Source organism: Chiloscyllium plagiosum, unplaced genomic scaffold (assembly GCF_037043375.1).
Source record: "Chiloscyllium plagiosum isolate Xiang-an unplaced genomic scaffold, Cpla_swu_hap1 HiC_scaffold_45, whole genome shotgun sequence".
In the NCBI taxonomy this organism is placed as follows: Eukaryota; Metazoa; Chordata; class Chondrichthyes; order Orectolobiformes; family Hemiscylliidae; genus Chiloscyllium; species Chiloscyllium plagiosum.
The window spans coordinates 15,082,363-15,198,096 of NW_028270183.1; the positions used below are offsets into that span (position 1 = coordinate 15,082,363).

Consider the following 115,734-nt stretch of genomic DNA (forward strand, 5'->3'; position numbering starts at 1 on the left):
GAATGGGAGGGAGGACGAAGGAGAAGGATGGAAGGGTGGAGGAAGGATGGACGAGAGGGAGGAAGAATGGACGGGAGGGAGGAAGAATGGCTGGGAGGGAGGAAGAATAGACGGGAGGGAGGAAGGATGGAAGGGAAGATGGAGGGAGAATGGGAGGGAGGACGATGGAGAAGGATGGAAGGGGAGGGAGTAAGGTTGGAGGGAGGAAGGGGAGGGAGGAAGATTGGAGGGAGGAAGGGGAGGGAGGAAGGATGGACAGGAGGATGCAGGGAGAATGGGAGGGAGGAAGAAGGAGAAGGATGGAAGGGGAGGGAGGATGGAGGGAGAATGGGAGGATGGAAGGGGAGGGAGGAAGGATGGATGGGAGGGAGGAAGAATGGATGGGAGGGAGGGAGGAAGGATGGAAGGGAAGATGGAGGGAGAATGGGAGGGAGGAAGAAGGAGAAGGATGGAAGGGGAGGGAGGAAGGATGGATGGGAGGGAGGGAGAAGGAGAAGGAAGGAAGGAAGGGAGATAGAGGAAAGATGGCCGGGAAGATGGAGGGAGAATGGGAGGGAGGAAGAAGGAGAAGGATGGACGGGAGGATGGAGGAAGAATGGGAGGGAGGGAGAAGGAGAAGGTTGGAAGGGAGATGGAGGAAAGATGGCCGGGAAGATGGAGGGAGAATGGGAGGGAGGAAGAAGGAGAAGGATGGACGGGAGGATGGAGGAAGAATGGGAGGGAGGGAGAAGGAGAAGGTTGGAAGGGAGATGGAGAAGGTTGGAAGGGAGATGGAGGAAAGATGGCCGGGAAGATGGAGGGAGAATGGGAGGGAGGAAGAAGGAGAAGGATGGAAGGGGAGGGAGGAAGGATGGACGGGAGGATTTAGGGAGAATGGGAGGGAGGAAGAAGGAGAAGGATGGAAGGGGAGGGAGGAAGGATGGAAGGGGAGGGAGGAAGGATGGACGGGATAGAGGGACAATGCGAGGGAGGAAGAAGGAAAAGGATGGAAGGGGGAGGATGGAGGGGGAGGATGGGGAAGGATGGAGGGAGGAGGGAAGAGGATGGGGAAGGATGGAGGGGAGGAGGGAGGAGGATGGGTAAGGATGGAGGGGAGGAGGGAGGAGGATGGGTAAGGATGGAGAGGGGAGGGAGGAGGATGGAGGGAGAAGGGGAGTGAGGAAGCATGGAGGGAGAATGGGAGGGAGGACGAAGGAGAAGGATGGAAGGGGTGGAGGAAGGATGGACGAGAGGGAGGAAGGATGGACGGGAGGGAGGAAGAATGGACGGGAGGGAGGAAGAATGGACGGGAGGGAGGAAGAATGGACGGGAGGGAGGAAGAATGGACGGGAGGGAGGAAGAATGGACAGGAGGGCGGAAGAATGGACGGGAGGGAGGAAGGATGGAAGGGAAGATGGAGGGAGAATGGGAGGGAGGACAGAGTAGAAGGATGGAAGGGGAGGGAGTAAGGTTGGAGGGAGGAAGGGGAGGGAGTAAGGTTGGAGGGAGGAAGGGGAGGGAGTAAGGTTGGAGGGAGGAAGGATGAATGGGAGGGAGGAAGAAGGAGAAGGATGGAAGGGGAGGGAGGATGGAAGGGGAGGGAGGATGGAAGGGGAGGGAGGAAGGATGGACGGGAGGGAGGAAGGAAGGATGGAAGGGAGGATGGAGGGAGAATGGGAGGGAGGGAGAAGGAGAAGGAAGGAAGGGAGATGGAGGAAAGATGGCCGGGAAGATGGAGGGAGAATGGGAGGGAGGAAGAAGGAGAAGGATGGACGGGAGGGAGGGAGGATGGAGGGAGAATGGGAGGGAGGGAGAAGGAGAAGGATGGAAGGGAGATGGAGGAAAGATGGCCGGGAAGATGGAGGGAGAACGGGAGGGAGGAAGAAGGAGAAGGATGGATGGGGAGGGAGGAAGGATGGATGGTAGGATGGAGGGAGAATGGGAGGGAGGAAGAATGGACGGGACGATGGAGGGAGAATGGGAGGGAGGAAGGATGGACGGGACGATGGAGGGAGAATGGGAGGGAGGAAGAAAGAAGGATGGAAGGGGAGGTATGAAGGATGGACGGGAGGATGGAGGGAGAATGGGAGGGAGGAAGAAGGAGAAGGATGGAAGGGGATGGAGGAAGGATGGACGGGATAGAGGGAGAATGCGAGGGAGGGAGAAGGAAAAGGATGGAAGGGGGAGGGAGTGAGGATGTAGAAGGATGGAGGGAGAATAAAGGGGGATGGAGGTAGGATGGAAGATGGAGGGAGGGGAAGAGATCACGGGGATAGAGGGAGGAGGATGGAGAAGGATGTAGGGATGTGCGGGAGGAGGATGGAGCATGAGAAGAGGATGTAGAAGGATGGAGGTACGGAGGGAGGTGGATGGAGGGCGAGGGAGGTGAATGGAGAAGGGAAAAATGGAGGAAGGTAGAATCGAGGGGAATGGAGAAGGATAGAGGGGGAGGGAAGAGGTTGATGGTGGAGGAGGGAGAAGGATGGTGAAAGATGGGGGAGTGAGGAAGAGGGAGGAGAATGGTGAAGGATGGAGGGGAGGGCAGAGGATAGAGAAGGATGGGAGAGGGCGGAGGATGGACAAGGATGGGGGAGAGAGGAGGATGGGGAAGGATGGAGGGAGGAGGAGGATGGGGAAGGATGGAGGGAGGAGGAGGATGGGGAAAGATGGATGGAGGGGAGGATGGGGAAGGATGGAGGGAGGAGGATAGGGAAGATAGGGAAAGATGGAGGGGGAGAGGGTAGGATGGGGAAGGATGGAGGGGGAGGGAGGAGGATGGAGTGGGAGGGAGGAGGATGGCGAAGCATGGAGGGGGAGGATGGGGAAGGATGGAGGGGGAGGATGGGGAAGGATGGTGGGGAGGAGGGGGAGGATGGGGAAGGATGGTGGGGTGGAGGGAGGAGGATGGAGGGAGAAGGGGAGTGAGGAAGCATGGAGGGAGAATGGGAGAGAGGACGAAGGAGAAGGATGGAAGGGGGTGGAGGAAGGATGGACGGGAGGGAGGAAGAATGGACGGGAGGGAGGAAGGATGGACGGGAGGGAGGAAGAATGGACGGGAGGGAGGAAGGATGGAAGGGAAGATGGAGGGAGAATGGGAGGGAGGAAGAAGGAGAAGGATGGAAGGGGAGGGAGGATGGGAGGATGGAAGGGGAGGGAGGAAGGATGGACGGGAGGGAGGGAGGAAGGATGGAAGGGAAGATGGAGGGAGAATGGGAGGGAGGAAGAAGGAGAAGGATGGAAGGGGAGGGAGGAAGGATGGACGGGAGGGAGGGAGGAAGAAGGAGAAGGATGGAAGAGAAAGGAGGAAGGATGGAGGGAGAATGGGAGGGAGGAAGAAGGAGAAGGATGGAAGGGGAGGGAGGAAGGATGGACGGGAGGGAGGGAGGATGGAGGGAGAAAGGGAGGGAGAAGGAGAAGGATGGATGGGAGGGAGGGAGGATGGAGGGAGAATGGGAGGGAGGGAGAAGGAGAAGGATAGAAGGGAGATGGAGGAAAGATGGCCGGGAAGATGGAGGGAGAATGGGAGGGAGGAAGAAGGAGAAGGATGGATGGGAGGGAGGGACGATGGAGGGAGAATGGGAGGGAGGAAGAAAGAAGGATGGAAGGGGAGGGATGAAGGATGGATGGGAGGATGGAGGGAGAATGGGAGGGAGGAAGAAGGAGAAGGATGGAGGGGGAGGATGGGGAAGGATGGGAGGAGGGAAGAGGATGGGGAAGGATGGAGGGGAGGAGGGAGGAGGATGGGGAAAGATGGAGGGGAGGAGGGAGGAGGATGGGGAAGGATGGAGAGGGGAGGGAGGAGGATGGAGGGAGAAGGGGAGTGAGGAAGCATGGAGGGAGAATGGGAGGGAGGACGAAGGAGAAGGATGGAAGGGTGGAGGAAGGATGGACGAGAGGGAGGAAGAATGGACGGGAGGGAGGAAGAATGGCTGGGAGGGAGGAAGAATAGACGGGAGGGAGGAAGGATGGAAGGGAAGATGGAGGGAGAATGGGAGGGAGGACGATGGAGAAGGATGGAAGGGGAGGGAGTAAGGTTGGAGGGAGGAAGGGGAGGGAGGAAGATTGGAGGGAGGAAGGGGAGGGAGGAAGGATGGACAGGAGGATGCAGGGAGAATGGGAGGGAGGAAGAAGGAGAAGGATGGAAGGGAGATGGAGGAAAGATGGCCGGGAAGATGGAGGGAGAACGGGAGGGAGGAAGAAGGAGAAGGATGGATGGGGAGGGAGGAAGGATGGATGGTAGGATGGAGGGAGAATGGGAGGGAGGAAGAATGGACGGGACGATGGAGGGAGAATGGGAGGGAGGAAGGATGGACGGGACGATGGAGGGAGAATGGGAGGGAGGAAGAAAGAAGGATGGAAGGGGAGGTATGAAGGATGGACGGGAGGATGGAGGGAGAATGGGAGGGAGGAAGAAGGAGAAGGATGGAAGGGGATGGAGGAAGGATGGACGGGATAGAGGGAGAATGCGAGGGAGGGAGAAGGAAAAGGATGGAAGGGGGAGGGAGTGAGGATGTAGAAGGATGGAGGGAGAATAAAGGGGGATGGAGGTAGGATGGAAGATGGAGGGAGGGGAAGAGATCACGGGGATAGAGGGAGGAGGATGGAGAAGGATGTAGGGATGTGCGGGAGGAGGATGGAGCATGAGAAGAGGATGTAGAAGGATGGAGGTACGGAGGGAGGTGGATGGAGGGCGAGGGAGGTGAATGGAGAAGGGAAAAATGGAGGAAGGTAGAATCGAGGGGAATGGAGAAGGATAGAGGGGGAGGGAAGAGGTTGATGGTGGAGGAGGGAGAAGGATGGTGAAAGATGGTGGAGTGAGGAAGAGGGAAGAGAATGGTGAAAGATGGAGGGGAGGGCAGAGGATAGAGAAGGATGGGAGAGGGCAGAGAATGGAAAAGGATTGGGGAGGAAGGAGGATGGGGAAGGATGGAGGGAGGAGGATGGGGAAGGATGGATGGATGGAGGAGGTTGGAGGGGGGAGGTTGGGGGAGGATGGAGGGGAGAGGGAGAGGATGGAAGGGAGAGGGAGGAAGAGGGAGGAGGATGGTGAATGATAGAGGGGAGGGCAGAAGATGGGGAAGGGAGGAGGATGGGGAAGGATGGAGGGAGGTGGATGGGGAAGGATGGAGGAGGGAAGATGGGGAAAGATGGAGGGGGAGTGAGGAGGATGGGGAAGGATGGAGTGAGGAGTATGGGGAAGGATGGAGTGGGAAGAATGGGGAAGGATAGAGTGAGGAGGATGGGGAAGGATAGAGTGAGGAGGATGGGGATGGATGGAGGGGGAGGGAGGAAGATGGGGAAGGATGGAGGGGGAGGTTGGGGAAGGATGGAGGGGGGAGGAAGAGGATGGGGAAGGATGGAGGGGGGAGGAAGAGGATGGGGAAGGATGGAGCGGAGGAGGATGGGGAAGGATGGAGAGGGGAGGGAGGAGGATAGGGAAGGATGGAAGGGGAGGGAGGAAGGAGGGAGAACGGGAGTGAGGAAGGATGGAGGGAGAATGGGTGGGAGGAAGAAGGAGAAGGATGGAAAGGGAGGGAGGAAGGATTGACGGGAGGATGGGAGGGAGGAAGAAGGGGAAGGATGGACGGGATAGAGGGACAATGCGAGGGAGGAAGAAGGAAAAGGATGGAAGATGGAGGGAGTGAGGATGTAGAAGGATGGAGGGAGAATAAAGGTGGATGGAGGTAGGGTTGAAGATGGAGGGAGGGGAAGAGATCACGGGGATAGAGGGGGAGGGAGGAGGATGGAGAAGGATGGAGGGATCGGAGGGAGGAGGATGGAGCATGAGAAGGGGATGTAGAAGGATGGAGGTAGGGAGGTGGATGGATAGGGAGGGAGGTGGATGGATGGCGAGGGAGGTGAATGGAGGAGGGGAAGATGGAGGAAGGTGGAATCGAGGGGGATGGAGAAGGATAGAGGGGGAGGGAAGAGGTTGATGATGGAGCAGGGAGAAGGATGGTGGAAGATGGGGGAGTGAGGAAGAGGGAGGATAATGGTGAAGGATGGAGGGGAGGGCAAAGGATGGGAGAGGGCGGAGGATGGAAATGGAGGGGGAATGGAGGAGGATGGAGGGGGGAGGATAAGAAAGGATGGAGGGGAGAAGGAGGAGGATGGTGAAGGATGTAGGGGAAGGCAGAAGATGGGGATGGGAGGAGGATGGGAAGGATGGAGTGAGGAAGAAGGGAAGGATGGAGGGGTAGGATGGGGAAGGATGGAGGGGGGAGTGAGGAGGATGGCGAAGGATGGAGGGGGAGGTTGGGGAAGGATGGAGGGGGGAGGAAGAGGATGGGGAAGGATGGAGGGGGGAGGAAGAGGATGGGGAAGGATGGAGCGGAGGAGGATGGGGAAGGATGGAGAGGGGAGGGAGGAGGATAGGGAAGGATGGAAGGGGAGGGAGGAAGGAGGGAGAACGGGAGTGAGGAAGGATGGAGGGAGAATGGGTGGGAGGAAGAAGGAGAAGGATGGAAAGGGAGGGAGGAAGGATGGACGGGAGGATGGAGGGAGAATGGGAGGGAGGAAGAAGGGGAAGGATGGACGGGATAGAGGGACAATGCGAGGGAGGAAGAAGGAAAAGGATGGAAGATGGAGGGAGTGAGGATGTAGAAGGATGGAGGGAGAATAAAGGTGGATGGAGGTAGGGTTGAAGATGGAGGGAGGGGAAGAGATCACGGGGATAGAGGGGGAGGGAGGAGGATGGAGAAGGATGGAGGGATCGGAGGGAGGAGGATGGAGCATGAGAAGGGGATGTAGAAGGATGGAGGTAGGGAGGTGGATGGATAGGGAGGGAGGTGGATGGATGGCGAGGGAGGTGAATGGAGGAGGGGAAGATGGAGGAAGGTGGAATCGAGGGGGATGGAGAAGGATAGAGGGGGAGGGAAGAGGTTGATGATGGAGCAGGGAGAAGGATGGTGGAAGATGGGGGAGTGAGGAAGAGGGAGGATAATGGTGAAGGATGGAGGGGAGGGCAAAGGATGGGAGAGGGCGGAGGATGGAAATGGAGGGGGAATGGAGGAGGATGGAGGGGGGAGGATAAGAAAGGATGGAGGGAGAAGGAGGAGGATGGTGAAGGATGTAGGGGAAGGCAGAAGATGGGGATGGGAGGAGGATGGGAAGGATGGAGTGAGGAAGAAGGGAAGGATGGAGGGGTAGGATGGGGAAGGATGGAGGGGGGAGTGAGGAGGATGGCGAAGGATGGGGGGGGAGTGAGGAGGATGGCGAAGGATGGAGGGGGAGGGTCGAGGAAGGATGGAGGGGATGGAGGAGGAAGATGGGGAAGGATAGAGGGAGGAGGATGGGTAAGGATGGAGAGGGGAGAGAGGAAGGATGGAGGGAGGGAGAAGGGGAGGGAGGAAGGATGGACGTGAGGATGGAGGGAGAATGGGAGGGAGGAAGAAGGAGAAGGATGGAAGGGGATGGGGAATGATGGAGGGAGAATGAGAGGGAGGAAGAAGGAGGAGGATGGAAGGGGAGGGAGGAAGAAGGATGGAAGGAGAGGGAGGAAGGATGGACGGGAGGGAGGATGGAAGAGAAAGGAGGAAGGATGGATGGGAGGATGGAGGGAGAACGGTAGGGAGGAAGAAGAAGAAGGATGGAAGGGGAGGGAGGAAGGATGGACGGGAGGGAGGAAGAAGGATGGAAGGAGAGGGAGGAAGGATGGACGGGAGGAGGGATGGAAGGGAAGATGGAGGGAGAATGGGAGGGAGAACGAAAGAAAAGGATGGAAGGGGATGGGGAATGATGGAGGGAGAATGAGAGGGAGGAAGAAGGAGGAGGATGGAAGGGGACGTAGGGGGAATGGGAGGGAGGAAGAAGGAGAAGGATGAAAGGGGAGGTAGGAAGGATGGACGGGAGGGAGGAAGGATGGAAGAGAAAGGAGGAAGGATGGAGAGAGAATGGGAGGGAGGAAGAAGGAGGATGGAGGGAGAATGGGATGGAGGGAGAATGGGAGGGAGGGAGGAAGGATGGAAGGGAAGATGGATGGAGAATGGGAAGGAGGACGAAGGAGAAGGATGGAAGGGGAGGGACGAAGGATGGACGGGAGGGAGGATGGAAGAGAAAGGAGGAAGGATGGACGGGAGATGGATGGAGAATGGGAGGGAGGACGAAGGAGAAGGATGGAAGGGGTGGGAGGAAGGATGGACGGGAGAATGGGAGGGAGGAAGAAGGAAATGGATGGAAGAAGGATGGACGGGAGAATGGGAGGGAGGAATAAGGAGAAGGATGGAAGTGGAGGGAGGAAGGATGGACGGGAGAATGGGAGGGAGGAAGAAGGAAATGGATGGAAGGGGAGGGAGGATGGAGGGAGAATGGGAGGGAGGGAGGAAGGATGGAAGGGAAGATGGATGGAGAATGGGAAGGAGGACGAAGGAGAAGGATGGAAGGGGAGGGACGAAGGATGGACGGGAGGGAGGATGGAAGAGAAAGGAGGAAGGATGGACGGGAGATGGATGGAGAATGGGAGGGAGGACGAAGGAGAAGGAAGGAAGGGGTGGGAGGAAGGATGGACGGGAGAATGGGAAGGAGGAAGAAGGATGGAAGGGGATGGAAGAAGGATGGACGGGAGAATGGGAGGGAGGAAGAAGGAGAAGGATGGGGGAGGGAGGAAGGATGGACGGGAGGGAGGTAGAAGGAGAAGGATGGAAGGGGAGGGGGGATGGAGGGAGAATGGGAGGGAGGGAGGAAGGATGGAAGGGAAGATGGATGGAGAATGGGAAGGAGGACGAAGGAGAAAGTTGGAAGGGGAGGGACGAAGGATGGACGGGAGGGAGGATGGAAGAGAAAGGAGGAAGGATGGACGGGATATGGATGGAGAATGGGAGGGAGGACGAAGGAGAAGGATGGAAGGGGTGGGAGAAGGATGGAAGGGGTGGGAGGACGGATGGACGGGAGAATGGGAGGGAGGAAGAAGGAGAAGGATGGAAGGGGTTGGAAGAAGGATGGACGGGAGGGAGGGAGGAAGAAGGAGAAGGATGGAAGAGAAAGGAGGAAGGATGGAGGGAGAATGGGAGGGAGGAAGAAGGAGGAGGATGGAAGGGGAGGGAGGAAGGATGGAGGGAAAATGGGAGGGAGTGAGGAAGGATGGACGGGAGGGAGAGAGGATGGAGGGAGAATGGGAGGGAGGAAGAAGGAGAAGGATGGAAGGGGAGGGAGGAAGGATGGAGGGAAAATGGGAGGGAGGAAGAAGGATGGAAGGGGAGGGAGGAAGGATGGATGGGAGGAAGGGAGATTGGAGGGAAAATGGGAGGGAGGGTGGATGGTGGGCGAATGGGAGGGAGGAAGAAGGAGAAGGATGGAGGGAGGATGTAGAAGGATGGATGGAGAATAAAGGGGATGGAGGTAGGGGAAGAGATCACGGGGATCGAGGGGCGAGGGAGGAGGATGGAGAAGGATGGAGGGATGGGAGGGAGGAGGATGGAGCATGAGAAGAGGATGTAGAAGGATGGAGGTAGGGAGGGAGGTGGATGGAGGGCGAGGGAGGTGAATGGAGGAGGGGAAGATGGAGGAAGGTGGAATCGAGGGGGGTGGAGAAGGATAGAGGGGGAGGGAAGAGGTTGATGGTGGAGGAGGGAGAAGGATGGTGAAAGATGGTGGGGGAGTGAGAAAGAGGGAGGAGAATGGTGAAGGATGGAGGGGAGGGCAGAGGATAGAGAAGGATGGGAGAGGGCGGAGGATGGAAAAGGATGGAGGAAGGAGGAGGATGGAGGGGAAGGGGGAGGGTGGAAGAGGGAGGAGGATGGTGAATGATGGAGGGTAGGGCAGAAGATGGGGAAGGATGGAGGGAGGAAGATGGGGAAGGATGGAGGGAGGAGGATAGGGAAGGATGGAGTGAGGAGGATGGGGAAGGATGGAGTGAGGAGGATGGGGAAGGATGGTGGAGGAAAGATGGGGAAAGATGGAGAGGGAAGTAGGAGGAGGGGAAGGATGGATGGAGGGAAGAGGGAGGAGGATGGTGAAGGATGGAGGGGAGGGCAGAGGATGGGGAAGGATGGAGGGGGGAGGATGAGGGAGGAAGGATGGAGGGAGGAGGATGGGGAAGGATGGAGGGAGGAGGATGGGGAAGGATGAAGGGGGGAGGATGGGGAAGGATGAAGGGGGAGGATGGGGAAGGATGGAGGGGGAGGATGGGGAAAGATGAAGGGGGGAGGATGGGAAGGGAGGATGGGAAAGGATGAAGGGGGAGGATGGGGAAGGATGGAGGGGGGAGGATGGGGAAGGATGGAGCGGGGAGGATGGGGAAGGATGGAGAAGGATGGAGGGAGGAGGATGGGAAAGGATGGAGGGGGGAGGATGGGGAAGGATGGAGGGGAGAGGATGGGGAAGGATGAAGGGAGGATGGGGAAGGATGGAGGGGGGAGGATGGGGAAGGATGGAGGGGGGAGGATGGGGAAGGATGGAGGGGGGAGGATGGGGAAGGATGGAGGGGGGAGGATGGGGAAGGATGGAGGGGGGAGGATGGGGAAGGATGGAGGGGGGAGGATGGGGAAGGATGAAGGGGGGAGGATGGGGAAGGATGGAGGGGGGAGGATGGGGAAGGATGAAGGGGGGAGGAAGGGGAAGGATGAAGGGGGGAGGATGGGGAAGGATGGAAGGGAGGAGGATGGGGAAGGATGGAAGGGAGGAGGATGGGGAAGGATGGAGGGGGGAGGATGGGGAAGGATGGAGGGTGGAGGGTGGAGGATGGGGAAGGATGGAGGGGGGAGGATGGGGAATGATGAAGCGGGGAGGATGGGGAAGGATGGAGGGGGGTGGATGGGGAAGGATGGAGGGGGGTGGATGGGGAAGGATGGAGGGGGGAGGATGGGGAAAGATGAAGGGGGGAGGATGGGGAAGAATGAAGGGGGGAGGATGGGGAAAGATGAAGGGGGGAGGATGGGGAAGAATGAAGGGGGGAGGATGGGGAAAGATGAAGGGGGGAGGATGGGGAAGGATGGAGGGGGGAGGATGGGGAAAGATGAAGGGGGGAGGATGGGGAAGGATGGAGGGGGGAGGATGGGGAAGGATGGAGGAGGGAAGATGGAAGGGGAGAGGGGAGGATGGGGAAGGATGGACGGGGGAGGGAGGAGGATGGGGGGAAGAATGGGGTGGAGGGAGGAGGATGGCGAAGGATGGAGGGGGGAGGGAGGAGGATGGGGAAGGATGGAGGGGGAGGATGGGGAAAGATGAAGGGGGGAGGATGGGAAAGGATGAAGGGGGGAGGATGGGGAAGGATGGAGTGGGAGGATGGGGAAGGATGGAGTGGGAGGATGGGGAAGGATGGAGGGAGGAGGATGGGAAAGGATGGAGGGGGGAGGATGGGGAAGGATGGAGGGGGAGGATGGGGAAGGATGAAGGGGGGAGGATGGGGAAGGATGAAGGGGGGAGGATGGGGAAGGATGAAGGGGGGAGGATGGGGAAGGATGAAGGGGAGAGGATGGGGAAGGATGAAGGGGGGAGGATGGGGAAGGATGGAGGGAGGAGGATGGGGAAGGATGAAGGGGGAGGATGGGGAAGGATGGAGGGTGGAGGGTGGAGGATGGGGAAGGATGGAGGGTGGAGGATGGGGAAGGATGGAGGGGGGAGGATGGGGAATGATGAAGCGGGGAGGATGGGGAATGATGAAGCGGGGAGGATGGGGAAGGATGGAGGGGGGAGGATGGGGAAGAATGAAGGGGGGAGGATGGGGAAAGATGAAGGGGGGAGGATGGGGAAGGATGGAGGGGGAGGATGGGGAAGGATGGAGGGGGGAGGATGGGGACGGATGGAGGGGGGAGGATGGGGAAGGATGGAGGAGGGAAGATGGAAGGGGAGAGGGGAGGATGGGGAAGGATGGAGGAGGGAGGGTAGAGGATGGGGAAGGATGGAGGGGGAGGATGGGGAAGGATGGAGGGGGAAGGGTAGAGGATGGGGAAGGTTGGAGGGGGGAGGATGGGGAAGGTTGGAGGGGGGAGGATGGGCAAGGATGGAGGCGGAGGGAGGAGGATGGGGGGAAGAATGGGGTGGAGGGAGGAGGATGGGGGGAAGAATGGGGTGGAGGGAGGAGGATGGCGAAGGATGGAGGGGGGAGGGAGGAGGATGGCGAAGGATGGAGGAGAAGGATGGAGGGGGAGGATGGGTAGGATGGAGATGGAGGATGGGGAAGGATGGAGGGGGAGGGAGGAGGATGGGGAAGGATGGAGAGGGGAGGGATGGGGAAGGATGGAGGGAGGAGGATGGGGGGAAGAATGGGGTGGAGGGAGGAGGAGGATGGGGAAGGATGTAGGGGGAGGGAGGAGGATGGGGAAGGATGGAGGGGGGAGGATGGGGAAGGATGGAGGGGGAGGATGGGGAAGGATGGAGGGGGAGGATGGGGAAGCTTGGAGGCGGAAGGATGGAGGGGGAGGGGGGAGGATGGGGAAGGATGGTGGAGGGAGGGAGGAGTATGGCGAAGGATGGAGGGGGGAGGGAGGAGGATGGGGAAGGATGGAGGAGAAGGATGGAGGGGGAGGATGGGTAGGATGGAGATGAAGGATGGAGGGGGGAGGGAGGAGGATGGAGAGGGGAGGGAGGAGGATGGGGAAGGATGGAGAGGGGAGGGAGGAGGATGGGTGGAAGAATGGGGTGGAGGGAGGAGGAGGATGGGGAAGGATGTAGGGGTGAGGGAGGAGGATGGGGAAGGATGGAGGGGAGAGGGGGGGAGGAGGATGGGGAAGGGAGGAGGATGGGGAAGGATGGAGGGGAAGAATAGGGTGGAGGGAGGAGGATGGAGGGGGAGGGAGGAGGATGGGGAAGGATGGGGAGGGAAGAGGATGGGAAAGGATGGGGGGAGGGAGGAGGATGGGAAAGGATGGGGGGAGGGAGGAGGATGAGGAAGAATGGGGGAGGGAGGAGGATGGTGAATGATGGAGGGGAGGGCAGAAGATGGGGAAGGATGGAGGGAGGAGGATGGGGATGGATGGAGGGAGGAAGATGGGGAAGGATGGAGTGAGGAGGATGGGGAAGGATGGAGGAGGGAAGATGGGGAAAGATGGAGGGGGAGAGGGAGGATGGGGAAGGATGGAGAGGGAAGTGGGAGGAGGGGGAAGGATGGAGGGAAGAGGATGGGAAGGATGGATGGGGAGAATGGGGAAGGATGGAGGGGGAGAGGGAGGATGGGGAAGGATGGAGAGGGAAATGGGAGGATGGGGAAGGATGGAGAGGGAAGTCGGAGGAGGGGGAAGGATGGAGGGGGAGGGAAGAGGATGGAGAAGGATGGTGGGGAGGAGGGAGGAAGATGGGGAAGGATGGAGAGGGGAGGGAGGAAGGATGGTGGGCGAATGGGAGGGAGGAAGAAGGAGAAGGATGGAAGGGGAGGAAGGATGTAGAAGGATGGAGGGAGAATAGAGGGGGACGGAGGTAGGGTGGAAGATGGAGGGAGGGGAAGAGATCACAGGAGGATAGAGGGGGAGGGAGTAGGATGAGGAAGGATGAGAGGGAGGAGGATGGAGCATGAGAAGAGGATGTAGAAGGATGGAGGTAGGGAGGGAGGTGGATGGAGGGCGAGTGAGGTGAATGGAGGAGGGGACTATAGAGGTGGAGGGAGGAAAGATGGAGGAAGGTGGAATCGAGGGGGATGGAGAAGGATAGAGGGGGAGGGAAGCGGTTGATGGTCGAGGATTGAGAAGGATGGTGAAAGATGGTGGGGGAGTGAGGAAGAGGGAGGAGAATGGTGAAGGATGGCAGGGAGGGCAGAGGATAGAGGATGGGAGAGGGCGGAGGATGGAAAAGGATGGGGGAGGGAGGAGGATGGGGAAGGATGGATGGAGGGGAGAGGGAGGAAGAGGGAGGAGGATGGTGAAGGATGGAGGGGAGGGCAGAGGATGGGGATGGATGGGGGGGAGAATGGGGAAGGATGGAGGGAGGAGGATGGGGAAGGATGAAGGGGGAGGATAGGGAAGGATGAAGGGGGAAGGATGGGGAAGGATGGAGGGGGGAGGATGGGGAAAGATGAAGAGGGGAGGATGGGAAAGGATGAAGGGGGGAGGATGGAGGGAGGAGGATCGGGAAGGATGGAGGGGGAGGATGGGAAAGGATGGAGGGGGAGGATGGGAAAGGATGGAGGGGGAGGATGGGAAAGGATGGAGGGGGAGGATGGGGAAGGATGGAGGGGGTAGGGGAGGATGGGGAAGGATGGAGGGGGGAGGATGGGGAAGGATGGAGGGGGGAAGATGGGGAAGGATGGGGAAGGATGGAGGGGGGAAGATGGGGAAGGATGGGGAAGGATGGAGGGGGGAGGATGGGGAAGGATGGAGGAGGGAAGATGGAAAGATGGAAGGGGAGAGGGGAGGATGGGGAAGGATGGAGGGGGAGGGTAGAGGATAGGGAAGGATGGAGGGGGAAGGTTGGAGGGGGAGGGGGAGGGGGAAGGATGGAGGGGGAGGATGGGGAAGGATGGAGGGGGAGGGGAAAGGATGGAGGGGGGGAGAATGGGGAAGTATGTAGGGGGACGGAGGAGGATGGGGAAGGATGGAGGAGGGAGGAGGATGGCGAAGGATGGAGGGGGGAGGGAGGAGGATGGGGAAGGATGGAGGGGGAGGATGGGGAAGGATGGAGATGGAGGATGGGGAAGGATGGAGGGGGGGGAGGAGGATGGCGAAGGATGGAGAGGGGAGGGAGGAGGATGGGGAATGATGGAGGGGGGAGGGAGGAGGATGGGGAAGGATGGAGGGGAAGAATGGGGTGGAGGGAGGAGGATGGGGAAGGATGTAGGGGGAGGGAGGAGGATGGAGAGGGGAGGGAGGAGAATGGGGAAGGATGGAGAGGGGAGGGAGGAGGATGGGGAAGGATGGAGGGGGAAGGGAGGAGGATGGGAAAGGATGGAGGGGAAGAATGGGGTGGAGAGAGGAGGATGGAGGGGGAGGGAGGAGGATGGGGAAGGATGGGGGAGTGAAGAGGATGGGGGGAGGGAAGAGGATGGGGAAGGATGGGGGAGGGAAGAGGATGGGGAAGGATGGGGGAGGGAGGAGGATGGGAAAGGATGGGGGGAGGGAGGAGGATGGGGAAGAATGGGGGAGGGAGGAGGATGGGGATGAATGGAGGGGGAGGGAGGAGGATGGAGGGGGAGTGAGGATGGGGAAGGATGGAGGGGGAGGGAAGAGGATGGTGAAAGATCGAGAGGTAGGTCGGAGGATGGCGTAGAATGGGTGGGTGGAGGATGGTGAAAGATGGAGGGAGAGGTAGGATGGAGAAAGATGGAGGGCGGAAGAGGAGGGAGGAAAGGGAGGAAGAGAGAATGGAGACGGTTGAGGGTGTAATGCTGGAAAAGCACAGCACGTCAGGCAGTCTGAGCTCTTCATTAGGAATGAGGTTTGTGAGCCAAGGGGGAGGGATAAATGGGAGGAATGGTGTTGGGGGAAGGTAGCTGAGAGTGCGATAGGTAGATGAAGGTGGGGTAATGGTGATAGGTCAGAGAGGAGGGTGGAGCAGAGAGGTGGGAAAGAAGATGGACAGGTCGAACAGGTCATGAGGATGGTGCTGAGCTGGAGGGTTGGTTCTGAGATAGGGCGGGGAAGGGGAAATGAGGAAACTCGGTGGCGGGGAAGGTGCTGGGAGGAGAGGTTGGGTTGGTGGGGGGGGGGGCGTGGACCCTGACAAGAGAGTCACAGAGGGAACGGTCTTTACAGAATGCAGATAGGGGTGGGGAGGGAAATATATCTCTGGTGCTGGGGTCCATTTGTAGGTGGCAGAAATGGCGAACGATGATACGATGTATCCTTGGTTGCTGGGGTGGAAGGTGAGGACACGGGGGTGTGGGGGGGAGGTATTAGGGGAAGGTAGTAATGAACAGAGGGAGGGGGCAAAGTGTAGGGATTGAATTTCAAATGGAGTGAAGAGTGAAGGAGAAAAATGAGTTGGGGAAAAAGGTGAGAGAGTAAGGGAGGGTGGGGTGAGGTGGGAAAGGAAGGTCTGGAGGAGCAGTAGATCGAGAAGGGAGGGAATGGAAAGGAAAGAGAATGATTAGGAGGACAGGAGAATGAAAGAAGGAAGTTGGGAAGTGGAAGACGACTAGGAGGAGGTAAAGCGTGGATGGGAAGCAGGCCTGAGGGGGAGGGAAAAGGGAGAAATGAGTTCGGTGAAGGGATAAGATTAGATTAGATTCCCAACAATGTGGAAACAGGCCCTTCGGCCCAAGTAGTCCACACCGACTCTCTGAATAACCCACCCAGATCCATTCCCCATATTTACCCCTGACTAATGCACCTGAGACTATGGGTGATTTAGCATGACCTAAGCTGCACATCTTTGGACTGTGGGAGGAAACCGGAGCACCCAGAAGAAACCCATGCAGACACGGGGAGATGAAAGCATGAGCGGGGATGGTAACCGGTTAAGAGGGATTGTTTAAAGGGTATGGGGAGAGGGGAAGTTTGATGTGAGGCATGGGTGGAAGATGAGATGGAGGTAAGAGTTTTTAAACAGCTGATGTGGGTACAAGGCTGAGGATCTCAAAGTGGCAAAAGTGAGGACTGCAGATGCTGGAAACCAGAGTTTAGATCAGAGTTGTGCTGGAAAAGCACAGCAGGTCAGGCAGCATCCGAGGAGCAGGAAAATCGACCCGAAACATCGATTTTTCTGCTCCTCGGATGCTGCCTGACCTGCTGTGCTTTTCCAGCATCACTCTGATCTAAAAACTGAGGATCTCAAAGTGTCAAGAGGAGTGTTAAAGAATGGGGGAATTGGAGGAGGGGAGATGGAATGTAAAATGTGAGGGGCTAGATGTTTAAACATTTAGGAGATATGAAGGAGGGCATAAAAGAAGCATTGGTACAGAATAAGGAGGGAAAGGCTTAGAGACAAGAAAGGAAATTGCCAGAACGTCGATTTCGAAGCTCCTTGGATGCTGCCTGAACTGCTGTGCTCTTCCAGCACCACTAATCAAGAATCTGGTTTCCAGCATCTGCAGTCATTGTTTTTAGGAGAAAGTGAGGTCTGCAGATGCTGGAGATCAAAGTTGAAACTTTATTGCTGGAACAGCACAGCAGGTCAGGCAACAGCAGGTCAGGCAACAGAGAAAATGGACAGGCACCAAGAGAAAGGGGAGCCAGAATTATATTTAAAGCAGAATACAATTTTAAGTAACCTATAGAGATTATTCATTATAATTTTGGGGATTTCTTTAGGTATTTACATTTTTTAATTGATAAGGAATATATTAGATTATTGATTGAAAGACAGCACATTTGCCAAAGATTTACATCTTACTTTCCTGGATGCTGCCTGACCAGTCATTGTTTTTACCCCTGGAAAACCACAGCAGATCTAACAACATCTGTAGAGAGAATCAGCTAATATTTCGGGTCCCGTGACCCTTCAGGAATGATGGTAGCTGGGAAAAAAACATGGTTTTTTGCAGGAGAGGGGAGTAAACAATAGGTGGAGGTAGAGCCCAAAGAGAGAGAAAAACAGTTGGACAGACAAAGAAGAGGACAAAGAGTATCCCAGGTAAATGAATAGCTGCTAATGGAGACTATTAGTACCTGGTAATGGGTTGTGAGTGGTTGTGGACCATGTGATGACAAGGCCTGGTGTTTGGGGGTAGGGGAAAGTTGCTCAAGTCCTAAAATTGTTGAATTCAGTAAGTCCTGAAGGCTGCAAGGTTCCCAAGTGGAAAAAGGTGCTGTCTTTCACTGGAACACTGCAGCAAACCTGAGACAGAGATATTGGCTGGAGAACACTGGTCTGTACTAATCTCGGAAGGGGACATGATCAAAGTGCTGCAACTGGGCACTGAATGCTATCCAGTAACCTGCTTGAGGCAGCGATTGATGGGGAAGTTTAATCTCTGCTAATCACAAGAATGACACCATTAAGATACAACAATCAGAAAGATGTCAAGGCTGACTGTGAATAAATTACACAGAAATTAACAAATTATTAATTCTGAAATCTTTTATTGTGAATATTCATTTGGTGGTACAGAACTTGAATATTGCTGAATATTAATTACCATTGTGTCATTCATTATCTAACTTGTGAATTTTCCAGGCATCCCTCCACCAATCAGAGTTCATTTGCCAACCAGGATTCACCTTTCACATAGTATAAAACTTGTTTTCCTTTTACATTGTCTTTTCTTATGGATTATCTTGATTGAATACAAGATGTAAATCTTTGGCAAATGTGCTGTCTTTCAATCAATAATCTAATATATTCCTTATCAATTAAAAAATGTAAATACCTAAAGAAATCCCCAAAATTATAATGAATAATCTCTATAGGTTACTTAAAATTGTATTCTGCTTTAAATATAATTCTGGCTCCCCTCTCTCTTGGTGCCTGTCCATTTTCTCTGTTGTCGGTGTAACTCAGTCAGTAATCCTATGACCGTTTGTAGCTGAAGTGAAGAATTTAGTATTCGGTTGAAACATTCTATCCAACTTTGAGCTCATGAGATCACCTCCTATTGTTTTGAATTTAAGCTCTCAGACTCTCTACCCAACAGATATAGTTTCTTTCTATTGACAGAAATTCCCTTAAAATCTTACCAGTCCTAATTTTAATCCGTTTAAAATCTACCCAATTTTTAAAGCGTTCCATTCTTGTAATTCCTTCAATTTAACGGTTTACCCTAGCTTTTCCCTTTTAACCATTCAAATTCATTCTCTTCAAGTCCATTACAAATTGGAAATTAAAGGTGCAATGGAATCTTATGCCATCGGCCTTCAGGTAATGTGTTCCTGCTGCATGAAAGGAATTTTCTTAATTTCTCCTCTTGCTAAACTGATGACCACTGGTTATTGCCACATTTGCTAGAGAGAACAATTTCTCTTACTTGCTTTATTAAGACTGAGATGGGGTTTATCAGTTAAAAGTAGATTCCATTAAGGTATTGATAATGAAGAGTTTAGACAAATGGAGAAACTGTCTCCAGTAGTTAAATGGTTGATGACGAGTGCAAATTTTCCAAGCTTGGCAAAAGAACCAGTTGTGACGTGTTTAAGAGGCATTTAGACAGACATGTGAACGGACAAGGAATTAAGGATTATGGACCATGTGCAGGCAGATTAGATTAATTGTATTGTTCGATGTTGCATAATTTTTGTGAAGGTTTGGGATTGGAATGTACTGCTAGTCAATGTGGGGATATAGACTCAATTTCAAAATGAAATTCCTTAAATAATGGGAGGAGAACTCATGACAGAGGTATAGGGAAAGAGCAGATGAGTGGTCCAACTCTGAAAGGGCTTGTCCAGACTCGATGGTGGTCTTAGCTGTACTGGCCTGTGATTATATAAAAGGTAGAGTCCGTTTTTATATTTCTGCCATCACTATTTGAATTTACCACTTGGTGGCATGAGAATGCCACTGAACCTGCCTCCCACTGCAAATAACAACCACACATTCACTCATGCCTGATGTGCATAGAGAAATACTGCATTTCAGTCACTCTACAGTACAGATCATGAATATAGTAAAGTGCTGCATCACCACTTCTAGAAGACAAGGTTCCTTTATCCTCAAAAGCTATGCATTTGTAAAGGAGAAGAAAGAAAGACAAAATGGTGAAGTGGTTTCATAAACCATATGGATAGCACATTAGATGATATGCTCAATATACTTATCCAATGTCCTGCATGTAATTCTGTATCAATATAACTTGCCACTGGGATACTTGTCATTGGCTATAGCCAGTACTATAACCTGGTACATTGAAAATCAGGACAGCATAATTCTTGGGATTATGTTTGTTTAAGTTTATTTACATTTTTATAACAACACAAAAAAGTTTTATAAAATTGTGAACCAGTCAAGGAGAAGGATAAAGCTGTGAGGTGATGAGCTTAAGTTTTTATCCTTAACAATTTTAAAAAATGTTTTGTAACTAGTGTGGCACAGTGCACAGTGTTTGTTAGCCTCCACCCCCCTCCTGTGAGTCCTCTTCTCCAAGAATGACGGGCTGGAACTTTAATTCAAACAGTCTCTCATTCTCAGTTGAATGAAGATTCTGCCATGTAACTGTTTGCAGTTCAACAGGCAGATAAGCAAACTCTTCATCATTGATGTCCCAGTCTCTCATTTTGGAACTAAGGATCCACCATTTGCCAAAAAACCCAATGTCCAAAACTCTGCCTGGAAATTCTGACCACTGTGGTTTCAAATATTCACATTGTGCATTGTATAAACTGGTCTTTGCATCATAGGGTGCTGCATACACGAGAGAGAAGAGGAGCAGGTTCTGATGCCGGAGTCGGCCCTGGTTTTTGACTGTCACCAGATTCTGGATGTGCCGGTCTGACCGACTGTTCCGGACCCAAGGTGACAAGACTAAAAGCTGGTTTGATGCTTCCAACAGAGTTGCCTGAAAGGATTTGTCACATGGGTTTTTGTATCCACAAACACATGCCCCTGTGAGGAGTGTGCAGTAGAAGGCAGCTTTTCCTGGGTGATCTCTGGCCCCCACAACAATCTCTTTACAGGCCTCTTTGTAATCATTAAGAAGACTCAGTGTCCAGACACCTGCAACAGAACAAATTAGCATGTGAAATGGAAGTGTCTATTCTTGTCTCAGTTCATCCACAACTTCCAAAACTCTTAAAATCCATGCAACTATGTAAAACGAATGGGTTAGACACTGACTACCCTTACAGAATTGGGATGACACAAAGATTGGAAGGCTGGTAGTGAGGAAGAAAGCTACAGGAACATATAGATGGGCTGGTAAGATCAGGGGCAAATGATCGAAACATACAAGTTTCTGATGGGAATAGTTGATAGGATGGATGGTGAGGAGATAATTTGCTTTGCTAGGGATTCTAAAACTAAGGGACGCTGCTTGAGAATGGGTCTGTCAGTTAAGACTGAGATGGGAGGAATTTCTTTTCTCAGATGAGTGTAAATTTTTACAATTCTTTATCCAAACTGAGTGTATTCAAGGTTGAGTTAGATTAATGTTTGATATTTAAGGGATTTGGGAGTTATGTTGTGAGTCAGGAAAGTAGAGTTGAGGCCATGATTAGATAAGCAATGGTCTAAATGAATGGCAGGACAGGACCAAAGTGCCATCTGCCCTATTTCTGCTATTTTATTAACAGAGACAAGTTGACAAGTGTAATGCAATACAGATAATACATCTAGATTTTAAAAAAAAAACTTTTGACTGCATGCCACACAAAAGATTAATGCAGTATTATCAGCAGGACAAATTGCTAGCTAGGTGAAAGACAAATTGGACAGTGCAGATAAAGGATAGTTACATAAAAAGGCAGAAGGTGGAAGTGGTGTCCCACAATAATCAGGTCCGGGACGACTATCCCTATGAACAGTTTATACCAACTGTCCAGACGTTGGAATTAGAATTCAATTTCTCAGTTTATAACTGATGCCACATTGGGAAGGCTTGTTAATACAAAGGATATCTACAACAAATTAAAAGTAAATTTTAATATATTTGAAGAGCAAGCTTATTGTTCGTAAATGGACTTCAATCAAAATGAAACAAGAAAGAAAACTAAGGAAGTGTCATATTACTTGGACAAGAAGAACCTACATCTGAAACAAAGGAGCCAAAATATCTGGGAGTATAAATACACAAATCACTAAAGGTATAATACGGATCAATGAGGCCTTTAGAGAAAATAAAACAAACACTGGGTTTCATATCTTGAGGAACTGAATTAAAAGATGGAGAGATTATGCTAAATTTGAATTGAACCTTGGTTAGGTTCATAATGAGCAAGTACTGTGGATGCTGAAAATCTAAAATAAAAACAGAAAATGCTGGAAAAATAACAAGTTTGGCAGCATTGTGAAGAGAGAATTAGAATTAATAAATTTCTGAAGAACATCACTGGACTCTGGAGGGAAATCAGCATTAATATTTCGAGTCCAGTGATGCTCTTCAGAAATTTATTAATTCTAATTTTCTCTTCACAGATGCTGCCAGACCTGCTTAGTTTTTCCAGCAATTTCTGTTTTTATTTAGATTGCTAAAAAAACTCAGGTCTGGCAGCATCTTTGAAGAGAAATCAGAGTTAATGTTTCAGGTCCAGTGACTTTCCTCAGAACAAGTCTCAATAACACACTCAATCATCCTCCAGCCAATTCATTTATTTAGCAAATTCAGATCCCCAAATGAAACGATTGCCTCCATACTTGCTGAGTCTAACTTAACATGGTGGCTCAGTGGTTAGCACTGCTGCCTCACAGCACCAGAGACCCAGGTTGGATTTCCGCCTCAGGCGACTATCCGTGTGGAGTTTGCACATTCTCCCTGTGTCTGCTTGGGTTTCCTCTGGGTGCTCCAGTTTCCTCCCACAGTCCAAAGATGTGCAGGTCAGGTGAATTGGCCATGCTAAATTGCCCATTGTGTTAGGTTCATTAGTCAGGGGTAAATGTTGAGAAATGGGTCTGGTTGGATTACTCTTCAGAGGGTTGGTGTGGACTTGTTGCGAATGGCCTGTTTCCTCACTGTAGGGAATCTAATCTAACAAGTTACATTGAATTAAGTAACAAATCTGGCAGCATCTGTGGAGAGAAACCAACATTGATGGTTCGAGTCCAGTGATGTTCTTCAGAAGTTGATTAGTTCTATTTCTCTCTTAACAGATGCTGCCAGACCTGCTCAGTTTTTCCAGTAATTTCTGTTTTTGTTTCTGATTACCAGGATATGCAGTCTTCCAGTTTTTTGAAACAGCATCAATGTTTGGACAAGTCATCAGCTTATAAATGTTAACTCACTCTTTCCACATTTTAACTGAACTACTCCATACTTCCAGGGTTTCTGTTTTCTCTATTCTAGATTGGACTACTCTCAAAATTACAGTTCTGGCTGTCTATTATTAAAATAAAGATTTATAACTGATGAATGTTCATTTATTTTTATAAGAATAGTACCAGAACTGTGACGCTATAACTACTAAGAAAACATGAATGGGCTTTTGAAAGAAAAGGCTGAGTTAATGATGATGGAAGGTTTTGATGGAGTGGATGATGTTTCATCCTGTGAACAGCAGAATGAGACAGTGTAAATAAAAGACAATCACCCTGATATCCAATAGGAAATTCAGAATAAACTTCTAAAGAGATGTGAGAATGTCCAACTCTCCTGAGCAGGAGGACAAGCAGATGAGGTACAAAGAAACAAAGAGGATTAAGGTGGTAGATTTGACTTTAGAATGCAGGTTCATAATTCCTTAAAAGTAGAGTAGTAAGTAGATAGGGTAGTGAAGATGACGTTTGGGATGCTTGCCTTTATTGGTCAGTGCATTGAGTATAGGAGTTGGAAGGTCATGTTGCCTATACTGGACATTGGTTAGTCGACTTTTGGAATACTGTGTGCAATTCTGGTCTTCCCGCTATAAGAAGGATGTTGTGAAACTTGAAAGGATTCAGAAAACATTTACAAGATGTCTCCAGGATTAAAGAGTTTGAGTTATAGGGAGAGTCTGAATAGGCTGGGGCTGTATTCTCTGGAGCATCGGAGGCTGAGGGTTATAAACCTTATAGAGGTTTATAAAATCATGAGGGACATGGATAGAGTGAATAGCCAAGCTCTATTCCTGAGGGCAGGGTAGTCCAGGACTAGAGGGCATAGGTTTAAGGTGAGAGGGGAAATATTTAAAAGGGACCTGAGAGCCAACATTTTCACACAGAGGGTGGTACGTGTATGGACTGAGCTGCCAGAGGATGTGGTGGAGGCTGGTACAATTACAACATTTAAAAGGTATCTGGATGGGTATATGAATAGGAAGGGTTTGGAGGGATATGGGCCGGGTGCTGGCAGGTGGGACTAGATTGGGTTGGGATATCTGGTCGGCATGGACGGGTTGGGCCGAAGGGTCTGTTTTCATGCTGTATGAGTAATGACAAAGGAGGTTCGCATGGACTGGTTGGGCCGAATATCCTGTTCCCTTTGACAAGGGTTTTGTGGTGAATAGCGTTTATTCTCTAAGCAGTCTGGACCGAGCGGGGTTTTACCTATTTTATTATTTCGAACTCGACTCCAAAATCCCGCTTCTGCCGCAGGAGCCGAAGAGCGGAACCATCGCCACAGCGCCGCCATCTTGACTGTGTTCCTGATTCAGGGCTCTCCCGGGAACACGGCAGGAAAAAGAAGGTTCCGCCACGCAGCATCGGACCCGATCCCCAAAAAAAGCAGAAAAAGGAAGAGAAAGCAAAGGTCAACGGCACACTGAGGACGTCGCTGCATTTTTACAAACAGTGATCATGATCGGAGGCCGACCAGTATTCAATCAATTTATAGCCAGTAAACGAATGCAACTTGAAACGGTTTTCCCGTCGGACTGAACTCTCAGCTGCACTAGCCCGTCCGCAATAGTGCGCATGTGCACACTTAGTTAAAGGTGAAGTTGCCACCGAGAACTATCGGCAGAGAATAATGAGGTTGAAAGCAGCTTCTTTGTTACATCCTTATTCTACCGTCTCGTGGCGCAGGGCTCCAATTAAAACCCCACCTCTTCCAGAGAGTGGGGGTAATAACGTCTTTGAGCAGGTCGATTAGAACGGAAAAAAATAAGTTTGAGGCCAGTTTATATTTTGAAATTTCTCAGGCTGATGATTGATTGATGTGACTGAGTAACGTGGGAAAATGTACCAAAAAGTAGATGGAAGAGCTTGGTTCGGCCACCATGGCTAGGGCAGAGATATTTAGTCAAACAAAAACAAATCGCTGAAAAAAAAACTCAGCAGGTCTGGCAGCATCTTTGGAGAGAAATCAGAGTTAACGTTTCAGGTCCAGTGAGCTTTCCTCAGAACAAGTCCCAATAACACAATCTGCCTCCAGGCAATTCAATTATTTAGCAGATGCAGATCCCCAACATGAAGCGATTACCTCCATACTCAACTGAGTCTAAGGTGATGAACAACAAACATCATTGCTTGTATCTCACTAAGTAGATAAGGTGTTTGTACCAAAACCTCAGCTGCACTGGGACCTGTTTATCAAGAACCATTCTCACCATTTTGCTTGAAAGTCTGCCATCCTCAAAATGGGTTAGAAACAAAAAAAAATGTAGATATAGGAAGGAGAAAGAGACGTCTGCAGATCAGAGTTGAGTGTGTAGTGCTGGAAAAGCACAGTAGGCCAGGCAGCAGCCGAGAAACAGGAGAATCAACGTTTCAGACATAAGTCCTTCATCAGGAATTGTTTTCTGAACAACCAAGAGTAAGGTAATGAAGACCAGATCAGTGCTATCCACAGCCAGAAAATCAAATAAGTAACTTATTTTCTCCTCAACTTGGTTTTAAATTTGCAGAACGTATCTTACATGAATCTGTGGAATTCTCTACCCCAAACGTGTGGTGGATGTTGGGACAGTGAGTAAATTTAAGGATGAGTTAGACAGATTTTTAAACTGGAGTAGAGAATGTGGTCTGGAAAGTCTTAGGGGATCACCCATCCACAGGTTCCAACCTCATGGTTCAGGAACACTGCACTGCCCGGTTCTACCTCCTATCCAAGATCCACAAGCCTGACTACCTCAGCTGATCTATTGTCTCAGCCTGCTCCTGCCCCACAGAATTTATTTCCACGTACCTCGATACTGTCCTATCCCCCCAGTTCAGGAATTTCCCATATACATTCAGGACACCACCAATGACCTCCACCTCCTCCAAGACTTCTGCTTCCCTGGACCCCAAAGCCTCATCTTCACTATGGACATCCAGCTCTTCTACACCTCCATCCGCCATGACCAGGACTTCTGAGCCCTCCATTTCTTCCTCTCCAGATATCCCCACCAGTACCCTTCCACTGACATGCATTCATTTGGCTGAACTAGTCCTCGCCCTCTACAATTTCTCCTTTGAATCCTCCCACTTCTTCTAGACAAAAGGCGTAGCTATGACATCCGCACTGGCCCCAACTATGCCGGTCTCTTTGTCGGTTACGTGGAACAGTCTATCTTCCACAGTTACACTGGTACCACTCCCCACCTTTTCCTCTGCGACATTGATGACTGTCTCAGCGCCACCTCATGCTCCCACAAGGATGTTGAACAGTTCATCAACTTCACCAACATATTCCACCCCGGCCTTAAATTCACCTGGACCATCTCTGACACCTCCCTCCATCAATGGTGACTGACTCAACACTGACATTTTCTATAAACCCACCGAATCCCACAGCTATCTGGATTACGCCTCCTCCCACTCTGCCTCCTGCAAAAGTGCTATCCTTTATTCCCAATTCCTTCACCTCTGCTGCATCTGCTCCCAGAAACAAGGACAGAACACCCTGGTCCTCACCTTCCACCCCACCAACCTCCATATACATCGCATCATCCTCCACCATTTCCGCCACCTACAAAGGGATGCCACCAGAGATAAATATCCTGCTCCACTCCGATCTGCTTTCCGTAAAAGACCGTTCCCTCCGTGACTACCTCATCAGGTCCACACCTTCCCCTGCCACCGCAGGAATTGCAAAACCTGCACCCACATCTCCCCGCTCACCTCCAAGGCCCCAAAGGAGCCTTCCACATCCAAAGTTTCATCTGCACTTCCACATATGCCATTTACAGTATCTGCTGCTCCCGCTGTGGTCACCTTTACATTGGGGAGGCAGGACGCCTACCCACAGAGTGCATCAGAGAACATCTCTGGGACACTTGCACCAACCAACCCCACCATGGCCAAACACTTCAACTCCACTTCCGACTTGCAGGTCCTGGGCCTCCTCCATGGCCACTCCCTTACCACTAGACGTCTGGAGGAAGAACGCTTCATCTTCTGCCTCGGGACATTCCAACCCCATGGCATCAATGTGGATTTCACCAGTTTCTTCATTTCCCCTCCCCCAACCTTATCCCAGTTCCAACCTTCCAGCTCAACACTGCTCTCATGACCTATCCATCTTCCTTCTCTCTGACTTATCACCTTTACCCTCACCTCCATCCACCTATTGAACTCAGCTACTTTCCCCCCAGCCCTACCCCCACACCCCTGCCATTTATTGCTCCATCCACTATGCTCCCATTTTCATTCCTGATGAAGGGCTTTTGCCAGAAATGTTGATTTTCATGATCCTTGGATGCTGCCTGACCTGCTGTGATTTTCCAGCACCACACACTCGACTCCAGCATCTGTAGTCCTCACTTTCACCTGCTAGATTTTTAATTGGTAACAGATTGAAGGGATATGGATAGAAGGCAGGAAAATAGGGGTGAGGAGCATATCAGCCATGAACGAATGTGCAGCAGATGGGTGGAATGGCTCAATTCTGCCCCAATATCATTAACTTATAGAACATTACAGCGCAGTACAGGCTCGATGTTGCACTGACCTGTGAAACCAATCTATCCCATCTATCCTATATTATTCCATTATCATCCATATGTTTATCCAATGACCATTTAAATGCCCTTAAAATTGGCAAGTCCATCACTGTTGCAGGCAGGGCATTCCACACCACACCCTTACTACTGAGTAAAGTACATACCTCTGACATCTGTCCAATACCTATTAACCTCAATTTTCAGCTGGTGTCCCCTCATGCTAGCCATCACCAGAGGAAAAAGGCTCTCACTGTCCACCCTATCATGTATGCCTCTATTAAGTCACCTCTTAACCACCTTCTCTCTAATGAAAACAGCCTCAAGACTCTCAAATCTTTCCTTATAAGACCTTCCCTCCATACCAGGCAACATCCTGGTAAATCTCCTCTGCACCCTTTCCAATGCTTCCACATCCTTCCTATAATGCGGCAACCAGAACTTACACAACACTCCAAGTGCGGCCGCACCAGAGTTTTGTACAGCTGCAACATGACCTCATGGCTCTGAAACCAATCCCTCTACCAATAAAAGCTAACACACCGTATGCCTTCTTAACAACCCTATCAACCTGGGTGGAACTTTCAGGAATCTATGCACATAGATACAGATCTCTCTGCTCATCCACACTTCCAAGAATCTTAACATTAGCCCAGTACTCTGTATTCCTGTTACTCCTTCCAAAGTGAATCACCTCACACTTTTCCACATTAAATTCCATTTGCCACCTCTTAGCCCAGCTCTGCAGGTTTTCCAAGTCCCTCTATAACCTGTAGCATCCTTCCACAGTCCACAATTCCACTAACTTTAGTGTCGTCCACAAATTTACTAACCCATCCTTCTATGGCCACATCCAGGTTATTTATAACAATGATAAACAGCACTGGCCCCCAAACAGATTCTTGCGGTACACCACTAGTAACTGAACTCCACGATGAAACTCCATTCTAAAAGATGAGACTTAAGCAATCCAGGTCTTTTTCAATATAAAATTACATCACACAGTAAACTTTTGCTATGATCTTATATTTCCACAACCACCTGATGAAGAGCAGTGCTCTGATAGCTAGTGCTTCCAAATAAACTTGTTGGAACATAACCTGGTGTTGTGAGATTTTTAACTCCAGGATGAACATTTCCCATCAACCAACAACCTGTCTTACATCTCTGAGGAGACAACAATTTTCAAGCCCCAATAAATGGAATCACAACAGGAAAACATTCGTGAAATGCTGCTATACAGCATCTTAGAGGTAATTTCCCGATTCCATCCTGCCTCCTAGTTGATGACGACTAAATATGGATACTTAGAAACGTGAAAATAAAAACTTCAAGCTTTCAAATGTAATATCACAAGTTTTATTCCCACAAGTAACAACATGGATTTCTAGAATAATGGCTACAGAATTAACATTTTTGCTACCTTCATTGAAATGATAATGGGTTCTGCCTTTGCTATTTCAGGACAAATCAAGACAACACTGGAGAGCACTGAAGAGCTTACACTAAATAATTCATGGGCTGTAACATTGTTAAGTGAGTTTTCACAACATGGGATTTGAACTCCAATCTCTGGGGTCGAGTTTACAATAATGTGATGTAGTGTCTTGGAACAGGGATAGCTGGTGCACTAGTTTCTCCAGCGTGGCCATGAGAAAGAGGTTGTAGAGTTATTGAACCTGACTCGCTGAAATGAGAGTCAAACTTCAAACAGACACAGTCAGAATAGACCCATAAAGTTCACTAAGTTGACAAAATGGCTTCTGAAAAATCTCCGGAAATCTCTGCACTTGCTGATTGACTTTTTAGTTGGACCAACTGAACTGGATTTCTACAGAGTTAATACAATTGAACAAAGTACACAATTGCTAAGTTTACCAGGCACTAATTCATTATGTATATTTCCAAGTGGTAACAAAATGGGTGGGGCTAGATAGTGAATGTTTATCATAAGCGAGGGTAATCACAGCAAGGCATGGGTGATCTTCACCCAAGTTGCACCTTACAGCAGAAGAAAATTGGAGCAAAACATCTCTTTCTTCTGGGGCTATGGCTGAGCAGTAATCTGAGCCAACAACAGTTCTCATTGTTAAGCCAAGCACTACATGGCTTATTGCATAAATGGGCTCTCCATCAGTTGTAGATCGAAGGTTTGGGATAGTCAGTTCACAAGTTTTAAATGGCAAGTTAATGTTACATTACTAATCTCAATGGGATGATGTTGTAGTACGATGCTGCACTGGAGGTTGCAAATTAGTCATCTCTTGGAAAATGCAGAGTATAAGCAATCCTGGTTTGTAGCCCATTGATCAACAACAATAGCTAGAGAAGCACATCACACAAGGAAACTGCATTCTCCCATCTGGACTTTGCAAGGAAGAGAAAAATAAATTAAAGATCACTCAAAACCATCTAATATTAGTGTTTTATTTGATAATTCATGTATTACAGGATGATTTTCTAATATGGTCTAACAATCTCATGTCGCTGTAATAAAATCTACACACAACACAGATGAATAAAGGTCTAGCAAGACTACAGAAACATTTCTAGATTATACTAAAACACTAAACTACATGTTGGTAAAACCCTCTAGCAAGGTTTGGATCAGGATAGCTGTAAATGGATTAACAAGAATAGTTCAGGGTCAATAACAAGCCTCATTTGTAAAGTAGGAGATGATTTTAAAAAGCCCAAAAGCAGAATAAAAATTCGGCCCAATGCTTTGTACAAATTGTACAGGGAAAACATTTACAAGGGCAGATCCACCAGAGTTTAATTCATCAGATGAGCGACATCTTTCCAAAATTATTTGTTCACAATTCACTTCAACACAACTCTAGCTGCATGGATTACAAAAATAGGTCCAATTAAAAGGGGAATCCCAAACTTTCAAATGGGATCCACATTAGTAACTCTGAACTGTTCCATTCAAGTTTCACCAGTTACTATGCCCCCTGCCCAGCTAATCGCAGATCAATTATCCTTGCTGTCAGCCATCGCTGTGATAATTTATCACATTAAACCCTTACCCATTCTAAATTTTTTTAAAATCCTTTTTACTGTAGAAATATTCTACAAAACAGCCTAATTGAGATGGTTGAGGCTAATGTTGAAATCATGCCTGCTCTGTAATACTCAATTAGGGATCACACTGACACAGGATTATGGCGCAAAGTTCACACACCTTGTAGAATTATAGGTGGTGCACACTGCACCAAGATTCAGCGATCATTCACTAATAAACCTGACAATACATTGCAAGTGTTCCTTCAGCTGTGCACAATGACTCATTCATGCCTATATAACTTAAGAGTTCCACACTGTAAAACTCCAATACCTAACTAGCACTTAAGAAGCATTCTCTATATATTGAGCAGAGCTTTGTGGATCCTAATGGGTGCCAATGTTTTATTTATATTCTGAAAAGCCATATTTTCTGTTCCCATTGGCATGGGTTAAAAGCTTAAAAAAAAGAAACAAACAATCTGATAGTGATTAATAGACTAATACTAGTTTGACCCTCAAGAAAAAGAGGAACAATGATACTTTTTGATGTCCAGGTCAAGAAAACATATAGGCAAAGCCGAGGTGTACGGTTTCCACAGAAATATTAAGCAAGTAGCCCAAACCTTGGTTGTATGGAAGTCACTCCAGACAAGCCAAGCTAAGCTAAGCTAAATCGCAGGACAAAGTCTCAACCCCAAAAATAATCCCTCGACTTTAGGATGTATCAACCGATTTTCAGAGCCACAAAAACCTATTGATGTATTAAAATATTTACCAACCAGATTGATCTGAACATTGTGTAGTATATAACACGCACTCTATAGACCCATACAAGATCAGGTCACCGTTTAGGACCGAAACAATGGGTATGGGTTTTGACAGGTTGGGCAGGGAGAAATCACAGGTGCCTTATCCACTAGTCATGGATGGATTATACTGGTGCATTAGCTGAGGCACCATTCACTTTTCTCAGACTCCTCTTGATGCCCAAATGGCTGTGCTCAGTCAGTAGTTGCCAAAAATCCCAATGTTCAGCTCAAAGCTACGTGGAAGGGTTCAGAGTGAAAGTAATCATTTATGAACCCAGATTTATTTCTGATTGGACAGCAAGGCAGAAGGTGTCATACAACTTTTACAAACTGGATACCTTTTGGGAGGTATGGTTAACAATTTAGTACTTTTTGGGGAATGGAGTAAAAAAAGAGAGTCACTAGGACAATAGTGACTGGTGGGGAAGAGATCAGAGAACAAACAATGACTGTGCTGGACTCTTTCATTTGTACTGCTTGTCAACCAATGTTAAAATCAAATTGAATTAACAGCTCTTCTGAAACAAGACACCCTTACCAGAAGATTGAGGAATAGCAGAAAACTTAAACCTTTTGCAGCTCGTGTGCCAACAGTTAAAACACATCAATAGCCTGTCTCAGGCAACCACTCCAAAGCCATTGTGAGCAAAATAGCTACGGGTGAGGTAGCAAGGACGGGGATTATTAAAGTGGTTCACTTCTGAGTCATAGGACCTTTCTTTAAAATCATCGCCAGCAAAGCAGAGAGTTACTTAGGATCATGTCCAGCGAGACAACAATTTTTCTTCCAGGCAGGAAGCAACTAACAGTTTTCTACTCCAAAAATAAAACAAATCTAAAAAGAATATTCACAATAAATTACGACTAGACTTTGTCCAAAACGCTTCCTTGATAGACAATTCTGCAGAATAATCACTGTCTTGGAGCTACTGCAACAGCATAAGTGACCTGTGACTAACAATACTGTAGATACAAATTTGTTAAAAGTTACCATCTAATAATTAGTTTGGGATCCAGGGTCATTGACATAATGCTGTGGGTATCCACCTCCTGATTCAATGAAAAGTTCAGTTTAAATGAGACCCATTGTCCCAGAAATTATTATGCAAATGAGAATGTAACCAGCCACCTGTGAACAATGGAACTTTCAATGCCACAACAAAGAACTGGAATTTCAATAGGCACCCACAAAGCTTTACTAAATGGGCCAAATGTGCGATCAGCTTTTGTGCACAAAGCAATAGATAATTCTATCTGGAGTACATGTATACCCACCTTGCACAGCAGCACAACTAATACCTCTCCGCCACATCCCACACCCATAGGTTTCCAAAGAGCTCTTACTAATTGCTATGCTAGACCTGTACCAGAGATGCAGGTAAATCTAACAAATGCACCATCAATTCTTATATTTCAAGCCTCAGCAATGACTCAAGACAATGATCAATTGCAGAAGGTGTCTTTCTTCTATAGGTATAGCTGACCCGTTCATTCCGAATCTACTAATCCTCAATACTTCAACTCACCATATGAAATAAAATTTGCCTGAACCAGAAACTGTCCGCCAAATTTACAAAGCTTGAGTGCTTCAAGAAAATCAATACAACCTCTCTCCATCTCCTGAACAAAGCATTAGCATTAATCGACATCTGAAAAATGAAGGCAGTCAACAAACTCATCAGAGTTGGGGTCCAAGATATTGGAAAGCAAAGAATTTGGCTGATTTGAATCCTCTCTTCAAAGAAAAACATCTTGTATGACAAGACAGCTAGGTTCTACAGTCAATCCTCAGTTTAAAGAAATTCTTCCTTCTATCAGAGATTGCTGCCAGTAATAATACAACTATTTCAATAGAAATATACAGATATTGTAACAATCAGAAAATACTGGAAAAACAGTCTGGTTCCCTCTAAGAGCTGATAGAAAAGTGGAAGTTTTCATTACCTTCAATCTATAGATTTGGAAGTTAATCACAGAAAGGTGTGGGCAAATATAACTTAGTTTATCTGGAGTGTGAAGTACAAAATCCCATACCCTAACCACAATGACCTGTTGCTAGTGAATACATCTACCACCAAATCTGCAGCATTCCTTTTTGTGTATGGAGGTGATATTCAATATACACATATACTTGCACTAAGGTAGTCGGACCCGTTTTGAGTGAGTGTACGGTGCCTGCCATTCCAAGAGCAGCGGCACTAGCAGTGGTGCAGGTTGCTCAACTAACTAGCATTGCAGTTTCAACACAAAGCTGAAATCACAACAAAAATGACAGCATAAAGGTAGAACAGAGAAATCAAACAATTGGATACAGAAAGACAAATGATGTAGGACTGTTAATCATTCCCTCTTTAATCTAAACAGTCATAAAGCTAAAAAGCATTAATACGTTGGTTTGGATCAAGAGCTGGCCAGCGCATGGGTGCTCTTGGCATTGTCGAGGAACAGATAAGCTGTGCAATTTTTAGCTACCCCAAAAACAGCACTAATTCAAACAGGTTCAAGCTTCTGGCTTTGTGGAGATGCTGCAAAACGGTCAAAATGGAAGTAAGACACACAAGAAGCAAATCAGACAGGTGCCAAGAAAGAACTCAACAATGTTCAGATACCTGCTCCTTTCCTACAGCTACTCAGTTCGTATCAGCCCTGAGAAACACTTCCTCCATGAGATGAGCCTGGAAACTTTCCAATCACTGTAGGTTTCAAAGGAGTTGGGGAAAAACATTTTTCATGCAGTCTATCCACACTTAAAAGAAATTGCCTTATAGAAAGAAAACCTTAAATGATAAAATGTCTTAATTATCAAAAACATTTGTAATATTTATTACGTTTACAGCCGATATTTGTCACTTTTGAAACTTTCAACTAACAGTCTCCATTAACCCAAGATCTTCAATTAACCAGATTTAGGTTGGGGTTGGGAAGTTGGGTGAGGGGGCGAGAGACATCAGAGAAGGAAAAGTCAAAGGTAAAACAGGTAATGGATAACTCCTATCAACTATCTGCCCCCAACATACTGGACACGTCTGTTTTAAAAGATATGTTAATTGCAGCGTTCCAACATCAAACTGATGAGAAAATTTATGAACTACGCAGTCTAATCGCAGGACCAAAACAGCATTTATTTTCCCACCCCCATTTTTGTTATATAAAACTTTACAAGTCTGGTATCAAATAATTTGTATGTTGTCATTCCCAATGGCAAAAACAAAGCTCGCGCGCGCGCACACACACACACACACACACACACGCACACACACACACCCCCACCCTCAGGCTGAACTAAATCCATGGACAATGAATTTGGACAATTCAGAGATTGGGTTTTTTGGAGAGGGAACTGAATCTGGATTTGGTTTGTATCCTCTCGAAAGTGTCAGTTCAAAAAGTCGGAGGTGGTATCATGAATTCTTAGCTCCCATAGTGCATTGTGTTGGTGCTTATGGACATTGGAGAAGCCATGGAGATGGCAGCACCGCCAATGGTAAACTGACTGTTGATTGGATAGTGGCTGCTACTGGCAATCACTCCACCCTGTCCACCGCTTGAAGACCCTAACAAAACAGAACAGAACAAAAAGACAGTCATAAATACAATTACACAGGTTAAAAAAAGCCTTACATTATAAATGGCCACTCAAATCTTTCCTGTACTAATGCCCAAATCCAAATTTCAAATCAAATCCTCTCTCAGATGCTCCTGGGTTTCAGAAAGCTAGCTGGATGCTCAAGCAGTGGAACTGCTGGATTTCCAAGCTAGTGTTTCTCCACAGGGCAGTCTGCTGTTTGCTACCCACTCACTTTGGTTGGGCTCTTAGATGGGTCAACAAATCACTCAACTAAATAGGTTATCCCATTCAAACCTATATACCCAGCACTGAAAGCAACCAAAGAAGCAAAGTTAGAAAATATGGCCACTCGGGGGAGTAGATGGAGAGAAGGGGCCAGTGATACACATTTCTTTTCATTATCCCCTTCAGATAAATTTAAAATCTTAATCCCGGACAGTGCTGTGCTATTAGTTGATATCTGGCATATGATTTTGATCCTCCACACTGAGCACTCAAACCCCTAAGTAGCATAAAGCTAAATTTAGGAGCTAACAATATGAAGAACAGTTGGCATAAATCTAAACTTTTTTTGAATATTATCTTGTTGCCAATTCTCTCTTTTCTCCTGAAAACTGCCTTCTGCTAAGATTTAGTTCCACAGGAATTAGCTGCCGTGCTACCTTGCTCAAGCATCACTATTGACAGGCTGAGAGAGAGTGTTTACAGATTATTTAACCACAGTGCATACAGAAGGGGAGAAGGAAGGCCTGATCGTGAGCCTATTCTCATTGGCACTCATTTCCAAATAGTTTGGTGAGTGGGGAGGGGGTCCACTGAAGAGTAACTAGGAGCAGGAAACTTATAAGCCCCCTCTAACTCCAAGGTCTAGTATCTACCTGTTGGTTTTAAACAAAAGGCTAACATTTGAGAGAAATTCATAAAATACATGCAATTTTTCTTTTTAAAAAAAGGTTTTTGAGCAAGTTAGTTATAGGAAATAGCAACATTTAGATCTCGGGCCAATGTAACTGGCCAATGAAAGAGCACAAGACAGACTGTGGGAATGTCCATTTAGTTTAAAAAACTGAAGTTCAAGATGTGAAATGTTGAAGGTGATTATTCAGTTTGTGATGATCTTGGCAAATTCAATCTAACTTTATGGCAAGGTTTGGCTTGAGACGACAGATGCAATTAGATATCAACAGATCAAACACAACACTTCCTATCCATTTGGGCATTCCTCAAATATTTACCCCATGCAATGTTTGAGCAAAGTTTCAGAAACCCAAGAGACAAAAAGAAAAAGCCATAAGTAAAATCTATTTCTAAACTCTCAAATTTTTCACCCCAGGAGCCCTTGTAAGGAGTATTTCTGTTGCAAACAAAGGGACATGCTGTGTACTGCATTCATCAACTCAGAACGAGTATTTCACAGTAGGTTTTAGAAATCATAGATTTTCTTGATTGTGCTATATGCAAAAGTACTCGTGCAAATTCGAAACGCGATAGCATCTCTGACCAAATTCACAGAATAAGTTTCTTCCATTTGGGTTAAATTAGATCCCTTTAATCCTAATTAGATGTACGAAACAGAAATTGTCCCAAAGTTTATCTTTGAGATGACTGAAGGTAAATGAAAAATGAGCTTTAGAGGACCAAAGGGCTGCTTAACTAAGTGCCTAATATAGTCAAAGAAGCTTCTTTGCTTGAAAAAGTCAAACCATGCTGGGGTCAGAGAGAGCGCGCGTTGGTGTATATTAATCACCAGGTTTCATTATCAAAATAATGCAGCCATTTATGTTAAATAAGCATCATAAGACCAATTTTTTAAAAAAAATTTCTGACAATAGCACAAGACTGCTACTGAAATCCTTGAAAAACGCGAAAGGCTCTTATACCTCAATTTATTTTGCTGGTGCATCCAGTTGCAGTGAAGTTGCACGAACACACACACACACATACAATGTGCCTGCATTAAATTTTGCTTGTGGTGATGGCGGAGGAGAAAATTTCGTCCTCTGATTCAGTCCCATGTCATACACCCTCAGTTTCTACTTGTTCACTCCTATCAAAATGCAGACCTCAGCTGTCAAGTGGCTTACAGGATAACTGAGATAGTTTAGTAGGCCATACTAACCAATTCCTATTCAGCAGTGTTGTCTTGGAGAGAACTAAAAATACTGCCAAGTGGTCCCTACATTTCAACTAGGGGAGAGGAGAAGGGAAAGTACAGATCTCTTGCACACACAATCCAATATTATTTGGCAGCTTTAAAAGACAATCTCCCAGTATTTGATTTGTATTTGGTTTCCTTGGAGGGGAGCAAACAGAAGATACCTTTGATAGTCGAGTTAGATTAGATTAGATTAGATTAGATTAGATTTGAACAGCGTGGAAACAGGCCTTTGGCCCAATCAGTCCACACCGACCTTCCGAAAGGTAACCCACCCAGACCCATTTCCCCCTGACTAATGCACCTAACACTATGGGCAATTTAGCATGGCCAATTCACCTGACCCGCACATCTTTGGACTGAGGGGGGAAACCGGAGCACCCGGAAGAAACCACACTGACACGGGGAGAATGTGCAAACTCCACACAGACAGTTGCCCGAGGCTGGAATCGACCCTGGTGCTGTGAGGCAGCAGTGCTACCCACTGAGCTACTGTGCTGCCCCAAAGGCTTTAGATTTTTAAAAGGAAGCTCCCAACCCAGTCTCCCATGTTTGGTAAGGAAGGTTTGGCCCCAACAATAACACAACAAGCAAGGCTAGACCTCATTTGACTTTCTGCACAGTGCTTTCTTTTCTCCACATTGAGATGAATTTTCTAAGCCAAAAACAAAACAGAGTGCGCATTAAAGACCCTGTGTTGTCATATTTTCAAATATTTTTAAAAAATACACCCATAACAGACAGTTACTCAGAGGATCATGTCTTTTGGACACATCCATTCACTATTTCCTGCCGCTGCTGGAAGCCCAAAGCCTTTCAATAGCGACGTACATACCTACCATAAGCTATGGGAAGACACAGGGCCTTTAATCAACACTTTATCGTTACCAGCATGCTATGAACCTTACTGACAGAAATCCGACTCCAGGCACCTGTAGCAGCCTGCTGCCAAGGGAATTCCTACAGGGAAGGGAGCCTGGAAGATGATGAACCATGCAGAGAACAAAACAATCCCATCAACATCATAAACAGCTAGCCTTACAGCCTAGGTTCCAACTCAAGGCCATTCTTCCCCCTCCAGGGGATCCAAAATGGAGAAAAGATTCAACTGTGCTCATTTTTATGACATGATTATTTGTAAACAAATGTTTAACAGAAATAAACAAACACACTAGGTTTACTGAATGGTAACAGAATTGGCACATCATTATTAAAGAAAGTATCAACCAATTCAGGTAAAATTCATTATAGCAGCGGCAATATTGAGGATCCCCTGGGAGAGTTGGAATGATAGCTGGAACACTGGACAACTGGTCTGTATCAGAGAAGAAAGAGATACACACTTGCACAGGGAGATCAATTCAAACCTCAGAGTCAGAAAGACAAAAGTAAAATTCTGAAACCAATTCAAACCTCAGAGTCAGAAAGACAAAAGTAAAATTCTGAAACAGAGTTCCATCAACCTCAACAAAAAAAGGATGAGTTAACATTTTGGTCTGATGAATGATCTGCACCAGAAACATCAAAGTGTCTCATCATTTCAGGGACCAACAAACCAGCTGTGCCTTTATGATGTATATATTTTATGATAAAATGAAATGAAAACTTCAAAGTCACCAACTGCTTTGAGTAAAGGGTACAATGCAACAACCCCAAACAATTAGAACAAACTCCCATGCTTCAGTGTTGTTGCTCAAGCTCTAGGGGTCTGACAGGAAAGAGGAACATTTAGGGTTCCATCAAATGGATGATCTTCCAGTGTCTGTTTCACTGTATGGTTGTACAAATTAACAGCAAGCACCAGCTTGTTACCAGACAAGCATTAATATACAATCATGCATCAGGGCATAACAAAAACAGCATTGAGATCATGAAAAGATTATGTCAACATGGACACTGGCCTGGAGACCTCCCTCCCCAGCAGTGTTCAGCTGAACAAGCATTCCAGATTGCAACCTTCAATTTTCACAATTAGTATAGTTCAACCTTTGAACTATTAGAAATAGGCAGCACTGAAAAAAGAAAAAGAAATATAGTATAATATTTGTAGTGTTCCAATAATTCACATGGACACCAAAACTTGAAGCTGATGGAGAGCACAGTTAAACTTCATGTCATAGCTTGCACTGTGCTTGCTAATACATTTAACCATTCATTCAACAGAAAGTTCAGTTCTCCCTGTGCGAAGTGCATCTTATCAAGCAGGCCAGCCAACCCTTTATTACATTATCAGCTCCTGGGTGCAGTCTGCCAATCCTAGAAGGAACTGGATTGGCTACAGGTTGCTATGGGTGCCTGGAGCCAAGCAGTTGCGTTTCCATTGGCAAGTTTCATTCGACCGGTCAAGCCTCAGAGGGATTCAGGGCCATGTCTTTACCCTGTATAAATCCTGTGCTCATAATGGATCCCAGTCTTGAGTGAGTGTGATTCACTATCCCAGTGTTGGCTGTGAAGAGAGGAGGAGAGAGAAACCTTCCAGTAAAATACAACAAAGGGAGGGAAAAGCACCATACAAAAGCATAAAGCTCATTCCTCATTAATGCATCACTAAAGTTCAACAATGCTTGGTGCCAGTGCTGTGCTTTCTAGAATTGCCACAGCAATCAAATCAGTATCACAGTTTGTTAACATGCCTAATTCATTAATAAGAGTTATGTTTCGACCAGGATTTCTAAGTATTGAGAGGACTGAAATCTGGAATTTGACTGGAGGTAATCTGAATATGGAACTTCAGGACTGAATACTAGGTGGGATCTCAGATTCAGAGTAGTGGATTTGCTAAAGTGGAAGATACATCTGTATTACAATATACCCAGTACAATAAATCATTCCAGCATCATTGGAGAGGTAAAACAAAAAAGACTCTATGTGTTGAAAATTGAACACAATCCGAGCATATAATAAACCACAACTTGACTCTCACTCCCAAATTACAGTGTAAAACTTTCACCTCTCATCTTGCTAAAAGAAGGCAATTCTGTCTGGTTACAATTCAATAACGGCCAAGTCCCTGCGAGGAACAGAACTAAGTGGTCTTGATTCATCAAAGTCTAGGCAGTAAATTATTGGCTAGGGAATTGGGAGGGGTGGTTTTTTTTTTGAAAAAAAGCTTTTCTATATCTCTTTAAGCCAAAGGATGCTCAGGGTCAACTACGGTGTTGTGATTTCAAATGAACTCAACTCAAACCAGAAAATAGTTATCCATAAAGGCAGTAACTGAGACAACCAATTAGTGTTTCCCTTTAGAAGGCAAATGGGACCAAAATTGTGCCTGGTCATATTTTGGTTGAAGCAGTGGTCAATTTGGCTGACATCACTGCACTTCACCACCAACAGTTATGAAGTAGACCATGTGATATCACAATTCTTCTCTCCATAGCATTTACAGATGAAATGCTCAGCCACTGATCAAATGCAATCTAACTTTGCCAGACAATTCTTGGATGGAGTATGGGGAAAAAAAGTGGGTAGAAAGGAAACACAAACCTACACCAGTTATTTATTTTTTTAAAGCAAATCAGCCTCTAGGTTAGTAGCTAGTCATCATAACAGGAAAAAACAAAGAAGTAAAAAAGAGAAAAAAAAATCAGGTTGGTTCCAACACACTGCATTATATTGTCACTGAAAGCAGAATTTGTGAATACAGACAATACCATGGTGGTAAATTTGCTCCTTCATTGACAATTAGAGACAGTGACATAATTATAATGTGCACAGGACATCATAGCAACTAAGCTAATATCTAAACACAACTATATGGAGGCAAGGTAGAGAATAATGTTATTTTCAAAAAACAAAAAAGGGAGCCCTTTCAAAACAGTAACTTCAAACTGAGGTTATAGTGAGCCAACACAGCAGACTTGCACTGACCCTATAACCAGCAGTGCTAAAAGTTGTGGCATATAGGTTCCCATCTATTTAAGTTCAAACAAAATACAAGCTTGAGTCACATCACATTCATTCCCAGAACAAAATACTTACTCCCAAAAATGGCGTTATTATTTTTTGGTTTGATGATAAACCAGATGCCTATTAAAATGTCTGGGAGCTTTCAATAGCTTACTGGCTAAGTACTAATTTGCTGCTGATACAGAACAATGCTGTCAACTCAAAGCTGCTATTGTTGTGTTCATCAGCTTGTTACAGAGTTAAGAGTTTTGACCAGGTGATTTGGAAAGACTGTCCAGTCAGTGCTGGATGGAACAATAAAACAAAAATCTTTCCCAAACTCTCATGTTGAAGGTATATGGATGGAGATCATGGCACGGAACCCAACCAAAACTACACAGTAGAAAAAGACAGACAGCAATAGCTTACATATCAAGCCAGACTATACAAAGGTTCACAGCACAAATTCGTGATCAACAACTGTCTGTATGACCAAGACAGATCAGGGGAATTCTGTCGTAGGAAATTAAGTGAATCATTGACCAATAAACAATATGACAGGGAAAGATTTACCAAAATCTACTTACAAGATGATACCCATGCAAAGAGAATACAACTACTGAAAAAGGTTATACATGCAGAGGCTCTTTCCTTGGAGGTCTTCAAAACTATGGAAGAGTTTGTCAGCTAGATATACAGGGAAGTTCAAGCTACAAGATAGTCACTAATTAATCAAATAAAGTATTAAAGGAGAAACTGCTTTGTGATGAGAATGTGGAACTTGCTACCACGTGGAATGGTCGATGACAACAAAGATGCATTTAAAGAGAAAGCTGTAAAAGAGAAAGATATGGAAGGATATTCTGATAAAAAGGAGATGAAATAAATTTACTGGGAAGAACTTGGTGTGGAGCAGAAACTGGTCAGGATGAGTGGCCTAATGAATTGTTAATTCTACATAATAAAGCTGAACAACCATCCCACATCAGTGGCTGCAATTATACCATTAGAGTGGATTATCCCTAACTGTACTCTGGTATGGAGCTAGGAGGCAATACACAAATCCAATAGACCATCTGACTGTTTCTTGTTTGATCAGCATGGCACTCACCAAGATATTTAAACTGTGTTGCATTGGGGGTTAGTTTCCCGCTGGGTAAAACGCAAATAAAATTAATGAAGAACTGTACGCTGAAGGAGTGAACAGCACTTACATTTTTGTAAATTTAAAACTATGCTGAACTAAAATAAAATACAGATCACTGCCTGGACCCAAGTCTGTGATCTAGAAATAGCATTCGGACTGAATGTATGTTCCCTGGCTAAGAAAGCAGATTTTCAGTTTTGCTGGAAGATCCTGGAATCCCAGCTGCCATTACCACTATTGCACTAAAAGTAACTAGGAAGTGGAAACAAAAAAATTAAACTATTCTGCAAAGAAGGAACAGCTTACAAAATAGCCTGATCTCCTATTTTATAAAAACTATATGTAGTATGCAAATGAATGAGAAACAATGAATTCAACCCAACAACAGGTGAACTGTAGACTCTAATATAATATGCAGAGTCTAAACTTTTTGTAAATGGAACAGACCAGCATTTTGCAATGTATTGTATACTGAAAGACTTAAGTGGGTAATCCCTTTGTTTTATACTTTATTCTAATTTTAATATTAATAAACTGTTGTAAACTATGATTACTCGCTTTATTTGTATAGTCCTCAATTCGGCATGTGGGTGATTTTCCCATAAAGTAAATCATCTAAAAGGATCAAGAATGCAAGAAATTATATCCATTCAATGTGCTCACTGCACAAAAACAGATCATTCAAATATCAAAAATCAGTGCATGTTTACAGGCATTGATGTGAAGGATTCTACGTATGAGGAAATCTTTATTTCTATTAAAGCCGCAGGCTTCAGCAATGTAAAATCAACACATCGGGAAAGACCTGATGGCCGGACATATTTATAAAGCCCATGCACAATAAAAAAGACTTTATAACTTAGGAATATGTAAATGATAGAAGCAATTTGGAAACAGCATTTAAAATTAAAAGAATGTTGTTGTTATGTAGTATGTTCATGCTTTTTCAGTTTCTCACAGATACTGAAACAATTAAAATGGCGACAATAGAAAAAAAAAAGGTGTACTGTATATTATGGTTAGCAGTTTTGAAGTCCATCATAATATTAACAGTAAAAAAGTTTTATGGGGTATATTTTAAATATGCCATTTAGTTTGCTGTCATATTATATAAATCCAAAAGTTATTAAAAATATGATGACTTGTGGAACTTTTAGAAAAAAAAAATCACACTATAGATTATTCCTATCTTGTGTTCTCCCATTATGACCCGATTGTCAAGAAGTCACTGGAGAGAGACTGGGAATTTTCCTGTAAGGAGGTAGCAACCAGTCTGGATCATGTCTGCTTAGAAAATGAAATCAGCAAACACTTGAAATGGATCTTTCAACAATCTCCTTAACATTGTTTAAATAGGATGTGGCGGAGTTGTTGCTGGGTGGCTTCTTTTTAAAACAACAAAAAAAAAAAATCACAAAATAGAGTGACTTTGCCAAACTGGGTCTCCCATTTGAGGCCCAAAGCAACCTGGTCCCATGCTTGCTGAGAGTACATCAGCTCAGGAATGATGCTTTATTTGTATCACATCATTCCAAAGCTTGAGAGAAAGTACTTGACTACTTTCAATATTTCCATACAAAAAAATGTGTCAACATTCAGTGGTGAGGGAATGTGGGAGCCTTAGTTGGACATGTCGTGAACACTCTGGACATGGGTAAATGGTGGAATTATTTCAGGTTTACAGCACAAATAACAGAGTAATCCTTCAACAGGATATAATTCAAGTTAAATTATAAATATACACTGCAAAAGACTGGTGCAAATGCGAGTATGATCCACTGAAAAATCTAGAGTTTTTAATGTATTCAAATCAAAAAATATTCAAGTAATTAAAAGCCTTCTAGTAGATGATCACACAACTGAGAAAAGACAAACTCCAAACCAAAGTTTTACTCCGCTTTACTCCGAGTAGCGAGATATTAAAATCTAGAAAGTGGAATTCTATTACAGTGTCTGGCACAATGGCTCTCTTCCCAGTGCAAACCAATTTAGAATTTGCACCATTGTCACACAGGACTGCACTTGCATTTCTGTCAGTCAATCGCAAAAAGCACAGAGTTGAAAACTATGAAATGAGCTCTCACCCAGCAATGGAGATCCTGAAGACTGATTTTGTTGCATTAATTTGTAATGCCATAAAAAAAAAACATTGCCATGGACAATTACGCTTTCTTAAGTCGTAACACAGAGGAGTGCCATTTAAAAGCTGAAGTTCCTGTGGCTGAGAGGCCAAGATAGCAGAGGAGGGTTACATTAAAGTTAATCTGGTTTGGAGTTTGAACAACTAAAACTTGACTATTAATGTTTCCATGCAACTGTGAAAAATCCTATGACCCTCAACTGCTGAACAAGTAGTTATTCTCTACCTACCTAATGGAATCAGATTGTTGTGGCTGACTGCAGATCCACTGGCAATTACACTGCTCAGATCATATGCCGTTGGGACTCCTTAGAAAAGCAAAAAAGCAGAGTACCATACATTATATTGTTGCCCACCAGTGTGGAATTTAGTACAAATTACAAAATTTCAGCATTATACCAGCTACAAACTCAGCATATGGAACTAGCAGCATCTTACTATTCCATGAGAATGTGCTATTTCTTCAAAACGTGAGATCCAGGAGACTGAATGCACTTTGCTAAAAGTAAAACGCTAGCTAATTTTCCCTCTACTGAAATGCATCCTCCATAAAAAAGAAACAATAACTCTTTGAATGCTGACATCTAATCTAATGCAGTCTCAATTGACAGTGGGTGAAATTTTGCTGTAATAAGGAATCCAATAGCTGCTACTCATCCCTCAACTCAAACAATTTACATTTTTGCAGACAATTTGGAAGTGAGTGCTGGTGTGGATGCAGTAAGATACGAATGCATCTGGAATTTGAGTGAACAAGTATCTCTAAGTTTATTTCTTGATCCTTCAGTTTGATTAACTAAAAGTTAAGAAGGAAGTAGTCGAAATAATTCAATATCAAATCAGGTACAAAAAGAAACAAAACTTCACCTGTCATGCACTCATCAGGACCATTTGCAAGAATACAAATGTAAAGAACAACAACATTTTTATACTGTAAGATAAGCATGCTGCTTGGTTGACAAGTGGACTCTGATTGGTTGAGGTGCTGGTCATAGAAAATGGACCAGTTAGATGTTTACTGACAGTAAACTGTGTTTAATGCCATGAGTATTAAGAAGGAATCAGAACCATTTTGCTTGGTTAATAATTCAACAAAGCTTAGCAGTTAACAGTCAGTCATCATCTAACTAATGCATGCTCAATAGCAAAATCTCCACTAGAATCAATTTGCCAACCAGCCATTTTTCTGAAACACAATAGAAGTGTTGTTTTCCTTCACATTGATATACTTGTGAAGTATTATAAAGTGCAAGACAAAGAGCTTGGACAAAAAATGTCTTTTTCAGCAAAACGTAAAGTTCTATAATACCAAATAACTATCCGAGAGACAGAAGGCAGATGAGAAATAGAGTGCCATTTACTCATGGTTATTTTGAGAGAAAGATCTGCTGGAAGACCATGCAAAGATATAAGCCTAATTCTAAGGAACAAATAAAATTATTCCATTACCAGACCAGAGGAACGTAGCAAACTTTGTAATTTTTGAAGTAAGGTCAAGCAATAACTTAGTGGGATTGAAAAGCAAATCCCAAAAGTCTGCCAAAAAGCTACACGTACACATCGTGGACCAAACAGACTCCTGAAGCACTATCATCAGGAAGGTGAATTAATGGAAAACGGCTAGAGTGTACAGAAGCAGACAGTCAACCTAGCACTAAGCAGAACAAGATCCCACCACATTAGACATCTATTGATTGCACTAAATGTCTTGAAAGACAAGGGTAGAAAATGTATCGGAGCAATGCTATTTGGGAGTTGTCCTCCAAGTGACACACAGTCCAGAGTTCGAACTATATCTCAGTTTCTTCATTGTCATTGGGCCAAAAGTCTTGGAACTCCATTCCTAATAGCACGACTGGTGTATCTACACCACACAGTTCAGGAAAATGCCTCACAACCGCCTTCTCAAGGGTGATTAGGGATGAGCAACAAATGCTGGTCTCACTAGTGATGCCGACATTCCAAGAAACAATATTAAAAGACATACCACAGAAGAAAGAAAGAAAGACAGAAAGAAAAAGATGATAAAACACAACTAAGATGCAACAGGCAGCCTTGAATTTAGGAGATTGCCAATTAGATAATACTCAGAAGATTCAAGAGGTAGTTTAAAATGTAATATTTACAGCTGGACAGTATTTCAAGATACAGGCCATGTGCAACCTGCTATTCTCCAGATTTTGTGCATCCAAATGCCTTAATTTTATCATGGTGAATACAAGTTCAACTCATGAGTTACACAGTGCAAAAGTAAAATTTAGTGATTCTCAATTAAAATTACCCATATTTTGTAGAACTGAGATAATAAGAGTGTAAAATACCAGATACTGCTAGTCCTGAGCTGAGATTGTAAGAGCCAGATGTATTCCACATGGTCTCAGATGGCGATACATAATGCGAACCTGGAGGTGGTGACGGAGTTGTTCCTGTGTACCTGACAGAAGAAGGGAGGGGAATAGAGACAAAATTATTCAATACTGATTTCAGATAAAGGGCATGTCTTCTAGTTTTCTTCCCCTATATGGGCATATACATATATTTCAAGTGTTCATCTTTTAAAAAAAAAAGATGCACTGTAGACAGACATTAAATTCTTTGATGCTGCCTGGCTTGTTGTGCAGGTTGAAGATCAGGCAGCTCCAAGGTCAGGATGGTCACAGCATTTGCTTTGTGATGAAAATGCTGCAGACACACATGAATGGCACCTGTAACTGACATCACTGAAGCATACACACAGAAGTGATGGTGATCATAGAATTAAAAAGGAGCAAAATTTCACTGAAGTGACTGCACAGAAATAAAGACTCATGGTCTGTTTCATTATCTTTCCTCCTGTTTCTTCTCTCACACCATCATCCACTGTTATTTAATTACTCAGTTTTACACTGAATCTCAGACCTAGCCTTTTGTTCCTTACTTGGTCTCTGTATATATTTAAAGCCTGTCAGAGTTCCAACTTTATCTAGTACTGACAACAGGTAATTGACCTACATTTTAGCATACAAACTAGAAGCAGAGGCAAGCCACTCAGCCTCCAGACGACTCTGCTATTCAACTAGATCATCACTGATTGTATACCTCAATGCCATTTTCCTGCAGCAACCCACATCCCTTGATGTGCTTAGATTTCTGGATATTAAAATCAATCTCTGTTTTCAACACACTCAAAGTGACCAAGCCTCCACAGCCACTGGGCTACAAAATTTCAGAGATTAATTTACACACTAAGAAACAAAATAACTCCTGATCTCCGTATTAAGACGACAGACTTTCTTGGTCAGACCACACTTTCCAAACATGCTCAGCATCACTCTCCCAGATACAGTCTAACCTGCTACTTTCAGCATTTTCTATTTTCATCTCTTTTGAAGTCAACCATGTGTAAGCTATACAGACTTTGATTTCAGAGTTTGGAAGAGAAGGCTTTAGGACTCAATACATCCATTGACTATGCAGAACTGAATGGCTCTAATGTAATAAGGGGTACATCGGCTTCCAAGAGATTGACTGTGATAGAGGACTTTCGAGTCTGAGGCACAGACATTTCTGCAGCCGGCAGCAACCAATCAGAATGGTGAGTTGCCTCGCCAGTGCAAGGATCAAGAATATCTGATAGGGTGCAGAATGTTCTCAAAGGGGAGAGGACCAGCAGGAGCTCATTGTACACATTAGAACTAATGACATAAGAAGGGGAAAGGATGAGATTATGAAGGGAGAATATATAAAGTTAGGCAGGAATTTAAAAAGGAGGTCCACGAGAGTAGTAATATCTGGATTATTCCTGGTGCTACAAGGTAGTGAGGGTAGGAATAGGAGGATAGAGCAGATAAATGTGTGGCTGAGGAGCTAGTGCAGGGGAGAAGGCTTCACATTTTTTGGATAATTGGAATCTCTTCTGAGGGTATAAGTGACCTATACAAGAAGGATGGATTGTACCTGAATTGGAAAGGGGCTAATATACTGGCAGGAAGGTTTGCTCGAGGATTTAAACTAGTACGGTGGGTCATGGGACCCAGGGAAATAGGCGGAAAGAGATCAATTGGAGACTGGTATAGTGGGAAAAGGAGCGAGTTAAACAGTCAGGGCAGGCAGAAACAAAGCAGAGAATAAGGTAGGGCTGATAAATTAAACTGCATTTATTTAAATGCAAGAGGCCTAACAGGGAAGGCAGGTGAACTCAGGGCATGGTTAGGAACATAGGACTGGGACATCACAGCAATTACAGGAACGTGGCTCAGAGAGCCACAGGACTGGCGGCTTAATGTTTCACAATACCAATGCCAGAGGCAGGTTAGAAAGGGCGCGGCGTGAGAAGGGAGGGAGTGTACCATTTTTGATAAGGGATAGCATTACAGCTGTACTGAGGGAGGATATTCCTGGGAATACATCCACGGAAGTTATTTGGCTGGAAATGAGAAATAGGAAATGGATGATCACTTTGTTGAAATTGTACTTGGCAAATAAATTTAAGGAGAATCAAAAAGAACTTTATAAATATAGTAAGGACAAAAGGTAACTAGGGAATAGGATCCCTCAAAGATCATAAGGCAGCCTTTGTGTTGAACGACAAAAGATGGGGGAAGAGACTAAACGAGTATTTTGCATCAGTGTTTACTGCGGAGAAGGACATGGAAGATCTAGAATGTGCGGAAATAGATGCTGACATCTTGAAAAGTGTCCATATTACAAAGGTGGTGGTTTTGGATGTCGAAAAATGCATAAAAGTGGATAAATCCCCAGAATGTGATCAGGCGTACCCTAGAACTCTGTGGGAAGCATTTGCTGGGCCCCTTGATGAGATATTTGTATCACCAATAGTCACATGAGAGCTGGTAGAAGACTGGAGGTTGGCTAACATGGTGCCACTATTTAAGAAAGTTGATAAGGACAAGCCAGCGAACTACAGATCAGTGAGCCTGACACTGGTGGTGGGCAAGTTGCTGGAGGGAATCCTTAGGAGTTACATGCATTTGGAAAGGCAAGGACTGATTAGGGAGAGTCAACATGATTTTGTGCGTGGGAAACCATGTCTCTCAAACTTGGAGTTTTTCGAAGAAGTAATGAAGAGGATCGACGAGGTGATCTATATGGACTTCAGCAAAGCATTCAACAAGGCTCCTTATGATAGATTAGTTATCAAGGTTAGGTCTCATGGAATACAGGGAGAACTAACTATTTCGATACCGAACTGGCTACAAGGTAGAAGACAGAGGGTGGTGCTTTTCAGACCAGAGGCCTGTGACCAGTGACGTGCCACAAGATCAGTGCTGGGTCCTTGATTTTGGCATTGACAAATAATTTGCATGTGAACATTGCAGGTATAGTTAGTAAGTTTGCAGATGACAGCAAAATTGGAGGTGTGGTGGACAGAGAAGAAGGTTACCTCAGATTACAACTGGATCTTGATCAGATGAGCCAATGGGCTGATGAGTGGCAGATGGAGTTTAATTTAGATAAATGTGAGGTGCAGTATTTTGGAAAGCCAAATCAGAGCAGGGCTTATACACTTAATGGTAAGGTCCTGGGAAGTGCTGCTGAACAAAGATCTTGGAGAGCAGGTTCACAGCTCCTTGAAAGTGAGTCACAGGTAGATCGGATAGTGAAGGTGGTGTTTAGTATGCTGTCCTTTATTGGTTAAGAGCATTGAGTACAGGAGTTGGGAGGTCATGTTGCAGCTGTACAGGACATTGGTTAGGCCACTTTTGGAATATTGTGTGCAATTCTGGTCTTCCTTCTATTGGAAGGATGTTGTGAAACTTGTAAATCTTTTTTGAACCCTTTTAAGGATGATGCCAAAGTTGGTGGATTTAAGCTACGGAGAGAGGCTGCATAGGCTGGGGCTGTTTTCCCTGGAGTATCAGAGGCTGAAAGATGACATTATAGGAGGTTTATAAAATCATGATGGGCATGGATAGGGTAAATAGACAAAGTCTTTTCCTTGGGGTGAGGGAGCCCAGAATTAGAAGGCACAGGTTTAAGACGAGAGGGGAAAGATTTAAAAGGGACCTAAGGGGCAATGTTTTCACACAGAGGGTGGTGCGTGTGCGTGTCTGGTGTGTGTGTGTATGGCATGAGTTGCCAGAGGAAGTGGTGGAGGCTGGTACAATTACAACATTTAAAAGGCATCTGGATGGGTATATGAATAGCAAGGTTTTAGAGGGATATGAGCCAAGTGCTGGTAAATGGGACTAGATTAATTTAGGATATCTGCTCAGCATAGACAAGTTGGGCCGAAGGGTCTGTTTCCGAGCTGTACAGCTCTCTGACTCTATGACTAATGTTGCACCCAGAGAAAGTTCAGCTCCAGTCTCGCTCTTCTCCAGCAATGCTATTAACTATTCAATATTTAGCATAACAAAAAACAGCATAAAAACAGAAATGGGAAGCTTTAAAATAACAAAACACAAAAGCAAAGGTTAACCTCCATTATTTGTAACCAAGATCCTAAAATCTTTGTAGCTCAAAAGAGCAGCTTAACAGTTACACATTAAACATTTGCTGTAATCAAACATGGACCTAATCTATTAATGCCATTTTCTCAATAACTGAAAATGCAGCACTAGACTCTCAAGAGCAGAGGAAGTGCTGACTGTTCCTTGGAACATAGATTTTCCCATCAGTACACGACTGGCAGGGTAGTCCACACCTCTGGGACTGACTGACCTTTTCTCCTACCAACTCATCATGCCAATGTTTCTTTACTTCCCCCCTCCTCCATGACGACGACCATTTATACCTCTTCTGGATCAAACCTTTGTTTTAATACTTCTTTTGCCTTGCAACATTACCTCTTACGTTTATTGAAGTGAATTTAATCACTTATTGTCACACCTTGCCCCAGACCCCGTCACAGAACTATCCTTTTCTTTGACTCTGTATTTGCTTATCTCAATCACTAGTTTCTAATCAGAAACTTTGACCTCTCTCTCTCTCCACAAATGCTGATAGATTTGATACATTTTCAAATTTTATTTCCATTTTCTAAAATCTGCAGTATTTTGGCTTTGTGCAGTAAAACTACATTGAGGCTTTCAGCTCATTACTGCTTCTGAGCTCATTAGCTGAGTCCAGTATCTTTTATTTTGTTTTCTCAAAGCTCCTGTCACTAACAACTTTGTAGTAAGGACTTTCCAGATAAGAGCAATTAGTTTTATGAAATAGTGCACTAGACATGTGGAAGGATTGCAAATAGCTGAGAATTGCTCTACGGAGAAGGCAAAAATTATAATTCAGCAACTGAGGAGAGATAGTCAAGAAAATAAATTTGGTGGTTTCATATTTCCCCTTTATAGAAAGGGATTACTTGCAGATATAAATAATACAAGGCGGTGTTATTTCTACACTGAATCACACTATTTTGCTTGGTAATGGAGATTCTTAGATGCAGCCAACTGTACTACTCGGAAGAAAACATTTGGGAAATGCAGAAATTGCAATGAGTCGTCATTTATGCTTTCTTTATTCAGAAAGGTAGGTGGATAGAGAAAAAGGAGCTAAAACTGGGAATCTCTGCAATGTCTTGTACAATGATGAAAGGAGCACCTGTCAGCTACACTTACCTGAAAAACGGGTTCTTCAGATCCAGTACATTACTAGATTTTGAACCAGTCTGATCCACCTGGGCTACAATACTAATATCATAACTTTGCCTATGGAAAGAAAAAATAGTAAGTTCTATTACACAGGCTAAAACCAGTTGACAATTCAAACGATAAAGCTGAAGGGACAGTGGTTTTAGATCCTTGGGAATTTAAGAGTCTACACTGGAATAAAATCAAGACTATCAAAAACCCAGGAAACTACAGATCAATAAAAATTAGTGACTTTGTGTCTCTTAAAAAAAGGTTGCTCACCACATCTCACATTCCCATGACATTTTTTAATTTATCAGCAATATCCTTTGACTACCTTGTTAGTCAAGAACCTACCTTTGCCTTAAAAGGATATCTGAAGTCCCTGCCCCATTGTTCTATGGGGACAAGTTCCAGGGGCCCTGACAGAGACCAAACAAAATCTCTTCAATCGCCATCTTCAATGGAAGACTCCTTAATTTGAAACTGTCCCCCCTAGTTCTAAGCGGTCTTACAAAAGGAAATATTCTTTCAGCATTCACGCAGTCATGTTCCCTCAGAGTCTTGTACACTTCAGTAAAACCACTTCTTTCTTCCAAACTTAAATGGATACAGGTTCAGCACATCCAGCCTTTACTCGAAATAATGCTCTCAGCCCAGGAATTAGTTGAGTGAATCATCTTTGCATTGCTTCAACATGGTCTTACTAATGTTCTGTCCCACTGGGCAAAACATCCCTACTTTTATATTCTATTCCTCTTGCAATAAATGACAACATGGGCGGCACGGTGGCACAGCAGTTAGCACTGCTGCCTCACAGCGCCAGAGACCCGGGTTCAATTCCCGCTTCAGGCGACTGACTGTGGAGTTTGCACGTTCTCCCCGTGTCTGCGTGGGTTTCCTCCGGGTGCTCCGGTTTCCTCCCACAGTCCAAAGATGTGCAGGTCAGGTGAATTGGCCATGCTAAATTGCCCGTAGTGTTAGGTAAAGGGTAAATGCAGGGGTATGGGTGGGTTGCGCTTCGGCGGGGCGGTGTGGACTTGTTGGGCTGAAGGGCCTGTTTCCACACTGTAATCTAATCTAATCTGTAAGTAATCTAATCTAATCTAATCTAAAAAAACATTCTACTTGTCTTGAATTATTTGCTGTACCTGCATTCTAATTTTTTGTGGCTCACATACCAGGACATTTAGATCCTCTTGCACTTATGGAATCTCCTTCCATTTAAATAATAAGCTGTTTTTCCTATTCTTCCTGCCAAAGTGAAGTAGTTCACACTTTCCCACATAATATTGCATCTTCCTTTTTTTACCTGTCTACCATATGACAGGCAACCTTGTATAAAAAAGTCGATTCCCTGAACAAAACAAATCATTTTCAGATATCTCATGTATATGTTAACACAAAAAATCCAAATTGCTTGCATCACCCCACTTGCCACTGAAATCAAACTTGTCCCAGTGTAAACTCACTCATTTGACAGAATCTCAGAACAGCACAAACTTGAAGACAACTGTTCAGCTCATGACTGCACAGATCAACAAGTGATGTCAAGGCTTCTACCTTACTATTGCCACCCTCTAATGTGGCAATGTTTTGTCAAGAAGGAATGGCAGATACCTAGCCCAGTTCAAACCTGTTGTTTTTTTAAAAATATATAAAAACTTCAATACTAAAGGTTACTATTTGACTCCTTTTGATATACATTTTGGGGGTGGAGTTGGCAGGAAGTGTGTCCAGTGTGGTAACTCAGTTGATGGGACAAGGAACCTTTCAAATCTTTTCAAGATATTACTTGCGTACAAGTGGACCCTTACTTTTACTGCTAAAATTCTAATTTTACATAAAAACATATAGCATGTTCTTTGGCAGACTCATATTCCTACAATTTACTTTCCTACTTATCTTTGCCTTCAGCAAATTTAGCATCCATGCATTCTGTCCCTTCATCTAAACTGTTGGTACAGATTGTAAATCTAGTAAAGCCTGAGCACTGACCCTTGTGGTATGCCATTTGTTGCATCTTGCCAGCCTGAAAATGATCCATTAATGCCTATTCCTAATTAACTAATCTTTTATTCATGCTAATATGCTACTGACCAAATCCTTAATCGAATTTATCAATTCACTTTAGCCAATTCTGCCCTTATAAATTTCCCTTTTAAATTTACAACCACACTCTTCTCTCCTTCAAAGTGAAAGCAAAGTCCAATCATGCTGTAATCACTGCTTCAGAGGTGTGGCTTTTTTAATGAGGTAATCCATTTTGCACCGTAACTAGGTACAAGTGACAATATTAAATAAATCTAACTCTTCATTGATCTTGACTTGTTATACAGATCTAGAAAAGTCTGCTCTGAGAGTGGCATGTTTTCAAGCCAACCACAGACTATTCCTAAGATAATTATGAACTCCAATTCCAGGCTATCTTTGTCGATCCGATTCATAAAATCTGTAAGAACATTAAAATCATTAATCATCAATGACCCTCATGTTGCCCCCCCCACCTTATTTCTTCCTATATACTTAGTCCAACAAATGTGGTTACTATTAGGCCTATAAACTACTCTCATGAGTGACTCATTACCCTCCCTATTTCTGAGCACTACCTAATATCTCCATTTTAATTTTGTCTTCTTGCTTTCAAACTCAAACATTCTCTGTTGAAATTCCACCTCACTACCCCTTTCTTCTCAAAAGCTACCTCTGCAGTAATCGTTTCTTGAACAGCTCAATGTCAAAATTATGTTTTGTTATGCTCCTGCAAAGGATCTTTGCATACTTTACTAAGGTCACAGCACTAAATAAATACATATTGTTCTTAAATCATTTTATACCTTTCATTAAAAAACAACCAAGAAACAATGAAGTTCAAACTTATATGATCAGCATTTCCAGATTTAATGGAGTTGTTGGGACTTTTTGCAATTATACATGCCCATCTTACCTTTTATTGGCATTCAGCATGACAGTCCCTGACAGCGTATCACCTGCCTTGGTGAAAAGTGGCGATTGAAGCAAACAGCGAACTTGGTACCAATGGGTCAAAGGTTCTGTCGGAGCAGTTGACAGCCACACCGTCATTCTGAGAGAGGGACATGAGGTCAGTACACACCACCAGAACAAAACTGAAATTAGTTCAGTACACAAAACCTTTAGAATTCGTAGAATCCCTACTCCGTGGAAGCAGGCCAACTGGCCTACCTAGTCCACACCAACCGTCTGAACAGCATTCCACCCAGACCTAACTTCCTACCCTATCCCTGCATAATCCAACTGGCTTGCACATCTTTGGACACGATGGGCAATTTACCATGACTAATCCACCTAACCTACACATCTTTGGACCATGGGAAAACCCATGCAGAGAATGTGCAAACTCCACGCAGATAGTTGCTTAAGGCTGGAATTGAACCGAGTCCTTGACATTGTGAGGCAGCAATGCTAACCATTAAGCCACCTCACTAACCTTTGTTCAGGTTTAGAACTCGCATTGACACATTCATCGATTCATTTTTTTCAAATTTTGTATCATTGCAGACAAAAGAAAAAAACCTGTGTGAATTAGGCAAGCCCATCCCTTCCGCAGCCATGTACAAAGCACCTTCTGCTCCAAGATTTTAAAAACAAATTTATCCATTTTCTGGGACTTGGGTATCGCTGGCTGGCCAGCAGTTATGGCCCATCTCTACTTGCCCTTTGAGAAGGTAGTGAGCTGCCTTCTAGAACTGCTGCAGTCCATCTTCTGTGGGCTGACCCAATGCCAATTGGGAGGGAATTTCAGAATTTTGACCCAGCAACAGTGAACGAATGGCGATATATTTCCAAGTCAGGATGGTGAGTGACTTGGAGGAGAGCTTGAAGGTGGTGGTGTTTTCATGTATCTGCTGCTCTTGTCCTTCTAGATGGAAGTGGTCATGGGCTTGGGAGGTGCTGTCTGAGGATCTTTGGTGAATTTCTGCAATGCATACACAACTGCCACTATGGGGTTGGTGGTGGAGGGAGTGGATGCAGTGTCAATCAAGCTGGCAGCTTTGTCCTGAATCGTGCCAAGCTTTGAGTGTTGTTGATGCTGCACTCATTCAGGCAAGTGGGGAGTATTCCGTCACACTCCTGACTTGTGCCTTATGGATGGTAGACAGGCTTTGGGGTGTCAGGAGGTGAGTTACCCCCTGCAGTATCCCTAGCCTCTGACCTTGCTCTTGTAGTCACTGCATTTATGCAGTGAGTCCAGTTGAGTTTCAGATCAGTGATAACTTCCAAGATGTTGACAATGGGGGATTCAATGATGGTAACACCATTGAATGTCAATGGGTGGCTTAGATTATGTCTTGTTGGTGATGATGGTCATAGCCTGGCATATGTGGGGTTGGTAATGTTACTTATCACTTGTCAGTCTTGCCTCTGGCCTCTAAACAGAGTTACAACTTCATCGCAATTAATGGAATTGTCCTATACATGGAATTAAGAGTTATAGAATGGAGGTGGTCAGAAGGCACATATCAGCCATGCCCTAACTGAATGGCAGAACAGGCTAAAGGATCCAAAATGGCCTAGCTCTGCTCCTAAGACTCCAGTTTGGTCTATTGCTTTCTACAAAGGCAAACCAAAATGGTTCCAGCAATACTTATATAACACATATTAAAGCCACTTGTCGTAACAAATAAATTAACAGCAATTTATACAAGTTTGAACTTAAATACTCACTGGGAACCAATGAAGGCCACATCGAACCAGAATGCCAAACCATGGACTAACCCTGAATGTAACATATGGAACTTGAATGGAATTTCTATCCTGTAATAATAAATAAAGCAGTGAAGACATTTGGGAGAATAATGTCAAATTGATATTAAAACTACTAAAAATAGTCACAGTTCTAGAAGTGTGCACAAGGGACATCCTGCTTCCTAAATCTCTCTCACACACACACACACACACACACACACACACACACACACACACACACACACACACACACACACACACACACACACACACAGTACCTCAGTGCTGTCACAAAACAGAAGAAAGTTAGGAACCACAAACTTTAACCACCCAAGTAACTCTAGAGAGCAGTTTCACTCTAGCCTTGAATTAGTAAATCAACTCCAAGGTGTAAGAGTTAGCTTAAAAACCCTTCAAATCTCCTTCATTCAACACTCACTAAACCTTTCCTCCCCCTTTCCACACTTACTTAAGCCTCGCTGCTCCTGGCAATGAAACTGCTGCAGGGGAGACTGCAGACAATACACTGCAATTGCCTAAAACTCCAATAATTAGATACTGACATTAGATACTAACCTTAATTAACAGGTTTTAATTAAGATGTGACATTTAATTTTTTTTTCAGTGCTGATTGCACAAATGGTTTTCAGAAGCATTGCAGCTGTCTGCATTCAATGTAAAAATGGTACATTAAGTGATCAGTAGCACAAAAAAGGTACCTCAGCAACAGCAGTAAGGTCCAGGCATTCTTTCATTTATGCAAGAGTGCATAGCTGGCTGTACTTCCACTAAGCGGAAGAATTACAGGCAGTAAGCAATTACAATATTCCTACATCTTGTCATGACTACAACAGAGCTGTTAGTGCAATCACTGTAATGCTAAAGAGCATGCAGGTCAGCTGTCAATGGCTACAGAGTGGCAAAAATATTTCAAAGCCATCTCATGAACGTGTAGTACAAATTAAAATTTAAAAAAAAAATTCACCCTAAACCAAGAATATGGGTTATCTGGGAGCAGTGGGGAAATAGTCCAGGCTCTTTGCTCACAAATTGTGATGCAAGTATAGCCCTACTGATTATTGCCTGTGGTCACTCCCTGATATCCACCATTCTCCAATTGATACAAACAACCATCATCTCAGGTGACTGGAGAAGGAGTTCACAGCAAAACAAAAAAAAAAAGCATGGAGTTGAGGATTCAGGGCTGCAGAGCATCTGGTTGACACTGGAGGTGAGTGTGGCCAGCATCACCATGTGCTACATTAACCAGGCACTGGATGTAGTGTGGATCTAGGCAGAAGTAGATCAGAGCAGACCTACTGTAATTTCACGAAAATCTCACCCCTCCACATGTTTTGTAAAAGAGGACAGAAAAAAGGTCACAGTATTCAATGTGCACTCCTTGACTCAACATTATTCACCCAAGCTTGCTATACAACTCATTGGTTTGGCAAAAACTATACAGCTAATAACTTGTACATTATCACAAATGCCCATTTACATACAACGATACAAGATTCAGCCATCTCCATTCTCACATCAACTTACCAGTGACTGCAGAGTAATCGAACTGGTCAGGCCTTCTGCAAACAAAAGTCGCCCAAATAACCCTCACTGCATCTATCATTTTGTTTTAAGATATACCTTCTGGGTTATTTTCGTGAAATTACAGTACTTCCGCCCTTGTAATAACATTAATGGATTGGCTGTTGAAATAACCAGGAAATTTAGCAGTCCTGCAAGCAAATCCTGATCTTAGCCAATTGACTCCAGCCCCAATAAATACAGGAGATGTGTGGCGATTCTGTGTGACTGGTGCTCCATCAGCCCTGTTCATTGTGACTCCAGCCCCATACACAGGAGTTGTGTGACGATTCTCTGGGACTTGTATTCCATCAGCACTGTGCACTCTGAGTTCGACATCTTACCGGTGCAAATCATTCTCTTCGGCTTCTAGAAAGTTCACTGTGTACTTCACCGACTTGGCCATTAGAATCCTGATATCAAATGTGTCCTTAAAAACACAGTAAAATAAGTCACTAACCCTTGTAAAGAGAGGCAGCTTGCACCTTCACAACACCTAGGGACACAATGGAAATAAGTACAGAATCTGGAGTTAAGATACATTTAGTTGCCTCGCATGAGTTGCAGGCTTAGATAGAAGTGGAAATTTCCTATACCATCGACTTTTTTTAAAAAAAGTAAACACATACTCTTCAGTCAATTCCTTTCATGTTATCTTGAACAAACCAAAACATGTTGGCAAGGAGTCAAATGGCTAATCATATCGCAGCTCAGCTGCTTCTGTACAATGTTTGACCATCATGAGTAACAGAGCCAAATACAATCCAATCCATACTCAAATATCCATATGCTTATTTTAGAACCCTGGTCACTGAATAAAAGCAATAAAGACATTCTCTTCCCCAGCGCACAAGCTCAAAGCTATTTGTCACAATCCAGGTTTTGGCCTGTTATACATCAAATACAGATCAGGTATCCACTCTCCTTAAGTCTGAAAATCAAAAAACCGAAGGTCATTTTGGAAGTTGATCCGAACAGACCTGTTGATATGTTGAGATCTGGTCTTTTGGACATAAGATTTTTTTGGTTGGTTCAAATGGACCTAAAAGTGAAGTTTATTTTCCAAAGGGCCGAATTCAGTGTATCTACAGGTCCATTTGGGATCTTTGATAAGAAAATCTTCGCTTTTCGCCCTATTTGGTTTAGTGATTTTCTTTTCTCTCTCTACCAGCTACCCTCCCTCAAAAAAAGGGTGCAAACCAACTACAGTGGATCCAAAAACCAAAAGTATCCTTTATCCAAAAACTAGGTGGTCAATTCCTGACCTGTATCTTCAGATTTAATATTCAATCCTTGAAATTCTCCCAGCAACACAGTGAACAAAAATTTATGGTGCACAATTAAATTGATTTTAAATTAGCATACATTAGTAATGCTCGCAACACACTCACCACAATAGGCTGCTTGAAGTATTCATCTACTGCTGCACCTCGGAGGGCTGATAAATCCACACCGTGGAAAGATGGCTGATACCTGGTATCAAGCACAAGATATGCCAGTTAGTCACAAGAAACAAAAAAGAAAAAGCAGAACTGGATTCACCTCAAAGTTAAAATAAAACAAAATCACCCAGTAAGATGTCAGGTTCAAAATGGAGCTAGTAATAAGAAAAAATAGCAAATGCACGAATTGGCAAAGTTCACAAACAACAAAAAGCTTTGTTACAGCCCAAACTGTAATGTCAACAGGGCCAGAATTATTTATACAATGGAGATCAAGACAACCATAAAAATAGCTTGTGGTCAGTTCAATGCTTGGACTGGTCCACATTTACGACATTCCATAAAGATTTGGGTCTCAACAGTGCCAGAAAAGAGGATAACTTTCCCATAATCAGGGCAAACTGCAGAGAAGCGTCTCGTTAAATACTCGTGCAACTCTAAGTTCCAGTGCAGTTCTCATTGCATCTTGCTTGTGTGGACTACTCTCAGAAACATCCCATCTCAGTGCAATGGAATTAAGGGAAGTAGGTCTGTTCTTCAGTTCCCTGTACTGACTGAGTGGCAGCCAGCAACATTTCTAAAGAAACTGGAAAAGCACAACAGCACTAGCTGTTGACAATTTAGGACTTCAGTGGCATCACCTGCCAAAAGTATTACATTTATTTTTAACCAAGTGACAGAATTCCAGCTCCAGCAGAACAGCGTAGACAAATATATTTCTAGAGACCCAAATATACATCTCAAATTACTGAGGGCAGTAGTGGTAGAAAGAGGGAGTTGGGAGAATAAACAATGTTGTAAAAATAGTCCCAGATCACATCAGGAATATTGTATAAAGAAACTGTGAAATACATCCCTTTATGAACATCATTTGCTGACATGGATTTTACAAATATAAGTGGTTTCAGACTGCATCTTGTATATTTGGGTCAGGAAACAGGCATTTATTTCAGCTGGTGCATGCTTAAACAGGTTTTACTATACAATGAGTTGCAACAGATGTTGAAGGGATCTGTTCCCACACCAGGAAGACCTGGGCAGATTTGGATTTATAAATGGCAAGTAATATTGGTGTCACACAAGTACCTGGCAATGACAACTGACAAAAGAAGGGGAGTCCAAAACTACAGGGCATAGGTTTAAGGTGAGAGGGGGAAGATTTAAAAGAGATAAGATTTAAAAGAGACCAGAAGGGTAACTTTTTCACGCAGAGAGTGGTGCATATATGGAACAAGCTGCCAGAGGTGGTGGTGGAGACTGCTACAATTACAACATTTAAAAGGCATCTGGATGGTACATCAATTGGAAAGGTTGAGAGTGATATGGGCCAAATGGGACTACTTCAATTTAGGGTTCCTGGTTGGCACAGATGAGTTGGGCTGAAAGGTCTGTTTCCGTGCTGTATAACTCAATGACTATGACACGTTTCACCATGTACAAAAGCACAAACCAGGAGTACAATGGAATATTTTTCATTGCATGATTGAATGCAGCTCCAACAATACTCCAGAAGCTTGACACCATTCAGGGCAAAGAACCTGCTTGGCTGGCATCCTGTCCATCACATTAAACATTCACTCCCTCTACCACTGGTACACAGTGGCAGTAAGATGTACCAATTATAAAGTAGTGCAGCAACTCGCCAAACCTCCTTGACAGCCATTTCTAAACTGCTGACTTTTACTGCTTAGGATGTAGAAGGGCAACAGATGCACAAGAACACCAGCGCCTACTTGCAAGTTTCATTTCAACTCTCACACCTTTCCTGATTTGGAACTGTAATCACCACTTCATTACTATCGCTGAATTAAAAAAACTTGGAACGTCTTCCCCAGCATCATCAGGTGTATCTACACCACATGGAATAAAGCAGCTCAAGGTGGTTCACTGCCACCTTAAGATTAGCAATACTTCTGTTGAAATCATGAATAAAATATAGTGCAGACTGAAGCTTAGGAGAGAGAAAAAAAGAAAAAAAAACACTGATCCAGAGTGAAATTTAAAAGGAAGCTTTTAAAGACAAATCCAAAAAGACACATTTAAATAGATATTGAAAGGACATGGCTGGACAGTTAGGGTATGGATGCTATACTCAGATGGAGAATTGCAGGATTGATTGATGGACTGATCTAATATCATATGTACTGAGGTACAGTGAAAAGCTTAGCTTACAAGCAGATCACAGTAAGCAAGCATGTACAGATCAAAAAAGACTTACACAACCACCTGATGAAGGAGCAGCGCTCCGAAGGATATTGCTTCTAAATAAATTTGTTGTATTATACCTGGTGTTGTGTGATTTCTAACAGAGGCATACAGGTTACATTGCACAGGGAGTGCGTTAAATGAGATCAGCGTTGGCAAGATCAGAGTAATTTTTACAGATTTAGAATTTAAGTTTAAAAAAGTGCAGCACAGTTATAAGAAATGTTAGATCTGCTGTAGGGAGCTTGCAAGGAGTCAGTGTCGGCTTAAATGCACAGGATTTGTTTGCTCCCAAAGAAGCTGAACACTGAATTCTTTCTGCATTGAAACAGCTCTGGTATAAAGCATTTTAAATATTTAAGGCCACTTGTTTTAACACATTTTACTCACAATATGAAACAAGTGCTTTCTGAAGAGCTTTCAGTTAATAATTACTCAGATGGGGAACACATTGTTCTGCCTCAAAAACTGTCCTCCCACACGTCTGAAGACACCCCTCCCCACCAAAGCAGAACAACCACCATACCAGAAGTTTGCTTTTGTGAACTGTTCCATGTAAAGCTGCTCATCTGTAAAGGGCGCTAGGTGAACGTCACCAAGGGTTGGAAACAGATTACCTAGAATGAAAGCATACGTTCATTAATCATTGCAGGCATATAAAATACACCAAAGCAGGCCTGGCTATCCACCAGGACAACATAATAGCAATACACTTTTGAAGCTTGGATGCCATGATGTCAAAAGCCACATGGCTTAATTTAACCTGAAGGGTGGAGGTCAATTGACCTGGGTCTTCTCTATTGCTGAGTAACAGCAGCGAAGATCTGAGAGTTGGTCACCAATTCATCTGTCCAGCTGGACCTTGACAGGTGGTAGAACAGGGAGGGCAGACCAAATAAAAAGGGAAATTAATGTGGACAGAATGAAGAAGGTAGAAAAATTGATTGCAACACAGCAGAACTTGCACTATTCTTAATGCAGCAATAAAACAAGCCCCGGTTTTTCTTGCTAAATTCAAGTAGACAACTTGAGGGAAAACTATTTTGATGAAAGTTGACATCAAGGCCATAGAACAAAGCCATGCAAGTTACCCTGCTTGCTCGTAGGACATTTGAATGAGCCCAGGAAAGGACATGAAACAGATGAGGCTCCACATTACAGAGCACACACAAACTTGGCAAACATCTTCTTAAATTTTGAACACCAGACCATTGGGACAGTTAAGAGTTGCTGACTGCTGATCAGGAACAATCTACAGACAAGGAGCACACTGAAACTGGTTCCAGGCCTGATCCTTTTTTTACCTGCCACACTGGTCAATACTGAAGAAGGAATATCAGAGGTTTTTAATATATCTGTGCATTTGGAAAAAGTGGATTTGACAGTAGTAAAGATTGATTATGTGATTCAACCCATGACACTCCAACTCACCGTATGTCCCAGTAGGAGATAGCTTGTTAACCATAGCCTTGAGAAAGAAGCTCATGTTTTAGTGAAACAAACTATGAACTTTAAAAATAATTCAAACAGATGCCTTTTAAGCAGTAGTCAACTAGGAGCAACAAACAAAAATAAAACTGAGCGAAGAACCAGCAGACCAAGGGGATGTAGTGATATTATCACCAGACCAACGTTCAGGCTAGATTGCTGGAAGAACATGGGTTTGAATTCCACCATGGCAGATGATAAAATCTAAACCAATGAAAATTTAGAATTAAAAGCTAGTGTTATGGATCAATTAGGGCTGGGTTATAAATGCTGGCCCAGCCATGAACAAATGAAAAGAAATGCCCGAGAATGCTGATTTGAACCCAGGTGTCAAAAAACAAACAAGAAGAACAGAACAATACAGCTCAGGAACAAGCCCTTCAGCTCTCCAAGCCTGCGCCGACACATTTTGCCCGTCCTTACTAAAACTATCTTTGCTTACAGGATCTGTATCCCCCTATTCCCTTCCTATTTGTGTGTTTGTCTAGGTGCTTCTTGAATGCTGCTATTGTGTCTGTTTCCACCATCTCCTCTGGCGACATGTTACAGAGTTTGATAAGCTAGTTTTGTATCCATCTTGCTGGTTCACCCTTCTACCAGGTGATTTCACTTTTAGTACCAGTCTGCCACAAGGGACCTTGTCAAAGGCTTCATTGAATTTCATGTAGACAACATTACCACTTTCCCCTCAATCATCTTCATCACCTCCTCAGAAAAGTCGATTAAGTTAGTGAGGCATGACCTCCCCATACAAAACCATGCTGTCTATTGCTAATACGTCTGTTTATTTCTAAATGTGTATAGATTTTGTTCTTGAGAACCTTTTCCAATAATTTTCCTACCACCAACGTGAGGCTCACAGGTCTGTAATTTCCTGGATTATCCCTGCTACTCTTCTTAAACAATGGGACAATATTGGCTATTCTTCAGTCCTCTGGGACCTCACCTGTGGCCAAAGAAGATACAAAGATGTCTGTCAACACTCCAACAATTTGTTCTCTTACCTCCTTCATTATTCTGGGATGGATCCCATTAGGACCCGGAGACTTATTCCGCCAATTTCTTCTCTTTGGTGAATACTGACATGAAGTATTTGTTTGGGACTTCACCTACCTCTTCTGGCTCCACATGGAGATTCTCTCCTTTGCCTTTGTGTGGATCAACCCTTTCCCTGGCTACCCTCTCGCTTTTTATATGCATAAAAAGACTTTGGATTCTCCTTAATCATGTTTGCTAATGACTTTTCATGACTCGTTTCAGCCTTCTAATTCCTTGTTTAAGTTCTTTCCTACTTTCCTTATTTTCTTCAAGGGCTTCACCCTCCTAGACTTTACTTTTGTTTCCTTTTTGACCAAAGTCATAACATCCCTGGTCATCCAATGTTCACATAACTTGCCATACCTACCCTTTATTCCCACAGGAATGTTCCAGTCTTGAACTCTTATCAACTGCCATTTGAAATATTCCCACATGTCCCATGTAGATTTACTCTCAAACAGCTGCCTCCATCAAAATTCTCCAGTTCCTGCCTAATATTGTTGTAGTTCACCTTCCCACAATTTAACACCTTCACCCGAGGACTGCTGTTTTCCCTATCCATGAATATCTTAAAACTTATGGTCTTATGGTCACTAGTCCCAAAGTGCTCTCCCACTGAAACTTCACTTCACCTGGCCGGGCTCATTTCCCAAAACAAGGCCCAGTATGACCCCTTCCCTGGTTGGACTGTTTATATTTTGTGTCAAGAATCCTTCCTGAATGGCCCTTACAAATTCTGCCCCATCCAAGCCCCTAACTAGTGAGTCCCACTCAATATAGGGAAAGTTAAAATCACCCACAACCACACTTCTGTTTTTACATCATTCCAAGATCTGTCTACACATTCTCTCCTCTATCTCCTGCTGGCTGTTGGGAGGTTTGTAGTATACCCCCAGCATTATGATTTCACCTTCCCTATTCCTGAGTTCTACCAAAGGTCTGGTCCAGAGCCAAAAGTTGTATCAAATATGCACTAGCATGTATACAGTACACACTGTACGTACACCTAAAGGCACTGCTATAATACAATCCACAGCAGTTGATTAAAGAACTTATCAACTTATCATTGATTTCCCCAAAGACAGAAGCACCATTAGTTCTCATCTCTGAAGATTGGATGTCAATGTTTAATATCATCCTAGACTGAAATGGGCTGGAATCATCTTCACATCTCTTTTTGTCAAAAGAAATAATAAGCATCAAGATGAAGACACATTAAATCACATTCAGTATTCTAGAGTAAGGATCTTGAATCAAAGGAGGCAAGAATGCCACAAAAGGTCAAAACTCAAGACAGATAATTCACCAGGTGAGCTCTTAACCATATGGTTCACATGACACTCCAAGGTCACGCATGGTCTGTGGCTCTCAGAAGACACTATGCCTGAAATTGTCAGCATGCAAAAATATTATATTCTTCTGAATTATACACAAGAAAATACCTTGAGCAGCAAAAACGAGCCGAGATAGCTAACTATGCTCAGAGATGACGGGAGTATTTGTACTCTTGGGTCATACAAAGTTAAAAATCACAACACCAGGTTATAGTCCAACAGGTTTAATTGGAAGCACACTAGCTTTCAGAGCGTCGCTCCTTCATCAGGTGATAGTGGAGGGCTCAATCCTAACACAGAATTTACAGCAAAAATTTACAGTGTGATGTAACTGAAATTATACATGGATAAAATGATTGTCTGGGTCATACAGAATGTGACACGTTCTATTTTTTTGGATTATGTACAAGCAGGACAGAACCGATCTATTTATAAATCAAAAGCCAGCAATCTAATACCATGCTGTTAAGATAAATCATTCCAAATAAAAGGATACATCCTCAAAATTTAGATCTAGGGAGATACAGCTGATGAGAGTCTAGTGGGATCTAAACAGTGAGACAACCTTGACATAAAACTGCCCTTAGTCTTGGAGCCTGCAATTTAATTATGTTGTCTGGCCAGATTGAAGACTAGATACTGCATGTTATTGCTTTGCACATCTGGAGAAGGGCGTGGGGGGGTGGGCCGAAAAATAAATGAGAGTTAGCTCACAGCTACAATTACATGACCTGTCAGCCAGTAAAGAAGTTAACAACACTTGGTAAAATCTGACTGAGATTACTCCAACACTCATCTGTCAGCCATCCAGAGACTGAGGTCCTCAAGAAAATTATGTGCAAACACTCTTTCTAATCCCTCACTCCCAGATGGCTGGCTCACGCTTCATGTTTGAACAGACTGAACTTTTGTTTAGAAAGGAGTGGGCAAAATGAAAACATTTAAAAATGAAGACCACAAGCTGTACTTCAGCTTACTTGATACCTCTCTGAGAAGGTTCGACTGCTTTATAAATGTGTGAGCACACATATTTTATAAAGACCCAATAACAAGCACAGCAGACCATCAAATGAGCCAGCCACATCAAGTACTGAAATCATATTAAAGAACATCTCAAAGAAAACTTGAAGTGAAAGGAAGACCAGATTTCCAACTCATGACACTCAGGAAATCGGACATAAACTGGGCATTTCCACAAAAATCTCCAATATGTTTGGAACACAAAATATCAAACAAAAATATGAATTTTCTACTGATAGCTACAAGTTGTAACCCCCCTCCCACCCCCAAATCCTGATCTTTCTCTTTAACACCAAATAAAATGTAAGAGAGAGCGAGAGTTATCTTTTCAAATGGAATCTTACTTCTACAGAACTAAAAAGGAGAACAGTAACCTGATGGGTTTTGAGGAGGCTTGGGCAGGGTGTTAGGGAAAAGAGAGTGCGCGAGACACAGCGCGCGAGAGTGTGAAATTGGGAGGAAGAAAATAAAGGAGGGAGAGGGAGGAACAAAAAATAAAAGAGGATCTGGGATAAGTTGAGGATGGGCCAAATAGGTCATCAATCTGAAATGCTTCTCGTTTCTCACCACAGATGTTGCCAGACCTGCTGAGATTTTCCAACTTTTTGTTGCTGTTTCAGATTTCCAGCATCTGGAGTATTTTGCTTATGTGTTGTTATGGAGGGCAGGCAAGATTAAATGACAAAGATAACTAGAAAATATGAGCAAGAGCAGGCCATTCAAACCTGCTTCACCATTCAATGTGATCATAGCTGATCATCCAACTGAGTACCCTGTTCTTGTTTTCTCCCCATGTCCTTTGATCTCTTCAACCCCCAAGAATTGTATCTGACTCCTTTTTCAAAACATTCAACATTTTGGCTTCAACTGTTTTCTGTAGCAGAGAATTCCAGAGGCTCATCACACTCTGGTGAAGAAATTTCTCCTCATCTCAGCCCTCAATGGTCTACCTCATATTTTTCAATGACCTCTGGTTCTGGACACCACAGTCACCAGTGACATCTACTGCTAGAATATTCTTGGTTTCTATGAAATCCTTCCCAATGCTTCTAAACTCCAGTAGATGGTGCCCTTATTGATCCACTCTTTCTTCATGTGTCATTCCTGACATCCTAGGAATCAAGATAGTAAATCTTTATTATACTCTCTCCACAGCCTGAACACCCTCAGATAATGAGATCAAAACTGCACACAATACTCCAGATGTGATTGCACCAAGGCCCTGTACAATTGCAGCATGACATCCCTGCTCCTACATTCTAATCCTCTCACTATGAAGGCCAACGTACCATGTGCCTTCTTCACCACTTGGTGCACCTGCACGCTTACTTTCAGTGACTGATGTACAAAGACACCAGAGTCTCATTGGACTTCCCACTTCCCCAATTTATCACCATTCAGATAATATGCACTCCTGTCTTTCTTACCAAAGTGAATAACTTCACATTTATCCATATTGTACTGCAGCTACATGCATTCACCACTCACTCACTGAACCACCTTTGCATCCTCATCACAGCTTTGTATCGTCTACAAATGTAGAAATAATCCATTTAATTCTTTAACCTAAATCATTAAATACATTTTGTAAATAATTGGGGTTCAAGTAACGGCTCCTATGATACTTCACGAGACAGTGCCTGCTACTCATGAAAAAGACCTCATACACTACCCCCAAACCGAAGAGCTAGAACTGTAATGCTAATCTCTTACGTGGGACCTCACGGAAAGCTTTCTGAAAGTTCAAATAAATCCCATTCATTGCTTCCTGCTCATCAATTCTGCTAATTACATCCTTGAAAATTTTAATTGATTTGTCAAGCACGATTTCCCTTTTGTCAATGCATGCTGACTCTGTCCGATCTAGTTCACTGTTTTCCAACTGCTCTGCTATTAAATAGTTTCTAATGGACTCCAACATTTTGCCCACTACCCATGTCAGGCTGACTGATCTATAATTCTGTTTTCCCTATATCATCTTTTTAAAATTGTGGGATTACATTAGCTTACCTTCAATTCATAGGATCTGGTCCAGAGTCAGAGTCAATAGAATCTTGAAAGGTGACCACCGGTTCCACTGTTTCTAGCACCACTTCCAATTATTCTGGTAGGAAATCTGGCTCTGGGGATTTATCAGCCTTTAATACCATCAATTTCCACAACTCCATTTCCATACTAATATGGAATTCCTGCAGTTCCTCCCACTCACTAGACAATCAAACATTTTTAGGATATTATTTACATTCTTATTTGAGAAGACGGAACAAAACTAAATCAATTGATCTGCCATCTCTTTACTCCCCATTATAACTTTTCCTGTTTGACATGTAACAAAAAGGCAAAAAAAAAGGAAGGGGTAATGATTTTAATGAATAAACAAAGCCCAGGTTTGAATAGTAGAATGAATGATGTCTCTGTCTGAAATTTGAAAAAAAACAAGCTCAAGACATGGTAAAAACAAAAATTAAAACTAAAGGAAATTGCCAAATTCAATAGGCCCTAACTGTAAGAGGTGCTGCTTCTTGAGCTTACTTTTGACAAGATATTCTCACTTCTCAAGGCTTTGACAAACCGGATGTGAATCACAAACCCCACAGGAGATCCCCTTACCAAGGAATTAATTTTCATATCCTGCACACAGTGAATTTCACAAATGAGCACACATCCTTAGTCCCAAAGTAAAAATCAATTTCCTTTTCTGAGCTAGAGTGTGCTGGTTTCTTCCTGTGTGTCAACCTTTGGCAGTCGGTCCTATTTTAAAAGCAGCATTCCAGATCCCTTTCATATACAATTCCATTGAGAAAGGGAAATATCGACAAGATTTTAAATTGCTGAGAGAGTTATTTATATTACTAAATGCTTAGTGTGTGATTGCAAGTTAGCTGCTGTGACCATGTCATGAAGGATCACGAGAGAAATTTTGAAATCCTGTAATCAATTACATGAAAAAAGTGTTATAGCATGTAACCTCCCAAACCTGAAGTAAAATTAGACACTGGTCTGGATTATGGTGATGGCTGGAGGTAAAGTACAATGCATTGGTTTGTGCTTAATGGGCTAGTTAATTAGACACAGGAGTAAGAATAGTCAGGAGATAAAAACAATGACTGCAGATGCTGGAAACCAGATTCTGGATCAGTGGTGCTGGAAGAGCACAGCAATTCAGGCAGCATCCGAGGACAGGCAAAATCGACGTTTCGGGCAAAAGCCCTTCATCAGGAATAAAGGCAGAGGGCCTGAAGCGTGGAGAGATAAGCTAGAGGAGGGTGGGGGTGGAGAGAGAGTAGCATAGAGTACAATAGGTCAGTGGGGAAGGAGATGAAGGTGATAGGTCAGGGAGGAGAGGGTGGAGTGGATAGGTGGAAAAGGAGCTGGGCAGGTCGGACAAGTCCGGACAAGTCAGGAGATCGAGTTTTTTTTTAGATTAGATTACTTACAGTGTGGAAACAGGCCCTTTGGCCCAACAAGTCCACACCGACCCGCCGAAGCACAACCCACCCATTCCCCTAATTTACCCCTTTACCTAACACTACGGGCAATTTAGCATGGCCAATTCACCTAACCTGCACATCTTTGGACTGTGGGGGGTGTCAACAATGATAATGCCATTGAATGTTAAGGAATTGTGTATGAATTCTTCCCCTTTGCAGGTGATAGGAGACTTTTAACTTTCCAAACATAAACTGGGACTGTCATGCGTTAAGGACTTGGATGGAGAGGAATTTAAGTGTGTACATGAAACTGTTCTCAATTAATATGTAGATGGCCCTACTAAAGAAGGAGTAAAACTTGACCTTCTCTTGGGTAATAATGCAGGCAGGTGACTGAAGTGTAAGTGGGGAAGCACTTTGGGGCTGGTGATCATCATTCTATTTGTTTCAAAATAGCTATGAAAAGGATAGACCAGATCTAAAAGCTAAAGTTCTAAATTGGAGGAAGGCCAATTTTGACAGTATTAGGTAAGAAATTTCAGAAGTTGATTTGCAGGTAAAGGGATAGCTGGAAAGTGGGAAGCCTTCAAAAATGAGATATTGAGAGTATTGAGAAAGTGTGTTTCTGTTAATGTGAAGGGCAGGGCTGGTGGGTGTAGCGAATGCTGGATGATTAGAGAAATTGAGGCTCTGGTCAAGAAAAAGGAGGCATATGTTAGGTACACACAGCTGGAATTGAGTGAATCCCTAGAAGAATATAAAGGCAGTGGGAGTACACCTAAGGAAATCAGGAGGGCTAAAAGGGGGTATGAAGTAGTTTTGGAGAGAGTGAGGATTGTGGATACTGGAAATCAGTCGAAAAGTATGGCACTGGAAAAGCGCAGCAGGTCGGGCGGCATCCGAGGAGCAGGAAAGTTGATGTTTTAGGAATCATCAGGAATGTTTGGGGGGGGGGGGGGGCGTGTGGGGAAGTGGGCTGAGCGATAAATGGGAGAGTGAGGGTGGAGGCCAAGTTACTGTGACGGTGATAGATAGATGCAGGTGGGAGTGATATTGATAGGTTGGAGGGGAGGCTGGAGAGGATAGGTGGGAAAGGAAGGTTAACAGGATAGTTCAAGAGGGCATTGCTGTGTTGGAGGATTGGATCTGGGATGAGGTGGGGGAAGGGACGATTAGAAAACTGGTGAAGTCTATGTTGATGCCACGAGGTTGAGGGGTCCCAAGGTGGAAGAGATGTCGGGTGGCTTGGATTTGGCAATGGCGGAGGTGGAGGAATTGCATGTCCTCGGCAGTGGGAGGGGGAGTTGAAGCGGGCAACTGCAGGGCGATGGGCTTGTTTGGTGCGTGTGTCCCAGAGAGTTAGAAACTAGGATGAGGTGGGGGAAGGGGAAATGAGGAAACTGTTGAAATCCACATTGATGCCCTGGGGTTGAAGTGTTCCGAGGCAGAAGATGAGGCGTTCTTCCTCCAGGCGTCTGGTGGTGAGGGAGCGGCGGTGGAGGAGGCCCAGCACCTCCTTATCCTCGGCAGAGTGGGAGGGGGAGTTGAAATGTTGAGCCACGGGGCGATTTGGTTGATTGGTGCGGGTGTCTCGGAGATGTTCCCTAAAGCTCTCTGCTCGGAGGCGCCCAGTCTCCCGAATGTAGAGGAGACCGCATCGGGAGCAACGGATACAATAGATGATATTAGTGGATGTGCAGGTAAAACTTTGATGGATGTGGAAGGCTCCTTTAGGGCCTTGGATGGAGGTGAGGGAGGAGGTGTGGGCACAGGTTTTACAGTTCCTGCGGTGGCAGGGGAAAGTGCCAGGATGGGAGGGTGGGTCGTAGGGGGGCATGGACCTGACCAGGTAGTCACGGAGGGAACGGTCTTTGCGGAAAGCGGAGAGGGGTGGTGGGGTCCGTATGGAGGTGGCGGAAATGTCGGCGGATGATTTGGTTTATGCGAAGGTTGGTAGGGTGGAAGGTGAGCACCAGGGGCGTTCTGTCCTTGTTGCGGTTGGAGGGGTTGGGTCTGAGGGCGGAGGTGCGGGATGTGGATGAGATGCGTTGGAGGGCATCTTTAACCACGTGGGAAGGGAAATTGTGGTCTCTAAAGAAGGAGGCCATCTGGTGTGTTCTATGGTGGAACTGCTCCTCCTGGGAGCAGATACGGCGGAGGCGGAGGAATTGGGAATACGGGATGGCATTTTTGCAAGAGGTAGGGTGGGAAGAGGTGTAATCCAGGTAGCTGTGGGAGTCGGTGGGTTTGTAGAAAATGTCAGTGTCAAGTCGGTCGTCACTGATGGAGATGGAGAGGTCCAGGAAGGGGAGGGAGGTGTCAGAGATGGTCCAGGTAAATTTAAGGTCAGGGTGGAATGTGTTGGTGAAGTTGATGAATTGCTCAACCTCCTCGCGGGAGCACGAGGTGGCGCCAATGCAGTCATCAATGTAGCAGAGGAAGAGGTGGGGAGTGGTGCCGGTGTAATTACGGAAGATCAACTGCTCTACGTAGCCAACAAAGAGACAGGCATAGCTGGGGCCCATACGTGTGCCCATGGCTACCCCTTTGGTCTGGAGGAAGTGGGAGGATTCAAAGGAGAAATTGTTAAGGGTGAGGACCAGTTCGGCCAAACGAATGAGTGTGTCGGTGGAGGGGTACTGTTGGGAACGTCTGGAGAGGAAAAAACGGAGGGCTTGAAGGCCCTGGTCATGGCGGATGGAGGTGTAGAGGGATTGGATATCCATGGTGAAGATGAGGCGTTGGGGGCCGGGGAAACGGAAGTCTTGGAGGAGGTGGAGGGCGTGGGTGGTGTCTCGAACGTATGTGGGGAGTTCCTGGACTAGGGGGGATAGGACAGTGTCGAGGTAGGTAGAGATGAGTTCAGTGGGGCAGGAGTTTCCACCTATCCACTCCACCCTCTCCTCCCTGACCTATCACCTTCATCCCCTCCCCCACTCACCCATTGTACTCTATGCTACTTTCTCCCCACCTTCCTCTAGCTTATCTCTCCACGCTCCAGGCTCACTGCCTTTATTCCTGATAAAGGGCTTTTGCCCGAAACGTCGATTTTGCCTGTCCTCGGATGCTGCCCGAATTGCTGTGCTCTTCCAGCACCACTGATCCAGTAAGAATAGTCAATCTGCCTGTCCAAAGCAAGTTTGCTGTAAATTGGAGCAATCCTGAACTTGTGATGATCTCTCTGGCATGGCATTGCACCACTGCCCCATGAAATCAAGAGTGCAAACAAAGCAGTTCGACACCACCAACTCAAGTTAGTAGGAGCGGATTCCCTCTCCTCAGAGACTGTTTTCCGTCTCATCATTGTGTTGCCTCATTTCTAACTATTCACCAGTGCCATTGCCATAAATTTTCTCTCGTAGTGATTGAAGTATCTTTTTCTTCCCTCCTTTTATTACCTATGAGTCCACAGGCACTAGAGTCACACAGCACAGAAGAGGCTCTTCAGCTCAACAACTCTGCGCTGATCTGTTGACACTCCTAGCATTTCCCAGCACTTTTCCCTCGCCATCTTCTTCTGATCTCCCATATCAATCAAGTATTTGTTTAGTTGTCTTGTTAATTTCTTCATCCTACTATTAAATGTGACTTTTCCTGCTATGATTGCAGTTCTCAACACACTGGTCCATTTACCAACAGTGACATACGTCCCCGATGATGAAATTATTTCACTAAGTCCAACAGTTTTCTATTTATTAAAATGCTGACCCCATGTCCTGCAAAGACATGGCATGAAACTGGTCACACTTGCTAGCATATAGCAGTTACTTTTCAGATGCACGGTTACTTCCCTGAATGATCTACTCATTTCCCTTTAAAGCACATAGCTATGCACAAAAAGTTAGTTTGCTGCTTCCTTCCTTAGAATTTTAATACCAGTGACCATTCTGCAGCTTACTTATTGTAACACTCAATTCACACACAAACATCAGGGCTCATACAAATCAAATCATTTTCCTCCACCTTCTTTGTTTCAATACAAATTCACTTATCCTCTTTGGTAACATAGCTGTCGCATCCTCTAAGTCAGTTAATAGTTACCCATCTCAATTTTTGATTGCTTGAATTCTCATCCTTTGACTAATTAAATAATTTGTTCATTCCATACAAACACATGCAACCTTGAAGTGTGTTTCATGTGAAATGTTTCACACAACAGTTTTAGACAGACACCAGATACAGAACATAAACTCTGTCAATGAAAGTTCACAGATGAACAACAGCCAAACACATAAATAATAAGTAACATTCATGATAGGCAATGATCATCGCTGACACCCCCTTGACCTTCTACAGCATTACCACCTCTGAACTACCATTATCAACACCCTGGGGTACCATTTAATAGAAACAGGACAAATTGTACAAATATTGTGTACACAAAAACAGACCAGAGCCTGAGAATTTTAAGGTGACTTACTTTCATCCTGACTCTCCAAAATCAGAATGACAAGACACAAACCAGCACCTATGTCAAAGATAAAGATGGCAAATTGTCTCCTTGAACTGCAGCAGTTTTGGAGTGCAGGTTGGTGCAACAGTGTTATTGAGAAGGGAGCTCCAGAATTCTGATGTAATGACAATAATGAAAGTGATAATAATCCCAAATTACAATGGTGGTGGATCTTGGAGAACTTGCAGGTAATGTTGTTCGAATGTTGTTGCCCTTGTCCTTCTAGGAGATGAAGACTGTGGGTTGGGAAGGTGCTGTCAAAAGAATCCTTGGTGAGTTGTTACAGTATACCTTGTAAATGGTGCACGCTGCTGTCAGTGTGCTTCAGTGGAGGATAGTCAATATTGAATGTGACAGGTAGGGCACTGATCAAGGGGTTGCTTTGCTCTGAATGATGTCAACCTTCACAAATGCTGTGGAGTTGCACGCATCCAGGAAATTGGAGAGTCAGGATGAGAGTTAGTGTCGAAGAAGTTCAACCCAATGACCAGAGACCACAAACTAGGATCGCAGCAAAATTGACTTGCAATTTATTAGGAGAAAGTGAGGTCTGCAGATGCTGGAGATCAGAGATGGAAATGTGTTGCTGGAAAAGCGTAGCAGGTCAGGCAGCATCTAGGGAACAGGAGAATCGACGTTTTGGGCATTAGCCCTTCTTCAGGAAGGGCTAATGCAGTTTATTAGACAAAGCGATATCGCGGAAGAGAAACTGACCAGGCTGACACAGAACCAATTCTCTACATAGATGGCCAGGATTCTCTTCCTCGAACGGAAGGGGCAGGCAGGTTTTATAGAGGCACAACACAAAGATGATAATTGTAAAGCAATTACAATACAAATGGTGAAAATTGTAAAGCAATTAAAACAAGAATAAACTGAAGGGACATTAATCAAGCGTCCGGCAGCAGCAATTCATTTGTAATTGGCACAGGAGATTCCAGCCATCTCTGAGTGGATAAGAATGTCTTCTTGAGGAATCTTCACTGTATTTCCCATCCACGCGAATATGTGCACATCCCTTCTCCTGGCATTCAGGTCTGTCCGCTGTATTCTTCCTGCGAGTGAAGTCTTCCAGGGTCTCTCGGTCTTGTTTGTTTATGCAGTATTGGTTTCAAGGAAAAGTGAGCCTGCCCTTAGGGTATTGGGACCGCTAATTGGAACTGTGAGCTTACTGTGAAGGCTGTTTGGGAAGTGTATTCTCTGATCTGGGAGTAGTTCGGCCTGGTTTCTATGTTAGCCTGTTTGGCCAAGACTGGTGCATTGCGGGTGTGTTCTGTGTGTGTTGGTAGGCTTGGTCTGTATTTCGCAGGCCGGCTTCTTTGCTTACGTAGTCATGCTGTAGGTGGGCAGGGTAGCAGATCTCTCCCCCCCGCCGTTAGCTTTTATACATACAATTTGTCCTGTTTCTGGTCAATGGTACCCCCAGGATGCTGATAACGGTGGTTCAGAAGTTGTAATGCCATCGAGGGTCAAGGGGATGTCGGTGATCATTACCGGACATGAACGTAATTTATTATTTAGCAGCCCAAGTCTGGACATAGTATCCAAACTTTGCAAGACCTGGACATGCTTCAGTGTTGGAGTAACTGCGAGAGATACTGTATATTGTGCAATCAATGAACATGCACTGCTTCAATATGAGTCATTGCGAATGGTGTTGAACATTGCACAGTGAACATCTCCACATTTGACCTTATGAAGGAGGGAAGGTCATTGAAGAAGTTAAAAATCACACAACACCAGGTTATAGTCCAACAAGTTTATTTGGAAGTACTAGCTTTTGGAGAGCTGCTCCTCCAAAAACTAGTGCTTCCAAATAAACCTGTTGGAATATAACCTGGTATTGTGTGATTTTAAACTTTGTTCATCCCAGTCCAATACTGGCATCTCCTCATCATGGGTGTCATTGATGAAGATAGTTGAGCTGAGAACACAACCCTGAGGAACATCTATAGAGATGTACTGAAGCAGAAATGACAAACCACGAACAAACACAATCATCTTGCTTTTGTACCAGTTATAACTCCAACAGTGAAGAGCAGCAGCCACCACCACCAACACTCTTAAATTTAGTTTCTAACTACTCAGAAGAGTCCTCAACATTATTCCAGACCCACAGTATCAGTGCTTCAGGTTACACATGGGCAAAGAAACTTTCTGCTGGCTATCACATACCATCTTACCTCAGCTGGTGTAACAGTACTCCGTCACGTTGAGCAACATTTGGAGGAAGTACAGAGTGTAGTAAGGGTCGGGGATTTCAACGTCTGATACCAAGAGTAGCTTGGCAGCAATACTCTTGATTGAGCTGGTCAGGTCCGAAAGGACATAGCTGCTATACTGGCTCTGTGGCAGGTGGTGAGGGAGCCAACAAGAGGGAAAAACATACTTGGCATCATCCTTACCAATCTGCCGATTGCAGATCCATCAGTTGACAACAGTATCGATAAGAGTGACTAGCTCTTCTGGAGATGAAGGACCACCTTTACATTGAGAATACCATCCATCTTTTTATTGTGTCATAGCGATGTACAGCACGGAAACAGACCCTTCGGTCGAACTCCTCCATGCTGACCAGATATCCTAACCTAATCTAATCTCATTTGCCAGCACTTGGCCCATATCCCTCTAAATGCTTCCTATTCATATACCCATCCAGATGCCTTTAAATGTTGTAATTGTACTAGTCTCCACCACTTCCTCTGACAGCTCATGCATGCACCACCCTCTGTGTGAAAAGATTGCCCCTTAGGTCTCTTTTAAATCTTTCCCCACTCACCCTAAACCTATGCCCTCTAGTTCTGGACTCCTCCACCCCAGGGAAGAGACCTTGTCTATTTACCCTATCCCTCATGAATTTATGAACTTCTATAAGGTCACCCACCAGCCTCAGACATCATAAGGAAAACAGCCCCAGCCTATTCAGCCTCTCTCCATAGCTCAAATTTTCCATATCTGTCAACATCCTTCTAAAACTTTTCTGAACCCTTTCAAGTTTCACAACATCCTTCCGATAGGAGAGAGATCAGAACAGCACACAATATTCCAAAAGTGGCCGAACCAATGTCCTGTACAGCCGCAACATGACCTCCCAACTCCTACTCAATGTTCTGACCAATAAAGGAAAGCATACCAAATGCCTTCTTCACTATCTTGTCTACCTGCAATTCCACTTTCAAGGAACTATGAACCCGCACTCCAAGATCTCTTGCTTACCCCCCCACGCCCCCCAAGCAAAATTCTTCCAGTCCAGTTACAACATTGGTATCTACCCAACGTGGAAATTGCCCTGGTATGTCCTGCACATAAATAGCAGGGCAAATCCAACTTGGCCAATTACTGCCCTATTAGTCTACTCTTGATCAACAGTAAAGGCGATGGAGGGGTCATCAACAGTGCTCTCAAGCAGCACCTGCTCAGCGGTGAGCAGCTCAGTGATGTCAGTTTGGGTTCTGTCAGCACCTCAGCTTCTGACCTCATTACAACCTTGGTTTAAATATGGCAAAAAAAAAAGCTGAAGTCCAGAGGGGAGAACAACATCAAGGCTGCAACAATCAAGTGTGGCAAAGAGCCTGAGCAAAACTGGAATTCATGAGAATCAGGAGGCAAACTCTCCGCTGGTGAGTCATAGCTGACACATAGAAAGATGGCTGTGGTTGTTGGTAGTCAGTCAGCTCAACTCCAGGACATTCTGTGGGAGTTCCTCAGAGCAATGTCCTCAGCCCAACCATCACTTTAGTTACTTCATCAATGACGTTCCCTACATCAGGAGGTCAAAATTCACTGGTGATTACACCAGGTTCAACACCATTCGCAAGTCCTCAGATACTGAAGCAGTGCATGTTCAAATGCAACAAGATCTAGTCAACATCCAGGCTTGGACTGATAAGTGGCAGTAACAATTGTGCCACACAGATGCCAGGCGACAACCATCTCCAATAAACAGACAATCTAACCACCACCCCCTAACATCCTTGGGGTTAACGCTGATCAGAAACTAGTCTTGACACATAAATACTGTGGCTACAAGAGCAGGTCAGAGGCTTGGAATACAGCAGTGAGCAATTCACCTCCTGACTCCCCAAAGTCTGTCCACCATCTACAAGGCGCATGGTTAAGAGTGTGATGGAATACTGCCCACTTGCCTGGATGGGTACGGCTCTAACAATATTCAAGAAGCTTGACACCAACCAGCACAAAGCAGCCCACTGGACAGGTACCACATCCACCCCCTCTACCTCCGACACTCAGCTGCAGCAGAGCATACTACACTGCAGAACTTCACCACAGATCTTTGGACATGACATTCCAAACCCACAACCACTTCCATCTCTAAGGATAAGAGCAGCAGATACATGGGAACACCAACAGCAAGTTTCCCTCCAAGCGACTTACCATCCAGACTAAGTGAAGTAACAGTGATATATTTCTGTTGCTGGATCAGAATCCTGGAATTCCCCTCCCTAACAGCATTGTGTGGCAACCTACAGCACGTTGACTCCAGTGGTTCAAGAAGGTCACTCACACAATAAATGGATGGGCAATAAATGCAGCCCATATCCCACGAATGAATTAAAACACATCCAGGAAGCCCCCAAATCATATTAATACTCCAGGAGATTTGGTGAAACATATTCTTTCACAATTCCCACATACCTTGAATAAGTTTGTTTTCACCAAATTTAAAAAACCCTTAAGGGGACGGATTGCCAGATTAAGGAGATGAAGCAGAACAAGAGATTCCTTGCTATGTTATTTAACAAAGGTATAGCCAATCCTCAGACTGGCTTTCTAGAATGATTCAACACAGAAGGAGGACATTGTCTAGACAATCATTGAAACAGCTATCCAATTAGTCCCACTTCCCTGCAAATGCTTCCCCCTTCACCCGAACCACTATCAAAATCTGATGCCAGTCAGCTCGTATCTTGCTCAACTATTTCCATTCACCCCGTAAATCAAGAATACATGAGCAAGTCTCCCCCAGGGAGACCAAGCACCAATACAGCATCGGATTCAAGTCACCACCTTGTACCCTTAAATCGGAGATAGAATTCTGCCATCACCACAAAAAGGAAGAATGGAGGTTCGAGAGTATACAGGTGAGGAACCAAATGTTAGTGAAATCTGCTCACTTGGAAAAGTTCAGACTTGAGTTAACTTAACACAACATACATTCATAAAATGGGCAAAGCAGCAGTAAAGCAAAATATATGCACAAATAACGTTTAAAAATTCATTACTGTATTTAGTGTGCAATCTCAGCAAGATTTTGCTTAAACAAAGCACCATTACACTGAATGCAGTCTTTGAAGAGACAAAGGCAAAATGAATCTAGTTCACCCATTCGGCACACTCAAACAATCTTACCATTCGGTTTCAACCATTTCTTAGCATGAAGGTAACTCTCCAGCATTCGTTCATTGAAGAGCATGTAGCCCATGGGTTCGGAAATAATAATATCAACCTGTTCCGGGATGTTAACCTCCTCCACCTTCCCAGGGATGATGAAGATGCGATCTGCTAGGTTGTTGCTCTTTACCAGAAGCTGCAATGAGAATAACCATTTTCATTAGCACCTGACAATGTCTCAGAAATGGCCAGATATCCTGACATTTAATTGTAAATGTTGTGTCTTACTGCCACCAGATTGCAAATAAGGAACTCAGCAGATTTTCCTTTCTGTACTTCTCAACTCCCACTACACCATGCAAGCCATACAATGAACATAAAAAGGGACAGAAAAATGCTACCTGGTTTATTGTACCCCTTTCTCACATTGATATGTTTGAACAGGCATCCAAATGACACTTTGCTACCAATACAGCTGACACCATTTGCTGTACACTACATGATTCTATTGATTTACTACATCTATGACGATATCAGAAAATAAATCAAATTATTGATTATGTTGTCACAGACAAGAGGTGAAAAAGGAAACAAAAGAAAGTGTGTGTTAAGGGGGGAAAAAGAGCAAAAGGTAACATCAGTAATTGTCATACAGCCCAGCTTTCAATGACAGATGTTAGAACACCAAACTCAGCCAAGTGTAACAACTTCTTGATACTTTCATTACATTAAATTGCTCAGAACAATTTAATGTAGGCTAATACCTGCTCCCAGGTCCTATGTTCCTAAAAGAGGGGCAGTGTGTCACATCTTGGAGAAAAAAAAAATCAACAGTTTTGATCAGTAATGGACAAAAATTGGTATGCCTGGTTTCTTGGATAGGACAGAGTAAGGGTTAACACAAATTCTTCCCACACATTTGAAGAATTTCCCCTGCTGAGGATAGTTCTTTTAAAAAAAAGTCAATTTAGGAAATACTGGAAGATTTAACTTTTTCCACATTCCGTGTAAGGTTTAAATGTTTCAAAAAGGGAGTTAAGGAAATGGGGATAAAGTGAGGACAGGGTACTGGGTTGGATGGTCAGCCATGGCGATGGTACAGCAGATCTGAAGATTGAATCGTCTATCCCTGCTCCCATTTTCCATGTTTCTACGCAAGGTACCACAAACCACCTAGTTTTTACTGGAAATCAAATGACTTTGGAGACACTGCAAGGCAAAGCTCAAGGAGATTTTAAAAATAAGCATGATACTGTTTTAATTACAAAGAAAACCTTTCTTTGAGAGGATTAGAGACCCCATGGCCTAGCAACTCTCTCTAGCCTCAGAATTTGGTTTTGTAGAGCCAGCAACCAGTGAGTAAAGAAGCTACCTCAGTAGCTGCAGCCTTGCAACTGAAATCCTGTTTCTTTTTCAAAATAAAAGACCCCAGGAATTTGATAGCTTATAAATGTCAGTATTTCTGGCTAACTGGTAAAACCTGAAGTAGCGTACTCTGACCAATTAGAGTCATAGTGATGCACAGCATGGAAACAGACCCTTCGGTCCAACCCTTCCATGCCGACCAGATATCCCAACCCAATCTAGTCCCACCTGCCAGCAACCGGCCCATATCCCTCCAAACCTTTCCATTCATATACACATCCAAATGCCTCTTAAATGTTGCAATTGTACCAGCCTCCACCACATCCTCTGGCAGCTCATACACGAATTCAAACAGCAAAGGCGGTAACTGTGCAGGTTCTCTCCCTCTGTCTCCTGCACTGTCCTCACCATGTGTTAACAACTCAAATGCAAGTTACTTGGATTAAGAGCTGGATATTAAACAATCTACAGCAGTCAGTCATTCAGCTTCAGTGACAGGAAATTGAAGGAGATATGAGAAGACACATTTTATCCTTTGTATCCAGACTTTGGTCCACAGGTTTGGACTGTCTAAAGAAAAATCCATCACTTTTTAGAGTGTGCCTATGTGATTAAGGGAACGCAGTTATAATCCTGGACCATATCTTAGGTGCCAACCAGAGTTTGCCATTTGTCCATGAAGACACTGTGCTTATAGAGAACACGAAAAATAGGTGGAGCAGGCCATTCAGCCCCTTCAACCATGCTATAAAGATCATGGCTGATCTGTCCAAGGCCACAACTGCTCAAAATTTTTTTAAAAAACCTACCTCCAATGATCTAGCCGTCACAATTTTCTGGGGTAGAGAATTCCACACATTCACTATCCTCCTAGAAGACATTTCTTCCCATCTCAGTTTTTGAAGGATGCCCCTTATTCTATGCCTCCTAGTTAGAAATTTCTCCAGGAATGGAAGCATCTTCTGTCAAGTCCCTTTGGAATCTTGTATGTTTTAAGATGATCAATTCTCATTCTTCTAAATTCCAAAGAAGAAAGCCTGCTCAGCCATTCCTGAGAAGTCAACCCCTTCATCCTAGTAATCAAGATCAGCCGAGTGAATCTCTTTTGGACTGCCTCCAATGCCAGTATATCTGTCCTTCAACGGAGTGACCAAAGCTGCACAGAGTACTCCAGAAGCGTCCTCAGCAACAAAACACGACTTCACTATTTATAGTCCATGCCCCTCAGGTCAAACTTCCACTTGCCTTCTTCATGACTTGCTGCACCTGCTAACTTTGTGTTTCATGCACAAAAATACCCAGAATCCTCTGCACTGCACATTTGTGGAGTCTCTTTCCACCTAAGTGGCCTGTCTTTTTATTTTCCTAACCAAAGTACATCACCTCTCACTTTCCTTTATTAAACTCCATCCACCAAGGTTTTTTTGGACACAAGGGCAACCAAGCCAGCTATGCCCATCTCTAGCTACCTTTCAACTGAGTGGCTTGCTGGGCCATTTCAGTTGGCAGTTGAGAGTCAACCACATTGCTGTGGGTCTGGAGTCAAACCACATGAGGATGGCAGATTTCCTTCCCTGAAGTACATTCGTGAGCCAAATGGGTATTTCCAACAATCAACAATGGTTTCATGGTCATCAGTAGATACTTAATTACAGATTTAAAAAAATGATGAATTCAAATCCCACCATCTACCATGGCAGGATTCAAACTAGGAGTTCCCACATCCTTACCAGAGTTTCTAGATTAATAAGATAGCATTAATACCACTAAGACCATCACCTCCCCAATTTTTGCCCAATTACCCAACCTGTTATATCTACTTGCAGATTCCTCAGGTTCTCGTCTCAACATACTCTCCCATTTGTTTTTGAATTATCACCAAATTTGGATATAGTACACTGCCCCAAGTCATTTATATGGACAGTTAAAATATTGAGGCCCTAAGGTTGATACTTGTAGCATTCCACTACTTATGTCATTCCAATTGGAAATTTAGAGAGAGAGAAAAAAAAAGTTATCCAACTCAAGTCTTTTGTATATTAGCCAATTATCAATCCATGCTAATAAATTACCCGTAATACTGGGATCGTATGCAATGATGTGGTGCCTTATTGAGTCTCTTCTGAAAATCCAAACAGATTAAAACTGCAAGTTTTCCTTAATCAACTTTACCTTTTGTATCCTCAAGGAACTGTAGCAAGTTTATTAAACATGGTTTTTGTGAAATAGAAATCATGTTGACTTTGATTGCATAAGCTTCTCCAAATGCTCTATTTCTTCCTACTAAAAGATTACTTTGGAATTCACCTTTTTTTTAAAAATAAGGGAGCCTGGTATACATTCCCTATCGTTTTTATAGTAGCACGAAAGAGAAACAAATGGCCACTTTGGTAAAAGGGGAAAGACTGGAACAGTAGTGTGGCTTGATTACCATCTTATTCCTCCTGTCATTGTTGTAACACCCTTTTCACATCAAATACAACTGGTGATTCAATAGCAGAGTACTTGAACCAGTACTGGTAGGGGATGTTCTGCCTCACAAATGCACTGCTATTGAACATAGGTGCCTGTGGCTAGTTTCAAAATGCTAATGCAGGCTATGAATGGCAATCATATCTTCAATGCCTCAGGATAAGGGACTCAGCCCAGTCAAACTCATGTAGCTGCTCATGATGACGCAGCATTTGCAATGCTTAGAATGCTGAAATACTGGGTAGACATAACCTCCCTAGTACTCAAACAGAACCAAATGAGCTATTGAATCCAGTTGGGAGTATTTCACATTTGCAAAAATCCAGGACAACATTAACTAAATATTTGTATCGACAAAAGAAACATCCAACACAAATGCAACAAAGCATTACAGATCTATTCAAAGGTTTAGATTTACGCTACTATAAGATCTTCCTACTAAAAACCTAAAAGGTGACTGAAGTTCACTTATCATAGATTTTTGCAAAATACCTTTGTCTATCCCAATCTAATTTGGGCTAGTAATTCACATACAAGGTAAAGTGAAGTAGGCATTGCTGATAAATATTCCACACCATATAGACTTCAAATTCTTTTCGACCCAACTTTAATAGTTAAGCAGCTGTAAAATCAGTGCTATTACTTTAGAGATATGCAGAGAACTAGTGCTACCTGTTCAATGTCAACCTCACCAAAACCAAAAACAAACTGCAACAATGCAGCTCTTTTAACAAGATTATGTTGTCCTTGATTTCCTCTCCCCCCAGAGGGGATGTAACCGCAGAGGCTCCGGGGGATCTGGTTTGGATGGATTTTAGGGCCAATTTGATTACAGCTAACAGATACTGCCTCAGGCAAAAAAGCTTTTAAAGTTAAACAAAACATTTATACAATGAAAGGGAAGTACTCCCAGCTCAGCTTTTCTCTGGTTTGGTTTTTAGCAGTCTGGCGGTTCAGAGCTACTGGTCAGTTGTTAGTTGGGAATCCAAAGACAACAGCTACATGGAAGAAGGTGTTCCATGCTGAATCTCTTATCTCTCTGCTGCAAGATCCTGCATTTGATTTTATCAAGTGGTATTTATGGGAGTTATTGTAGGAATTTGGAATAACATCATTAGAAGTTGGGATCATCTGTTGGGTTTTCTGATCGGTTAAATTAGTCTTTTCTCTTTTGTTTGTGTTTCATTGGGCACTCCGTACATAAATTCTGTTTTAGTCATAGCGTCAGAGATATACAGCATGGAAACAGATCTTTCAGTCCAACTCATCCATGCCGACAAGATGTACCAACCCATTGTCCCACCTGCCAGCATCTGGCCCATATCCCTCCAAACCCTTCCTATTCATATACCCATCCAGATGCCTTTTAAATGTTGCAATTGTACTAGCCTCCACCACTTCCTCTGGCAGCGCATTCCATACACGTACCACTCTGTGTGAAAAAGCTGACCCATTAGGTCTCTCTTATATCTTTCCCCTCTCACCCTAAACCTATGCCCTCGAGTTCTGGACTCCCCTACCCCAGACAAAAGACTTTGTCTATTTATCCTATCCATGCCCCTTATGATTTTGTAAACTTCTGTACGATCAGTACAGAAATTTAGCATTCATCAGCAGAAATATTAGACAGGTGAGAAGGAGACTGAGCTTGGTGTTGGCGTTACAACACTTCAATGGTTATGTTACCAGTAACGTATCTGAGACAACCACATTCAGTGATCATAACCCATTGAAGTTTGTGGAGAAATTTAAAGACAAGAATTCCAGACTGTTTAGATACAGCTTGTTGTTACAGCCATTCAATTTTAAAATTGTGTATGCGGCAGAATGAGAAAATGTGACTGTCCACACATTGTCGAGACTTGGATGAGAAATTGAGGCGTTCGATGGCAGGAGTAAAACAGACTGTAATAGACTTAAGCGCTTTTTATAGTCCATGTAATGTATATAGGTGTGGTAGTGTACTAAGAATGTAAGATGGAGAAGTTTTAAAATGAAGCCATCTTTGGATATTGATGGTTCTCTTCTTAAAAAGAGAGTGGGGGGGGGGGGGGTGGAGGTGTGACGATGCTGCTCCTTTAACAAGGTTATGTTGTCCTCGTTTTTTTCCCCAGAATGGTTGCAAGCGCAGAGGTTCTGGGGTTTGGATGGATGGGTTTTAGGGCCAATCTGAATATACCTAACAGATAATAACTCAGGCACAAAGCTTTTAAAGTTTAAAAAACACATACAACAAAAGGAGAGTGGTCAGTTCTCCCAGCTCAGTTTTTCTCTGGTTTGGTCTGGTTTCTTTAGTAGTCTGGCTGCTCAGAGCTGCTGGTTAGTTGTTAGCTGGGAATCTAAAAGAAACAGCTACATGCAAGATGTCCCACGCTGAATCTCTCTGCCATCTCTCTCTCCTGTAAGATCCTGTTTGATTTTACCTTTTTTGCCAAGGAGAGTTTATGGAAAATGTTGCAGGAATTTAGAACAGCATCAAGCTGGGATAGCCTGTTGGGTTTTCGGTTAGGTTAAATTATTCTGTATTCTGTTCTCTTTTGTTTGTGTTGCATTCAGTACTCTGTAAATAAATTCTGTTTTGTTTAAAACAGAGGGGTTTTGACCAGCTGCATCACTCCTGGAATATCCACTGTACACCTGCTCAAAACAGCTAGGAAAGTTAGGGTCTGGGCTACCATGTTTTGAGGGGATTTAGTCTGGCCCATAACACAAACAAATATGGGAACTACTTCAGCTCCAGTCTTTGGGTATGGATGCTCATAGTCAACTGTCAACTTCTTCAGCTGCAGGTTTCACAATGTGGCCCCCTCCACGTGTCTCTCCTTTCTCCATCACAGCTCCTCATTATATCCACCTTCAAGGATGACCAGAATTGTGCTATGGATTAGTGGAAGTGCATTTGGATCCATGAGTCTACTTAAGGGGTCTCAATATCTTTAGAGGAGAACAAGAAAAAAAGAGTCTCAGACACAATGATTGGAGAAGGAACTTGGAGGGGGAGAAAAGGGTTAAATGATTTAAGCATTTATGGAATTGCCATTAGCTGCTACATGGTAAGAACTGTCGTAAACAAATGACGAAAAATGATCAATTAATGTTTTTATTTGGTGAAATAATGGATAAATCTACACTTTTTTTTATTAAAAAAGAATGCAGTGTAGTAAGGAATGATGAGTTTAACAACTCATCTGATGGACCACTGAGACAGCACCACTCCTTCGGTACTGCATGCAAGTGGAGAAAAGATCAAGCACACCCCGTTTTAAAAAAAAGTGTACAACAAATGCCTTAGGAATACAAGAAAACAACACAGTTTATCATGAGTCCAAGCAAATTTTAAAAGAAATACATATGTTAAAAATGCTTACTGCTCTGAGTTTTGGACAAATCAAGAATTAATGAACACAAACGAAGCACAGTTCAGAAAAGAATTCCAGACATTAATAGCTCTGCAGTTACACCTTACGATTTCAATTGGCTCTACACCACGAAAACGTTAGATTGGGAACAGTTGACTAACCTCAGCATGCTGAGCCATGGTGCTTGCTTCCACTGCAAACACCTTTCGTGCTCCTGCCTGCACAGCAAAAAATGATAAAATTCCAGAGCCACATCCCACATCTAGTACAACCTGTAAGAAATCAGAGCTTAATAAGATTATCCAACAATCTCAGATCCCCAATGAAAAAGAAACAGCAATAGCATCTTCAAGACAAAGCAGTAATTCTCTCTCATAATTTAGCTTGCAGTTCCACCTCGCTAGCTTTATGAAAGGGAAATCACATCAAATTTATCTGAATTCCTTGAGATGGGATCAAGCAGGTAGATAAAGGGGGAAGCAGTGGAAATAATAGATTTGCATTTTCAGAAGATATTTATTCATGTATCATGTTATGCTATTTAAGTTACGAGCCCATGATGATGGAGGTACTCTTTACGTTTAGGAGAGGTGATCTCATTGAAACAAACAATTCTGAAGGGACTAGACAGCGTAGATACTGAAAAGGTTGCTCCCCAGGATTGGGAACCTAGAACATTGAGGCACATTCAGAGAAAGTGGTCAACCATTTAGGACCAAGATAGAGAAAGTTCATAATTGAATATTTGGAATGATATGCCTTAGACGGTTATAGATATTTCATCATTGAATATATTCAAGGCTTTGATTGATTTATTTGACATCTCAGGGAATTAAGGGATGTGGGGAATGGGCAGGAAAACTGGACCCCAGGAGGAAGATCAGCTGTGATAGCACCAGATCATGGTGCAGGCTAGAGGGGCTGTACATTTCTAACTACAAAACTAACATGGCTATTACTTCAACAAACCACATGGCAATTTGCAATGTGCCAGAACTCACCTCCAATTAGGCTCAAGAGTTGCAATGTCAATTTCAAAAGTAGAATGAAGAAGAAACAGACTCATGGTAAAAATAGCATAAAGGACGAGTTGCATATTTTAGCTCAAACTTGTTCTAGTTACCTTGTCTTTAAAGTCTGCATGGTTTTGGAGTATTGCCCTTTGGTAAGTGCCTGTCCGTATATAGTCTTGCATCATATTCTGTTGTTGCGATAAGTATCCATAGAACTGCAAAGAGAACAAGAACTTAAAAAAAGACAGTCTGAAATAAAGACAGCTTTTTTTGAAAAAGAAAACCCTAAACAACAGTTATTAGAAGTTAGTTGCTTTGTTGAAACATTTCAGGCAAAGTGCTTCTGCTAAGAAGCATGTTCCATTACATTCTGCAGCTGTAGTTTTGGCATGACCTTGTGACAAAAGGAAAAATATGGGAAGGTCAAACAAGTATGAGGACATTGGTTAGGCCACTGTTGGAATATTGCGTGCAACTCTGGCCGCCTTCCTATCAGAAAGATGTTGTGAAACTTGAAAGGGTTCAGAAAAGGTTTACAAGTATACTGCCAGGGTTGGAGGATTTGAGCTATAGGGAGAGGCTGAACAGGCTGGGGCTGTTTTCCCTGGAGTGCTGGAGGCAGAGAGGTGACCTTATAGAGGTTTACAAAATCATGAGGGGCACGGATAGGGTAAATGGGGTAAATGGGGTCAGGGAGTCCAGAACTAGAGGGCATAGGTTTAGGGTGAGAGGGGAAAGATATAAAAGAGACCCAAGGGGTAACTTTTTCATGCAGAGGGTGGTATGTGTATGGAATGAGCTGCCAGAGGAAGTGGTGGAGGCTGGTACAATTGCAACATTTAAGAGGCATTTGGATGGGTATATGAATAGGAAGGATTTGGAAGGAAATGGTCCAGGTGCTGGCAGGTGGGACTAGATTGGGTTGGGATATCTGGTCGGCATGGACGGGTTAGACCAAAGGGTCTGTTTCCTTGCTGAACATCTCTATGAGTTGAAAAGTGTGATGCTGGAAAACCGCAGCAGGCCAGGTAGCACCCGAGGAGCAGGAGAATCGACGTTTCAGGCATAAGCCCTTCTTTAGGAATGAGGCTGGTGTGCCAAGCAGGCTGAAATAAAAGGTGGGGGGAGCGCTGGGAATACGATAGTTGGAAGGAGGTGAGGGTGAGGATAATAGGCCAGAGAGGGGGTGGGGGCAGAGAGGTCAGGAAGAAGATTGCAGATCAAGAGGGCGGTGCTGAATCTGGGGGTTGGGACTGAGATAAGGTGGAGGGAGGGGAAATGAGGAAGCTGGAGAAATCTACATTCATGCCGTATGATTGGAGGGTTCCTAGGCGGAAGATGAGGTGCTCTTCCTCCAGGCGTCGTGTGGCCAGGGTCTGGCGATGAACGTCCCTATGACTCTGAGTATGATTATCATTTCTGGTGTTTAATAGCAGCTACCTAGTCTTCAAGTAAAAACCAACAAAATGCAAAATACTAGATGGCACACCCCAGTCACAATCAGCATCTTCAAGAAAGGAAAGGATACTGGGGTATGGAGAAGAGGAATAAAAAAAAAGAAACAAAATATTTGTAACTAGAAGAGATGGAAACAAACATGTTGTCCATGTAAATCACAAAATTAAAGGACAACTGAAAGTCTACGAAACAGTACCTGGAAATACTGCACAGCAGAAGACTCCTCTGTTCGGTCACTGAAGACAGATCGTTCAATGTTGTGACCTCTGCAGTTTTTCAGAATATTGAAAAAGGAGTAGAACTCTATAGAGACAGTACAAATGGAACTGAGCAAAGCCAGACCATTTAAATAACATTTACAACAGATACTCAGCTAATGCATATCCTGTCATTTTAGTTGAATATTTGGATGGTGGTGGGAAAAGAAAAAGAGACATTTCAGGAAAAGTTTTGGCATCAGAATGAAAAAAAAACTTAAAGCTAGCACCAACTAGTCTCTCAATTCCACTGGACCATTCTGGACCGAAAACAGGTTACATCTAATCTGCTCTGGCTAATAGCTATGGGATTGGAGCAATGTAGGAGCAACCTGACTTTTATCTTCTGCGAAACTCAGAACAGAACCTCAAAGTCAGGGAGCAAACTAGATGGATTAGTCTCCAATATAGCTGAGATCAAAATCTCCCTAATATATACATTGCCTGCCACGGTCTGTTTGCTGAGGGAGCTTCCTACTCATCTTGCAGTCTATTGGATTTAAACCCCGTAGTTTGACATTTAAACAAAAAAGACAGGGTAAGCATGTTATTGAGCTGTGTTCAAGACTATCAAAACCAGCATTACAATGAAACTCAACACTTACTAGAACAGCATTTCATCTCAGACTTTGAGCTGTTTACAACCTTCTGGATCCAACACAGTTCAACAATTTTGACTACAGATTCTGTACCTATTTTGGTCAGCGTTTCTTTACTGACAGAGTTGTTTCTGGTTTCTAGTTTCTCTTATGTCCTTGACAATGCATTAAGCCAGCATCTACATTGCTATTCACACCTCCTTTAGACATCTCGTCTTTTACTTGCCCCATTACAACTTCCTTTGACTTTGAACCACGAAACTGTCATTTAATCTAATCTACCCTCATCTCTCACCTTCCCTTTTGTTTCTCTTCTCACCTTCACCATTTACTTTCTAAAGTCTTCCACACATTTTGATCTTTTACTTATAAGAAGCTTCCTATGCATCCTGCCCCACTAGCTACCTGTCGAAGGAGCAACGCTCTGAAAACTTTCAAATAAGCCTGTTGCATGATAACCAGGTCTCTTGTGATTTTTAAACTTAGTTCTGAAGAAAAGTAATTGCCCGGAAACACAATTCTGTCTCTCTTTAGGGAATCTAATGTAATCCTTCTACAGTATACTTTCAGCACATAGTATTGCTGTTTAATATTTCCACCACCTATGTAGTATTTGGCTTTCACACTATACTATACCAAGACGACAGCACTTATTGCACATTTGCCCTGAGGCATTAAGAGTTCACAGACAAGTCGACCAGTATGATGGGGTTTGGATATTTTGGAATCAACTTGTTCAGATGCTCTTTCATGCCTCTGCCGCAGGTGGGACTTGATCAGAGCCTTCTACCTCAAAAGGAAAGGAAAGGACTACTGCCTTCTCATGAAGGTGTTTAAACTTGGATCACTGATCAGGATTCTGCGTTACCCCTCCTGGTGGCAACAGTGTCCCACGTTTACAGCCGAACTCCAACAAATTTGGTTCCACTCATGAAGAATGAGAAACTTGCTTTTAAAAAAACCCATCTGAAATTGCTTCTCTCAAATTTAACAAATTAACTAGTTAAATTACAACCTCCTGTGACAGTGCAACACCTGTAAGTGGCACCATGAGAAAAGACCAAACTTGCATTGTTACCAAACCTGCATGTTAGAAATATTATTAACCCAAAGTATGAAGGATGCTGGAAATTTAAATTTAAAAAGTTTGAAATATTCAATGGGTCATTTCTCGTTGGAACATTCATGGTAATTCTCTCTCAAGTATGACCTGCCTGGAGTATGTCCAGCATTTCCTAGAGTGTGCCATTTCTATGCTCAACTTCAGCTGCACGTGAGGGATAGCCCTTACCATTCTGTGATGGAAATTGTAGGAGGACACTGCTACATCCCAATGTGACAATGAAAGACTGTTTGCCGACACGACTGCATTCCGTTTCCCGACTCACTGCACACTTAAATACACAGACCGTCTCATCTGCAGAGATTAAAAAGTTTGTAAAAGATTAAAAAAAGACTATACAGTGCATCTACATTCATCTCAACCCAAGGCAGAAGTGCCCACACGCAGAAAAATACTGCAACAAGATTCTGTACTATTTAAAAGCAGCAGTTTTCACACTTTAATGAATGGACCTTTATTTTGGGAACATAATATATTCCAGTTCTTCATCCATGCTACATGAGCTTTGAAAGACTAATGTTCCATCAAGTATAGGAGAGAACGTTTGACGAGCATTAATTTATTTGATGGCCTGCACTTGTCAAGGTTTCACAACACACCAGAGAAGATATTAGAGGGACACACAGAAGATTAAGAACATTCTTTGATAAACTTCCCTCCCTAGTCTCAAGAGCAAATAGAGAGATAATAGTTCAGATGTTGCAGCTTTCTTCTAATGCTCTCAAACATACCCCAATCACAATGTGATCCTAAAACTGCATTATGATGAAGATGCAGAGTCCCCAGTTTTTTTTAAACACACTTTACGAATTACATCCAAAGGATGGGCTGAGGGGGTAGAATTACTAGCAGAGGACAACACTCGACTCCTACATCCTAAATGATCCGCTCACTCCTCTTGCAAATGACAGCAAACCCCAAATTATGCAAAGGTAAATTGAACTCAAATATGTTCTCCATGATCAATTCCTCCATACGGTCTTTGACCCAAGTTACAAATCTCTCCAGGGTGGATTAGTTCCACCTGTACCTAATGTCTCAAAAATAGGGGACTGTATAACTCTCTCTCATATTTTCTACTACACAACAGGAAACTTATCCTTTCATTACAGTACTGGCCTCTGATCAAAAGTTACAGGACACGAGAGGGGAGACTTTGTCATTCTGTATGTCTCACTTGTTATTATATTAAGTCTCCCAACCCAGTTTCAAAGCAGCAACAGCAAGGACCTCAAATACTATTATGTTAACTAGAGTGACTGTGCAATCAATTAAAAAGAGAATACTTGCAAGGCAAAGTAAAGGGAACATCTGCATAACATGCTGGACAAATGACTTGGAGTGCTGTTGATAAAATAAATTAATTCACTGTAGATTTTAACATAGCTTTAAAAAGGAGCATAATTAATTTCCAGATTCCTTCACATTTGAAGAAAGCCCTGAGCCTAATTATGGGAAAACTATAACATTTCCCAACTGAGAATTTGGAACAGGGATGACATCTAAGCCAAATTTCACAAGTGAGACTGGTCCACGTTACAATCAAGATTTTGCAGTATCTTGATTTTTGGAACGGGCAGGTGGCATTCTACAGAATTAATATTATTTCAAACTGGAGATTCTTAAACAGAATTAATCCATAATTCCAAAAACATTTTCATTTAATGTTCTCCATTAGCCAAGAAAATACATGTGCTTTTAATTATCCTGAACTGATTACAGCTGACTAATTGAGCTGGATACACCAGTGTGGTTTGAGGGGGGGGGGGGGGGAAGAATCAACATATATCACACAAGAATGAATGCAACATCAATGCATTGTAGAGCAGTGCTTCCCAAACCCTTTTCCCATTGTGACCCAATTGCAAAGCTTAAAAATTGCTATCCTGCTCAGTAAAATGCGAGAGACCATGGAGATGGGGTCACAGGTAGAGGGTAGGGTGAACAGTTTAATCTTAAGGGATTTTTAAACCTACTTCCCTTTTTCAACACAGGCAATAGGTCTCAAAGAGCAATCTTTTTTTAAAAAATGCTACGACACAGCTGTTAACACTTGGTTGAAGCCACATGGCAGGCATCACTGCCTCAAGGCCCATAACTCCAAACAAAGTTTTGGGGAAGTCCTGTCCTACAGTAAACATTATTGTGGCCACATTTAAACTTTGTTCAGCTCGTTAAAACACGTAGAAGCGTGGCACAAGATCAGTCAGTCAGTGTTTCACAAACTTAAACTGAAATCAGTGATGAAAAGCCTCCCACCCCTTCTGCATTGATCTCACTTGTTCTGTAAAGTAATGCAGATCCTTAGAAACAACCTATCGTGTCAATCAAACAAAGTCCCATTAACAGGTTTCAATGCAAGTTGCTAGCCTAATGCTGAATCTAAGACGTACAACTCGAGGCATGCAGTCACAGATGTTTGCAGCAAAGATGATCGCCATTTTGCCCATTGCATATACACTTGTCAACAAAGGATCTGACTACATGAATCCATTTTTTCAACTTTTACCCCTTAGCCCTGGAGGTTATGGCAACACAAGTAAACATGGAAATACTGCTTCAATGTGACTAGAGTTTCAGACTCAACCAAACTTTCAGAGTGTTCCAGACTCCCACCACCCTCTAGGTGAAAAAAACTCTACTTGCCTTGGCTAGAGACTTTTCAACTTATGAAAAAAAAGTGTCTCAACATCCACTTCACCAATACCTCTCAAACTTCTCTCTCTTTCTAGATGGTCCCCTTGTAGCTTTCATTGCTTGAAGGAAAACAACGCAAGCTGATCAATTTCCTCATAGCAACATACCCTAACAGCATCCTGGTAAATCTCCTCTCAAACTCCTCTAATAAAACTACATCCTTCCCATAAATGGAGTTCCAGAATAACACACAGTTCACTAGTTGTGGTATCGTAGAGTCATAGAGATGTATAGCACATCAACAGACCCTCTGGTCCAACTCGTCCATGCTGACCAGATATCCTAACCCAATCTAGTCCCACCTGCCAGCACCCGGCCCATATCCCTCCAAACCCTTCCTATTCATATACCCATCCAGCTGCCTTTTAAATGTTGCAATTGTACCAGCCTCCACCACATCCTCTGGCAGCTCATTCCACACATGCATCACCCTCTGCGTGAAAAAGTTGCCCCTTAGATCTCTTTTATATCTTTCCCCTCTCACCCTAAACTTATGCCCTCTAATTCTGGACTCCCTCACCCCAGGGAAAAGACCTTGTCTACTTATCCTATCCATGCCCCTCATGATTTTATAAACCTCTATAAGGTCACCCCTCAGCCTCTGATGTTCCAGGGAAAACAGCCCCAGCCTATTCAACCTCTCCTTATAGCTCAAAACCTCCAACATTGGCAACATCCTTGTAAATCTTTTCTGAACCCTTTCAAGTTTCACATCTTTCCGATAGGAAGGAGACCAGAATTGCATGCAATATTCCAACAGTGGCCTAACCAATGTCCTGTACAGTCACGACATAATCTCCCAACTCCTGTACTCAATACTCTAACCAATAAAGGAAAGCATACCAAACTCATTCTTCATTATCCTATCTACCTCCGACTCCACTTTCAAGGAGCTATGAACCTGCACTCCAAGGTATCTTTGCTCAGCAACAGTCCTAAGGACCTTACCAGTAAGTGTACAAGTCCTGCTAAGATTTGCTTTCCCAAAATGCAGCACCTCGCATTTGTCTGAATTTAACTCCATCTGCCACTTCTCAGCCCATCACTAGAATTTTAATGCAGTTCTTAGTCAGTAGACTTGATGAATTCACAAGTATGCATAATACTTCCAAGTTCTTGGAAAAATCATTCCATATTTTGGATTTAAAAGTCAACAACCCTGTTAATTCCACCCCATCCCCAATAAACAATAGTTCAAGCCACTTAACAGCCAATGAAGCACTCAAAATAATGTTTATTTTAAATATAGAATCCCTACAGTGTTGAAACATTATTATTGTAATGTAGGAAAAGTCACAGCCAATTTGCACAAACCACGAGGAAAGTGGAGGAATTGAAGTTTCGTTATTAAGTGTGGAATTAAAAACACTACTCTGTAAGGATGATCTCTGAAACTATTGGATTGTTCCAAAACCCAGCTGGCTCTCTGATGCCCTTCAGTGGAAGGAATCTGACATCCTTACCTAGGCTGGTCTACACAAGACATGAGACCTATGTACAGTAACTGTTGTTGATGGGCTGAGATATTGGCCTTTGACATTGCTGCAACTGTACCTGCTGCAGAGTCCTAGACTCAAATATGCTCAACTATTTCAATGAACTTTTCTGATGCAAAAGTCGGGGGTGGGGATGTTCACTGACAATTGCATGATATTTTAGGATAATTCACAACTCTTCAGATACTGAAGCAGTCAGTGTCAATATTCAGCAGTACCTGGATGACATTTAGGTTTCTATTGATTGTAATGTTTGCTAAGATCAAGGCAGTGACCATGTCCAACAGAAGATCATTCAATCATATCCCTTTCACGTTCAAAGACATCACCAAAGCAGAAGACCCATCATCAACATATAGGGAGTTATTATTGATCATGAACCGAAGATATGTCATATAAATAATGTGACTGCAAGAGCAGGTCAGAGACTGCGATTCTGTCATCCTCTCTTGACTCCTTAAAGCCTGTCCAGTCAGTACTCTGCTATTTTGGAGTATAGCTTCAGCAAGGACAATTCAGCCCACTTAACTGGCACACCAACTATCTACATCACATGGACTGCAGTATGCAAATTCAAGGTTACACTTCACCACCATCTTTTGAAGGTACTTTGGGGTGTGCAACAATGTTAGCGATACCCTTACCCTGTAAAATAATGAAAAGAATTAGGTAATCTTTTCTCTAACTAATTCAGATTCTTTCCCCTATTCTTTAAAAAAAAAGTTCCACAGGATGTTTTACATGTAATTGGGAATGTAGACCTTGTCTTGACTCAACACTTCATCTGAAATGGAACTCGGTCAGAGCAGTATTCTTCCAGTTCTATGCTGGGGTGCTAGCCTAGATGTTTGCACTCAGAGAGCAAGGGTATTTCATTCAGAGCTAGGATCGCCATTTTATATCACATTGAGACACTTGCTAAACTTTTGAGCCTCAGTTCGTCAAAAAGCCTTGCTTTGTGAATGATACATGTCTCTACTCAGTATATTCAAAATGTTCTATTATGCTAATTTTGCGCAAGTGAAGAACTTCAGGATCTGAGCAACAGTGAGGAGATGCCCACATACTAAATAGGCATGGAAGACTCATGCATTGTTCACAGCTTCCACTAAAACCACAAGGTGAGTTTTTTTTTTAAAGCCATCTGCTTCATATAGAAATACAACATTTCCAGGTTTAGAATCAATCATTTGGTGATTGCAAAAATTTATTCTCTGGCAATCCCCAAGTGCTTACTCATGTCAAGAGTGAAGTCTGTCCCCTTTAACGCCCTTCCACTGCGCTGCACACAATTTTTGAAAAAGTTCACACGAGTACCTGTTGACTGCCAACAATCCCTAAACGGAGTTGAAATACATTTCAGCTACAATCTGATGGGAGAGGCTGAATAAATCCTCCTATTGCTTGTGGCATGTCGGCTCAGTGGTTAGAACTGCTGCCTTATAGTGCCAGGGGCCTGGGTTCGATTCTACCCTCCAGCGACTGTCTGTGGAGTTTGCACATTCTCCCAGTGTCTGTATGGGTTTCCTCCGGGTGCTCTAGTTTTCTCCCACAGTCCAAAGATATGCAGGTTAGGTGGACTGGCCATGGGAAAGGAGGGCCAATGGAGAGAGGGTAGGGAATCTGGGTGGGATCCCTATAGGGGTTAGTGTGGACTTGAAGGACCAAAAGGCCTCCTTCCACACTATAGGGATTCTATGAATAGACCAGTTTGCAATCACAATAGTAACCATACCCTCTGCTAAATGTTTGAATACCAATGAGGCATTTAGCTTTGAGTTCTTGCTCTTTTCGCCTCTTGAAATATGCCCTTATTAAATGCTCAAAAAGCTCTTCAGCAGTCTGATTTGTCACTCACCCCCACTTTGTTGTAAGAAACTAAGATTTCAGATGGGCCAGCATCAGCTACTGCAAACTTAACTAAAAGGAGGACAACAGTAGAATAAAAAAAAAGGAGACAGTTGCATAGTGGTAATGTCTCTAGTGATCCAGAAACCCAAGCTAATAGAGTCAGGTGAACAGCATAGAAACAGACCCTTTGGTCCAACTCCTCCATGCTGACCAGATATCCTAACCCAATCTAGTCCCATTGGCCAGCACTTGGCCCATATCTCTCTAAATCCCTCCTATTCATATACCCATCCAGATGCCTTTTAAATGTTGTAATTGTACCATCCTCCTCCACATCCTCTGGCAGCTCATTCCATACACGCACCACCCTCTGCGTTAGAAAGTTGTTCCTTAGGTTTATTTTAAATCTTTCCCCTCTCACCCTAAACCTATGCCCTCTACTTCTGGATTCCCCCACCCCAGGGAAAATACCTTGTCTATTTACCCTATGCATGCCCCTCATCATTTTATGAACCTCTATAAGGTCACCACTTAGCCTCTAACATTCCAGGGGAAAACAGCCCAAGCCCAACCAACCTCTCCCTATAGTTCAAACCCTCCAACCATGGCAAAAGCCTTGTAAATCTTTTCTGAACCCTTTCAAGTTTCACAACATCCTTCTGATAGAAGGGTGACTAGAATTGCACACAATATTCCAAAAGTGGCCTAACCAATGTCCTGTACAGCCATAACATGATCGCCCAACTCCTGTACCCAATGCTCTGACCAATAAAGGAAAGCAGACCAAACATTTTCTTCACTATCCTACCTACCTGCGACTCCACTTTCAAGAAACTATGAACCTGCACTCCAAGGTCTCTTTGTTCAGCAACACTCCCCAGGACCTTACCATTAAGTGTCTAAGTCCTGCTAAGATTTGCTTTTCCAAAATGCAGCACCTCACATTTATCTAAATTAAACTCCATCTGCCACTCCTCAGCCCGATGGCCCATTTGATCAAGATCCCTCTGTACACTGAGGTAACCTTCTTCACTGTCCACTACACTTCCCATTTTGGTGTCATCTGCAAACTTACTAACTATACATGCTCTGTGGACATCAGAACTAATCCCACTTTGCCAAGTGATGGAATTTATATGTAATCAATAAAATCTCTCTCAGTAGTGGCTTGAAATGATCATTTTTGATAAGGGATAGCATTACAGCTGTGCTGAGGGAGGATATTCCTGGAAATACATCCAGGGAGGTTATTTCGGTGGAACTGAGAAAGAAGAAAGGGATGATCACCTTATTGGGATTGTATTATACACCCCCCAATAGTCAGAGGGAAATTGAGAAACAAACTTGTAATGAGATCTCAGCTATCTGTAAGAATAATAGGGTAGTTATGGTAGGTGATTTTAACTTTCCAAACATCGAGTGGGACTGCCATAGTGTTAAAGGTTTAGTTGGAGAGGAATTTCTGATTCAGTATGTGGATGTACCTACTAGAGAAGGTGCAAAACTTGACCTACTCTTGGGAAGTAAGGCAAAATCGTAAAATCTTGGATTCACTAATGTCCTTCAGGGAAGGAAATCTGCCATCCTTACTTGGTCCACCCTACATGTGAGTCAAAATCCAAAGGAAATTGAAGTGAACTTAATGGCCCTCAAATAGCTGAGCAAGCCACTCACACTTCAGGGACATTTAGGAAATGCGACAATAAATGGTGGCTACGCCAATGACATCCTATGAAGGAACAAATTCTATAAAAGTAAGCCAAAAGTCTGAAATCACAAAACAAAATTAGTTATTTTTAAAATCTGAATACTGGAAAACTTGCGGTTCAAAGCACTGAGTATTAGCAATCGCCTAACAGCGTTATCAATTACCATACTGATCATCTACTAAAGGCTGCACATCATGCTTTTCTACATTATCTGCTTCTTGCGAACATAAAACAAAACCCATCTCCACTGCACTGAAGTTAAATCAGGGTGCACTGCAGACTGGAATTACTCATACTAACCCCTGCTGCTAGTGATTTCCATCCTTTTCTCCACATTAGCTTCTAGCCATCAGCAAGATTTATGTGACTTAATTAAATGACATAAGTGCTGACTCAGATAATACAGATTCCAGCACCATGCAATGAGCTAGCTGGTTCAGCATATAGATTGATCAAAGAGCAACTGCACACAGAAAATATCCAACAATCTGTTGTACTGCTGGGTTCAAGTCTTGAAAGACACATCCAGGTGCACAGTATAAAACACTAGGAAATCATAACTGCATCACTGCCACGCCATGCTGGCTGGGAGAGCACTTCTGCACTGCATAAATGTTCTGATTAAAACACGGGTGATTTGCCTCCTGCCAATACATTTAAAGGAACTATTGTGTCTGCGATCGGAGTTTCTGCCTTTATCACTAACCCCCACACTGTCCTTTCAGCATTTTCTTTGCAGCTCACTGCTCAGCGGGCATTAAATGCAAATTCAGGATAAGCAGCCTGCCAGTGCAATTCTGTACTTCTCATTGGATAAAGACCAACAGATGTGGAAGGAAACTACATTTGCTGAAGAACAATAAAGGAAAATAATAGAGTAGATAAAGCTGCCGCATGGCAGAGATCCCAACTAACTTCAGAGGGTGTGTGTGTGTGTGTGTGTGTGTGTGTGTGTGTGTGTGTGTGTGTGTGTGTGCGCAAAAAGAAAAGAGCCATTCATTACATTTGAGGCACTAGAAAAGCTTCTCGAACATTTTTACACCTCACTACTTATTAATTCAAATAGAGCAGGAATCTTCACTATTTCTTTTAAAATGGTCACTATCAATTCTCCACTTTGGCTTCAAGTCACTCTTGTGACTGGTTCTGAAGAGAGGTTCCCAGTACACATGATTTTTTCAAAAGTAATAAACGCTGCATCTTAATGAGAAGATTGTAAAATTGCAGAACTTCCCTCCCACAGTCACCATTGTGCAGTTTGAGAAACGCCAGCCTTTGAATAGAGGGGTCGCAATCACTGTGACACAATTAATGATCTCCGAAATCTGGGATCAGGAACCAAGCCTCAAGTGAACAGATGTGTGCCTGGAAAGCAGCTTTACACAAAAACAGCATATGCATATCAAAATGAGGAGAGAAAGTATTTTATCCTTAAGCTGGAGTGAGCATACAATTTGTTTTGAGATTCAAAATGTTGGAGCAGTGAAACAGAAATTACTTACACTCACCCTTCACTTAACAGCATCTGACATTAACAGGACAGTCAAGAAAGATGTTTTTCAGCAAGTGCCTGAGGGACTTTCTAGGCAGCGTAGAACAAGCAACAATAAAATGAAACTTTAGCAGAAAACAGAATGTCATGGCAGACTGGACACAGTTTTTTTTTGGACATCAAAGCAAACAAATAACTGTAATTCACCAGTTACCATCACAGCCAGTGCTTCGTATTGTCACAAGAATTGTGCAACACGTTATCCAAACTAACTTTTAGTCCTCGCTTCTTATTCAAGTGCTGCTCAACTGAAGTTGAGTGGAGAACAAAGTGTTCACTGGCTCTCAGCAGAAACCATTCAAATGCCTATGCACAGAGTGCATCGAGACAAAGCTGGTTTTAAAGACAATTTGCATTTCCACCAAGGTTGCAGATGCGGAACATATTGGCAATTTCTCAGAATCTCACAGGATGCAGGACCCACACTTCTGCACCCTCACTTGTGATGGCTCACATGATAGTGCTGGCTAAACTGTTCTTTTCATCCACATGATGTTCCAACCACTACCTGAATTTCTTTTTTTGGAAAAACACCAGACAGAGCATAAACATACCTCAATCCTGACCCAGTTTGTGAAAGCAGCCTGCAATATTGCGATAAACAACTTGCACATGGAACTTTCAACCTTTTCACAGGGTCAATTCTAACAGCTTGGATCTTTGACTCCATTCAGTTTCTCACCCCATTTGTACACTTTCACTATGCCTGCTTATTCCTATCTCTATAAACACTGCCTGCCTCTACTCTTCCCTCAGCTCATCTCTCATGCTGCACGTCTTGGCTCCCTTTGGATCAAACTACTTCCATGCACTTCTAGTCAACTTCAGATGATCTACGGCTGGTGTCCGGACTTGCACCAAAGCCCCTTGCTTCTATGTTCATCGTCATACACTGGCTCCCAACTAAACAATGCCCTCTTTTTCCAAACAGTCCAAGGCCATTCCCCACCTTATGTCTATGAACATTATCAACCCTGCTGACACGTGTTTGACTCTGTTCTTGTGAGCATCCCCTTTTTAAAAAAATCACATAATTAATGACACCATCTTCAGCAAATCAAGACCTCAATTTCAAGAGGGAATTTCAATCTATTTCTGCCCCTTAAAGATTCTCCCTGGACTCTAGCCTACTAATGCAGACTTTGGTCATTCTCCCCATACCCCAATGAAGTGGTGTCAAATTCTGATCATTACATTTGTGAAGTGCCTTGGGAGTTTATTGTTGTTACTTCAAGTTTCTTGAGAGAAAATTGGATTAACAGGAACAGAGTTACTACGTATATGAAAAAGAAACATGCATTTATATAGCACATTCATAACCATAGAAGACCACAAAATGTTTGCTTGACATGCAGCCACAGTGATAATGCAAGAAAACTGAAGTCAACTTTCATACAGCAAGCTCAAACAGGCAAGATAGTAACATGATAAACTGTTTTGCATTATTATGAAGAGAGAGAGCATGCTTACAATGTCAGAGCTGAAAATGTGTTGCTGGAAAAGCACAGGTCAGGCAGCATCCAAGGAACAGGAGAAGCGATGTTTCAGGCATAAGCCCTTCTTCAGGGCTTACAATGTCAGCACAATAACAAGCAGCTGATAAAAGCCCCAGGGCATGGGTAATTAAGAAAAGAAAATAACCAGGTTCCAAATCACCAAATAAACACAGCTTTATTTTCTCAGTGTATGCAGATTTACCCAATCTCACTGTGGGAGCCAACAATGCTGCATTAGAGCAGTAAGTTTGCACTACTTTGCCTGCATGACTATAGGCACTGGGGGAAGACAGGATGGGCCTTGGTTGTGACAACCCTGCAGTAAAAAAGGAGAAAGCAAGGACTGCAGATGCTGGCAATCAGAGTCGAGAGTGTGGTATTGGAAAAGCACGGTAAATCAGGCAGCAACCGAGGAGCAGGAAAATAGAGGTTTTGGGCATAAGCCCTTCACCAGGAATGGGACAGGGCTTATGCCCGAAACAGCGATTCTCCTGCTCCTCGGATGCTGTCTGACATTGTGCTTTTCCAGCCCAACACTCTCGAACCTGCAATAAGAAAATCTGTTGACAAACACCATCACAAGACCTACAATTAATAGCTATTTGGTAAAATAATCGAGAATGTCTGTAACCAGCGTCCAGGAAATGATAGGAGAGAAAATAGCCTAAGTACACAGCGAGAGCTACATACACAGAAGCTACCAGTGAGTGAGAACAAGTTGTTTTGTTGTCTAATAAAAGTATTTACAGAATAGAAATAGCAAAACAGGGTGTGCCACTGTTAAAGTCAAAAACATTTCCCATTCTCAATCAACATTGCTCCTTCTCAGTTTTTATTTAACTTTCTCTTAAATATCACCACTCAAACAAAAAGCTAGTGAACTTGGGGTAATAAGTATTGATGTCTTGAAAAATGTCCATATTACAGAGGTGGTACTGGACACCTTAAAATGCATAAGGATGGATAATTCCCTGGGACCTGATCAGATGTTAGCCAGAACTTTGTGGGAAGTTAGGAAAGAGTTTGCTGTGCCCCTTGCTGAGACACTTGTATCATCGATAGCCACAGGTAAGGGACCGGAAGATGGGTGGTTGGCACAGCAATCTCAGTTAAAAAAAGTCCTCCCAGAATTCATGACTGATTTTAAAAAATCGTTCTCAGGAAGAGTGTCACTGGCAAGTCCAGTCCTACCATTGATCCCTAATTGGCTGGAGGTGGTGGTGGAGGAAAGCTGCGTTCTTGAAGCACTGCGATCCTTGTGGTATAAAGAGAACCAACAGTGCTCTTAGGAAACGAATTCCAGGATTTGTCCATGACACCAAGGGAACTGCAATACAGTTCCAAGTCAGGATGGTGAGCCACTTGGACGGGAAACTGCAAGTGGTGGCCCTCCTATGCACCTGCTGCTCCTGTCCTTTTAGATGGTAGAGTTTGAAGGTTTACAATGTGTTTTTGATGGGAGATTTGGTGCGTTATGCAGTGCATCTTGTTGATGGCTCATACTGCTGCACGCAGCAGGCAGTGGAAAATATTCTATCACACTCCTGACTTGTTCCTTGTAAACTGTGAACAGATTTCAGGGAGTCTGGAGTGAATTCCTCACCACAGAATTTCTTGCATCTAACTTGCTCTTGTAGCCACGATATTTGCAGATGGCTGGTCCAGTTCAGTTTTTGGTATCCCCAAAGCATTGATAGTGGAGGGATTTAGTGTTTGTAATGCCACTGAATATCAAAGGAGGGGAAGCTGGGTTCTCTCTTCCTTGAGATGGTCATTGTCTGACATTTGCTTGATTTGAATGTTACATGCCATCTTTCACCGCAAACCTGAAAATTGTCCAGGTCTTGCTGCATATATAGACAGACTGCTTCAGTAAGCAAGAGTTGCGAATGGTGCTGAACATTGTGCAATCATCAGCAAACATACCCATTTCTGACCTTATGATGGAGGCAAGATCATCGATGAAGCAACCAAAGATGGTTAGGGCCAGGACACTAGCCCGAGGAGCAACAGCATCCTGGAACAGAAATGATTAATCTCCAGAAACTACAACTATCTTCCTTTGTGCTAGGCATGGTTCCAACCAGCAGATATTTAACCCCTCCTCAATTCCCATAGACACCAATTTCAGTATGGCATCAAGAAGCCATAACAAGTCAAATGCTGCCTTGATGTCAAGGACAGTCACTCTTACCTAACCACTGAAATTCAGTTTCTTTCAATGTTTTTGGACCAAAGCCACAACGAGGTTAGGAGAGGAGTGGCACTGACAGAACACAAACTCAGCAGATTATTATTGAGGAAGTGCCACTCAATAGCACCATCTACAACCTCTCCCTTTGATGATTCAGAATAGATTTATATGGCATTAATTGGATTTGTCTTCTTTCCATGGATAGGACACATCTGGGTAATTTTCCACTGTCAGGTAGATGACAGTGTTGTAGCTGTTGCCAGGGTGCAGCTAATTCTGGTGGGCAAGTCTACAGTACTATTGTCAAAATACCATTGGGAGACATCATGTCTTTGAACACTTTGATATCATGTAGGATGATTCAAAAGTGGTATCTGAAATGGCGGAGATCTCAGGAGAAAGCAGAGATGTAAAGTTTACCATCACTTACTTCTGGCATTTATAGTCCTTGGGATTCTTCACATCTACCCTATCAAACCTGTCTAAAACCCTATAAAACACACACACTCTAGCAAGTCCCTCTCATTGCCTCCATAGAGCTCAAGCCTGTTCAATCTTTGAAGCCCAGCACAGTCAGTTAAAAAACAAGTGGAAAACCATGATTCAGTTTATACAAACTAATCACCATCATTGGGAAGGGTGACTACAACACTGCAGTCAGTCAGTCTGAGACACAGAGACAGACAGAATGCAAGAACTCTCACATACAGGCCTGCCCACCTACCCAAGGTCAGAAGAGGCCTGATCCAACCCACTTACAAATTACTGAATGGTTATTTTATAAACCAGACTATAATGTTGGTGCGGTCTAGACACACTCTACATGTCACCCAACTAAGCAATGACATTAAGACAATCTGTCGAATCCCCCTCAACCTCAGAGCGAGAGCGCATAGGTCAGAGTCATCACAATGAAATGCTCCAGCATTGTTCCCTTTTGGTAGCATCGCAGTGAGCTCAAAAGCCCTTCCAGAATTTGAGAGCACAATTGGCATAGACACTGCTCTACCACAAAGATGCTAAACCATTAATGTGGCTGTTCTGAAAGGTCCTTCCATTTCCTCAGTTCAGAGCAGGGACCTGCCAGCAACAATGTGGCAAAGTTAAGTAAGTTTGCAGATGATACAAAGATAGGACAGCTAATGTTGAGGAAGTGGGGAGGCTGCAGAAGGACTTGGAAATGCTAGGTGAGTGGGCAAAGTAGCAGCAATGGAATAAAATGTAGAAAAGTGCAAGGTTACACATTTTGTTGGGAAGAATAGAGAAGTAAATTATTTTCTAAACGGGGAGGCTGAAAATAAATCTGAAGCAGAAAGAGACTTGGCAGTCCTTCTTCAGGTTAAGATGCAGGTTCAGTTGGTGATTAAGAAGGCAAATGCAATGCTGGCAATCATTTCGAGAGGGCTAGAAAACAAGAGCAAAGACGTACTGCTGAAGCTGTACAAGATTCCGGTCAGAACGCATTTGAAATATTGTTGGCAGTTTTGGCGCCCATACCCAAGGAAAGGTATGCTGCTGTTGGAAGAATCCTGGGGATGAAGGGCTTGTCATATGAGGAGTGGTTGAGGACTCTGGGTCTGTACTTGGGAGATTCAAAAGATGGGGTGCAGGGGGACCTTTAGAACAGAGATGAGGAGGAATTAACTCAGTCAGAGGGTGGTGACTCTGTGGAACTAATTGTTGCAGAGTGTTGTATAGGACAAGTCATTGAGTGTATTTAAGACAGATATAGATAGATTCTTGATCATTAATGGATCAAGGGTTATACAGTCATAGAATCATAGAGATGTACGAAAGCAGACCCTTTAGTCCAACTCGTCCATGCCGACTAGATATCCCAAACTAATCTAGTCCCATTTGCCAGCACTTGGCCCATATCCCTCCAAATCCTTCCTGTTCATGTACCCATCCAGATGCCTTTTAAATGCTGCAATTGTACCAGCCTCCCCCGCCTCCTCTGGCAGCTTATTCAATACACACACCACCCTCTGCGTGAAAACATTGCCCCTTGGGTCTCTTTTTATCTTTCCCCTCTCACCCGAAACCTATGCCCTCTAGTACTGAACTCCCCCACCCTAGGGAAAAGACCTTGGCTATTCACATTATCCATGCCCCTCATGATTTTATAAATCTCTAAGGTCACCATCAGCCTGTGACGCTCCTGGAAAAACAGCCCTAGCCTATTCAACCTACCCCTATAGCTCAAACCCTCCAACCCTGGCAACATCCTATGGTTATGGAGGGTTATGGAGAGAAGGAGAATGGAAAACATTCTCAAGGGAAACAATAGAGAAACATATCAATCATGAACAAATGGCACAGCAAACTCGATGTCTGAATGGCCTAATTATGTTCCTATATCTTATGGTCTAACATTGTTCCCCAACTGACAAGATCACACAGCAGCAGCATTTTCAAATATGTGAAGGGTTTGGGAACATCAGAGTAAGTGACTTGATACAGTATGAACAGTCAACTTTCTCTTCAATTATATCTGCTCCCTACCTATTTCCCCATGGCCCTTAAGTGGTAATGTAACCACCATTGGGACAGAGGGATGACAGTTTCATTCTGCTTGCCTCATACAAATATCTGTCAATGAAGAGAGTAGAACTGTCTCAAAATGGTTGGAGAAGGTTTATCCCAGGCCATTAACACAATCTCTCCCTACTGCACGCTCAGAAAACAAACTGCACTGAGACAGGCAGCAACAAGAGACTACAAAATCAACTACAGATAACCTCTTTGAATAGCCAGTTTCTGTATTACCAGAACACAACAGAGTCACACCAATAGGCATCCACTGTCACACTTAAGTCCAATTTATTCTGGAGTGCACAAGATCTCAGGTGAAAGATTCTCTGCTCATTACTTTTTAAAAAATGCTTTTGAAGCCAAGGGGAAGAAAAACAGAATTATTATTTCCTGCTAGTACCTAACAATCACAACATTGCACAATATGGTTAAATACAGAGCAAAGCTGCCTCTACAACAGTTCCAAGAAGGGTCGCTTACCGCTGAAAAATGAATCAGTTATTTACTTCAAAACAATCTGGTTTATCCTCTTGAAAACTGCAGATTTTGCTGTTCAAAACTGTTCAAAAGGATCGCTAGTCAAGAAAGAGGAACATTAGAGTGCGTAGAGAAGAATGAATGGGTTTTAGCATCAACTGTGTTATTATACTACATTCCAAGACAGTTGGGTCATGTCTAAGGTCATGTCACTGCAAACAACTCCCAAACCTAACTTGCTTCTTAGTGGTACAGAACCATAACCAACACCTAATGCAGAGGTAAGCTTTGTACAAGATCAGAAAAAAAAATGATGTGGAGGTACCAGTGTTGAACTGGAGTGGGCAAAGTCAAAAATCTACTTTAAAGAAAGGCTTTCTCCACAGCCCAGCTTGGTGACAGTAAATAAGTGTTGCACGAGGATATGCAGTGATGAATAATAAAGCAGGTGCTCAAATGTGCGCACATCAAGAGGTACAAATTTCATCGCTAGCAATACAAACTGTCTCGTGGGACAAGGATTCTTGCAGCCATCTGACAAGAGTAAAGTGATGGCAAATATTCTGCCAGCAAACATTTGGGTCCACGTTGAAATAATAACGTTTGGCTATTTGGTAATAACTAACACATGCTGTTGAGCCCAAATCAGGAGCTAAGGGGTGTAACTGCACTTATTGCAAGAAGTTTTAGGGACTGGTCACAGCTGCTGAAGGCTAAAATAGTTAAGAATCGCCCCCACAAAATTTCCAGCCACTCTACTCAGTAGCAGCACACAAGTATCACCTCCAGCTCAGAAATGGACAATCCCACACTAGGTTCAAGTTGATCTCTTAGAATCTAGAATGTGCAGTTCTAAATCTTGGCCTCATCAGGTTGATAGCTGCTTCAAGTCTAAATCAGTAGATTGCAGCTCTGATTCACACTTGAGGAAGCTGAGCAGAAAATATAGGCTGGCACTCCCAGTACAGTGCTGAGAGAGTGCTTCAGTGCACAGGCTGCAGTCTTTTGGCCAAGATGCTGAACGGAGGACCCACCCGTCCCCTCAGGTGGTGGTAACAGATCCTTGCTTACTATTTGGAAGGAGCATGGATGTTCTCCCCAGCCAAAAGCATGCAAAAAAAAGTAACAATCTCATTGCTATTTGTGGGAGCTTGCTGCAAGTACTACATTAGACAAATAAAAACTAAAAGGACTGCAGATGCTGTAAATCAGAAACAAGAACAAAAACTGTTCAAAAAGTTCAACAGCTCTGGCAGGTGGACGGGGGCAGTGTTGGGGGCACTGTGTTGGATGGGGTTGGGTGCATGTGGGGAAGCAGTGTTGGACGGTGGTTGGGGGCGGGGGCTTGCACGCGGTGGGCTACTGCCTCGTCTCCTGAATGGGGAGCAGACTTAAAAAAACTCCGAGCCCAAGAGGAAAGGCATTTAATAGATTAACCGAATAATCGATTATCTGAACAAAATAGTGCCCGCCCATCTCATTCGGATAATCGAGGTTCCTCTGTATATCCAGGGTTACCACAGGAAGTGAGGAATGAGACTGCTGTACCTCTGGCGATGATCTTTGCATCCTCACTCTCCACAGGAGTGGTACCGAATGATTGAAGGGAGGCAAACATTCAAGAAAGGGAATAGGGAAATTCTTGGGTATTACAGAGAAGTCTGTCTTATGTTTGTGGAAAGCAAGGTCCTGGAAAGGATTCTGAGAGATAGGATTTATGACTATTTGGAAAAACAATTTGATCAAGTCATGCCTCACACAGCCATACTGAGTTCTTTGAGGGTGTGACAAAATAAGTTGACGATGGTCGAGCAGTGGATATGGTGTACATGGATTTCAGTAAGGCATTTCATAAGGTTTCCCCCGGTAGGCTCATTCAGAAAGTTATGAGGCATGGGATACAGGGAAATTTGGCTGTCTGGATACAGAATTGGCTGGCCAAAAGACGACAGCGAGTAGTAGTGGACGGAAAATATTCTGCCTGGAGGTTGATGACTAGTGCTGTTCAGCGGGGATCTGCTCTTTGTAGTTTCTATAAATGACTTGGATGAAGAAGTGATTGGTATGCCTGCCGATGACACAAAGGTCAGTGGTGTGGCAGATTGTGTTGCAGGCTACAAGACATGGACAGGATGCAAAGCTGGACTGAGAAATGGCAGATGGAGTTCAAACTTGATAAATGAAATGATTCATTTTGTAAGGTTGAGTCTGAATGCTGAATACAGGGTTAAAGACAGGATTCTTGGCAGTGTAGAGGAACAGCAGGATCTTGGGGTCCACTTATATGGATCCCTCAAAGTTGCCACCTAAGTTGATACGATTGTTAAGAGGGTTTTTTGACTTTCATTATCTGGAGGACTGAGTCACAAGGTTTTGCTGCACCTCTATAAAACCCTGATTGGACCACACTTGTAATACTGGGTCCAGTTCTGGTCACCTCCTTGTAGGGAGGATGTTGATGTTTTAGACAGTGTGCAGAGGAGATTTACCAGGATACTGCCCAGATTGGAGGGCTTGGCTCATGAAGAGAAGTTGAGTAAGCTGGGGGTTTTCAAACTGGAGAGAAAGAAGAGAAGGGACTTGATAGAGGTGAACAAGTAATGAGAGGCAATAGATAGAGCAGATAGCCAAAGACTTCTCCCGAGGGTAGAAACTGCTGTCACTAGGGGGGGGGGTCGTAATTTTAAGGTGATTGGAGGAAGGTATTAGGAAGATGTCAGAGGTAGGTTGTTTACACAGAGTGGTGGATGCATGGAATGCACTGCCAGCAGTGGTATAGAGTCAGAGACATTAGGGACATTTAAGCAACTGCTGGAAAAGCACATGGACAGCAGTAAATTGAGGGTTAGGCTGATCTTAGATCAAGATATATGTTCAGCACAACACCGTGGACTGAAGGGCCTGTACTATTCTCTGTTCATAGCTGTCGATCGTGGAATAATTGAAAGATATATACAAGTCTGAAGAAAAGGCAGAGGATTGCAGGAGTTAGAGATATTCAAAGGTAATTGTATTAATCTAAAGTTTTGGGTATTGAGGAACTAGGAGCCTAGGTTAGCAAGAGTAAGAGTGATGAACAGTCCCCCAATTCAAAATCATACATTCAGCAAGTGTGGTGGGTGCTTATTCTACCAGTGGATTGTCTAGGCACAAGGTGTAACATTCACATGCATCTCAAATCAGCTAGCTTTGCAGAGAGAGAAAAGATTGGCTCAGCGTGTATTTGATAGCTCTGGGTAATGAACACCAACCCAAAGTCAACTTTAAAATGTAACAAATTGAGCAATCAACACAGGCTTGCAACTGGAGTAGGATCAAAAGGTAACGGTCCAATTATTATAATGGGGAGGAAGATAACTTTTTAGAGATTTAAAGAATCATGTTCAGTAACTGTCACAAAGTATCATTGGAAGTGGATAACATCAGGAGTCCATGAATTCTGCAAATAGTCGATACTGTAAAGACTTGACCTGAAAGCAGTACCATACAGGATAAACAACAGGGTGTTACCATAAAATGAGTAATTTTTAAAAGTTATTCAAGCCTCTCCCCTCCTGCTCCTGTTTAGTGTCACCAAACTCTGTTTAGTTGCAGCATTTTCTTGTGCAGATAGAATATGACAATCTAATAGATGAGTTAATGCTTTCAACATCCACAATTACAGATTGTAACAACTCACTTAAATGTGGGGAAATTACCCAAATTGACAAGTTACAGCAAACCCTGAAGATCTGAAATAAATAACAGGACAATCTGGAGATTCTGCTAAGAACTGAGACATGTTCAGGTTTTTTAAGATCTGAACAAAGATATTCACAAGATGAGAAGGACCAGAACAAGGCAAAAAGAGGAGACTCACTCACAAAGATCACTCAGAAAATGTGCAGGAAGGGAAATGATGAATTAGTTAAATGGAAGAAAATGATCAAGGGAGACACACCGAGGCAGAGTGTGTCTGTGGGGAAGTAGAGAAATAAAAAGATAGAAAATACTGATTAGATTAGATTACCGATAGTTTGGAAACAAGGCCTTCGGACCAACCAGTCCACGCTGACCCTCCGAAGAGTAGCCCACCCAGACCCATTTCCCTCTGACTAATGCACCTAACACTATGGGCAATTTAGCATGGCCAATTCACCTGCACACCTTTGGACTGTGGGAGGAAACCCACGCAGACACGGGGAGAAGGTCTGCGTGGAGCTTGCACAGTCACCCAAGGCTGGAATCGAACCCGGGTCCATGGCATGGTGAGGCAGCAATGCTAACTACTGAGCCACCGTGCCACCCCAGCATCGTCCTCCATATTGAATGATCTCCAAATTCATGGTTGGTCACTGATAGATCCAAGGGCAGTACGGTGGCTCAGAGGCTAGACTGCTGCCTCACGGCGCCAGGGTCCCAGGTTCGATTCCAGCCTCAGGTGACTGTCTGTGCGGAGTTTGCACATTCTCCCCGTGTCTGAGTGGGTTTCCTCCGGGTGCTCCGGTTTCCTCCCACAGTCCAATGATGTGCAGGTCAGGGTGGATTGGCCAGTGTTAGGTGCATTAGTCAGAGGGAAATGGGTCTGGGTGGGTTACTCTGTGTGGCCACATGGAAGAGGAGAATTCCACAACAGTCTGTAACCCGATAACAAACCTGTTTAACAGCAACAACGGCACAGACTGGGTCTGCCTGACGGATTAATAACTCAGGCAGCATCTTCCTCGTGTTTATTTTAAAATGCCCAGACGGTCAGTTTTAAACAACCCTGGAGCCCGGGCCCGGGGGGAGAGCAGACGCCACAGGGACAGAGGCCTCGGCCTTTCCTCAGGAGCCGCTTCCTCAGCGACAACATGTGGGAGAGTTACCCCACAGCCTGGACCTGGGCCCGGGAGGACAGCGGGCCCCGGATCCCCGGTCTCTCTCTCACCCCCCCGCCCCGTCCCCGGGCCCGGTCTCTCCCTCCCTCCCCCCTGTCCCCGGGCCCGGATCCTCCCTCCCCCCTGTCCCCGGGCCCGGGCCCGGATCCCCGGTCTCTCCCTCCCCCCTGTCCCCGGGCCCGGATCCCCGGTCTCTCCCTCCCCCCTGTCCCCGGGCCCGGATCCCCGGTCTCTCCCTCCCCCCTGTCCCCGGGCCCGGGCCCGGGCCCGGATCCCCGGTCTCTCCCTCCCCCCTGTCCCCGGGCCCGGATCCCCGGTCTCTCCCTCCCCCCTGTCCCCGGGCCCGGATCCCCGGTCTCTCCCTCCCCCCTGTCCCCGGGCCCGGATCCCCGGTCTCTCCCTCCCCCCTGTCCCCGGGCCCGGGCCCGGATCCCCGGTCTCTCCCTCCCCCCTGTCCCCGGGCCCACACTCACTGCTGTAGAGGCTGATGAACGCGCTGTCCTGGGTGGTTTTAATCTCCAGTTTAAGCGGCTGTTGGTCTGAGCGCCGCTGGATCTCCCCGTTCTGATCCCCGATCGACACCAGCCGCACGCCCGGGAACACCGTGGTCGCCATTTTCTGTTTTAAAAAAAATCACCCAGTGGAGCCCTCTCTCCCTCACGCGCGCGCGCCCTCGCTCGCTCGCGACACCCTCCGACCGGCTCAGGGAGCGCGGGCCGGGCCCGGCGCAACCCTCCCCCTTTTTAACAAGGCGCGGGTCCGCGGCGGCGCGCGTTCCCGCCACCACATGGGGGAGCCCGAGAGCCACGGGGAGGGGAGCTGTAATACCGGGATCTGACCACGAGAGGACGCGCGTTCCCGCCACCACACGGGGGAGCGCAAGAGTAGGGGGGTGGTGCTGTAATATCGGGATCTGACCACAAGAGGACGCCCGTTTCCAACACGGCGGCGTTATGCTGTAATACTGGGTCAAACCATCGGAGGCGCGATGTTAACAAATATCACACAGCTACCTCATGGAGAAGGAGCAGCGCTCTGAGAGCTTGTGCTTCCAGTTAAACCTGTTGGACTGTAACCTGGTTCTGGATTAGTGGTGCTGGAAGAGCACAGCAGTTCAGGCAGCATCCAAGGAGCAGCGAAATCGACGTTTCGGGCTTGGGTGATTTTTAATTTTGTACACTCCAGCCCAGCAGGTTTATTTGGAAGCACCATCTTTCGAAGCGCTGCTCCTTCATCAGGTGGTTGTGGAGCAGGATCACAAGACGCAGAATTTATAGCAAAAGGTTACAGTGTCTTGCGATTGAAATATATTAAACAAACGTAGATTAGGTCTTTCATCTTTTAGAGTGGGCTTGCAAGCTTCGGTTCGTTAATATGTACTGTAAATCATAGGAGGCGCAAGAGCTTCTTGTGGAAAAAGCGATTCAGACCCACAGGCGGGGGGGTTCGGGAACACTGTTGTAATACCGCATTAGACCACAGGAGGGAGGCAGGGAACACTATGTTGTAATACCGGAATGGACCACCGGAGGGAGGCCGGGAACACTATGTTGTAATACCGGAATGGACCACCGGAGGGAGGCCGGGAACACTATGTTGTAATACCCGATTGGACCGCAGGAGGGAGGCCGGGAACACTATGTTGTAATACCCGATTGGGTCCGCAGGAGGGAGGCCGGGAACACTATGTTGTAATACCGGATTTGACCGCAGGGTGGGGGGGGGGTGAGAACGCCATGTTGTAATACCGAATTGGACCACAAGAGGGAGGCCGGGAACGCCATGTTGTAATACCGAATCTGACCACAGGAGGGAGGCGGGGAACGCCATGTTGTAATACCGAATCTGACCACAGGAGGGAGCCGGGAACGCCATTTTGTAATACCGGATTGGACCACAAGAGGGAGGCCGGGAACGCCATGTTGTAATACCGTATTGGACCACAAGAGGGAGCACAGGGAACACCATGTAATAAAAATAGAAGTTGCTGAAAAAGTGCAGTTGATCTGGCAAGGTCTGATGACCCTTCCTCAGAACTGATGGTAGCTGGGAAAATGTCGGTTTATGTGCAGAAGATAGGGCAGAGGGAGGGAATAAGGAGTAAATGTTAGGTGGGGAAAGAGCTCAAAGACAGGGAAGAGCGGTTAGATAGACAAAGGAGTAGATAATGATCGGGCTGGGAGGGTGAATCACTGTGAATGGAGACAATGAGTGGTGAACAATGAGTTGTATGTAATGGTAGATTATGTGATAACAAGCAATAAAATCGACGTTTTGGGCAAAAACCCTTCATCAGGATGCTGCCTGAACTGCTGTGCCTAATCCAGAATCTGGTTTCCAGCATCTGCAGTCATTGTTTTTACCTATGTGACAATGAGGCCTGGTATGTGGTGTAGGGGGCTAGGACATGGGAGAGTTCAGGCCCTCAAATTACTGAACTTGATGTTAAGTCTAGAGGGCTGCAGGGAGCCAAGGCAGCTTGTACTGAGTTTCGCTGGAGCACTACAGCAAGCCTGAGACAGAGATGTTGGCCAGGGAATAGGGTGATGTGTTAATGTGGCAGGCAGCTGGAAGGTCAGGGTCTTTTTTTGTGGGTAGAACATAAATGTTTTGCAAAGTGGTCACCTAGTCCATGCTTTTGTTTCACATTGTGAGCAGCAAATGCAGTAGACTAGATTGTGTGAAGTGCAGGTAAAGTGTTGCTTTACCTATGTTATGAAGATGTAGGTGTACTGTACCTTTAAGGGAGTTAAAAGCTAGCAGAACTACCTGACAGCACCAAGTGTTCTGAACAAATTAACAATGTAACACGTAGTCGAAAGTTAGATTAGCTGGGTTGCCTGGAGATGACAGAAACAAATTCAAATTTGGCCAATCAATTCAAATTATGCTCCAAAAGTACCAAACTCCAATCAAATTTGAATTTAGTATATTGACAATCTTAAAAGCCAATGACACAATCTGATGCTTTGGGAGGTGGAGAACAAGGAAAACCTGAACAGTTGGGAGGAGAACTGCCAAGCTTCCAGCATCTGCAGACTGCCAGGAGAATAGCTCTCTTAAAGGTATCTTTAACGATCAATAACCTGTGAAACAGAAATCCCTAAGAAGAAGAAAAGAAGACAAAGGAAGATCCAAATAGAAGATTCGACAGCTGGCTGGTTTTGAAAACTTGAATTTTTGGTAATTCTTAATCATGGGCTTTTGTCAGACTAGTATTATAGAATGGAAGGTAAAAGATAGGTTAGAGGAAGGAGTTGTATAGTTGTTAGTTAGTTATTCTCTGTTATATTTTAAGAAATTTGTTAATTTTTACTTTAAATAGATCTTGGCCTCTCGAATTTTCCCAGATTACTGCACAGGATAAATCTTTTCTATGTTGCTGGTTTAAATTAAGCAGGAGGGTTTACCCTATGTTGTACCAACTTGGAAGGTATGTTTGGGCCCCTGGATACTGAGGAGGTAAGTAGGCAGCTGGTACACTTATTATGGTTGCTAGGGAAGGTAGCATGGGGCTGTGGGGGAGGTGTTGGGAGTGAAGGAAGAGTGGACCAATGTGTTCCTCACATGCAGGCACACACACATAAGTCAATGGGATGAAATTGCATTTGCAGCATTGTAATTGCAAGATACATTCTATTTTGTTCAAAAAGCACA

The 115,734-nt window shown here is 44.2% G+C and overlaps 2 protein-coding genes across 6 annotated transcripts; both read right to left on the minus strand.

Annotated features, from left to right (window-relative positions):
• Positions 1 to 19,652: 19,652 nt before the first annotated feature.
• timm29 (translocase of inner mitochondrial membrane 29) lies at positions 19,653 to 25,371 on the minus strand. Its single transcript, XM_043694811.2, has 2 exons — positions 23,890 to 25,371; positions 19,653 to 20,430 (listed from the first exon to the last, which is right to left on the minus strand). The coding sequence occupies exons 1-2, from the start codon at positions 23,972 to 23,974 to the stop codon at positions 19,823 to 19,825; spliced, it is 693 nt and encodes a 230-aa protein (XP_043550746.2). The 5' UTR covers positions 23,975 to 25,371; the 3' UTR covers positions 19,653 to 19,822.
• Positions 25,372 to 28,539: 3,168 nt separating this feature from the next.
• On the minus strand, positions 28,540 to 112,727 carry carm1 (coactivator-associated arginine methyltransferase 1). Of its 5 annotated transcripts, none has more exons than XR_015754413.1 (17): positions 112,551 to 112,727; positions 91,380 to 91,505; positions 89,429 to 89,535; positions 87,885 to 87,989; positions 86,923 to 87,033; positions 79,584 to 79,761; positions 61,976 to 62,066; positions 59,194 to 59,275; positions 58,147 to 58,232; positions 56,198 to 56,287; positions 54,438 to 54,575; positions 51,479 to 51,568; positions 46,241 to 46,353; positions 44,150 to 44,227; positions 39,122 to 39,190; positions 33,631 to 34,575; positions 28,540 to 29,565 (listed from the first exon to the last, which is right to left on the minus strand). XR_015754413.1 is itself a non-coding variant. In XM_043694808.2 (16 exons), exons 1-16 carry the CDS (start codon positions 112,690 to 112,692, stop codon positions 34,433 to 34,435), a joined length of 1,749 nt encoding a protein of 582 aa, XP_043550743.1. In that variant the 5' UTR covers positions 112,693 to 112,727; the 3' UTR covers positions 29,617 to 34,432. The 5 variants fall into 5 exon arrangements, 3 of the variants coding, with proteins under 3 accessions (XP_043550743.1, XP_043550744.1, XP_043550745.1); XR_015754414.1 differs by having other exon boundaries at positions 28,540 to 29,570; XM_043694808.2 differs by lacking the exon at positions 28,540 to 29,565 and having other exon boundaries at positions 29,617 to 34,575.
• Between the last annotated feature and the right edge of the window lie 3,007 nt (positions 112,728 to 115,734).

Coding starts and splice junctions, on each gene's coding strand:
- timm29 (XM_043694811.2), bottom strand. CDS start 23,974: ATGGCGGCGCTGTGGCGATGGTTCCGCTCTTCGGCTCCTGCGGCAGAA. Junction 20,431..23,889: donor AGTTCGAAATAATAAAATAG/GTAAAACCCCGC, acceptor GTTCTGTTGCAG/GTGTCTGGACACTGAGTCTT.
- carm1 (XM_043694808.2), bottom strand. CDS start 112,692: ATGGCGACCACGGTGTTCCCGGGCGTGCGGCTGGTGTCGATCGGGGAT. Junction 79,762..86,922: donor CCATGGCTCAGCATGCTGAG/GTTAGTCAACTG, acceptor TTCTCATTGCAG/CTTCTGGTAAAGAGCAACAA. Junction 39,191..44,149: donor CAACAATCTGATTCCATTAG/GTAGGTAGAGAA, acceptor CTCTCTTCACAG/CCAACACTGGGATAGTGAAT.